The 126,052-nt window shown below is 39.0% G+C and overlaps 3 protein-coding genes across 9 annotated transcripts; all 3 read left to right on the top strand.

Moving 5' to 3' along the window:
* Positions 1-363: 363 nt before the first annotated feature.
* On the top strand, positions 364-81,924 carry LOC119778063 (ryanodine receptor 1-like). Of its 7 annotated transcripts, none has more exons than XM_038277145.1 (107): positions 364-587; positions 4,450-4,569; positions 4,652-4,750; positions 4,880-4,900; positions 5,515-5,589; positions 7,660-7,738; positions 7,827-7,939; positions 8,019-8,118; positions 8,223-8,319; positions 8,406-8,480; positions 8,575-8,731; positions 8,827-8,991; positions 11,024-11,145; positions 12,926-13,112; positions 13,201-13,336; positions 13,452-13,547; positions 13,834-13,952; positions 14,040-14,173; positions 14,966-15,207; positions 16,826-17,018; positions 17,130-17,346; positions 17,426-17,530; positions 17,611-17,714; positions 19,769-19,852; positions 19,963-20,122; positions 20,249-20,396; positions 20,995-21,200; positions 21,282-21,456; positions 21,536-21,744; positions 21,828-22,186; positions 22,668-22,797; positions 22,934-23,094; positions 23,189-23,351; positions 23,418-23,504; positions 24,594-24,820; positions 24,907-25,342; positions 25,421-25,981; positions 26,079-26,279; positions 27,023-27,134; positions 27,247-27,390; positions 27,533-27,806; positions 27,900-28,014; positions 28,193-28,325; positions 28,402-28,496; positions 28,571-28,706; positions 28,801-28,987; positions 29,145-29,256; positions 29,329-29,449; positions 35,910-36,079; positions 36,160-36,380; positions 36,474-36,564; positions 36,649-36,789; positions 39,599-39,762; positions 39,853-39,931; positions 40,096-40,185; positions 40,263-40,403; positions 40,484-40,561; positions 40,637-40,712; positions 40,782-40,905; positions 42,858-42,973; positions 43,120-43,187; positions 43,267-43,388; positions 43,514-43,563; positions 43,714-43,774; positions 43,868-43,994; positions 44,099-44,210; positions 44,300-44,381; positions 46,924-47,054; positions 47,143-47,463; positions 47,547-47,787; positions 47,908-47,995; positions 48,078-48,170; positions 50,019-50,033; positions 57,710-57,880; positions 57,971-58,030; positions 58,153-58,287; positions 58,436-58,548; positions 58,641-58,737; positions 58,813-58,925; positions 59,019-59,070; positions 59,174-59,266; positions 62,304-62,403; positions 62,485-62,564; positions 62,650-62,726; positions 62,835-62,908; positions 64,499-64,516; positions 70,943-71,023; positions 71,127-71,215; positions 71,440-71,568; positions 71,655-71,759; positions 72,708-72,789; positions 72,876-74,197; positions 74,392-74,474; positions 74,694-74,850; positions 74,949-75,035; positions 75,197-75,469; positions 75,805-75,935; positions 76,046-76,088; positions 76,157-76,290; positions 76,385-76,445; positions 76,526-76,672; positions 76,767-76,901; positions 76,980-77,136; positions 78,941-79,005; positions 79,092-79,192; positions 79,274-79,325; positions 79,409-81,924. In XM_038277145.1, exons 1-107 carry the CDS (start codon positions 540-542, stop codon positions 79,502-79,504), a joined length of 15,255 nt encoding a protein of 5,084 aa, XP_038133073.1. In that variant the 5' UTR covers positions 364-539; the 3' UTR covers positions 79,505-81,924. The 7 variants fall into 7 exon arrangements, with proteins under 7 accessions (XP_038133073.1, XP_038133089.1, XP_038133099.1 ...); XM_038277161.1 differs by having other exon boundaries at positions 59,174-59,248; XM_038277171.1 differs by lacking the exon at positions 64,499-64,516.
* Positions 81,925-82,701: 777 nt separating this feature from the next.
* Positions 82,702-90,793, top strand: LOC119778103. The gene is made up of 6 exons (XM_038277196.1): positions 82,702-82,845; positions 84,272-84,530; positions 84,953-84,986; positions 88,280-88,454; positions 88,538-88,996; positions 90,190-90,793. The coding sequence occupies exons 1-5, from the start codon at positions 82,803-82,805 to the stop codon at positions 88,876-88,878; spliced, it is 852 nt and encodes a 283-aa protein (XP_038133124.1). The 5' UTR covers positions 82,702-82,802; the 3' UTR covers positions 88,879-88,996; positions 90,190-90,793.
* A 14,655-nt stretch (positions 90,794-105,448) lies between these two features.
* LOC119777960 (G2/M phase-specific E3 ubiquitin-protein ligase) lies at positions 105,449-106,642 on the top strand. Its single transcript, XM_038276968.1, has 3 exons — positions 105,449-105,529; positions 106,048-106,262; positions 106,351-106,642. The coding sequence occupies exons 2-3, from the start codon at positions 106,103-106,105 to the stop codon at positions 106,584-106,586; spliced, it is 396 nt and encodes a 131-aa protein (XP_038132896.1). The 5' UTR covers positions 105,449-105,529; positions 106,048-106,102; the 3' UTR covers positions 106,587-106,642.
* Positions 106,643-126,052: the final 19,410 nt, after the last annotated feature.

Below are 126,052 nucleotides of genomic sequence, written 5' to 3' on the forward strand. Positions count from 1 at the left end.
CGTGTGCAACATTTATTTCACAAATTAGGTTATTTCCATCAGAATTTAAATTTTAAAACAGATAGAACAATAAGAAAAGTGGTTATCATGTAGTAAAAATATTTACTATCTTCAAGTATAACAACACTGCATACTGAACTGAAATATTTATCAATTAATTAATCATGGAATATTATGACATTTTCCTTTTAATAAGATGCCACTGTTTACATTACAGAACATTTTAGAGTACCATTACAACAGTTTAAAAACATTGATATATATATAGTTTATGTCCTCTTGCACATTTAAATAAATCATGTGCATTTGTCAGCTTGCTCCACCTCTTATGATGCTGTTTCTGAACAGCTGTGAATAATGACCAGTCAATCCATGAGCCCTCATGAGTCAGCCTGGGCGAAGCATTGGCGGGTGATCACGTTTATTTTTGTCCTTCAGGAACCTGCCTTATGTTTGGAGAACACAACAGCACTTGAAAGTGGCGAAACCTTGTAGGTAATCTATTTGTCTCGAGGTTCGTCTCTTAACACCTTGGGAGGATGGCAGAAGGCGCTGATGGAGAAGAGGAGATCCAATTCCTGCGAACCGTAAGTGATGTTTGATTCCACAAAAAAGATCTGAATCAACACATAAAAGTTCTTGCAAACATTGAAAAGTCAAACATTTAGAGCGCTTTTGTGATTTGTTCCTTGCTTGAACTGAGATGGAAAAAGACAGGTGGCTGGTATTGTCTGCATTGTTCTCTATTTATATCCCACAAGGGCTTTGTCTATTAGTCTGGTCACGTGAAAGATGGGCATTTTATGGACCTCATAAAACAATATAAAGCGTCATGTAAGAATGTTTTACAACAAGTTTAGCTTTAAGTTGACATTTTTAATGTATTTGCAAAGTAATGCTGTAAAGCAAATGGTCTCAATGACTGTATAAGGGTTTGTTTTCCTGCTATTTTACTTGTATTAAAATCAATATTATTGTATTAAAATTCTAGGCCCAAAAAGTTTGTAAGAATGAGCTTTAAATTTGGACAAATATGGTGAGAAAGACAAAACCATGAACTCATCAGAACTATTAACCGAGTTAAGTTGTGCTGTTCTTGATGCAATCTTCACTTGAGGAGATCTTTCTCTATTAAAAAAGCTGAAACTCTTTGAAAGATATCATAAGAAAGATACAAAAACAACAATAAAAGGACATTATAGAATGATATTTTTAGACAGTTTTTATTGGTCTTTGTTATACTATGTTGCTTAAAAGGTATGATCACTCCTTACCAGTAAGTTATTGAATAAAACTCTAATATTTTATATATTAAAGACTGATTTTTGGATCCAAAATAGAAAAATATTAGCTGTTTAATAGATATCCTCAGCTTTATGAAAGGTTTTTGATCTCATTTGTTCTTCCTGTGCACCTTTAGTGTACAACATGTGTGTCTTTAAGACATTTGGTTTATTTTTGCTGCTGCAAGCATTGCCGGTGTATCATATTTCCCGTTTTGATCTCAGTGCCACCGCCTGCTGAAGGACATTGTGGGCAGGCAAGAGGACTGCCGTAATGATACAGTCTTTATTTGGAAAGTCTGTGTTTACACTCCAACATTGTGTTGAACACATTTGTTTCTTACAGCCTGAACCAGAATCTGTGGTCTACATGGGGTTTTGAAATGGCCACATGCTGCTTAAAGCATACAAAGTGTTATATCAAGTGAATCCACAATGCATGACTGCATTATTATGATGGAGTTCAGATGTGTCCTTAGATATTGTCCCTTGGTGTGAAACACGGCCCTATAGGAAATATGTGAGCAATGTGTCATTAAGTTTCTGTCACTCGGTTGCTGTTTAGACTTGAACTCAGCTGGCTTCTATATTTACGGTGTGAGGATTAGCAAGTCCGAAGCTTCGCCCAATTCAGCACCTGCTTGCTTCAGTCTATGTGGTGACAGTGCTGCTTGATTTATTGCCCTTTATGCTAAGATTTTCATAACAAATGACTTTTTTAAACTTTTAAAAAGCAGTGAATCAACTGGCTGCTTACAGAATGATAAACCAAGCCAATATTTTTTTACCCACTGTCACCAGGCCTCATGTCACTGAGTCTGACTGTTGTCATGAAGGTCAGGCTTTTTAGAAATATTTGGAATTCTATAGATCATTTCATTCACCAATAAATGAAAGTAAATTGTTCAAAAAGAATGTAACGTTTTCGGAAAAAAAAATCTTAATTTATTTGTTACTATCAGGTTAAGATATTTTAAATGAATTAATAGATTGAAAACTGTAGATAATTTTCCATCTTAGTGGAAAACGGCATTAAGCCTGCTGATGTTTAATTTCAGCATGCCATTCACATGTTAGGTAGCTTAGAATGCTTTATGGTAAGGGGAATAGTAAAACACTAAATTTAAAGTTTCATACCTTGGCAGTAGTAGGTCTTGAGGACCTTTGCTTAGGGCATTATCGTGTCAAGGGGCTGCACAAGCAGCAACACAATTTACTTCCTCAAATTTTAACTCAGGAGAAAGTGGACGCTGGTTTAGCTCTAGGGCTGTAACAAATTATTTTTTTGCTGATCGAATAATCTGTCAATTATTTTTTCGATTAATAATCAGAATGCCAAAGGTTCCATAAAGAAGATCTTTTACAAAATCAAACCAGGTCAAACAAAAGTTTTCCACTTGATGAGATCTGGATAAAGCATATTGATTTTTTCTTCATCTTAAATGCAAAATATTGATATAGTTTTATTTACAATTTTGATATAATATCCGCTCTAATTGGGTTGCTCTGTCAGCTAAAGGCATATTTTAGAGTCTCTATACGCCAGGATTAATTGATTACTAAATTAGTTGATGATTATTTCAATAATCGATCATCACGATTAATCTGATTAATTGTTTCAGCTATAGTTAGCTCTAAAAGAAACTATGACTATAATGCCAAATGAACCTTTAATTAAGAGTTTTTCTCTTTGCCAATTCTGGCAAATATTTACCTTTCCTGTCCAGAAAGAAAGCACCAACATCCGGATGGCTTCTTAGCCCATTTCTTTCCTAAAATCGGCACCAGTGTTTACCCTGATTTTGCTTTTTTTTTGTTCAGCTTGAATCTGAGAAATGTAATCCTGAGAAGAAGCCATTTTTTAAAGCTATCAACAATGCATGTGATTTAATCCTATTATTTCTATTGGTGCGAAATCCTTTCATGTCGATGCTGGCAACGTAACAGGAAGTAAATATTCTAATATAAATATTAGAATATCTAAATATTTTTGAAATTAAACAATTTTTTGTTCTCTTTCAGTAAAAGTAATACTTTTATGTTGCATCGCTCTACATGTTCTGTGGCTGTATTATTCTTTTAGAAATGAATAACTTTAATGAAAAAATTGAAAGTGAGAAAAATACTTTCAACAGATCAAACTGAAAACTGGAATCTTCTACAGTAAAGAGTTATTTTAAACCTAGTGTGTAATTTACAATACCTTCTGTATATTTATCTATAATATTCATAATATAGATGACTTTAGCCAATTACAGCTACAATGTACAATTATACACTTGTATAATTATTTATTATCATCAGTCAATCATCCATCAATTGATTTATCATCAATCGATTGATTAATCAGTTTCTAAACTCAAATTGAATCCTTTACCTTCTCTGTACAACACACCAATTAGAAATAGTTATAATAGTTAATTGTTGTCACTTTCATGAGGCCTTGTTTAAAAAAAGATTCACTAAATCCAATAACGATCTGATTTAAGGGAAAAACAGTGAAGTGTTTGAAGTTCTCTCATCAGATTAACACTGGATTTCCCCACCTCATGTCCCACTGAAAGCATCAGTCTCTCTGGTTCACAGCCAGCAGAAAAGATAACATCCAGAACTGTATCTCTGTGCTGAAAGAGCCTCGGCACACAGCCCTCATGACCAGCCGAGTCACTAAGGAGAATGAAAGGAGGCAACAGATGTCCGTCTTACTGCACAATAACTGCCTCAAAGGAAATGTTGATTGAGACTGTGTGAAATAATATTCTTAAAGCTACACCTTTTTCTAGAAATATTTTATCCCTTAATTTCTCAGCTAAAAAAATCTGCCTTTTTGTTTAAAAAAAAACAAAACAAAAAAAACATAGTGACTGTGACCTTGAGCTTGGAATAACCTGTACTAAGCTTTTAGTCTGTAAATGATTGCATTATCACTCTCCTACTCAGTACAACTGGAAACAACAGTCAGCAGGACATCCACATATCACATTAATCCTCAGAGTTTTATATTCTACAACAATAATGACAAAGCAAAGTCAGGGGATAAAGTTGAACAAATGATTACACATGGTTCATTGGAACATAGTTTAGACAGGTTTAATTGCTATATGCATACCTTCTGTGTTTCGAGCAAAAAATGCCCCCTGCCATCTTTTCATGTTTGTCTGTCCAGGATGATCAAGTGGTGCTTCAGTGTACTGCGTCCATTCTCAAGGAACAGATCAAAGTGTGTCTGTCATGTGAAGGATTTGGGAACAGGCTTTGTTTTCTGGAGACCACATCAAATGCTCAGGTAGAGAGAGGACACCTGATGTATTGCTTTTGGATTCAGTAGTTCCTCTGACCATCTCTCTTTACTGATTATGTTGTTTCAGAATGTGCCACCAGACCTCGCAATTTGTTGCTTCATTTTGGAGCAGTCGCTGTCTGTGCGAGCATTGCAGGAGATGCTCTCTAACTCCTCTGTGGATGAGGTAGGACACAATTAAAGGATTAAATGTTGCTTACTTTTACCAGCAGTGCTTGTACTTATACAATATATGTTCAATTAACAAGTAAAATGTTCCTTTTTACCCGACAAATCTTGAACCTGACAACTGAAGGAGGTCGATTTGGACAAATGGGTAAGTGCTGATTTCAGGCATCACAAGGCCATATCCACAAGGGAGTTTAAACAGCTTGTTACCTCCGCCAATGGGGTTATGTTTTAGCAGAGATTATCTGTCTGTCTGTGTATGAGATTACTTGAAAAGTTATGGATTTTAATGACATTTTTATCAGGTGTCCCTCAGTTACATTTGGTGATAATCCAGGTCATAATCTGGATAAAGGATTTTTCTAAAAAAGATTCTCACATTTTGAGATAGGGATATTTGGCAGAATATGCAGTTCCCCACTTGACCAGAGGGTAGCAGCAGTGAGTATTGACAGCTTCAGCTGTCTGGAGGTATTTTACAGATGACAAAAACACAAGAAAGGGAACGTCGTTGGTTTGTCGCAAAACTCTCCAATCTTTATTTATTGAAATTACTGAATATAAAAAGGCCTTCAGCATGCAAAATGTTGTTGCATGCTGTGTTGCCTACTGTGCTGCCCATTTTCTTTAGTTTCATGTTTAATGTATCTCCTGTTATTTTTTTTATCTACCAAGTCAATTTATTTAGAATCTCTAAAATTTGTGGTACTAACTGATAAACGGTTTAAATTAAATTACCAAGTCTTTCCCTATTTCCTTCAGTCATCTCAAGGTGGAGGTAATCGAACCCTGCTGTATGGACATGCCATCCTCCTGAAACACACTCACTCCAACATGGTGAGCACACAATCATTCAATTCAAATGATTGTCTGCAGCTAAATATCATAAAGATGCACAACCATTAAATTCAACGCAACAAATTCATACCTTTAATGCGATTTGGCGAGAAGTTCTGTATCAACGCAAGGGAAACAGATGCAATTCACAGTTTAAAGCCATAGAGCTATATTAAGATCAAATTGCATATTGTAGCATTAATCAACTCTAAATTTATTCCACTCTAAGTTTTATTCCACTGAGTTCAATGCCTTGAGAATAAAAAATCTATTTAAATCCACCTCTTTGCAGTGTTCAAAATAAAGTGTTTCCTCTGCCTGAACTAGCACATAGTGACACTGGAAAGGATCCTCTTCCATTTAGCAGTAAAAACCAACCCTCTGTTGCAGGGGTAACTCCAGTACTCAAGGGCAGGTATCCTGCAACTATTAGATTATTCCAGGGTTGAACACATCTAAATCAAATGACTGAATTACCTCCTCATTATGAAGTCAACGGCTGTGTCTGAGCATCCACCCTAACCCCTAGATCCCTCAATCCCTATATAGAGCGGGGACTACTTAGTAGACTTTATAGCGAACTCAGATAACTGAACACTCAGACAGATAATCACTACTTCTCACTCCCCGTTGGTCACGTAACTCCGCCTCCCTGCACGGTGTCTGCAACATCTTGTTATTTGTCACAGCCACAACAAATGATGCTTTGTGAGGAGAGCTCTCGCAAAGCAATCTGGGATACAGCTGCCCACCCAGTGACCATGGATGATCACTTCTTTTTAAGGTGAATTGTGGTAAATTCAACCACTAGATGTTCAGACATCTAGTCTAAAATGGCGTAAGCACTATACAGTTTCTTACATAGGGATAGGGCAGACATTTGAAAACAGCTATTTTCTCAAGAGTCCTCCTAATCTTAAAATAACTTGATTCAGATATAGTGGACCAAGGACACATCCAAATGTTGCAGGATATCGGCCCTCAGGAATTGGAATTGCCCACCCCTGGGTGAATGATTTAGAGGTCAGAGACAAACACAGTAAAAAAAAAAAAAGAAACGCTCATCCAAGACTACCCTTGGTATTAAAATCAAAACGTATTCACAGACTTAATAGCATCACTTGCTGTGTCATTGATTTACAAAATGTGTAAAAACAATAGGGTTTGTCAGTGGCACAATTAAAGAAAGACACAAAACTAAGTACAGAAGCATTTAGTGAAGTTTATTTACTAAAGAGGGAAACAAACTACACAGACTTAATAACAGAAATGGCTGAATCAGTGACACGAACAGGCGCAGCTAAATAGTAAAACGTTAATGTAGGGTTAATTTTTGTAGATTAACAAAACAGTGACAGATTACAAGCTTATTGGAAGTAACAGGTACATCCATGACTAAACAAGAAGCGCTGAGTGAAGAGTGCTAAAATAAGACATGCTAGGGGAGTGTTGGCCTAGTGGTTAGAGCAGTGCACTTGTACTCTGAAAAGGTTGGAAGTTCCTGGTTAGATCCCCACTGCCTCCACTCTGGGTTCCTGGGCAAGACCCATAACCCCACGATGCTCTGTGGGTGCTGCACAATGGCAGCCCACTGCTCCCCAAAGGTTGGGTTATATGCAGAGATAAATTTCTCCGATGTGAGATCAATAAAGTTAAATTACTATAGAACAGAAAATGAAACAACATTATCTTCACCAGTAGACCGTAGAATGGGCCGGGCCTACTTTCTCTCAAGCTGAAAATGGAGAGAAGACAAAGTTGATGATGACAGTTGGTTATTTATAAATGGAGTATTGCATTTGAATGTAGCTAGTTAGAAGAAGTGGTTATACTGACTATTTAAGACAACTCTCTGCTTGATTTGAACTATTTAATTAAAGTTGTGGCTGGACCACACATCCACTGCCTCCCCAATAATTTGAAATTTACCACTTCTGTGTGACAGCATTATGTAGAGTTAGTTTAGGAAAACCTAAACCTCTCTAACAGCCAGCCTTTATGACAATCAGGTGTTTTCTTAAAGTTCATGCTATTCCAGATGTAAAGATGTTGTCTTTGTTTTTATCACAGTACTTGAGCTGTCTGACTACATCTCGATCACTGACTGACAAGTTGGCCTTTGATGTGGGCTTGCAGGAAGACTCGACAGGTGGCTTTAGATGTTACTGCTATGAAGGAACTGCATGCATTTGTGAATTTAAGAAATATGTTGACTTTATTCCATTTCTCTGTTGTAGGAGAGGCCTGCTGGTGGACCATACACCCGGCCTCAAAGCAAAGATCTGAGGGTGAAAAGGTCAGGGTGGGAGATGATCTCATCCTTGTTAGTGTTTCTTCAGAGAGATATCTGGTTAGCATCATTGTTTTACTATAAAAATCTGTTTTTGGTTAATCAGTCTTATTAATTTTATAAACTTTGCTCTGTTCAGCACCTCTCCTATGCAAGCGGTGACCTAATGGTTGATGCATCCTTCATGCAAACACTCTGGACCATGACCCCTGTCATGTCTGGCTGTGAGCTTGCTGAAGGTCTGTAGTTCCTCATTAATTGTGTTTGTCTATAGACATTGGCTTGTCTTTATTAAAAACAAAAAAACAATTAACAAAGAAATAAAAAAAACGTTGCCTTCCAGGTTTTCTTATCGGAGGGTATGTGCTCAGGCTCTTCCATGGTCACATGGACGAGTGCTTGGCCATTCCAGGTGCAGACCAGGGGGACGACCAACGCAGGTATTTTTTGGGGGGAATTTCATCAGTTTGTAAGTTAGCTATCTGAAAAATTTCCAAAACATTTGAATATTTTCTCAACATCACAGAGTTGCCCATTACGAAGGTGGTGCTGTATGCAGCCACGCTCGCTCCTTATGGAGACTCGAGCCTCTGCGGATCGCGTGAGATTTTTGTTTTCTCCAAAATTTCTTAATGACTGTTACACTTATAAAAAAAAAGCTTCCTTTCATATAATTTGTTTCTGCCCTTTGACAGGTGGAGTGGAGGTCACATCAAATGGGGACAGTCTTTCCGGATACGCCACATAACAACAGGACGATACTTGTTACTTGATGAGGACAAGGGACTTCTGTTGGTAGACCCAGAGAAAGCCAATTCCAAGATGTCAGCTTTCTGCTTCAGAATTTCTAAGGTTTTATAAGAACTTAGCTGTAGCTGGCTTCTTTAAAGCGTCTTTAAAGTGAAATCAAATATATAAAGTAAATAAATGTTTTTCTCCTAACAAAGGAAAAAATTGAAGTGGCCCAGAAGCGGGATGTGGAAGGCATGGGAACACCGGAGATTAAGTATGGGGAATCCATGTGCTTTGTGCAGCATGTTTCATCTGGACTTTGGCTTACATATGCTGCTGTGGATGCCAAATCTGCTCGTCTTGGACCTCTGAAAAGAAAGGTAGAACCGTACAGTACATCAAGATTACAGCTAAAGTAGCTGCTTTTGAAAAGTAGTTTTGAAACAGAATGTAGGAAGCATCTGTTCTACATACAATGAGTTGCAAAAGTATTCATACTATCCAGTTTTATAAAAAAAAAATATATAAATGTAATCAGTCATCAGGAAACATTGAAAGATATTGCCCTTAAATAATATATTTGATTAGGAAATGCAGTCTACCCAGGCAAATTTAATCTTAGTATAAATCCTGCTTTTTATATGAAGATCTCATAAGTTTGCTAGAAAGTATTATTGAGTGACCACCATTATTAGGACCAAGAAGCATAGCAGACAGCAGCGTTAGATCACTTCCGCTCTGCTCCGAGGTAAGTGTTGCAGTAAATATCCACCAATTATAATCAATCCTAGTTAGTCTGACTTTATAGTGAGGAGGAGTGCAACAAAGAGTTTATAGCCATGTTCAAAAATGTTGCTCCACTCAAATTGGGCCAGATTCTGGAGCAGGTCAGAGGTCAACTTACAAAAACCAAACTAGACAAATAGGAAACGCATGAGCATAACATGAGTATTTTTAAATCATTTATAAATTATATTTCTAATTCTGTGAGGTCTACATTAGATATTTATATTATGGACAATTTAAACATTGAGTGCAGCAAATTTAGCTAAAAAAGTGGATTTATTTCTGTGTACTCACTGCAGAACAAAACAGTTTTCTGCTGACTTCTGCATTGAATACTCGTGTCTTTAGATGATCTGTGCCTGCTTCTCTGAGCATCACTGTAGAAAGTTTGCATAAAAGGGAGGGACATTCTTCAAAGCAACTGGGTACCTGCCTACCATGTTCAGTTTTTTAGCCAATACCAACGGTACCAGCTTCTTTTTGTTTTGCAAGCAGTGGGATTAACTGAAAAAATGATCCAAACCATAGAGTTAAGTAGAGCTGAGTGGTGCTTATAGAAAAGGTACAAAGGAGAGAATAATCAAAGTGTCATGATGGGTTCACTAAAAGCGACCCAAGAATGCAGAACACCACTAACAGACACAGGGATGAAAGTTTAACAAGTTTATTATGCACAAGCACACAGAATGTACTGTTTCCGGTTCGGGGCCTGGATACTGGTTCACCGGAGTCTGCGTGAGAGACAGTTCAGTTAGCGTTGCCAACAGAGGTTTGATTTCCAGAGGATCACTGATTGTACCTTGAGGGTTCTTGAGGTTAGCTTTGGGAGAGTCACTGTTGAGTCTGGAGAGGAGTTCATCAGCAGAGTCCGTTGCTGCTTCAGCGTCTCACGTCTATAATGAACAGACCTTGGTTTGGGTTTTCCAGCTCTAGTCCAGAGCTGCTTGGAGGTTCTCTGAGATTCTTCAGGTTTGGCTCTGAGGGTCGGCTCGGCAGGTTAGCTCTTCCAGAGCTTTCACAGAGGAGACACAGGTTTCCTGGAAGACAGAGACAATAATTAGAATCCAGGCTGGAATCAAAGTCAAAGAGTTTCACTGAGGATCTAGGCTTAAGTGCTGACCAACTGGAACAACACTGCGGCGTTGAGGCAAGGTCTGAAGACAGCTTAAGTAGTGGATCCTCTGATGGTCTTGATGAGCTGCAGCTGTGCAGGAGGCTCCCTCAGAGGATCCACGGCGGACTCTGCTGGAGAAAGGTGGAATTTCTCCAGCTCCCAACACAAAGAAAGAACCAAGACACATGGTAACTGGGGAGATGCAGACACCCACCAATATAGTACTTATGGAAAAGTAATGCTGCTAGACGAAAAACATCACACATCATCTTTAAGACAATGTTACCGCTTAGGGGCACGGTGGTGGCATAATCAGGATTTAAGAAGAGCCAGAAAAGCTAAGTTGAGTTGATGGAAACACCAGAGATTCCTAGAAGAATCCAGTTAGTTGATGCAAAATCCTTCAGAGTTTTTAGTTTTTTCAGGAAAACACTGACCAAAGAGTTGAATCCTTTTGCAAGGTATGGTGCATGTACATCTTGATTTTAAGTGTCTGTGATTCTGGTTCTCAGGCCATACTCCACAAAGAAGGTCACATGGATGATGCACTCACAGTTGCTCGATCGCAGACTGAAGAGTCTCAAGCTGCCAGAATGATTTACAGCACAGCAGGCCTCTTCAACCAGTTCATCAAGTAACTATTCTTCATTTCCTTATTATCTGTCTCCATTTGGTTGAGGTTTTTGTGAGGACACAAATGCAGAGGCTGAGAGGCAGGGGTGAGTTCTTTGGAGATTTAATGGGATATCACAGGTAGAAAAAACAGGTATCCAAAAATCCAACATAAAAATTAAACACAAACCAGAACCATGGAGACATCAGGGGAAAACAATCACAAGGAGCCAGGGTGAGACAAAGTAAGACGAGGAACCAGCACTGAGGGACTGCAGAGGGAGTGTAGTTATGACTGACTGAACAAAGGCAGGACTAACAATAGGGGTGTAAATAATAATTGTTTTGTATCGATGCATCGATCCAAAAGCCGACGATCCGATGCATCGACACGTCCGCAAGATAATCAATTAATGTTTTTTTTTTCCCCCTCCGGTCTATTTTTATCCATTTGCTCCTGGGCGTAAGTCTCCCTCCCGTGCTGCGGTGCCGCTAAACCTATTTTGCCCTCCTACCGCGCTTCCTGGTTATACTCTTACAGCAGTTTGTTGCAGCAAGCTTCACACAGACATTTTTAAATTATGCTCAGTATTGAAGTGTGGTCTGGGCTACACGCTGTGGGTCTAGATACGGCCGAGGCGATGAGGAAGTGGGGGCGAGTTTAGTCCGACGACGGAGGGAAAAAAGAGCGGAGATTCAGCTGGAAAAAGGCTCCCAGCGTTCTCGCGCACCTCGCTCTTCTAGCGGGTCAAACTTCACGAGTTGTTTTCCGCAATTTCGGTCATAAAAACAAAACAAGCCGGCCTCCTGTCTGGTGCACTGTTTGCGGTCAGCTACAATCTGGGAGAGGAGCAGCGGAGCGTCTCTCAAGGGGCGGTGACGTCAACACTCTGGAGCCTTCTTCTTCTTCTTTTTTTTAATGGCGGTTGGCAAACAACTTATAGGTGCATTACCGCCACCTTCCAGAATGGAGTATGGACCAGACAAACTCTTATATTCTCCCTAAAATACCCGTTCTTCTTAGAAAATTAAAAATACTACCAAAAACTACATCCCCAGATGACCTTTGAAACAATTCCCTTATATCTAGTTTATTTTTATTCCTGTCTAACTCTCTACACAACATCTCTCTTTCCTGAATATATTTATTACATTCTAAAAAAATATGTTGGACAGTTTCTCTGGAGCCGAGGTATTGCATTGAACTCATTACACTGATATTGTGCAGTATTTTTGCAGTATTTTTTGATGCAACTTTTCTACTTCTGTTATTTGCTGTTGTTTCTAAAGAAAATGCATAATGATATTACAGCTTTCATTGATTTATTTCAAACTTGAAACTTTGTTTAGCCTGTAAGGTGTAAAAAAAAAATAATAATAATAATTTTAAAAAAATTAATCGAATCGAATCGACTCGAATCGAATCGTGGTGTATTCTTAAGTATCGAAAATAATCGAATCGTTGGGTCAGGAAATCGATACTGAATCGAATCGCCATGATGGATGTGATTTACACCCCTAACTAACAAGCTGATAATGAGCAGGTGTGAGTAGAGCTAACGAAGAAGCCAAGAGAAAAGAAAACAAAAGGGGGAAACAGAGGACAAGCAAAGAAAAACCTAAGGAACTTAAATAAATCCATAACACACCAATAAACCTAGAAATGAAGGAAAAACCTGGATAAACTTGAAACTGAAAACTTAGAGAAAACCAACAGAACAAAGATCGTTACAATTATCAATCTCTAAATTGTTCATTTCCCCTCTAATGCTCATCTTATTTTTCTCATGTTATGCCTCTAGGGGTTTGGATGCTTTGAGTGGAAAAACCAAATCTGCTAATCCGCCTTCACTGCCAATGGACGCAGTGGTTCTCTCTCTTCAGGATCTCATCTTTTACTTCAGACCACCTGAAGAGGAACTAGAGCATGAGGACAAACAGTTCAAGCTTCGCTCCCTGAAGAACCGACAGAACCTGTTCCAGGAGGAGGTTGGTCCGCCTAGTGAGGGAATCAGCTATATGTTGAGTAACAGTAACTTTTCATAAGTCAACCCACAATATTTCTTCTTTTTGACAGGGAATGATTAACCTCGTTCTGGACTGCATTGATCGGCTCAATGTCTACAACACTGCAGCCCACTTTTCAGAGTATGCTGGCGAGGAAGCTGCAGAATCATGGAAGGAGATAGTAAATTTACTTTATGAACTACTGGGTAGGTCCAGCAACCTGTTTTTGCTGTGCATTACATTCATGAACTATATGATAATGCTTCTATTTGTTCAGCGATGCTACATTACTGTTATTTCCCATTTCTTCTCACCCTGAAGCTTCTTTGATCCGAGGAAACCGAACCAACTGTGCTCTTTTCTGTGACAACCTGGACTGGCTGGTCAGTAAGCTGGATCGTTTGGAAGCATCCTCAGGTATCAGTGGGAAACTATATTTCCATTTAAAGTTTATATTTGTGCTTACACTGGTGAGAAAGGCCTCTAGTTTCCGGACTTCCTTTGAATCATTTAAATATTATATTACTTGCCTACCAATGTTTAATTGATTTGAAATTGTGAAATATGTCACATTTTATTCAGTATTTTTCATTATATATTTTTTTTCAATTTCTTTGGCAATGTTGAAGCATCTCTAAATAACTTGAAGGCCTTTACAGCTCAACACTGCCTAAACTACCTTCTGTTCTCATTTGCATGGTAGGAATTCTGGAGGTGTTGTACTGTGTTTTGATTGAGAGTCCAGAGGTGTTGAATATCATTAAGGAGAATCACATCAAATCTATTATCTCTCTACTGGATAAGCACGGACGCAACCACAAGGTTTGTACATTTTGAAATCCTTTTCCTTTGGCTGCTTCTGAGAGCAGTTCTCTAACTGGTCGTGTTACTGAAACCTTTTCCCTATAGGTTTTGGATGTGCTTTGCTCTCTGTGTGTCTGCAACGGTGTAGCTGTGAGATCAAACCAGAACCTTATCACAGAGAACCTACTTCCAGGTCGCGACCTTCTTCTTCAAACCAACATTATTAACTATGTCACCAGGTGGGTAGGTTTGCACAGATGCGTAGCCAGAACATTTTTATAAGGGAATAAGCCAATAACCAGAGTATACTGAGGGGGGGCCAAAAGTGGATAGGCACCAGAACCTCAGGGTCAATCTACACTGTTTAACAGGAACAAGCACAACGTCTACATATCTAAATAAAGACAAACTATAGTTTCCCAAAGCCTTTGCTAACAGATAGATGCATATATTTAAACATCCTTCAAGATAAAAGGTGTATTGGATAAAATTCTTTGAGGTTTGAGTTCTGGAGCGAACATCTTTTCCCTCGTAATTACTTACCTGCTTTTATCAATATCATTCTACTTTAAAATTATATTTACAAGTACTAATATCTACATAAATTGATAATTTAATAGGTTTTTATTAAGATAGTTATTTACGGTATCTATGATTTCATTGAAGACTCTTAGATGACATGCAGTGACACAACATTTTCTCTTTAACACAAAACCTAGTTCTGAAAAAGCATGAAATATGTACTAGTCATCTCTAATGTTGGTGTATTGATGTGCATAATTAACCAGTGTTTTTTGTTGTCAAGTAATTGTTAATATCTATAAAATTAAAATGTTTTGAATATTCTACTTGAGAGAAAAAAATGGTAGGGAGGGCCAGTGATTGGCTAAGGGTGGCCATGGTAACCCCTGACCCCCCATCTAGCTCCTCCCCTGGTTTGCATGAGTTTATACTCTGTTTTTTTTCTCTCTCTCTCTCTTCAGAGGGCTTTTATTTTTATCTATAACAGTTTCTGTCTTCTATTACTCTAGCATGAGACCCAACATATTCCTTGGAACTTGCGAAGGATCTACTCAGTATAAGAAGTGGTACTTTGAGGTGATGGTGGATCATGTAGAGCCGTTCATCACCGCCCAGCCGTATCACCTGCGAGTGGGTTGGGCTCTGACCGAGGGCTACAGCCCTTACCCTGGTGGTGGAGAAGGCTGGGGGGGTAATGGAGTTGGTGATGACCTGTATTCCTATGGCTTTGATGGCCTTCACCTTTGGTCAGGTAAAGCAAATATTTTGTTTTTTTAGCAGAAATTCTAAATAACAATTTTAAGACTAAAAGGTCAAACCGAGCAATTATTCTCTGTTGTACAATTCAGATATATTCAGTAGGAGCACTTTATTTCTACTCAAGTAAAAGTAACAAGCATCAACAAAAGCAACCAAGAAAATACAACAAGAAAATGAAATAATGAAATTCATGAAATCTGTTTATTTATTCATTTAAATTTTTTATAGTGCTCAAAAAGCATTTCAATGTTACATCTACTTTATAGCCAGTTTAAAAATGCTAATGTGCATAAATACCTAAAGCAGGGGTTTTCAACAGGCCAAGGAGCCCCAAACTGATGGCGAAATGGAGTGGGGACCCGCAATTATATATATTGTATGAAATTGTGTTATATGAAATTGGTCCTATAGTCACTCTATTACAGATGGAGTCATGTAACGACTGATTCCTCGTTGATGGGACAGGTGTTGGACAGGTGTTGGACAGGTGTTGGGAATGAAACTGTGACCACCAATGTGTCCATTGATGACTGAAAGACATCTTCTGCCTCTATTTATCCGTTTACTACAGTGTGTTGAATTCATGTTAATGTGTATTTAAAGACCTTTCAATTAGTGGAAAAAATTGCAGGAGGGAATAAAAAAAAAGAAGTCTAATCAACCAAAATGTTTGCGACCCCCATGCAGTACCTCCGTGGACCCCTAGGGGTCGTGAACCCCCTGTTGAAGACCTCTGATCTAAAGGATCTAGCTTGTTTTATTGTTCTTATCTTATGAATATTGAAAAAATAATGGTCATATCTATTTATTCTAATAGTTACAATTAATCAATATGTTGACTCTTGTGTCCCACCAAACACACTGAATTGGCTAATATTGTTTATTTACAAAAATGTGCTGTTTTAAAGCACTTTAAACAATAGAGATTACTTTTAAGACTCTATCAAACATCCATCAAACTATTCCTGAAAAATTCATTTGGACACAGATATTTTGTTGCTATGCCTTTTATGGCTAATGTCCTTAAAAATGTTTTAGCTTAATCATTTCCATTAAGCAGCTACAATGGAAATAATTTTTTTCATTTAATCCAATTCTCTTTAATGAGGCTATAAGTAAATCAGCCACAGTTTTGGCATCGAGCCAATAATAACTGCTAACTGAAACTATTGTTAATCAAATACGCTTCAGCTTATATGCTGTAGTCCTATTCATAGTAAAGGTGTTTATAAATAGAATCAGAGGTGTCACCTATGTTGTCAAAGGGACTTTGAGGATGTTAAAAAAAAAAAAAAAAAAAAATTGCCATCTCCATTGGAGAACTGTTTGCAACAGCAAAATGTTGCATGTAGGCCTGATAATTCAGAAGCTGTTCTTTATTTATTTCAGTTCTATATTTTCAGGCAGAAACTGCTTCTGAAACCAGATAGGCTTCGAAGATTAATCTTTTATTCATCATTAAATCTCTTATAATCTTGGATTTAAAGTTTAAATAATAGGGATTTAATTTATATACATTGACATTTTAGATGACAAATTTTAACTACATTTATTTGCCTAGTAACTAGTTCTTTAGATAGTGCAGTAGCTAACCTACTGGCTGTCTGCAGGGCGTGTACCACGGCATGTTGCTTCTTCCAACCAACACAGTCTGGCAGCAGAGGACGTGGTCAGCTGCTGTCTTGATCTAAGTGTGCCAAGCATCTCCTTTCGTATCAACGGGCATCCTGTTCAGGGAATGTTTGAAAATTTCAACCTGGACGGTCTGTTCTTTCCAGTCGTCAGCTTCTCTGCAGGCATAAAGTATGGCACTTTAAAAGTCTTTATTCCCCAATGTTTTTCTTTTTTTCTAACCAATGGATTTATATTTTTTTAAACAACTATCAAATGTCTGTTTGTTGTTCCAAATGCAAGGCTGCGGTTTCTTCTCGGAGGGCGTCATGGGGATTTCAAGTTTCTGCCCCCTCCAGGCTACGCTCCATGCTATGAGGCAGTGCTGCCCAGGGACCGTTTGCGGATTGAGCCCATCAAGGAATATAAACATGATTTTGATGATGTTCGCAACCTGCTTGGTCCGACCCAGTCCCTGTCTCACACAGCGTTCACTCCCTATCCTGTGGACACAATTCAGGTAAAATCCTGCCCTTCCACTGCATTGTCAAAGTGGTTAGAACCTCAGTGAAATTTAAATTTTTCATTTGATCTTTCAGATTGTACTTCCTCCTCATTTGGAGCGGGTCCGGGAGAAACTTGCAGAAAACAGTCATGAACTATGGGCTGTTACTCGCATAGAACAAGGATGGACATATGGACTAGTGGGTGCTTTCAGGGTGTGACTTTTTTTGCTTTCTTTCTGTAGAGAAATTTGAGCAAAAAATTGTGCTTTTCCTTAAAGTTTCGTGACGACAACAAGAAGATGCACCCCTGCCTGGTAGATTTCCAGAGCTTGCCTGAGCCGGAGAAGAACTACAACTTAGCAATGTCAGGAGAGACGCTAAAGTACGTAAAGTCCAACTCAACACTCCTGGGTTTTTCAGACTTTGCTCCTCTATTGACGGTTTTTTTAGTCTGCTGAGGCGTAATCCTTGATGATTATTTTATTAAGATCTGAAAAAAATATGTTTACAAAAGGGTTGGAGTTTAGAACTGTCATTGTATTACTAGATTTTATTCTCCATTTCAGAGGTGTATAACAAGGATTGTGAGACCCCCTAATGAGTTTTGGAAGCATTGCAGGGAGGTTGTTATATAAAAATGTACTTTGTTTTATCAAAAATAAATCAGGCAGAGTAACATTGTAGTACTGATTAAACTACAGTATTATCTGTCACCTTTACACAGACAATATATTTTGACTGCGATTATAACCCTCTGTACTTAGAAGGGGGTTATGATTTCCCATGGAGGACATGTTGAGGGGTTCCTTGGATTGAAGACAATCCTGGATCCTGGCCTGAGAAACGTTGAGGATCTGTGAATTCTATTTTCCAAAATAGGGTTTTCTCAAAGCATAGCTAATTGTATCCGATCCACGTGTATTTATAAAGCACTTTAAAATTTCCCAGGGATCTAAGTGCTGTACAGGGAACAACAGCAAAACTGATCCACAGACTCAGAGGATTTAATTAAAAGCAATAAAACCATAAAATACATATAATAACATTAAAATAATAATACTTAATATCACAGGCTAACATCAACATCTAATGTAGTGTTATAATCCAAGGGAAAAAGGTGAGTTTTAAGTAGTGATTTAAAATCAGAAAAAGAAGTAGACTCTTTGATACACTAGAACATCTTTTAACATTTTTGAAGCTGCCACAGAAAAAGCGCAGAGGCTCCTAAGTTTCCTTTTAGTTTTAGGCACCTCAAGGAGCATAGTGAGCTGACCTGAGTGAACAGGAGGGTGCATGAAGGTGCAGAAGCTTTAGAAAGATAAGATGGAGCAAGGAAATTGAGAGACTTAAAAACAACTAAAAGAACTTTAAAATTGACCCTAAAATGTATGGTGAGCGATCGTAATGAGGCTAAAATAGGGGTAAGGTATTGATGCTGACGTGTGCCAGATAAAAGACGTGCCACAGCATTTTCCACTCTTTTGAGTCTAGCAATGTTTAAACCACTAACCCCACATAAAGTGCATTGTAGTAATCCAGCCAAGTAGTAATGAAGGCATGGATTACTACTTCTAAATGAGCTTTATTTTAGCCAACTGCCTGTTAGTAACCATTTACATCTATTCTTTCAACCATAATGTAAGATCAGTTCTTAACTGGTCTGCAATCATGGCTTCTGATTGGATGGATAATCTTTTATTATTTTCTTGGGCAACATTCTCATTGTTAGATTATAAAACTGCCCAAAGAGGTTAGTTAATAAATATATAATAAATATCTTCCTGTTTCATTAAGTGATTTTGTTTGCTATTTTATATTCATTTTCTAGTCATTAGGACAAAAACTATCTGGTGACCCTCTCATTAAACAGCTAAATAGAGTTTTTCTTTTCTAAAATGCATCTAATTCACATTCTTGCTGCCGACAATAAGTATTAAAACATTTCCTTGAGAAAAATAATATAGAATCAATCCAAAAAATTTTGGAGGCCTTGTTTTATTTTATTTTATTAAGGTTTATATGTGAAATTGTTTTCTCTATTTCAAAATGAACAGTCATTTTCAGATCTCTCTACTGCAAAATCAGGCTGCTTTGTTTCTTTAAAGTGTCTCGATGAGCAGACAAAATAAGATAATGATATAACTTTTTTTTCTCTGCTAAATGAAACAAATTTGAAGCAAAACATTTGCAAAGCGCTGGTGCAAACTTCCTTCCATCAGCACATCCTTTGATCCACACGTTTTCAAAACTGTCCGTTCATTCCTCAGTCAATATATGTTTTCTTTGCAGATTGTTTAGTATTATTAAGCAAAGTTTGTTTATTATAAATTAAGAAATTAGAAATGAGGGATAACTTCAGAACTTCAGAAACCACAGACATTTTAAAACAAGAAATGAGCAGATTTTTTTTAATCTCTAGTGTGTTTATTCTAATAGGACTCTGCTTGCTCTGGGCTGTCATGTGGGAATGGGAGATGAAAAAGCAGAAGAAAATCTGAAAAGGATCAAGCTCCCAAAAACGTGAGCTGCAACACATAAACATGCCATTTGAGTTTGTAATGCTGTAATCAATTTATAATAAATGATATAGTAGTATAGTAACCCTTTTATGATTTTTTTTTACCTGTTAGCTACATGCAGAGTAACGGATACAAACCTGCTCCCTTGGATCTGAATCACGTCAAACTCACTCCAAATCAAAACACGCTGGTAGAGAGATTGGCAGAAAATGGACACAACGTGTGGGCGAGAGACCGGGTTCGACAGGGCTGGACGTACAGTATTGTGCAGGTATCTACTTTGGATTAAGCTCAAATGCTCTATGAGTTACAAGAATGTTATGATACAGAGGCTACATGAATGTTTTAACTGATTTGGTTTAACTTCATGTTTGATTTTTTTTTTTTTTTCCAATAGGACATATTGAACAAACGTAATCCTCGACTGGTTCCCTACAACCTGCTGGATGAAAAGACAAAAAAGACCAACAGAGATACAGTTTGTGCAGCAGTTCGTACATTGATCGGTTATGGCTACAACATAGAACCACCTGATCAGGAGAGCAGTAAGTTTGCAGTTTTTTTAATCTTTTATTTCATATGCACATTTTATGGTGAAAAAAAAAACACTTCAAATATTTGATTTAATGATTTTTTAAGTTTAGTACTGAAGTACTGTATAGGGGTGCACCGATTACTGGTTTCTGGCGATCACTGATTCTCGATGTTTTAGAAGCCCGATATTCCAATCTGATTTCAACCGATACAAATTTTTTTTTTATAACTAACACTTTCATTTGTTATAAGATCCAAAGACACGAAAATGTTCTTTTTTGTACCCTTGGTGCTTGTTTGCTTACATTATTCATAGATAGTCAGGAAAAGGTTTGGAATGTCATTTTAGTTTTTACCATGCCGAAATAGGTTTGGAAAAGGGCAGTAGAAAAATATTTGCATTTCCAGACTACTATCCAATTATCTTTATTTGTCCTTTAAACTAATGTTTTTTCGTTCGTTGTCTATATTCGCAGAAAAAACTTTTAAAAAAATCCAATAAAATTTTTGTCTAACTACTTCTAAAGTCAGAGTACCTCCAGTAGTCTTTGTGTCACAGATTGAGAACTGGGGGTGTCGTGTGTTCATTACTGTTATTTCCTTCTCTAGGTGGGAATGGACCCGGCAGTTCCCGTGGAGATAAAATCAGAGTGTTCAGAGCAGAGAAATCTTACGCCGTCACGCAGGGCAAATGGTACTTTGAGTTTGAGGCTGTGACTGTGGGAGAAATGAGAGTGGGCTGGGCTAGGCCCAGTGTTCGCGCTGATACTGAACTTGGAGCTGACGAGTTGGCATATGTCTTCAACGGCTTTAAGGTGGGATGCTGATTAAGACTAATTACTTATGAAGGTTTGCTAAACTCCCTTTTGATGTGAAATTCTACCACAATGTTTCAGGCCCAACGCTGGCATGTGGGAAATGAGCCATTTGGTCGCCAGTGGCAGTCTGGCGATGTGGTTGGTTGTATGATTGACCTCACAGAAATGAACATCATGTTTACGCTCAATGGAGAAATGCTGATCAGCGACTCAGGCTCAGAAATGGCTTTTAAAGATATAGAGATTGGGGAGGGTAAGCACAGGCCTAAAACAAAACAGAAATACTGCGTCTAATGCACACTGCTGATCATGCATATGTCAAACATTTCTAGGTTTCATACCTGTGTGCAGTCTGGGTCTCTCACAGGTGGGTAGAATCAATCTGGGTCAGAATGTCAGTAGCCTTCGTTACTTTACCATCTGCGGCCTGCAGGAGGGCTTTGAACCATTTGCTATAAACATGAAACGAGATATCACCATGTGGTTCAGTAAAAGCCTTCCACAGTTTATCACTGTGCCCACAGATCATCCACATATTGAGGTATTGTTGCAACACCTTTCTCGAAATATTTCCAAATATCTGTTTAACTCGTGAAAATCCTCATCCTGATGCTCTTTCTCCAGATCTCCCGTGTTGACGGGACAGTGGACACTCCTCCTTGTCTCAAGCTGACCCACAAGACATTTGGGTCCCAGAATGCCAACACAGACCTGCTGTTCTTCAGAGTCAGCATACCAATTGAATTTCACGAGACTTTCAAAGTCCCTGCAGGGACGACGCTCCTAACTAAAGCTCTGACGATTCCCGAAGACCAGGTTTTAGAAGTCGACCCAAACTCTGACTTTGAAATACTTAAGAAATCAGCCACTCGCAAAGAACAGGAAGATGACAAGAAGGAACCCTCTGTGGCAAAAGAAACTTCAGCCAATAAAAATGGAGAGAACGAGAAGGATGCGTCCACAGAGAAAAGCAAGAAGAAAGGGTATGCAGTGCTTCTGATTTTTGAGACAAGGAAGAAGGTTTTTTATTTTTTGAAAGGGTTTTAAAACCAGCAGAAGTCTGCTTTTTCCCCCAAAAAATGTGGCTATAGTGTCATTACATTTATATTGCTTTTATTAAGAATTACTGAACATCAACAATGTTCCTTCCTTGGACTGGAAATGTCTTTAAACACATCTCCATTTTAAAGCAACCAATCTGCTGTTTTAAACAGTTGATTGCTTTATATCAGCCCACTGACACCTTCCCCTGAATTAAACAGCAATTAAACACCGAGATCATGAATATCATGCTACCGTGTTATTTTGTGGCAAGGCTATATCACATTCACAAGAAACTCATATGCATTAAGTTCATTTTTATAACAGTTTGATAACTTTGCAGTTGACTGCATTTCATGGTGTCTCTCTTTTCACAACAACCTGGACTCTATGTTTATTGTAATCTATGTTCTGTTGTTTCAGGTTCCTTTTTAAGGCAAAGAAGGCTGCATTAATAACTCCACCTCCTGTCGTTCCCACTCAGCCACGCTTAGTAGAAGATGTCGTACCAGATGACAGGGATGACATGGATATAATTCTGAACACCACTACTGTATGACCATTACTCATAGTTATTTTATTATCATATCCATGATCAAGTGAAAGTAATTCAAGCATTGAAATATGCAGTTTGTTCTTTCTTGTATGAATACCCGTATGCCTAAACCAATCGTCATTTCCTTTTTCAGTATTACTATTCGGTGCGGATATTTGCAGGACAGGAACCAGGAGGCGTGTGGGTTGGCTGGGTCACGCCAGACTATCACCAGTATGATCTTCACTTTGACCTCAACAAAGTGAGAAACGTGACAGTCACTGTTGGGGATGATAGAGGCAACATTCATGACAGGTGGGATTTGTTGTGAGAAAATTTCTCATTTGTTTTGCTCTCAAAACTTAACTGTATACTTCAAAATCTTGAGTTTTCTTGGTATCTTTTACAGTATTAAACGCAGCAACTGCTACATGGTGTGGGGAGGAGAATTCGGCAATTCCCAGCAAACCCGCGTCAGTCAGGAGGACTTCGTGATTGGCTGTCTCGTTGATTTGGACACAGGGCTCATGACTTTTACCGCTAATGGAAAAGAGATAAACACCTTTTACCAGGTTTGTAGGTTTCAGCCTAGGTATTGCTGTTAAATCCTGTTTATTTAAAGCATCGTCTGCTTTCAGGTTGAGCCCAACACAAAGCTTTTCCCAGCCGTCTTCGTTCAGCCTTCCAACCAGAATGTGATTCAGTTTGAACTCGGGAAGCTCAAGGTAAGCCGCCAGCACTGTTCTGTTTCCAACCCTTCATGCACACTGCTGCTGTACAGGTTTTACTAAGAGGTTATCAGCAGGCATTATCTTTACTGAAGCATTCCCTCTCTTTGAATTTTTGGTCATCGCAAATATCATGTATATATTCTGAGAGGGCCTAAAAGTGAAGCTTGACATTATGGTTTTAAATGAATTTTATCTAAATATTTACAACACATGCCACTGCACTTAGAGTTAATCCAAATCAAATCAATTTGTTCAAATGGTTTGTAAGGAAAATCAGCAGATTGCATCAAGAGTTCACTTCTCCTGGATGAGCATGTGACGATAGTGTGCTAAACTAGAGTGCTAGTCTGCTTGCATTGTGCCTGTTGACTGTGGAACAACAGTAGAGAAGAAAACTTCTCTTTAAAGGAAAGAAACCTTCAGCAGAGACAGGCTCAGGTAGAAAGCACAGAAGCAATGATCCAGATGTACTTTATATTCAAAAGCAAAGCAAAAGTTAAGGTGCAGGGGTAGTTCCTGATATTGCTTAATATAGGAGAGAAACACAGCTAAATAGATGAGCGGTAAAAGTTCAACATTGAAAGACTACATCTAGTAGATCATCTATTGTCAGCCGCAGCAGTTGTCAAGCTGATGATGTTGCTGAAAAGTAGATTATTATGTAATAAATATGTAATGCAATGTAGAAATCTAATAAATTAAATGTGTCACGGTTAGCTTTAAAAATATCGGTCATGTTCTTCTCCCCATAGCAATGATTTCCACACCTTATAGGGCTGTAGTCAGTGCAACCTGGCTGGGCTAACATATGGTGGTTCTTATAGATCAGATAAAACATTGAAATTAATTTTTTAGGTGTAAAACATATATGGTTCCAGTAAACTGGTAGTCTTCTTAAGTCTCTGCAGTTAAAGGGTTTTTGACAATTTCTAGAGATTTGAGGTAGAGTCGAGGATTTCTGGTTTCTACCACATTCATGGTACTGTAGCCGTTATCTTCAGCCTCCAAAACTAGATTATTTCTATTTATACTAAGTTCAGATGTAAAGAGAGTTAACCAAAAAGGTCCCTCATGTCTTGCCAGAACATCATGCCCTTGTCAGCAGCCATGTTTCGCAGTGAACGTAAAAACCCAGTTCCACAGTGTCCTCCGAGATTGGATGTCCAGATGCTAACCCCGGTGATCTGGAGTCGTATGCCTAATAACTTCTTGGCTCCAGAGACAGGCCGTGTCAGCGAAAGACTCGGTTGGATGGTGCAATGTATGGAGCCACTCACAATGATGGCACTTCACATCCCAGAGGAGAACAGGTCAGAAGCATTCATTTTACGAATACGAACTAAAATTGTTTATTTCTTTTATTTCTCAGAGTAACCTGGCACTATGTTCTATTTAGGTGTATAGACATACTGGAACTATCTGAACGAATGGACCTACTGAAGTTCCACTACCACACCTTAAAACTGTATGGTTCGGTGTGTGCCTTGGGTAACAACAGGGTGGCACATGCACTATGCAGCCATGTAGACGAATCTCAGCTCTTCTACGCCATAGAGAGTACCTACCTGCCAGGACCGATGAGGAGCGGCTTCTATGACCTGCTTATTAGCATGCATCTAGAGTCTGCTAAACGCAACCGCCTTGGAACAAACAAGGAATTCATAGTTCCAATGACAGACAACACACGCAGCATCACTCTTTACTCAGTGAAGTCTCAGTTACCAGGCGTCGGCCTCACAACATGTCTACGTCCGAAACTCCATTTCTCCGCCGTTGGATTTGTGGGGACAGACCCAGATATCTACACATTAAGTCCAACCATCCCCTTACAAGTGAGATCTACTCTTAACAGCACTTTCAGGATTCTCTCTCTCAATATAAAGAAAATAATAATTTGCTTTTATTTCTAGGTGTTAAAGACCAAAGCTCTGAACATGCTTATCGAAGCTGTCCAGGATGGAATTCAAGCCATGAGAGATCCAGTGGGAGGCAGTGTTGAGTTTCATTTTGTTCCAATCTTGAAACTCATCAGCACACTTCTAATAATGGGTGTATTTGACGATGAAGATGTCACACACATCCTCAAAATGATTGAGCCAACAGTCTTTTATACTGAAAAACCAGAGGAGCTTGCGGAGGAGCCGCCAAATGCAAACGCTGAAGAGGAATTGCCAAAGGTAGCCGTGGTCAAAGAGGAGGAGCAGGACGCTGTGGCAGAAGACGAAGAGGAGTTTGAAGATTATGGTTATGATGATGAAGAAGAAATAGGTGAGGAGGAGGAATTAGAGGAGACCGATTTAGATGTCCCACAAGGAGAAGCCGTGGAGGAAATAGATTTAGTGAATGGTGAGAAAGGAGCCGAGGAAACAGAGAAAGAAACTAAACCTGTAGAGAGTTGTGGGGAGGCTAAAGAAGAGCATTTAGAACAAGGACTTTTTCAGATGAAGCTACCAGAGTCCGTTAAACTTCAGGTACTTTATTCATTTTGGAGTCTACAGAATTTTATTCAACAACAAAAAAACATGGTTTTTACACAATGATAAAACTCTTTTTGCTTTTGTTGTTTAGATGTGCACCCTGTTGCAGTATTTTTGTGACTGCGAGCTACGTCATAGAGTGGAGGCCATTGCTGCCTTCTCAGACAAGTTTGTCAACCAGATACAGACCAATCAGAGGCAGCGCTATAATGAGCTCATGATGGCCTTCACCATGACGGCTGCAGAGACTGCACGAAAGACTCGTGAATTTCGCTCCCCGCCGCAAGAACAGGTAAGGAGACTACAATCGTATTAGTTATTATCATGTACCAACAGGAAAACAAATAACCAATTTTTATTTTTTTGTTTGTTTGTTTTTTGGAGGAGACACTTAACAAAAAATAAATTAAAATAAAAAGAATCTGCCTTTTGAAAATATTAAAATGTGTGAACACAGGACATTTGTTCTACATTGTGCCTGCTGCTAAGAGGTGCTTGTGATAAAGGAATATTAGCCCCTTCTTCAATGATCTCCAAAATTTAAAAAAACGACTGTATTTTCTAATACAGTAAAAAATACAAATTAAACCTTTTAAAAAAGGAGATTAAATTAATCAAATAAGTTACCTTTTAGAGTGGTAGAATAGGGACAAGATGAATAAGTATGTTTGTACAGCATAAATATCTTCTGTTTTACAATGTTAGACCTCTTTTTTTCATGAATGACATTGGCCACTGGGTTATTTAATTGTTTAAAAGTATAGCAATCTTAGAAAATGTAAACTTCAAAATTATAAGAAAGTACTGAGAAAAGATATTTCCTTATTTTGGGATTTAGAAAAAAACAAAGTTAATCCTAACTTTATAGCAGGAATAGTTTAATGTTGTGTAAAATTTCACTGTGTTTTTTTTTTTTTTTTTTTGACTGGGGTCAGTCAATAAAAATCATATTTCATAGCATTGAATGTTTTGTGAGATATGTTACATCTGATCTGTTTGCAATGAGTTTCCACTAGCTCGCTCACTGTTGTGTAGGTCAACATGCTCATGAACTTTAAAAACTGCCCTGACGACGAAGAGTGTCCTGTTCCTGATGAGGTCCGTGAATCCTTGCTGGCTTTTCATAATTCTCTGCTGGCACACTGTGGTCAGTTTTAATCCACTATGCTTGATGTCACATCAATTCCTTTCATCTTTGCTTTTCAAATAGACAGACGAATCAAATCATCCATGCACTATTTTTAAACTCCAACTCTTAGGTGTTCATATTGAAGAGGAAGAACAGGAGGAGGAGGTGGATAATTCTCTACGTGGACGACTGCTTCGTTTGGTGGAGAGGGTGAAAAAGTTTCGAGAAAAAAAAGTAGAAGTTGAGGTTGAGCCTCAGGAAGACAAAAAACCAAGTTAGTTCCATATTTCACTTGACGTTACGAAACAATTGTGTAATTTTGCTCACAAAAATTATTTGAAAGAGTATCTGGTGTCAAACCTTTAAAACTAAAAATGTGTCTATTCTTGTTTGATTCTCTTTTGTAATCCAATCAGGCACGTTACAGGAACTCATTTCCCACACCATGATCCACTGGGCCCAAGAATCATTCATTCAAAACCCTGAGTTAGTGCGCATGATGTTCAGCCTCCTGCACAGACAGTATGACAAACTTGGTGAACTTATGCGAGCGCTTCCAAAGGCTTATACCATCAATCAGGTATCGATACAGGACACCATGGATCTGCTGGAGTGCCTGGGTCAGATCCGCTCACTGCTTATTGTACAGATGGGTCCAGAAGAGGAGAGGCTTATAATTCAAAGCATTGGGTATGAGGGGACAAAAAATGTTTTTTTTTTTTTTACAGTTTTTGCCTTGGCTAAAACTGTGGGTGAAAGAACTGTCTACATTCTCCTCTTTAGGAACATCATGAGTAACAGAGTTTTCTATCAGCACCCCAACTTGATGCGAGCTCTAGGCATGCATGAGACTGTCATGGAGGTTATGGTTAATGTGCTGGGTGGTGGTGACTCAAAGGTATATATATTCAACATCTTTGTTTGGCTTAAATGTAGGCAAAAAACAAGCTAAAATATTAAAATATCAAACATATTTTCTAGGCTAATTAAAGGCAACTTGAAATAATCTCAAACAGATGAACAAATCTGTTTGACCTCTTATCTAACCAAACTGCACCATTCTTTTTCCCGAACAGGAAATTCGATTTCCCCGAGTGGTCACAAACTGTTGCCGATTCCTCTGCTATTTCTGCCGTATCAGTCGCCAAAACCAGCGATCCATGTTTGATCATCTCAGCTACCTCCTGCAGAATAGTGGCATTGGCCTTGGTGACTGTCACTGTTAGTTCCACCAATTTTAATTGCCAAAATATGAAGCCTTGGTTAACATGAACTTTTTGTTTAGGAATGCGTGGCTCTACCCCCTTGGATGTGGCTGCAGCATCATGCATCGACAATAACGAGCTAGCACTGGCTCTCCAGGAGCAGGATTTAGAAATGGTAAAATATTGTATTTAGTCACAGTTTCACAGATCGACTTTACTCACTATCTGTTAACACTCATATCATTGCAGGTGGTGAAATACTTAGCTGGGTGTGGGCTTCAGAGTTGCCCCATGCTTCTGGCTAAAGGATACCCAGACATAGGTTGGAATCCCTGCGGTGGAGAGAAATACCTTGACTTTCTTCGTTTTGCTGTTTTTGTCAACGGTAAGGAAAGATATTTACATTTAAAAGCCTACATACCTTCTGTTTTTTATTTCATAATTACGAGGAACACAACTTTTTTTCTTCCTCCATGTAGGAGAAAGTGTGGAAGAGAATGCCAATGTTGTAGTGCGTCTTCTCATTCGAAGACCCGAGTGCTTCGGTCCAGCTTTGAGAGGAGAGGGTGGTAATGGGTTACTGGCTGCTGTAGAGGAAGCCATTAAAATATCAGAGGACCCTGCAAGAGATGGTCCCAGCGTTAAGAAAGACAGACGTTTTCCTATGTAAGAGGTCTCAGTGTTGTTTCAGAAAGAACTTTGCTTTAGTAGTCACTTTGTTCTCACCAGCAAAACTGTTAACCCATACCCCATGGATGACATCATCACGCTGTTCAAGCATCAGTCATATACTACACAGCATTTTTATTTTTTTTTCTGAAAGGTTTGGAGGAGAAGAGCAGCAGGAGGAGAACAGGGTGCACCTGGGAAACGCCATTATGTCCTTCTACTCTGCTCTCATTGACCTACTTGGACGTTGTGCTCCGGAGATGCATGTAAGATATACAAAACCACAGCATCCTGGCTAGATTTCTATTACAAGAGTAACTAATTTTTGTTCTGTCCAGTTGATCCAAGCTGGAAAGGGTGAAGCTCTAAGGATCAGGGCGATTCTTAGGTCTCTGGTTCCTATCGAGGATCTTGTGGGAGTCATTAGCCTTCCTGTTCAGATTCCTGCTTTGGGAAAAGGTAAAACATTTTTTGGGATCTTAACTGTTTATCATGGATGTTTGCTACTTTGATACTTGAGTGTTATGACCTTAGTGTCATGATGGGTATCAGGGAGGCCCAATATGCAGAACACTGACTACACGGATGGAAAGTTTAACAGAGTTTATTGGCAAATTCACACATATAATAAAGACTGATGCAATGGTTCTGGGCTGGGACCGGTTCACTGGCGTCTTGATGAACGTAGAGGAGGCTTTGGGAGCGGAACTGTTGGGTCCGGAGAAAGCTTGGGTTGGCAGAGTCTTTAAGCTGTTTCAGCGTCTTACTTCTAAAGGCTGTTTTGACCTTGGCTTGTGTTTCCAGCTCGGTATCCAGAGCTGCTAGGAAATCCAGAGAGTGAGTCTTCAGGTTTGGCTCGGAGGGCAGGTTAAGCTCTTCCAGAGCTTCACAGGAGAAAGAACAGGAAACCTGGAAGCAGAGACAAAAGGGTTAGAATCCAGGTTGGACTCAAAGGAGACTTGGTTCACCAGGGATCTATGGCTTAAGTGCTAACCAACTGATTAAGACACTGCGGCATCGAAGCGAAGGTCTGAAGGCAGCTTAAGTAGTCCAGGTCCTCCAGATGAGATCATCAGCTGCAGGTGTGCCGAGCAGCTCAGCAGGGAGGATCCAGGGCGGACTCTGCTGGAGAAAAGGTGTATTTCTCCAGCTCCCAACAGTACCCCCCCCTCAACGACCGCCCCTTGGCGGTGCGGAAGAGGTAGACGGGAGGGAACGCTCATACTCCTCGATGAGAGAAGGGTCGAGGATGTATGAACCAGGAACCCATTGTCGGTCCTCCGGACCGTAGCCCTCCCAGTCGACGAGGTACTGCCAACCGCGACCTCGCCGACGGGAGTCCACGATCCGGCGAACGGTGAAGGCCGGATGTCCATCGACTTCCAGGGCGGGTGGAGGGGAGTCGGATGGAGGGCAAATGGGACTAGAGATGATTGGTTTAACCTGGGAGACGTGGAACGTAGGGTGAATCCTGAGTGTCGGGGGAAGTTGAAGACGGACGGCGGAGGGGTTGATGACTCGAGTGATCTTGTATGGGCCGATGAATCTCGGGGATAATTTGCGGTGGACAGCCAGACCTCCTGGCCGACCTTGTACTCGGGGGCTGGACGTCTCTTGGGGTCAGTGAACCTCTTAGAGGACTCAGAGGAACGGTTGAGTGCTTGGATGGTCTCTCTCCAAACACGCTGGCAACAACGGATGTGGTGATTGACAGTCTTCACCGATATCTCTCTCTCGTCAGCAGGGAAGAGAGGTGGTTGGTAGCCGAGGCTAACTTGGAAGGGAGACTGACCGGTAGATGCAGACTTGAGTGAGTTATGGGCGTATTCTATCCAGGTGAGATATTGACTCCAATCGGTGGGATTATTGGAGGTGAGACAGCGGAGGGTGGATTCGAGGTGTTGGTTCATCCTCTCAGTTTGACCATTTGACTGGGGATGATAGCCAGAAGTTAGTGACACTTTACAATTTAGAGCAGAACAGAAAGCCTTCCAAACCTGTGAGACAAATTGGGGACCACGATCTGAGAGGATGTCCTGGGGAATACCATGGAGGCGAAAGACGTGCTTGATCAGCAACTGGGCGGTTTGATAGGCCGTAGGAAGCTTTCTGAGAGGGATCAGATGACAAGATTTGGAGAAACGATCTACGATGGTTAAAATAGTTGACATACCTCGAGACTCTGGGAGACCAGTGACGAAATCGATGGCAATATGGGACCAAGGACGTGAGGGCACAGGGTGCGGTTGCAGCAAACCGGAGGGTGGCTGATGAGAGGCTTTGTTCCGTGCACAGGTGGAGCAGGCAGACACATATTCCTTTACATCTCGATGCAAAGTGGGCCACCAAAACCGTCTTGAGATCAGTGAAACTGTTCGGCTCACTCCCGGATGAGCAGAGAATTTTGCCGAGTGCATCCAATGAATGAGACGAGACCTAACAGACGAGGGGACATAGGTACGGTTAGGTGGTCCATTACCTGGGTCAGGTTCTGTGGCCAGGGCAGCGTTTATTAAATCTGTTATCTCCCAAGTGACCATTCCAACGGTACATGAGGCAGGGAGGACAGGTTGGGGTGACTCAGGTTGATCCACAGCGTAGAGACGAGAGAGAGAATCGGGCTTGGTGTTCTTAGATCCAGGTCTGTAGGAGATAATGAGATTAAAACGTGAAAAGAAGAGAGACCACCTTGACTGTCGAGGAGTAGCTTGTTTAGCGGACTGGATGTAGGCGAGATTCTTGTGGTCAGTCCACACCAGGACTGGATGCTCTGCTCCTTCGAGCCAGTGTCTCCACTCTTCCAAAGCCAACTTAATGGCCAAAAGTTCTCGGTCCCCAACGTCGTAGTTGTGTTCTGCGGGAGAGAGTTTACGGGAAAAGAAGGCACAGGGATGGATTCGTTGATCAGAGTCGAGTTTCTGAGACAAAACTGCCCCAACACCGGAGTCAGAAGCATCAACCTCTAGGATGAATTGCTTAGATGGATCTGGTTGGATTAGGACTGGAGCTCTGGAAAACAAGGTTTTGAGTTTGTCAAAAGCTGCTTGTGCCTCGGGGGACCATCGAAAAACTCTCTTGGAAGAAGTTAATGCAGTTAATGGGAGGGCGGTTTGGCTATAATTTCGGATGAACCTCCGGTAGAAATTAGCGAAGCCCAAAAATCTTTGTAGTTGCTTACGGCTTTCTGGAACGGGCCATTCTAAAACAGCTTTTATCTTCTCTTCAGAAGGCTTAACCTGCCCGCCCTCGAGCTCAAACCCCAAAAAGGTAACTGAAGATTGGTGAAACTCACATTTTTCAGCCTTTACAAAAAGTTTATTCTCTAGAAGTCTCTGAAGAACCAGGCGGACATGTCTCTTATGTTCAGATAGATTCTTGGAGTAGATCAGGATATCATCAATGTATACGAATACAAACACATTGAGAAAGTCTCTGAGGACGTCGTTCACTAGGGCCTGAAAACATGCGGGGGCATTTGTTAAGCCGAAAGGCATGACCAAATACTCGAACTGGCCCAAAGGAGTCTTAAATGCCGTTTTCCATTCATCTCCTTCACGTATCCTAAGGAGATGATAGGCATTTCTTAAATCGAGCTTTGTGAAAACGGTAGCTCCTTGTACAGGCTCAAAGGCTGAGGCGAGAAGAGGAAGAGGATATTTGTTTTTGATAGTGATTTGGTTCAGGCCTCTATAATCTATACAGGGTCTCAAAGAACCATCCTTTTTTCCAACAAAGAAAAATCCTGCGCCCAACGGGGATGAAGAAGGGCGAATAATTCCTGCAGCTAGCGACTCGTTAATGTATTTTTCCATTGTTTCACGTTCTGGTTTGGAAATGTTATAAAGTCTACTGCTGGGTAACGGAGCACCGGGTAATAACTCGATTGCACAGTCGTATGGTCTGTGTGGTGGAAGGGACGTAGCACTGACCTTACTGAAAACAGGAGCCAAATCATGGTAATCAGAGGGTACCGGAGTAAGGTCAGGGACGTCCATCTCCCCCCCACCTCTAGGGGACCCCACAGCGGGAGCTGCAGAACGGAGGCAGGTCTCGTGACACAATGTGGACTAGGACTCCACATGACGATCGGCCCAATTAATATGGGGATTATGCTTCTCCAGCCATTCATAACCCAGTACCAGTGGGGAACATGCGGATGAAAAAAACAAAGAAGGTTATGGACTCTCAATGGTTACCTGAGTTTAGAAGTTCAAGGGGTTGAGTTTGGTGGGTGACTTGATGAAGTTTTTTCCCATCAATCGCAGAGACTCTGAGAGGCTGGGTTAAAGGAACCGTAGCAATTTGGAGCTGTTGGACGAGATCAGAGTCTATTAAATTACGTTCACATCCAGAATCAATGAAGGCTGAAAGAGAGAGGCTCTGGTCGAGGAAAAACAACGTGGCAGGAAGCAAAAGACGAGGAGGTTTTTCATTTTCTTCATGGCCCGTCAGACTCCTCAAAACCTCTGACGGGCCCCGGCTTTTGATCTTTCTGGACAGGAAGCAATGAAGTGTCCACTCTCACCACAACCTTGGTTGTGTGTCCAACCTGCATCGGCTCCATCTCAGTTTCTCCAGGATGAGTAGCCTGAACAGGCAAAGGGAGAGGCTGGCTCTTTGGCTTTGGTCTGGATAACTGTTCTGTGGGGGCAGAAACAACAGTCACGTTATTAGAGGCGGGGGCAGAGGAAAATAACGCCAAACTCTTATGTTTGCGGCTGTTTCTGGCCCGAATCAATTTTCATCTGAGGCAAATCTGGCTTGAGCCCAAGCCAGAGCTCTTCCTGTTAACTGGGAAAGGATAAACGTTATTTTCTTGTGGTCCGTGGGAAAACTGGCAGGAGAGTTCTGAAAAATGAGACGACATTGAAATAAAAATCCCTTACAATCAGTTACGTTACCAGAAAACTTCTCTGGGAGACTTGGGCGGAACTCGGATGACGTCACAGCCGGTGACCTCGGCGGAGGAACTGGACCCGGAAATGGTTGGGTTACTGGAGCGGGATTAGCATTACCCACGTAATTAGCGTAGTTTTGAAGCATATGATTATGCATATCAACCAGACGGTAAAACTCACGGAGGGTCTGAGTTTGTCCTTGTATTTGGACTTCTTGTTCTTGCAATCGGCGGAGGAGATCATCTGCTGGGCCTTGTGTTTGGCCGCAGTGTTCTGTCATGATGGGTATCAGGGAGGCCCAATATGCAGAACACTGACGACACGGATGGAAAGTTTAACAGAGTTTATTGGCAAATTCACACATATAATAAAGACTGATGCAATGGTTCTGGGCTGGGACCGGTTCACTGGCGTCTGTGAGAAAGACAGTTTGGTTAGCGAAGGCTTGGTTGAGACTTGACTGATTGTGTTCAGGTTTGTACCTTGATGAACGTAGAGGAGGCTTTGGGAGCGGAACTGTTGGGTCCGGAGAAAGCTTGGGTTGGCAGAGTCCTTAAGCTGTTTCAGCGTCTTACTTCTAAAGGCTGTTTTGACCTTGGCTTGTGTTTCCAGCTCGGTATCCAGAGCTGCTAGGAAATCCAGAGAGTGAGTCTTCAGGTTTGGCTCGGAGGGCTGGCTCGGCAGGTTAAGCTTCACAGGAGAAAGAACAGGAAACCTGGAAGCAGAGACAAAAGGGTTAGAATCCAGGTTGGACTCAAAGGAGACTTGGTTCACTAGGGATCTATGGCTTAAGTGCTAACCAACTGATTAAGACACTGCGGCGTCGAGGCAAGGTCTGAAGGCAGCTTAAGTAGTCCAGGTCCTCCAGATGAGATCATCAGCTGCAGGTGTGCAGAGCAGCTCAGCAGGGAGGATCCAGGGCGGACTCTGCTGGAGAAAAGGTGTATTTCTCCAGCTCCCAACACTTAGTTCTGCCTTTTCCACTGTGGAATACCACAAGGTTCTGATCTTCAGTGGTTAACGACATATTTAATATTAGGAAGTTACTCTGTTCAAGTAAATGAGTGTTCCTTACCTGTAGCAACACAACCACGGAGTTCCTTAGGGGTCTCTCCTGGGGCACTCATGTTCTCACTACAGGTGTCCTATAGGACACTTCCTTGGCTTAAGATAGCATACAAGTACAACTGCGCTTAAAAGTTAGATTTAAATATTCCTTAAATCATTCAGACAACATCAAAGCATCATTGAGTCTCACAAAAATGAAACTTAGACCCTTTTTTGGATGAACTGATTTAAATAACATTCATTCCTTTCTTGGTTAGGTCTAAGAAAATGTCAGATTACCTGACAAAGTGATCACAGTCAGCTTTAAATTGTGAATTTTAGCCAAAACAAGGCATAAGGTAAAGTCCTGTTTACCTTCAAACATCTGTAAAATAAATCTATCACTCGAGTCACCCTTGACCTACAATAGTTCATTGTACATATGTTTTTAATCAGCTGTCCCCAAGTCATTTAAGGGTGTTACAAAAAGCTGCACTTTGGCTTGTCTCATGCAGTACTTCCTGCAGCTTTGCTTGTCGCTTAAGAGGTCGAGACATGATTCTGTATCTATATCATACACTGATGAGTTCATGAGAAAAGATCTAGGTGAATTAATGCTGACCAGCTATTAATTCAACCAAGCCTCAAACACGCACACTTACATAAGGCTTCTAAAACTTGAATTACAAAAAATGGCATTTACTTCCTGATTACTATAGATTTTTAAACTGAATTGATTGCGTACAGAAGGTAGGTGTCTTCACAATGGCTGGCCCAGTTCTTGCCTGTCTATTTTATCCTTTAATCTAAACTTTAATATTCTTTTTAAATAACTTTTTTATTGTTTTGGAGTTTTTATGATTTTATATTTATTTAATTTTTCTGTTTTTGATTATTTTGGTTTTGTTCACTGTTTACTACATCCTTTTGGTCCAGCTTGTATACATTTTAAATGTCCCTTATGTTGTGCTTAGACAACACCATCATAGAGCCAAAGATGTCCGCTAGTTTTGTGCCAGACCACAAGGCCCCCATGGTTCTGTTCCTGGATAGAGTTTATGGTATTGACAACCAGGATTTCCTGCTCCATGTGCTGGAGGTGGGCTTCTTGCCTGACATGAGGGCTGCTGCCTCTCTGGACACAGTGAGTCAAGAGCTTCTTCTACATTACTGTGTCTCTAGTAATTAAAGATTTAGCTGACGGCTGGAATCTGTTTCCAACAGGCTGCTTTCAGCACGACAGAGATGGCTCTCGCTTTAAACCGCTATCTGTGTACTGCTGTGCTGCCGCTCATCACCAAATGTGCCCCGCTGTTTGCCGGCAGCGACCATCGTGCCATAATGATAGACTCCATGCTGCACACGATCTACAGACTGTCTCGAGGTCGAGCCTTCACAAAGGCACAGAGAGATATTATAGAAGAATGCCTCATGGCTTTGTGCAAGTAAGCTAAAACCTCAACCAAAGATAGCCAGATTTTTAAACTAATATCTTCAGGTTTGTGCCTGAAGGCAGCTTTGTTTTCTCATACCTTCAGAAATCTGCGTCCAGCCATGCTTCAGCACCTGCTGAGACGACTGGTGTTTGACGTACCCATTCTAAATGAGTATGCCAAAAGGCCGCTGAAGGTATGGAAAGGATTGATCATTTTCAAGCAATCAAAACATGAGTTTTACCCTTTTTTTTCACTTTTATTGTCCTGCACCCTGCAGCTGCTGACCAGTCACTATGAGCGCTGTTGGAAATATTACTGCCTCCCAAATGGTTGGGCCAACTTTGGAGTTGCTTCAGAGGAAGAGCTGCATTTGACTCGCAAACTTTTCTGGGGGATCTTTGAATCCCTGGCACACAAGGTGGGGTCACAGCAGCATTATGTAGCTACCAATATATTGATGCCAATTAAACTTCTTCACATTTTACAATGATAAACCAAAAGCTTCAGCATGTCTGATTGGTTTTCTGTGACAAATCAGCACTAAGTCATAATTGGTTTAAGCGATCTGACCCACATGCAGAGAACCACTCCGAGACCAAGGGAAAAAGTTTAACAGGTTTATTGAATGTTGATGAAACACAGAAGTAGGAGCTGGAACTCAGTGGACTGGTGAACCGGAATGTCTGAAGGAGAGGTCACAGTGATCAGTTCAGGGACCGTAGGAAAGTTGACTGAGGCTTGAATAAAGCTAGAGAGAAACTCACGTTTGAGGGGGCTCTTGTTAATCCTTGAATCCAGTCTGTGGGGTTAATCCAGAGAAGAGGGGACTTGTTGGAGAGCGGACAGGTAGACATATGTTGGACCCAGAGGAGTAAAGGAGCAGACTGTCACTTGGTTTTCCGATGAGGACTTGAACGGATCATGTGGAGGTTATCCCCTGCTCAGTGTGTACTCAGTAATCCTTCCAGGGGGAGAAGGTCCAGGTTATCCAGTTACACAGGAAAAGGCTTCCTGCTGAAGAGCAAAGACAAAAACAAGATTAGACTCAGAGAAACAAAGCTTCAGTTAGACTCTGCTAATCGCAGCTTGGCTAGAGTACCCAAAACTGGCAAACACTCTGGCGTCGAGGTAGGGACAGCCCGCTGCTCAAATACTCCTCCGGTAATGATCAAACGAGCCACAGGTGTGCAGGGAGGCCCAACGAGGAACAGGGCACCACCTGGTGGTGGAGAGAGAAAAACACAAAAACAACCCACACAAACTGGATTCCTAACAGAACTTGTAGGAGTGTTCTATGCAGATGAAAATCTAAGAAGTTAAAGGGCAAACTTTGTATACCATGAAAAATGTAGGGATGTCTTGTGGTTTGAACATTGATGACTAACTTGGTTTGGCCTCATTTTATTTTAAATGAGGAACTCAGCCAAACAGAATGGATAGTGTTGGCAAACATTCCCACTTGGATTTAGGTCTGGTCATTTGCTTGATCATAGAAAGTATAAAAAAGCTTTGAGCTCAAATATTTTATTGTAGCTTGTTGGGGTTTTTTTAAGGTTGTTGACTGCCAGGCTCAAACAATTTTTCAGGTTTTTCCAGTATCTTTTAAAATTTTTTTAAAATTTCCCAGGTTTTATTTACATGGGGGGAAAAAAACAGAATACAGTAAAGACCCAAAGCTTCACAACAAAAGCATTTTTAAAGATGCACCACAGAAGAGGTTTAAAATCAGGCAACCAGACTTTCACTTAGTTTTCCTGAAAATGTTTCAACATCTATTCAGGAGTCTTTGTCTATTCTGTCAGCTCACACTAAAGCAATCTAAGGTTTGAGTGCTGATGTTTTTAATCACCTGCTGACCCACCCTGGTTTGCACATTCCAATCAGATGCCAATCAAAGACTCGCCCGTTGTTCTCATTGGTTGTTGGAGTGTACTGTTTTGTATTGGATTTCTGTTTGGCCGTTTGATCTTGAAGAGTGTGCTTGTGTCTCTGTCCAAAATCTGAATATTTTGGTCATCAAAGGTTTGTCTTTCATTCCTGAGGTGCAGTTGTACAGCTGATTTTGCTTTTAATTGCTGGCTCTCCTGTGCAGTTCCATGCAATGGTGTAGTTTATTGTTTGGTTTCTCCAATGTAGGAGAATAAGCAGTTTTCACTGCACTGTGCCTCATAAACAGTGCTGCTTGGCTTGGATTTGGCTATTCTGGCTTTCGGATGAACCCGTTTTCAACTGAGTGTGTTACTGGGTTTGAGATTCACCGATATGCTTGTTTGGAGAAAATCCTGCGTTTCTCTGAAGCTCCTAGCACATCCTCTGGATTTCACAAATGCCACGTATTGGTAACCACATGTTTTGACCAATATGTTCAGATTTAAGACAGAGGGGACAGATTGTTTGGAAGAGGGTTGAAGAAAGCCATCTTTGTTAATGAATAAAAGCCATCACTGAACAGAGAGGGACGATTGCGTTTTGTTTCAACTTTCAAGGGCCTACAACTCGGTCATGGAACACATCTTAAAGAGGTTACACAATAGCACACGGTAAATGGCAAAACATAGATCCTGTAGAAAACCACAGACTTCATTAAACAAGAATGACGGGTGGGTCGTTTATTTGCATCTAACTTGAAATGTGCTGAGAATGGACCTTCAGGTGCTTAAAAACATCAGTGGTCCAACTACATGTTGTAGTTGTTATTACATGTTAGTGCAAGCAGGCAGAATTTACAAAGACTCTTGGATAGGTGTTAAAAAGTTTTTAGAAAACCTTAACGAAAGTCCAGATGTCTCCAGTTTAAGCCTGTTTTATGGCTGACATGACCTGGATGACTGACAGGCACTTAAAAGTGAAAGTATAAATAGTTTTTTTTTTTTTTTTTACATTTATATTTATTATATATCTTTACTGACTAGAAACAATTTTAACATGCTAGAGTGGACCAGTTAGAGTTTTAATTTAGATTAACTAAAGATTACAGTAATAGTAAGGAAATATTCCATGCTCAATCCATTTGTTTTCAAACAATTTTTTTTTTCTTTTTAATCTTCTTTACATATTAATTTTGCCCCTTTGTGTTGGTCTGTCATAAAATATTAACCAAATACATTCAATTTTTTGATTCTGACATCAGAACAAGTAAAATGTTGTTTTGGTATAAATATCTTCTTTAAACAGACAATACTGTATTTTTTTGTTACTACTTTAACATTTTGTCATTTATGATACAGAAATTTGATGCTGAAATTTTCAAGATATCAATGCCCTGCCTCTGCGCCATCGCTGGAGCTATTCCTCCAGATTATGTGGATGCCAGCTATTCCTCCAAAACTGAGAAAAAGGCATCAGTGGATGCAGAAGGAAACTTTGATCCTAAACCAGTTGAGACCACAAAGTAATTTCTTTATTTCTGCGTAATGATTGCATTTTTCAGCTACTTTTTCGTCATAGCTAAGTTTTATCTGATATTTGCCTTTAACAATAGCACCATTATCCCCGAGAGACTGGATACATTTATCAACAAATATGCTGAGTACACCCACGATAAATGGGCTTTTGAAAAGGTAAGACACCTTACTATAACTGTAAATTATATCTTGGATATCCATTGCTGTAATTTAAGACAAAAAAAACAACAAAAAACAGTTTCTTTGATTGCAAATGCTACAGTTATCACAAAAATAAACTTTATTTGTGATAATGAATGTCAGATGTATCTTTTTTGCAGATTCAAAATAACTGGTCATACGGTGAGGTTCTGGATGAGAATGCAAAGACCCATCCCATGCTCAGACCATACAAAACCTTCTCAGAAAAGGTAAACTGTCTCTTTAGCCTTGTTTCACACATTTCCAGAAACTGCCTGGGCGTCACATAGGCTGACTTTCTGTTAAGGACAAAGAGATCTACCGCTGGCCGATTAAAGAATCTATTAAAGCCATGATAGCATGGGAATGGAACATCGAGAAAGCAAGAGAGGAAGAGGAGTCAGAAAAGAAGAAGGCAGCTTCAAGAAAGATTTCCCAGACTGCTCAGGTTTGGAGCTGTTTCGTGTAGTTGTTGTATATCGGTAAGGAGCCATTTCTATGCTATCCAAGAGGATCTTTCTGTTGCAGGCAACGTATGACCCGAGCCATGGCTATAGTCCTCAACCTATTGACATTTCACACATGGCACTTTCTAGAGATCTGCAGGTATGGCGTTGAGGATTTAACAAAGTCCTTCTTTTTTCAAGCTTATAATTAATGATAACTTCCATTTGTTCACAGTCAATGGCAGAGCAGCTGGCCGAGAATTATCATAATACTTGGGGACGCAAGAAAAAGTTGGAGCTTCAAGCAAAAGGTAAAGCATTTTTTGGTATTTTAAATCCTATAGAGCTGCTATTAAATATTTTTGTGATGGTCTGTGTAGGAGGAGGGACACATCCTCTGCTGGTGCCCTACGACACCCTAACAGCAAAAGAGAAGGCCAGAGACCGAGAGAAGGCTTACGAGTTGCTCAAGTTCCTACAGCTCAATGGATATGCTGTCACAAGGTAAAACATCCAGGAACGTTAGCCGAATACTTTTACTCTGATGTTATGTCATGCTCTTCGATGTAATTGTGAAAAAGAAGTATTTGCATGCAAATTGTTTAGGTAAAATTTAAAGCTGCAATATCAAGTAACATTCACTTGCCAGTATCAGGTGAATTGTACTTTCCATAAGATATAACTGTTTTGAAGATATTAACTAACATTTACTTCATTACGTCAAAGTTTTAAGTTAGATTTATTTATACAAATTTAGTAAAGTGTAATTGTTTTTCATAAGCACGAATAGCATTTTACTCAAAATTTTAAGTAACTCTTATATCCCTGTAGTATTTGCTGTTATGAAGTACTGTAATTAAGTAGATATTTTTATTTTCTTGTCCTTGACATATTGATTTACTTCGTTGCATTATGTTACATTACTCACTAATATTAGGTAAACTTTTTTGATAAATGTCACCAAATTAATTGAACCAATAAAGTATATACATTTAATATACATTAAACAGTTTATTTTTCATTTTAAACAGTTTAACAAAGAATTAAATATCCTTTGAATTAAATTGCCCAATCTTTCTTGGGCCAGCCAGAAATTTGATATTCTAACTGGAATCCATCCTTCCATCCATTTTCTGTCGCGCTTAATCCCAGTTGGGGTTGAAAGGGGTGCTGGTGCCTATCTCCAGCTGTCAATGGGCGAGAGGTGGGGTACACCCTGGACAGGTAAACCCTAATAGAGTGTATTGCACAGAAAAGTCACTTTTTTTAAAGTGTAAAAGCAGGAGCACTTCGACTAGAGGCTGGTTTAGACCTGCGTGGCAGAACTAACAGTGACTCCTGGAGAGGTGTTGAAATGTTTACATAAAAACTGAGAGGAAAGGTGTATTTCCATCAGCTTTTTCTAATGCATATTTTAAGAATTGCATCAGAAAAGCTTGATGGAAACGGCAAAGTAGAAAAAAAAAAAGGCTTCATATTTGCTAAAGTTTTTCTGCTCACTTTAGGTGTTTTTTTGGCTTTTGCGAAAAAAGGGTTATTGCACAAAACAGTAGATGGAAACATTTTTTCCGAATCAACGCTGCTTCTTCCTGGATGTTCTTATGATGTGCATAAACATGGCTTGAAGCATCAGCGCCATTACTAGCTGACATGTTGAAGTAAAAACAACTTGCCTAATAGCAACACATTTATCTGTTTTCTGCATTACTGATCTGTGTCCAGAGCTACAGTAGATTGCAGCCTTTATATTCAAGATTGATTTTGTGGATACTCTGGCCTCCGGCTCGACTCAGATACCAATGGCAACTCTGTATAAAGTGAAAAAAGTAAAAACAAAAAAACCTTGTTAAATACAAGCGCAGGCTATGAGAATGCTCAGAAGAGTGCTACAGTTCTGTGTTTTGGCCACAAGTGGCAGCATCATTAGAAAACTCTGTAATGCCTTTAACTACTAAGTAAAAGTCACTTACTCACTATTTATAAGCAAAAAGAATAATTCATCTGCTCCTAAAATATGATAAGACAAAATCTTGAAAAAAATGTAACTTGTTTTTGCACAACCAACAGTTTATATGATAAATGGCCTTTAGTCTACAGTGGTTTATCTTGCTTCTCTTTTTAAGATATTAAATCACCCATTTATAAACATATTCAAACGCTGACATATGCACAATTGTTTTCAGATCTTTTTCTTACATTGTTTAAAAATGGTATTTTAAATACACAAATCTTATCCCCTTTGTGCCTAAAATGCACTTAGATTATTGGAAGAATGACATTTAGAAACTCCAATAGTTAAATAACGTATTGATTCTCATAATTTGTCTACTTCCCTGAGATAGTTTCACCCTCCTCTGCCCCCCCTTAGCTCCACCACTGCCTTTCATACTGAACTAAAACAGGTTTGTTCACTAGAATAAAGAATGTGTCAAGATGTCCTCTCTATGTGTCTTTAGGGGCCTGAAAGACATGGAGTCTGAGATATCGTCCATTGAAAAGAGGTTTGCTTATGGCTTCCTGCAGAAGCTGTTGAAATGGATGGAAATAGCCCAGGAGTTCATAGCTCACCTCGGTACAGTGGAGCAAAATTGGAAATAACAATTACATGAGTGTTTTGCATATCTAAAAAAAAAAATGCATTGATGTTGGAGAAAAAAATAAAACTTTTTTAAGCCAGTGCTAATGTAATATTGCCATGATTTGCTTTGTGTTTTATAGAGGCTGTGGTGAGCAGTGGACGAGTGGAAAAGTCTCCTCATGAGCAAGAAATCAAATTCTTTGCTAAGGTAAGGCTACTGTGTAACCATTATGACATTTTCAAGGCTTACCCTCATTGTGGTACTAATGAAAAATACATTTTTGTAGATCTTGATGCCTTTAATCAATCAGTACTTCAAAAATCACTGCCTCTACTTCCTATCAACACCTGCAAAAGTCCTCGGTAGCGGCGGTCATTCTTCCAATAAGGAGAAGGAGATGATTGCAAGGTGCGTTCTCTCATCTTTAGAGATGTATAGCTTGGTTGAGCTTCTCTACTTTTCTTAACTCCCCTCACTTTATTATTCTCGTCTTTTCTTGGATGTCTCTTTGCTTTTTTCCTTGCTTGTCATAGTATCTTCTGTAAAATGGCTGCTTTGGTGAGGCACAGAGTTTCTCTCTTTGGTAAGATGCAGATCTATTTCTAATTCTTTTGTTGCCCGTATACTTTCCTGAGTCATCAGCCCTCTTTTGACTCGGCCCTGAAAAACTCTAAATAAATGAATATATGCTGAGTTTATTTCAAAATAAATCAACCTATGCTTGTTTATGTAGGAACGGATGCTTCTGCAATAGTAAACTGTCTTCACATCCTGGCTCGTTCTTTGGACGCAAGGTTTGCTGCTTCTGAAAACCTCTCTGGATTAATGCATCTTTATTTCTCTCTTTGAGTTTGATGTTTCTGCATTTATGTTTTGTGCTCTTGAAGGACTGTGATGAAATCAGGGCCTGAGATTGTGAAAGCAGGCTTGCGGTCATTCTTTGAGAGTGCTGCCGATGATGTGGAGAAGATGGTGGAGAACCTCAAACTGGGCAAAGTATCCAAAGGCAACCAAGTACATTAAGTTTTAAATTATTTCCAACATTTAACTGCTTAGGACACAAAATGAAACTGGAATTTAATCTAAATCCTGAATGCTGTCTGCCTTCTCCATGAAAGCAAGTGAAAGGTGTTTCGCAGAATATCAACTACACGACTATTGCCCTGCTGCCGGTGCTTACCTCTCTTTTTGATCACATCGCCCAGCATCAGTTTGGAGATGATGTCATTTGTGAGTTTTCTTACCATTGTTTTTAAATTAATTGTTTATAATAATTTAACCTGACTCTACTGTATATGCCTCTGGTTATTTGTATGTAGTGGATGATCTGCAGATTTCCTGTTATCGCATCATGTGTAGCATCTACTCAGTTGGGACCGTCAAGAACCCACATGTTGAGAGGTAACTTGAATGATGTACACAATGGTGCTACAGTAGTAAGGAGAATGACACCTTTTTAGTAATTGTCCCACAGCCTGACCTCTAAATTATGGAAATATGTAAGTATGGAAAAAAAGGCATAGGATTGAAGTAGGGTTAAAGGAATAGTACACCCAAAACATGATTAGCCTTCATTTTCTACTCACCCCCATGCTGAACAACACTCTAGAGTACTTTTTTGATATCTCAAATGCATCTGGAGATCTGGGAGGCTTCTTGCTGTCTGCTGACATTCAAATAATGGAGGTCTATGGCGCCCCAGACAGAAAGGTCCATAAAAGTCCACAAAAAACGTGTCAATATTCCTCCATACTGCTCGTCCAATGTATTCCAAGTGTCCTAGGTGGGTAGCATCCAGAATTTACTCGAAACAAAGTCATTTAGAATGTTTTTAGAGCATAAACAGTAGTGTATAGGATTTCCTGAAAGCGCGCACCTGCGCGTTCATGACGCTACGGAAGCCGGCAGACTAAACCAGACGAAAGTGCGCATTCAGCATCTGCTCTGCCAATAATGCAAGCGTAGAAGAAGAAATGTGCTGTTTACCTGTGCAAAGAAAGAAACAACGAAAGAAAAATGTCTGAGGACTTCAGTGTTGAGGAAGAGCATGAGTTCTTTGCCGAGCTGAATGCGCACTTTCATCTGGTTTGGTCTGCCGCGGTTTCCGTAGCGTCGTGAACGCGCTTTCAGGAAATCCTATACACTATTGTTTATGCTCTAAAAACATTCTAAATGACTTTGTTTCGAGTAAATTCTGGATGCTACCCACTCAGGACACTTGGAATACATTGGACGAGCAGTATGGAGGAATATTGAAACGTTTTTTGTGGACTTTTATGGACCTTTCTGTCTCGGTCACCATAGACCTCCATTATTTGAATGTCAGCAGACAGCAAGAAGCCTCCCAGATCTCCAGATGCATTTGAGATATCAAAGTAGTAGAAAATGAGTAGAAAATGAAGGCTAATCATGTTTTGGGTGTACTATTCCTTTAATATGGTGATAATGCAGTATCTAAAAATGAATAAATTCTCCAACTGTCTCTCTAAGTGGGGTTGTGATGTGATCCTGTAAATATACTGTATGAAGGTATTCAACTAATCAACACAGTGAAATAAACGGAGATCGTGGGATTTCACTCAGTTGGCACTTTATTTTTATCAAAGAGAGAACAGTTCATCATACGGCCCTTATTTCATGGTAATCAGCCCTGTTCTGCCTGGGCAGCGTTCGTTCCCCCTTACTTACAATAATGAAAACTAATTACAGACACTTTGGTTAAACTGTAACATCTTATGAATAAACCTTGAGAAATAATCTTTATTATGGGAAGAAGTATTTCTTGAATGCAAAACTCTTCTGACTCAGACATTTTGTGGCCTTGCAGGTGAAACACACTAAGTAAAAACTTGTATAGTGAGTTAATAGCATTAATCAATATATCAAATAAGTAAGTACATTTTCTGACCACAAGAGCCACAATATATAGGTAAATGCAGCCATTGTTTATGTAGTTATTTATTTATGTATTTATTTGCTTAATACATGATTTGAATATATAATGTATCATTAAATTGTAAAATGCACCATTGAATTAGAAAAATTCTCAATAAATCATTAAAAGTACATTTAAAAGGATTAACCAAAAGATACAATGCGTTTTTGCAAAACAAAATGTATTTAAAACGTAATAAATCCATCTAATAAAGATAATTGTTTAACTAATATTCAAGTAGAAATATAAGGTGTAGTTATTTTATGTATTTTTGAGGGTGCAAGCCCGTCTGTTACATTGCAGAACCCCTAGTTTAAATCATTGGTGTCCAAACTTTTTGATATTAGGGCCAAAAGTGTCCCGTAAAACGTGCGTAAGGGCACCAAAAATTTTTTAATTTTTACTGAATTAATACTTAATTTTTTTTTTTCATTTTAGCCTTCATGAAAACAAATGACCACACATTACTTAATACACAATAAAGGAGCTCTTGTAATATTTAATTAAACAAATAAAGTGGACAGATTTCGGTGGAAAAGTGCTCTGTTAATCATTGTACCCTGAATTGGCTTGAAGGTTGCTTTGCTTACAAAAATAAATATATAAACAAGAACCAAAATTTTGGCGGTGATGTGACATGGTATGGATTAATCTTCTTTTATGATTTGCAACCATGTCCGCTTTTGATAAACCACTGAATGTTTGTAGTCCTATTTTCTGCTTAAATTCAAAGCCAGGCTAAAACCCTTGACTGACAACTTAAGTCTACTTAAAAAAAAAAAAAAGAGATAATTAATTTAAATGATGACATCCTGGATTAATAAATAATAATAAACAAATAATTAATAATAAAAAACAAGGCCACACATTTAGTATCACCCTAACATTTAGTACATGCACTGTTTAAAACCCCCAAGCCCCTTGGTCACACTTTGGAACATGAGTGTAGAAAAATATTACATTTTTATCCGAATAATGTCTAACTCAGATGTTTTTTTTTGTTACCAGGCAGAGACCAGCACTTGGGGAGTGTCTAGCTCATCTTGCAGCAGCAATGCCTGTGGCCTACTTAGAGCCTCATCTAAATGAATTTAACGCATTCTCTGTGTACACCACAAAGACGCCAAGGGAGAGAGCCAGTGAGATTAAATTCTTTTACTACTCATCTAATTCCTTACTCAGAATGAAAGTCTTTCTAATTTTTCTTTTACTGCTTCTCTTGCCAAGTCCTCGGTCTTCCTAATGCGGTCCAAGAGTTATGTCCTGACATTCCACCGCTGGACCTTCTGCTAAAGGAGATTGGAGACTTGGCAGAATCAGGGGCCCGCTATACTGAAATGCCTCATGTCATTGAAATCACTTTACCCATGCTGTGCAACTACCTGCCTCGGTGGTGGGAAAGGGGACCCGAAAACTTCCCTGAGATGCAGGATCAACTCTGCACCGAGGTTACATCAGAACATCTGAATCAGCTTCTGGGCAGCATCATGAAAATTGTAGTCAACAATCTGGGTATTGATGAAGCCTCATGGATGAAGAGGTTGGCTGGTGAGCGCTTCATAAACCTACTTTAAAGGACTAAATTAGAATTTCTGTTCAGGTGACATGGCTAAATTTGCTTTTTCTGATAGTGTTTTCCCAGCCCATTGTAAGCAGGGCAAAGCCAGAAATGCTTAAATCCCACTTCATTCCCACAATGGAGAAGCTGAAGAAACGCACGTCAAAGGTGGTGGCTGAGGAGGACCATTTACGGATGGAGGGGAAATCAGAGGGGGATGAGGAAGATGGGACCATACGGGACGAGTTCGCTGTGCTCTGCAGAGACTTGTATGCTCTCTATCCTCTACTTATTCGCTATGTGGACAACAACAGGTACGGGAAAATTACCAGCATCATGTTAAGCTTCTTAACCAGGATTCCTACTTTTTTTCTGCCTTGCCTTTTCCTCTAAAAGCTGTTAGCCTAAGCAGTAAAGTCATTCCTTCATAACAGAGCGAGGTGGTTGACCTGCCCAGACCCAGATGCTGAAGAACTCTTTCGAATGGCTGGAGAAGTCTTTATTTTCTGGTCCAAATCACACGTGAGTTTGTTCATCTGGCCTTTAAATATCAAGCAGCAGTTGGAAAGTTAACCTCAATCATTTAACATTTTTTTGCTTTCAGAACTTCAAACGAGAAGAACAGAACTTTGTGGTGATGAATGAGATCAATAACATGTCATTCCTAACTGCTGACAGCAAGAGCAAAATGAGCAAGGTGAGATATTGCTGAATTTCATTTTAGGCACTGTTTTTACCTTTGATGTCATAAGTCATTGTTTTAACATTTACAGATACTTTTACATTTTTGTGAAACTTAATTGGTCTCTATCAAATTTACAGGCAGTTGATATTTTAATTAATCAGTTCAAAAGCTGTAATAATATTATGGTTGCTGATGTTTTTATGTGGTTTCTTGTGATAACTCTAAAGAGAAAGCAACTCTTTATATCTTGATTCAAGGATGATCAAAATAATCTTTGCATGTTAATGAGATATTTACTAGAGGGAATTTTTTTTTTAGTTTTTGGTTACTTGAGGTAACTATGGTGGATTTCCATGGAAGAATTTATTTTCCTTGCCCTTAAAGATAAAGCATTTTCTTATGCAGGGTGCATTCCCTAAACCAGCGGTCTGCAACCTTTACAATCCAAAAGGCCATGTTTGTCACTAGTTAGCTAAAAAAAACTTTATAGTAGGGAAAATTTTAAGACCTTTTTTTATGACCATGTCACTTTTTAAAATTTTCTGTTTCAAGGAAACAAATAAACAACTTGCAAAAATCAATAAATGAGTTGATTCTTTTGAAAAATTATATATAAAAAAAATTCCAACTTATAAAAGATCTGAAAAATAAATATTTCTGTGATACTTAGAGTCAATTTTGGGGGAAATTCTATGTCATTAGTTGGTGGAGAACATGTATTTGTTAGTATATCTATTTATTCATTCTTCTTAAAAAAAATGTCCTTAAAAGTGGATAGCATCTATCTTTACTGAGAAGACTTTAATTCAATTTAACCAACTGAACATATCTGGTAAGAAATGGCCTCCACCGATGCTTCCAATCCAACTTGAAAAACTCACCTTGAAAAGTTCCTCAGAGAAAAGGAGAAATTAACATTCTTATGTGTCTCATATGCACTAACTGATTTACAAATCTCATTACTCTTTATTTATTTATATAATTAATCTATATATAGATATGTATGACTATCAGAAGGTTAAGAAATATGCAGGATATTAGAAAATAGCAAGATTTTTATTAGTAACATATTTGACATTTGAAATGACATTATGACAGCAATAAAGACGAACTATATTCGGATATTGTTATTAGACAATGCTAGTTTTCTAATTAAACAGTAATTCTGACCTCCTGGTTACCCATAATGCAACAGAAATTTTGATTATCTTGTTATCAAATCAACAGGTAGTTTTTCAATGACAATAAAACCCCCAACATAACATTGTATTTTGAGCCTATGAAATAAAACACTAATAAGAGATTTTAAATGTTCCAGATGATGGTTAAACATTCAATCGTCCTATTTTGGTTAGACGTGTCATCATTTACAGCTCTATGAAAGCACAAAAAATGATTAAAAAGTGAATTGTATAGCAATACTTGTTAACCAAACTGGGTTGAAAATAATGACACTGAAGTAATCCATCTAGTGACTTCAAGATCAAAGCATTTTCCCAATAGCAAAATGTCTCATTATCATGAGTTCATTATATTTCTTATTTCAAGAAAACCACATAGAGGCCATTTAAAGTCTATATAACTACCCTTGGGTTCTGTGATATGTTTTAAAGAAAAAGAAAATGTAATTTTTGGCCATATTTAAAAACAAACTAAACTGTAATTCTATGGTATGTCTGGTTTTGCAAATGGTGGACTCTTTTTACAGGGCTCGGTGGAATGTGTTATAGTTTGCTGTATTTTCTCAAGGCTTGTATATTAGCTCCCTTTATTTATTCCAAAGAGTAGCAGTTGTGTTAACGATATTCTCTCTCTGGCTGTCCTCTGTGCTCTTCTTTTGGGTTGCGGCTGTGTTTCCAGGGCGGTGACACAGAGGTTAGACTTTTTTCTGCACGATCGCTGTGCTGACCGCATGGCACCTCACTTCTGGGGGAAATTTTCATCAACCCCTCCGGCACACTGGCACATCTGATCCACATTCACCTTTGATCTACAAAGAACACCAATGATCGTGCATACACTTACTTTCATTCTGACAGAGCCGGCCCAAGAATTTTTGAGGCCCCTCAGCAGAACTTGATTCAGGGTCCCAATTTAATTTGAAATTCTTGTTTAACTCTAAGGCATCAGGTTTATAGCATTAAGTTCTGTAAAAGCACAGTTTATTTTCTTAAAGACCAACTTTGATTGTCTGATGGTTCTGCTGGTATTTCAGAGAAACGCAAAAACATGATTTTTTTTTTTTTACAATCAAAAGTTTAATTGCTGGAATATAAAAAAAAAGTTTTGGATATTTGGAAATTTGTTCTTTTCTTTTTTTTTTTATCTCAGGTATGATTCAATTTAAAATCACCTTCTTCCTTTAGTCATTAAGGACGAAAACAAAACCTCTGGCTGTTATAGAACAGATCAATGTTTTTTTTCTTTTGATCAACTTAAGTCTCAATCAAACACTAAATCCTTCTCAGGATTTTATTAAAATTGAATTGCTAGCTCGAATGTAATATCCTAACATAAAAAAAATAAATAAAAATAGAATGGGATTTTATTCTCATATAATTGCACGCATATAAAGTGTTTTAGGGGACTCCTTATTTATTTAACCACCTTGGATACTGTATTATCCAGACTATAAGCTGCTACTTTTTCCCTACGCTTTGAACTATGCAGCTTATAAGAAGGTGATCTTTTTCTGTGGATTTTTCCGAACCTCCAGAGGGGAAAGTCAAAGTTGGAAATGAAAGAATAAGGGGCTAATTTTTATCTAGCACAATAACATACTAGCGGCAGGCACGACGGAGAAGAAATGTCCCGAATTCACACATTTTGCCATTTATTTGCGGCATTAAACTTGCCGAACCAATGAAGAGATCGGGCTCAAGTCCTGCAGAGCTGAAATAAATAAAGCCCCGTCTTTCATTAGAAGCTCTTACTGCTGCTCTTTGTCCCTACTCCAGGGGCGATATGCAGAGCTCCCCTACAGGTTTGGTGGGAGACAGTTCGGTAGATATCAGCGACTTATAGACCGGTACGGTTATATCTATGTATCTTTCCAGTTTTTAAAAATAATTAAGTGGGCTTATAGTGAGCTGCCCTCTATAATCCGAAAAAAATAAAGACTATGTTAAGTTTAAGTTTACATTTTTTTCTTTAATTGAATCGCATATCATAGCATAGCACGGAATAGCATTCGAGGACGAAATTACCCATTTAGTCCTGTTGTTATAGTTTCATTTTTTATTTGCTATTTTTCCTTTTTTTTTTAAACAACAGATTTATGCAACGGCTCTACTGTAGAACACAGCAAATCCTGCAAGCTTTTAAGAGAAAATCATTTATTTGTTTAGCAGTAAGTGCCCCTACATCATTATTTAATTTAAAAGCCACCCCGTCCACAGAAATTGACAGACATCATTAAACTAACTACATTTAGTTAAGACTTTTAGATGAATGCTAGGAAATTTGGTATAAAAAAAAAAAAAAAAAAAAAAAGAATAAAGTTTTGACTTAAAATTTATCCGAATTGTATTTTAAACATTAAAGCAAATATGAACTTTGGATATATAAAATTCAGTGTGTGAGCTTTAGAAGTTTAGAGCCCCCTGCTGGCTGGGGGGTCTTTCTAAAAAGCTTAGAGTAAATAGTCTTGGGCCAGCTCTGTATTTGTTCCTAGTTACAGACACATACAAAGCCAAACACTTACATAGAGACATTTCTAACTCCACTTTAACTTGTGAAATCAAAAAATGAATAATAGCAAGTTAAAGATGCTCACTTTCTAAGAGGATCCCAAACACATACAGTCTGCCTGTGGGCTGTTGCCAGTCCTGCCAGTGTGTAAGGAGGGGAGTCTGGAGGCGCTTGATGAAAGTAAACATCTGTAGAGTTGGGCTCATGGCACTGGTCTTTACATGGATCCAACTGAAAGCTCAGTGCCATCATCCTCTCACTGAGTTTACCCATTTTATCTGTTATAGCTGAGTTGGGGACTTCTTGTTTGCTTTTTTTTTTACTGTCATTGGAGGTAGTAGAGCTGTATGTTTCTGTAATGTAGTTTTTTGCCTCTAGGGGACGATGTTAGTCTTCTCTGTGCTCTTTCTTTTCTCCTCCCTTAAAATGCCATTGGACATCATGGCTTAGTTTCCTCTAGACTTACAGCTTTGCAGACTAATACATGGTTTGATGCTTAATATCACAGAAGTAGGTTTTCTCACACCTGTTGGGTTCCCTCTTGAAATTAAAAGGACCATGAACCTGACTAAAACATTAATTCACACTTATTTTTATGACTTCTCTAAAATGTTTGCACCCTCTGAACTACCTCTGTGTGACATGAAATATATTTTGCTTGATAGCGGTTGCTGTTAGAAGTGGATATCCCTTATGGTAGCAGGGGTTGATAAAAATGTCCATGTTTGATAAGTTAAAAAAAAAAAGTTTAATGATGAATCATCTAAAATTTGCACTCAACTTTGGTTTCAGTTTTATTTCCATTAAAATCCCACAGAAAATACTTTTTTTTTAAAGTAAAAAATAAATCTGTATAGACTTTAATCATACTGTTGATATTTACTCTGTGCTGCATTAGATACATCACCATTTGGCACACCTAATATAGCGATGAGTTTAAAGGAATAGTACACCCAAAACATGATTAGCCTTCATTTTCTACTCACCCCCATGCTGAACAACACCCTGGAGTACTTTTTTGATATCTCAAATGCATCTGGAGATCTGGGAGGCTTCTTGCTGTCTGCTGACATTCAAATAATGGAGGTCTATGGCGCCCGAGACAGAAAGGTCCATAAAAGTCCACAAAAAACGTTTCAATATTCCTCCATACTGCTCGTCCAATGTATTCCAAGTGTCCTGAGTGGGTAGCATCCAGAATTTACTCGAAACAAAGTCATTTAGAATGTTTTTAGAGCATAAACAGTAGTGTATAGGATTTCCTGAAAGCGTGCACCTGCGTGTTCACAACGCTACGGAAGCCGGCAGACCAAACCCGATGAAAGTGCGCATTCAGCGTCTGCTCTGCCAATAATGCAAGCGTAGAAGAAGAAATGTGCTGTTTACCTGTGCAAAGAAAAATGTCTGAGGACTTCAGTGTTGAGGAAGAGCATGAGTTCTTTGCCGAGCTGAATGCGCACTTTCGTCTGGTTTGGTCTGCTGCGGTTTCCGTAGCGTCGTGAACGCGCTTTCAGGAAATCCTATACACTACTGTTTATGCTCTAAAAACATTCTAAATGACTTTGTTTCGAGTAAATTATGGATGCTACCCATTCAGGACACTTGGAATACATTGGACGAGCAGTATGGAGGAATATTGAAACGTTTTTTTTGTGGACTTTTATGGACCTTTCTGCCTCGGGCGCTGGGCACCTCCATTATTTGAATGTCAGCAGACAGCAAGAAGCCTCCCAGATCTCCAGATGCATTTGAGATATCAAAAAAGTACTCTAGAGTGTTGTTCAGCATGGGGGTGAGTAGAAAATGAAGGCTAATCATGTTTTGGGTGTACTATTCCTTTAAAGCTTTCACCCTCAACTGTGGTGTTATGTCTGCTAGATGTATTTGGTGCTTCCAAATTTGCAGCCTCATACTGTCACAGTAAGGTTATTGTCCTTTTATATGACAGGTTGGACCCTTCCAGGGTTAAAAAAAACAGCAGCTAAATTTATTCAAGCTTTTAATTTATTTCAAAGTCATTTTTTGGTGATTTTCGTGTGACTGGTTAACAGCTTACAATAAAATCCAAATTTATTCCAGCAGAAAAATCTCACATGGGAAAGTAAAAAAACAAAAAACAAACAAATACAAAACAGAAAAAAACCCACAACTTTTCATTTTCATACAATCACATCCAATCTTAATACATAATTGTCCTAAAAATGGACAAGGATACAACTATTGTATAGAAATACTTTTAGTGTGTTTTAGGGGAGCGGCGGCCTAGTAGTTAGGGCATTGTGCTTGGAATCCAGAGGTTCTGAATTCAAGCACCACTTCCACAGACTGCCACTCTATTTCCCTGAGCAAAATACCCTTAACCCCACAATGCTCTCCGGGCACCACACAATGGCAGCCCACTTCTCCCAAGGGGATGGGTTAAATGCAGAGAGTTCATTTCTCCATTGTGAGATCAATAAAGTTCTATATATGGCAGAGTGGTGGCCTAGTGGTTAGGGCATAGAACTTGGAATCCAGAGGTTCTGAGTTTGAGCCCCACCCCCACAGACTGCCACTCTGGGTCCCTGAGCAAAGACCCTTAACCCCACACTGCTTCCGGGGCGCTGCACAATGGCAGCCCACTGTTGGTGATGGGTTGGTGGATGGGTTAAATGCAGAGAGTTAATTTTGTTGTGCTGTACTTGTGACAGTGTCATTAAAATGACACTGTCACACTTCCAGTTTCTCCTGCTCATTTAAAGTATGTGACAATATTTTCTTAGAGCCTAGATTTTTAATTTGATCTTTATAATTGACAAACATTTTACTTAACGAAAAACAACAGACGGGTATAATGTACTCTCACTATGATCTCTGAAGTGTTATCAGGATTTTAACTGGAACATTAACATTGATTGGATTAAACTCAACTTGAACATTTAAGCTGCAAGCACTCGAGAACGGTTTAGTGTAAAGTGATTGATAGAAAAAAAATATAGTCAAGATTGTCAGGGTTGTTTTTTTACAACCCTGAAAGAAAAGCTAAAAAAACTTTATAAATTAAAGGCTATTTTTTTTTTGTTTTTTTTAATACATCATTTCGACTCTAACCACAGTTAAAACACAAAACTTTGATAGTCATTGAAGGTCCGGGCTTCACTAAAAATCACCTAATGTCTTCTGTAAATTACACTAAGGGATCCATCGTGCTGTTTATGTGATTCTCTTCCAAAAACCGTGGAAACCCTGAAAGAGTCCTTCGCATTCTGAACAGTGTTAAATACCACAACATTTTTAATACAAATATGGTCGCCAGAAAATAGATAATCACAGGGTCATCCAAAAGAATAATGATGATAATGATTCAAGATACAGAAAAATTAACATAAAAAGATAAAAGGTTCAGAAATCAGCTATGTTCTATTATTGTCTCATTCCCCAAACTTAAATAATTTACATGCAGAAAGCCCACAAGGTGAGCTAAACAGACAGAGCATAAGAGAGCCCGGTGAATGGTCTCTAAAGAGAAGGTGAGAAAAGCGAATGGTCAAAGACTTCTTTCTGTTTATTCTAAGTGTAAAAATAAATTATTGCTTTTAAAAAGTGGCAGATACAAAGTATTAACAGTATTGGCATCAACACTTGTTGCATATTAAAAATGAGTATTTCTTAACATCCCCCACTAAATGAAATCTTTCTCACACAGTCATTAGATCCATGAACAGATGAAACCATGTCAGGTTGTTTTTCATAGTACAAACTGTAATAGTGTTTTGCTGAACATTTATTTATCTTTTACTGCTTTAAGGATGGAAAACATCAACGGTTTTATAGAGCATGTATAATGATGGAGGAAATATATTCATATCCTAAGGTACCTTCGTGTACCACACATTAGACCTCTCATATTAATCTGTCAACTTTGGAGGAATCCAGAAAGAGCAGCTAACAGAAGAATTGAACTCTTACAAAACAAAAACGCATAGTTTGAGAAGTGCACAGTGATATAAACCAAAAAAACAGATGTTTGGTTGTTTAACTGCATGCATCATACAGGTTTAACATGAACACATATTCTCTAACAACATACAATATTATAACTTTTAACAAAGTTAACAAGTAAGAGTGCTTAGAGAATACTAAATGGGTACCTGAGTGAATAATTTTTTTTGCATGCTCATGCTCATGTAAAAGTGATATATTTGTTTTAATAAGATCCATTCTTTTCAGACTTCCTCTCCCTTATGACACCACTTTGCTCTCAAGTTTTCTTTGCACCCACAGTTTATCCCTCTGAGCTCAGAGAAATAGTAAACACATATTTTGATTGTTTTTCTAAAATTTATGCTCAAATGTAATATTTTACCTATGCATAACAGTCAGATCTTTACCAAGAATCCTAAATTATGTTAGTTAGGCATTTCTGTTGTTATCCAAGTAACCTGCTTTAAAGTCTGCAGTGCCTTGCAGAAGTAATCCTACTCTTTAAACACGTTTTCATACATTACAAACACAAACTTGTCCAAAGACTAAAACAAGAACCATATGATAGCTAAGTTCAACGGCTGTAATGTTTTGAATATGTTTTACGATTAGAACTTGCAAAGCGGGATGTGCCTCTGTACTCTGATAAAACGTGCATCAATTTGCCTTTCAGTTAGTAGCTGTACTTGTGTGTAATTTATTCTCAGAATAATTCCAGCCACAGAGGTTTTTAAGAGAGCTATAGTGAAGAAAACTGCACTAGGAAGACTAAGAAACACACCAAACAGCTCAGGGATAAGGCTATAGCTAGGACCAATGGTAGGTCTGCATGACCTGCAGAAATCAACTGCACAGGAGCAAGAATCTGTCAACAGGCAGAACTCATCTTGCACAATTTTCTACCTTCACTTTGCCTCATCAGATGGAACTTTTTGGGCCAAAATGTCTGAGGAAAATGTCCCATCACCATAGAAAAACACAGCGCTGGAACAATCATGCTGAGGGAAGGTTTTTCTCTGGTAAGGGAGCTTGTAAAAGCTGATAGGGAGCTGGATTGAGTCACATAATCCATAAAACATAATCCTCAAATTACCCATTAGAAACTCCAAAAGAATTGAGACTTGAACCTTTTCATAATTAACGCCCTATTGCAGCATTATTTTTATAGTGGTTTCCTCTACTCCTATACTGTTTACATTCTGATGCACTCTATAATTCCATCATTGTAAGCTGTAAGCAATGTTATTTCATTCTGTATAAACTCTCGGTACACAATAACAATAAAGTTGGTCTAAATCTAAGACCAGGGTTGAGGTTCGGCCGCACAGCACCGTAGTAATTACTGAAGGGTTTATAGCAATACTTGATCATGTTATGATTTTCCAGACCTAAATCAGATTAAGAACTGGTGGCGAGACCTTAAAAACGTCTGCTCACAATTTTCAACCAATATAACTTTGTTAAAGACATTTTGAATGGAAGAGAGGCCAAAAATATATTTTTTTCTAGCAGAAGGAGGTTCTTCAAAGAATACAAATATTAAGATTGAATATGACTCAATGACGCACTTGCACAATGCATGCAACTCTTTTAAAAGACACCGGAATGGGACTTGTATGAAGTGGTGGGACATTTTGCAAGGCACTGCAGTTTTAAAACATCAAAAAGTTTAGGTTATTGTTAAAAAAAAATGCTTTTTTTAAGTCTCAGTTAAGACTAAAAATTCCAACTTTCACATGTAAATAGATGTATCATACATAGTAATCTATCTTTTGAGAATTGCTATTTTCTGCTTTATGTTCTATATATAATGAGGTATGCATGTCCAAGGTGTTACAGTTCAAAGATTATAGGGAATATTATGAATTCTTTTGGTCTGATGTGGTTCCTTTTCCCAGGGTGGAGGCTCAGACACCGAGCGCACCAAGAAGAAGAAACGGGGAGATCGTTACTCTGTTCAAACATCCCTTATTGTTGCTGCCTTAAAGAAGATGCTCCCCATAGGCCTGAACATGTGCTCTCCTGCTGATCAGGAGCTCATCAACTTAGCCAAAATCCGCTACTCTTTAGTAATGTCTCTTTATTATTTATTTTGTCTAGTAACTATTTAGTTATGGAGATAGCTGTTGCTCACAAAGCTGTTTGTTTTTACTTTACAGAGAGACACAGATGAAGAAGTAAGAGAGTTTCTGCAGAACAACCTCCATCTTCAGGGAAAGGTGTAATATCTGCCACTGTGACCAAAGGGTTATTTTTTAAGATTAAAGGTTTGGCATGTTGGTCAATAGATAATTAGGAATTTAGCATCTGAGGAATGTCTGTGTCCCTTTTTTGTGGAAAGGTGGACAACCCCTCCATGCGCTGGCAGATGGCCCTGTACAAAGAGATGGCAGGAAAGGCTGAAGATGCTGACGCTCCAGTGAAAGTTGTGAAGAGAGTACAGGAGGTGTCCGCTGTCCTTTATCACCTGGAAGTGGTGAGTGGTCCAGAGCAAATGTTCAATGTTATATCATCTGTTTCATTGCTGTTTTACCTTCAGTGTCTCTCTTCCTGTAGTATTTTATTGCAAAATATCTTATTATACTGGACTTGCCTTTAGTGAATTTGATTTCTGTCTGTAAAAGACGGAGCATCCTTTTAAGTCCAAGAAGATGGTGTGGCACAAACTGTTGTCTAAGCAGAGACGCAGAGCCGTGGTGGCCTGCTTCAGAATGACACCGCTCTACAACATTGCAAGGTAAGAAACCTAAACTTATGTTAGACATTTACTGAATGGGTCGAACACTTATGATGGCTAACAGACATATTGTCCGACTCCTTTTCTTTCAGGCACAGAGCTTCAAACATGTTTCTTGAGGGATACAAACGCAACTGGATTTACACGGAGGGTTTCTCATTTGAGGACAGGATGATAGATGATTTATCTGTGAGTGACTCATGTTTTATCTGGATGAGGATTTTCATAGTTATCTCTTACATTTGCTTGTCCTCTAATGTCTAGAAAGCAATGGAGCAGGAGGAGGTAGAGGAGGAAGAAGAGAAGAAAGAAACAAAACCGGATCCCCTCCACCAACTTATTCTCCACTTTAGTCGAACAGCCCTGACAGAAAAGAGGTCAGTCAGACCCCCAGTGGTTCACAAGGGTTGATTCACTCAGAATGCTGTCTTGTCATGACTCAACATTGTCCTCTTTTCATTTAATTCTAGTAAACTTGATACAGATCATCTCTACATGGCGTATGCGGACATTATGGCAAAAGTTCGTCCAAACATTAAACCCCAGCCATGAGCTTTGATATTTGGTATCGTGTTTTCTCAAAAACTAAAATAATTTTTGCTATATGTCATTGTCTTTATTTTAGAGTTGCCATATTGGTGAGGAAGAAGAAGGTGGAGACGAAATGATGGAACAATCTGAAGATGAGATGCCCTTTGAGGTGCGACAGTCAGAACTGGTAATGGGCGGCCAGGGGCTAGGGACCAGACACACGGTGGAGCGGTAGACTTCAATGCATCGAGTGACCTCATCATCGGAGCATTTACACCACAACCACATCTCTCTCTTTCTTTCTGTCCTGTTGCGTCATCTTTATGTGTTTTTTGACAGCTCTGCTTTATTCATCACTAGTTTCCTAATTTACTAACCACAAAGTATTAACTGTGGCAAGTCTCTCCCTAACCTTTATTTTGAGTTGTTTATTTAGTCATTCAAATATAGATTTATTAGTGCGCTTTCACTTTTGTCTCTGTTCTGCTAGAAAGCAAAGTTAATGTCTCCGAAAGGGACAAAAAGTCATATAGAAGCTACAGAAACAAAATATCCCAAAACCAGAACATTTCCACCATTATTGAGTGTCAGTATGATAAGTTTTTTTTTTTTTTCTTAAGTGCGGTAAGTTTTATCTCAGATAAAACGAAACGCAGCTTCTTAAATTTCAGTGGTTTCCGCAAGACATTGGGGATTGTCAATGTGTGGTTGGGTAACAGTGAGAAATAACATACAGTATTCACATTAGTCTTTAAATAACAGAAAAATGAAAGTAGTAATGAATGTCATAATTTCCATTATTTGTCATTTATCCACTATTAGTTTAATCAATTTCAATTTATTTTACTGGCAGCGGATTTTTTTCTGTCTGTATATACATATATATCTCCCCAGGTTATCTTTATCCAATATTAAAATGTATCGATGATCTGAAACATTCAAGTGGGAAAGGAGAAGGTACTTTCTTTAGCTTTAACTAATGTAACTGCAATAATATCCAATAATTCTCTTTCTCATGGCTTTTTAAACCTATAAACTAAACCTATGAACTAAGATTAAAATGTAAATGTTTTTGGGTAAAGGATACAGTATGCAAGAAAAGGTTGGAGCTATGTTTATCTGATTTTGCTTCACTAATAATAATGTGTGGGCGGGGCATAGCTGGCAACCCTGGCTGTGTTGGAGCAGGCCATCACTGCTTTCCACGCGAGTATCAGGCCGTGCACTCATTTGTTCCCCCTGTGCTGACTCCATAAGCTCAAATATCAGTCCAGTCAGCTTTATCCCTTTCCAATAGGCATTTCTGTGCTTTGTCATGACATATCTTTTTGCACAACTAAAAGGTTTATGAGTCCAAAAACGGCTTTAAAATGTTTCCAAACACTTACAGCAAACTGGGGAGTCAGACATGCTAAAATTGAAAATTTTTAAACCAATCTGAACCCATAAAATATCTGAAGATGCTTTGATGCGCAGTCATTCCTCCCAGTTTAAATTGAAATCTATTGTTTCTCTCTCTCTCGCTCCATCTAATGTCCCTCACCTTCATAACAGCCGTCTTATTAACCGGATGCTACTGACCAATTCTTCCCTCCCCCACTCACATAGCCAACTGACAGACTACAGTGAAAGCCAGGATAGCACAGCACCATTTCAGGTCTGTCCATGTAAACAGTCACCATCTTTAAAGGTTGGTAAACAAACAGCTTAGTACACTTCCATGGCACAAGGACGACACTATATACAAGCGCAAGAGTTGCACTCCAGCTGCACGACACATAGTGGGTTGAGCATAGATGTGGGTGGGAGGGTGGTTGTGGGAGGGATGGGAGGGAAGGGTAAGTTTAAAGGTTTTGCACTTTGATTTGAAAGCCATTGTCCTCTTGCAATGTGATTTGATTTAGTATTAAAGATGGCTCAAAATGTTTTTTTTAATGAATAATTCCTATTATTCCTTACACTGCAAAAAAGGTTTGTCTGAAAAAAAAAGATATAGACATAAAGTCTGAGGGAAAATGTACTCAAAACAAGTGAAATTAACTCGTTATGCATTAAAATGATTTCACTTGATAAGATTTCTTGAGTTAAGATTATAGCGAACAGTTGGAAACCTCAAAAAGGAAATTAACCCCTAAAGCAAGATAAATATTCTTTGAAGTTTTGTTGTTGTTCTTTTTTTTAAAAACCTTATAACTTGCAGTGTAAATAAAATGTGACCATAAAATGTAACGTAAAGAGCGAAGAGGTCGGTGGTCGTTAGCCTTTCTGCAGGGCAAATTGTTAACAAAATTCCCAAATCTGAGACACCACAGGATCTATACAGGGTTTATATGCTAAGATGGGGGGGCTGTTTTCTGTAGTCCAACACTTGCTCAAGTGAGCAAGCGTGAAGAATTAGTGCAACAGTTCCTTTACTAATGATCTGAGCTGAGAGTGTGTGTAAAAGACAGACATTTTAATAGTAGATATAGCAATAATAGAGATAGATCCTAATGCTAATGCATGTAAAAGAAAAATGTTAGTAGAAATACCTTAATCATTTGAAAACATGTTGCACTTATTTTAAAAAGTAAAAAAAAACAACCTTAAAGCCAAAGAAACATACTATATTTCTTATTTCATTTCAATCGAGTAAGAACATTTTATAGATGTAATTTTCATGATGTTGAACTTATTGGAAAAATGTTGAGTAGACAGAGTAAAGACCAGCTGCTTATGGTGCATATTAACTTTTTCTTAAGATTGTGCTCTGTAGAGTATTACAAGTACAACAGGCCAAATTAATCAATTGATTAGTCATTGGTTAATTAATAAGTAAGGCTCTTGGTCAGCTACAAGTTGGCTGCTTATCAGAAATGTTACCTATAGCTTACACAGGGTTATCAACCAGAATGCTAGGTGGCATTTTTTTAAGTCCTTCACATCATGGCTGACCATGTTTTTGACAACAGCCAAGCAGCAAAATTTGTCTCTCTGGTCAGCAGGGGAAAAACTTTCCTCCAGCTGAACAGCAATACACAGCAGCAGGTGGTGGACGGAGGTGCTGTGTTTATCTATGCTCCTTACAGTCAGAACATTTGTCCATCTGGAGCCAATTACTACCAGTCAATTATATGTGTACATCAAGTTATGACAATAAAAATCCCTACTTTTTTATTTTGGTTATTTGTGTGAAATATTTCACAATCAAATATTCATAAAGATTATTTTTTTACCCAACAAAGGAAAAAGAAATGGAGAAGCAAAGACTTCTCTACCAACAGTCCAGACTTCATAACCGTGGAGCTGCAGAAATGGTCCTTCAAATGATAAGCGCCTGCAAAGGTATTCCTGAACACCGTCTTTAATTAGGAGTCTGTTTTACCTCAAAACCTCCTGTTGCTTGATGCTTTCTCTGTTTTCTAGGTGAAACTGGCCCAATGGTTTCAACAACCCTCAAACTGGGGATTTCTATACTGAATGGGGGAAACACCGAAGTTCAGCGGGTATGCTTTTTTTTCTTAACAAACCATTTATTATTAAAATTATGATACTGTTTTAAAACTGGATTTCCTTTCAATGTGTTAACAGAAAATGTTGGAGTATCTAAAAGACAAAAAGGACGTGGGCTTCTTTCTGAGTGTCCAAGCTCTAATGCAGACGTGCTGGTTGGTTTGCTGAGCTTAAGCATTTTCCTCAGGAAAACAATAAATTAGTTGTTTAAATCTAACTAGTTAGAACTACACAACAACATCTAAGGTCTATGTTTTATGCAGCGTTCTGGATTTAAATGCCTTTGAGAGGCAAAACAAGGCAGAGGGGCTTGGCATGGTATCAGAGGAAGGAACAAGTAAGTTTTTCTTTCTTTCTCTAGAATCACCTTTTTACACTTAAGATGTTTAATATAAAGCCATTAAACAGGAAACGTCATAGCTGTTTAATATATTTATTGCCAAGTCATTAAATTACCATATTATGGTCATCTTTGCTATCTTTTCTCGACAACAGGTAAGATGCAACATTAATATTCATGTGAATCCAAAATAAATGCAGTATATTCTACTTTCTTCTATTTTTGTGATATGCTTACCATCTTCCAACATTAAAACCTAAATTTGATTTGATAGAATGACCAGTTTGCTAACAATAAGTACTATTAACACAGTGGAAGTGATACTGAATTTAGTCGAAATCATTTCATTTGTATGTCCATTAGTGTGCCGCAGCATTTGGACTTTACCATAGTGTAGTAATCTAATTCTGGAATACAATTATTGTGAAGAACACAGGACACAGTATTTAAGGCAGACAGACAGTTATATTTCTCAAAATGTGTTTATTTAAAAATGAAGGTTTGGCAGTGGACTGCTAGGAGGTCTAAGGCAGAAATCTCTGCAGGAGGGAAACACAGGTTAGTGACCATGTTATTTTGGCGGTGTGTGATTACACACATGTGCGTCACTAACCTGATCTTGAAATTCAGTTCGTGCCCAGAGGAAGAGGTAGATTCTAGCCGCACAACTGCAAACACGATGCGATTGCTGCCCAGAGAGTTCAATATGCTGAAGCTTTGAAGACTGCAGAACTGTTAGGAGATCAGATCCAAACAGACGAAGAAAGGCAGGACAATCCAAAAGACAAGCCAGAGCCAACCAGGCCAGAAGATCAGCGTTCCACAAAGGTACCAAAAGAAAAATCCTGGTCGGTGTCAGGAAGCAGTTCCAGGGTCTCCAACAGGCAAAATCCAGCAGGAGTCCAAAGACAGGTCTGGCAAACAGATCAGACCGGGAACAGGCAGACTCAGAGGTCCAAAGGCAGAACGGATCAGCATCAGGCTGTCAGAAACAAAATAATCTGGTACTGATGACTGGTTAGAGGGCTGGTTAAATAGGAGCAGATGAATTAGATGAATGGTAATGAGAAAATGGGAGGAATTTGGCAGGTGAATGAAATGAGTAATCCAGCCAGTCATCGGCGCCAAGATCATGACAGAAGCCGGTGTCTAGCACGTGCTCAGGATTCAGAACCAGCAGATCAGAAGCCAGAACCACCTCTTCCCCTGGGCAAGGACTGAACTTTAAGACCAGGTTAGTGACTCATGCGTTCATAATCGACCTCTACCTGATTGACATGGTCACTAGCCTGTTTCCCTCCTGCAGAGGTTTCTGCCTTAGACTCCCTTGCTGCTCACTGCCAATCCTTAATGTTTAAATGATAACATTTGAATTATTTGATTGTCTGTCTGCCTTGAATACTGGGTCCCCTGTTCTGCAACTTGACAATTAGTAATTTCAACCAAAAAGGAATTTGTTGTGGAATGTTGTTAATATCCTCCCCAACCTCATCTCTTAGTCCTCTACTGTTGTCAACACACTGTTCCTCTCTCCCTTCCCCATGATCACTGCCACCCTTCCCATGTCCCTCCTTTCATGGTCCTCAGACATGAACCTAGATCGGGGTAAATCATCATTCTCTCCATTGGCCTCTCTGTTCTCTCATTCCCCTCTCTCTTTCCTGTCTCACTTGCTCAATTCTTTTTCTATTGATAATGACTCTAATGAAAGGGTATTGTCCATCATTTATGTTTGAAGCGCTGGTGCCCTTCCTCCGTTATCGAGGCCCAAGGTGCCGCAATCCAATAAAGATAAAACTATTAAATAATTATATCAATTTTAGTTGAAACCAGATGTTATTTCAGTTGCACCATGAGGAATTACGTTTTTTATCCCACTTTGAAAAAGAATACCACGTGAACTATAGATATTATTTTGTATCACACTTAATTATTTCCTCCGCTTTGATGGTTTTGAACCTCATCTTTCTTTTAAGGCAGCTCTCCAACTGCCCAGAGAAGGTCAGTCTGCTCATTATAATGGGCAGAACCAAATCGATTTGAACATATATTTGTAAAGCAATCTAAAAAAGAATTATATTTTCAATTTAGCCCCTTTTATTTGAAACCCTTAAAGGTCAGGCCCTTCCTGCATGAGACACTTCACCCACATTGCCTTCTGATGGTGATCAGAGGGCCTGGTGGTGGCATCTGTCTACAGCAGCTTTGCCCCATGGTAGTTATGGCAACAGTGCCACAATCCAAAAAGTAGAAATATTCAAATAAATATTTCGATGTAGTTGAAAACAGAGGTTTATATGCCCTCTTTAACAAGATACACTATATTGCCAAAAGTATTTGCTCACCCATCCAAATTATTGGAATCAGGTTTTCCAATCACTTCCATGGCCACAGGTGTATAAATTCAAGCACCTAGGCATGCAGACTGTTTTTACAAACATTTGTGAAAGAATGGGTCGCTCTCAGGAGCTCAGTGAATTCCAGCGTGGAACTGTGATAGGATGCCACCTGTGCAACAAATCCAGTCGTGAAATTTCCTCGCTCCTAAATATTCCACAGTCAACTGTCAGCTGTATTATAAGAAAATGGAAGTGTTTGGGAACGACAGCAACTCAGCCACGAAGTGGTAGGCCACGTAAACTGACGGAGCGGGGTCAGCGGATGCTGACGCGCATAGTGCGAAGAGGTCGCCAACTTTCTGCAGAGTCAATCACTACAGACCTCCAAACTTCATGTGGCCTTCAGATTAGCTCAAGAACAGTGCGCAGAGAGCTTCATGGAATGGGTTTCCATGGTCGAGCAGCTGCATCCAAGCCATACATCACCAAGTGCAATGCAAAGCGTCGGATGCGGTGGTGTAAAGCACGCCGCCACTGGACTCTAGAGCAGTGGAGACGCGTTCTCTGGAGTGACGAATCGCGCTTCTCCATCTGGCAATCTGATGGACGGGTCTGGGTTTGGCGGTTGCCAGGAGAACGGTACTTGTCTGACTGCATTGTGCCAAGTGTAAAGTTTGGTGGAGGGGGGATTATGGTGTGGGGTTGTTTTTCAGGAGCTGGGCTTGGCCCCTTAGTTCCAGTGAAAGGAACTCTGAATGCTTCAGCATACCAAGACATTTTGGACAATTCCATGCTCCCAACTTTGTGGGAACAGTTTGGAGCTGGCCCCTTCCTCTTCCAACATGACTGTGCACCAGTGCACAAAGCAAGGTCCATAAAGACATGGATGACAGAGTCTGGTGTGGATGAACTTGACTGGCCTGCACAGAGTCCTGACCTCAACCCGATAGAACACCTTTGGGATGAATTAGAGCGGAGACTGAGAGCCAGGCCTTCTCGTCCAACATCAGTGTGCGACCTCACAAATGCGCTTCTGGAAGAATGGTCAAAAATTCCCATAAACACACTCCTAAACCTTGTGGACAGCCTTCCCAGAAGAGTTGAAGCTGTTCTAGCTGCAAAGGGTGGACCGACGTCATATTGAACCCTATGGATTAGGAACGGGATGTCACTTAAGCTCATATGTGAGTCAAGGCAGGTGAGCAAATACTTTTGGCAATATAGTGTATATACATTTAGCTTGCTGCCATTAGTGTGTGAATGTGACCATGAATGGGTGAATGACTGAATGTAGTGAAAAGGGCTTTGTAGTACGCTGATATAAAAAGGCATTGCATAAGTACAGGTCATTGAATTTGGTTGACTAACTGAAATATAAAATAAAGTTATAAAAGTTACATTTAAACATTTGTTTATACAAATATATGTATCCTGAAATAATTCCGTAAGCTTATCACTCAAAATGGATTAAAATTTGAATGAACCCCTTATTGAATTATATAGTAATTTAAGATATCAATAAATTTATATTTATTTTTTCCATTAGCATTTAGAATTTGATCTGAAATATAAAACATATTAACATTTATTCATCCAGCTATGTTGTTAAAGTAAAGGCACCTTTGGCACTCGATACTCTTTTTTCCATTTCAAAATGAAATGAATGGAATCCATTATTTTACCTTCAGCCACATTTTCTACCTAAACAACTAATTCACCATCAAACTCTGATTGCACACCCTCGTATGATAAGCTTAGATGGAGATATGTGGGTTACTTAGAGGTCATTTGCTTGCCCCACTGTTTTGCCCCGATATAATACTGGATTCCCTTCAACATTTGGATTGGAGATGCACCAATGAGGCATTAACCAATAAATTCTTGTTTCCTTTTATGTCTGATTATGATGTCTGATTTTTTTCTTTTTTTTTTATCTTCTAAAGTACCGTACTACATACTAAATATGTTTTTCAACAATACTGACTACAAAACAAAAACATCACCTGCTGGTTCTATTTTTTAGTTTTCAAATCCAGTTGGAAACCAAGGGATTATAGTGTTTGATGCATCAGATATTGTTAGCATTGATCTGATTTGTACCTACAGAAAATAAAGGGTATCACTCAAAGCATGCTGATGCATTGACAGACTGGGAAAGAACAGGGCATTTCCTTTAAAATGATTTCATCCAGGGCCAAAATAAACAGGCATTATTTTTTTAGTAGTTGCTCTGCGGGTCATAGCCAGTCAATAGAAATTAGATCAGTTTCTATTTCTGGTTAACTGATTGGTGCATCGCTAATTTTGATGGACAGTGTCCTCTCTGATATCTAACTAACATGTCCCATGTTATTCTGTGTTTGTGTATGTGTTCATTTTAGAGAGAGAGTACACTGCTTTGGGAAAGGATCTTTTATGTAAATCCAGATTATAACAGTGCCACTAATTAGTCAAAGGAATGAGTTGATCCAGTTAAAGTGTGAACTTGTCAGGCACAAGATGTTTGATCCAAATTCTTTAGCTTTAATTTTCTATATACAGATTTATCAAAACTGTTGACCTGAATAGCCACCAGTTGCTAAATCATGAGTTAACTTCAAGTAAAACATTTGTGTTCTTATTTAGGGGGTTGGTTAATTGGTTCATTTTCAATCCCACTCTGTCCACTTTACTGTCTGAAAAAAATAATCATTAAGCAGGATCATGCTCAGATCTAAAGAATTTCAAGCAATAGGAGACATTAGACACCTTACAGTTCATCTGTCAGTCTGGATCACAAAGGTCCAGCTAAACCTAAGGAGAGGAACCCAAGAATAGCTCCAAGACAACCAACTCATCTAGGTTTGCACAAAATAACTTAGAACAACATGTACAGCTCCATGGGGTTCCCTTAACCTGAGGTAAGGTTGGTGCTCATGATTCAACAATAAGCCAACAATTTGGCAAGAATGGCATCCATGAGAGAATCACAGGAAAACAATTTCTGACAAAAGACAAACAAAACAATAAAAAATCCAGAGGTTTTGTTTCATCTGCCTTCACACCTTTTGTAAAAACTACGACAGCCTTTCTTAAGAAAGCAAAGGTCAGTCAGATGGCATCTTGTGTTACACTCTCAAAGATATTTCAGCCAAATCTTCAGATTGATAAAATTTTATGAAATAACGAAATTCACTGAATTCTTTAAAGTACATGTGAATTCAATTCACATGTACTTATTTTAGACTATTTTAAATAAGCATCATGTACTGCAGATTCATTAATCAAATAAAGCTTATTTTTTAAAACACCTAACTGTCGAGATTATTAATTCACAATTATTAAAGTATACTTACTCAAAAAGAATACTAATGAGTGTATTTAGTTCGAATACATAAAGTATATTTGTATTAATTAAATAATAATCAGGCTACCTTTATGTGATTCAACAATAAACTTTATGTTTTTGAAATAAATACACTTATTAGAATTATTTTTGAGTAAGTATACTTTATTAATACTAAATTTATAAACCTGATGATTATAAATTATAAATAAGGTTCATTGTATAAATGAATATCTAAGGTTTATTTAATAGTTTTTTGTTAAAACTGTCTAAAAAAGTTATGGGATTTTTTAATGTAATATGCACTACTAGTCCGCTCACTGAATAAAGGCAAAATACATATTTTGCTCTTTTGGTTAAGCAGTATGACAATGATCCAAAAACAACCCAGAAAGTCCAATTCTAAATGGTGCAAAGAAGAAAGTGAAAATCTTAGAGTGCCCTGATCAAATCTTTACTTTTAATCTGGCTGTGATGCTGTGGCTTGACTTTTGAGGTTGTTGAGGCTTTAAAGCCCGTCAGTGTGTCTGAATTAAAACAATTTGCTTAAATTCGTCCTCAATGAGGGAAATAAATTAGGTTTTCTGATGATTTATAGATGATCTGAGTGTGAATAAGAAAACAAAATCGGAGGAAAGGCTTAAGGGGAAAAAATTTTTTTACAACTAAATTTGCTACTTTTAAATGTTGCAAATGTAAATGTTTTCAATGTAGAAATGCTCAACATAACAAGATAAACAAAAGTATTTTATGTGCTTCTGTTTTACTGTTTGATAAATTTAAAGCACTTTAAATTGTCTTTGCACTAAATTGTGCTAAATAAACCTTAGATAACAGGTCTTAGAAACCGAAAAAAAAAAAAAAGAAATCTGAGAAAGCAATTTGTTTTTCCTTTTTTGGACTAATGAAAAATTAAAACCTTTTTGCTTAGTGACATTTTATCTTCAAACTTTGTGACTATTTTTAGATAATAATAAAATAGTTTCAGCATTGGCAGTAAGCTATAAAAGAGATGTTTTATAGCAAGATATTTTTTATGGGATCCAGCACCCTGTGCCGTACAGGGGACCGTTTCACGAAGCAGGTTTGACAAACTCAGATTGAAATAGTCATTTAGATAAAAAAAAGAAAAATCATTTTCAAATATCAGGAATACATATTTAGCAATATTTACACCTATCAAAATGGCTTGGCTTCAGATTGAGCCTGTAGACTCAGTAGGCTGTAATTTCTTTCCCCCCTCATGGAATTAATGAATCTATTTATGTGTAATCTGAAAATAATTTCAGTAGTTCTTCATGTATTTCAAATATAAATCAATAAAAATAAAATGATACGCATGTCACTCATATAGAACAAGCCACATAATTTCTATCCTGTCAACTGAGTTGTAGAATCCTTTCCCTATATATATTTAATTTTTAATTCTCAGTAAAAAAGTGCTGATCATTCTTTAATTAGTTCCTTGTCAACCGGACATGCAATGTTTATTTTAAAGGTAATGTGTATAAAAGACCTAGTGAATGTTTTTTTTTTTTTTTTTTTTTTTTTTTGTTATGCACAAAACTTTGACATCAGTTGAACTAAATCAGGAAATAAAATTGGCTGTTAGGAGAGCAGAGATAGATGACACTCTTAGTTTACTGAAGAAAACCTGCTACCAACCAGGTTAGCTCTAGGGAAATGTTGCTATGGTGACTGAAACATGTTGTGGAAACTCTCTTTGTAAACCGGAAAAGTCAGTTTCCCTGTTTTCAGATTTAGAAAATTTAGAGTTTTCGTTTTCAGTAAACCTGCTTTGTGAAACGGACCCCAGGCTTCATCAGCAACTGGCTTCAGCTTTTTGATAAAAGGTTCACATTTGGAGCAATGTTTGAGATCCTTTTTGCTCAGTTATTCTCATTACTTTAAGCATTCTATATTTTTCCTTCTTCTATGATACATTTTATTGTTGAAGTTTTTTGAAAACTGTAAAATGCTTAAATTTGCTAAGCAGTGGATTCTTATTTTAGTTTCCTTTATATATGTTGTCAATGTGGCTGCTTTCTATAGCAGCTTGTTTTCACGTGACTTGTTTGTATGTGGCGTTGGCACTTCATGTATGTTGATTGACACATGACTGCATCCCTGTGTCCTTAATACTGTCATTTATTTATAACTCTCTATAAGAGGTGGCGGTTGCAGTATGTGACACTAAAACCCATTAATCTATGATGGTAAGTTAAAAAAAAGGAATTTTATTTTCAAGAGATTTGTTTATTAGTTACCTGTAATTCTTTTTTGTTTGTTTGTTTGATTTACTTTATAATCTAGGCGAACTTCTGTTCTTTGACTCACTTGTTTATGTGCATAACTCTTTCTTTGCAGATGAGAAAGTGATGGCCGATGATGAGTTCACCTGTGACCTTTTCCGCTTCCTGCAGCTGCTCTGTGAGGGACACAATAACGGTAGGAACAACTCGCATTTCAGATTCAAGCTGGGATTAAATCAAATCATTAATACATTCCATCAAAGGTAGACTTTCAAAGCTGAATAATCTTGTTTATGCAGATTTTCAAAACTACCTGCGGACGCAGACAGGAAGCACAACTAGCATCAACATCATCATCTGCACTGTGGATTACCTTCTTAGACTCCAGGTACTCTTTCCCATTAATCTGCTCTACTCTGCACAAGGTGAAACTTAAAGAAATGAAATTAGTAGTTTGATGTTGGTGAATAAAATATCCCTAAAAAAGCAGTACAGATTTATTTATGATCAGACAAGCAGACTTTAAAAGCCTTTGTAGAATTCATTTTCAAATGTGACAATGCATTTTACATTTATTACAAGATTTTCTGTTGTTGTTGTTTGTGATTCAAGGAATCTATCAGTGATTTCTACTGGTATTACTCTGGGAAGGATATCATCGATGATCCAGGCAAAAAGAATTTCTCCAAAGCTATGACAGTGGCAAAACAGATATTTAATAGTTTAACAGAATATATTCAGGTACCTTTTCAACAAATTAGCATTTCTGCTATATTGTTTTTTTTTTGTAGAAAATGTATAACAAACAGAATTTTTCTTTTCTGCAGGGTCCATGTACAGGTAACCAGCAGTCTCTAGCTCACAGCAGACTGTGGGATGCTATCGTTGGATTCCTTCATGTGTTTGCCCACATGATGATGAAACTCGCACAGGTACACAAGTTCACATACACATCAACTGCAGATGCATTTATCGTGTATTTATTAGTTTTTTTCTTCCAAAGAAAGCTCCTTTAGGCTTTGTAAAGAACAGTCATTATATTGCTTAAGGTTAAATGTGACCATGCTACATGATTAGAATAAAACATTAAAAAATAAAGAAGCATGCTATTTTACATTCTAGAGTCCATTTTCTGGAGTTAGCACTCATAGGAGTTGGTGTTTCTGTGTTAGGAGCATCTGCATATATTTGTCTTTGTTCTGAGATTTCGAAAAAGGTTGCCAGCATTTCCACCACCAACCATCACCATAGAGGATAAGAGGGAGTAATTTGTTGAGTTTCTTTAAGCCTTCCTGTTACCTGGTAAAAATCATGCTCCCTCACTCTTTAAGTACTGCCAGAATAAGCAACATACATGTCTTTTCATAGATAAGAATGCAAATAGATTCTTATACCTCTGTCATTTTACTTTTAACAGTTATAGTAATTGGTATAAAAAATGAATCTTCTCCCTGCAGTAATATCCACATTTACTGACAAGTTGTTGTAAACCCACAGAAGGTCTGACCAATTGCAAATTTAAAGATCTAATGTTTGGATTACAACTGGTCTGCCAACAGCCACTGAGTTCTCTCTGAATCTTCAAGATAAACTTAGAGTTACTTTTGTCTGATGAAAGTTTTTTTCATTTAAATTACGAGTAAAATAATCTAGTAGAAGGTGGAGTTTTTCAGCTCTTCTATGATCCATTGCTTATATGTTTATATCAAAATGCTAAAATACAACTCTTTGTTGCACTCAGTTGAAAGCTTTGAAGTTGCACTTTTCCTTCTTAATCATCTTCCACACTGCAGGGTGATAACTTACATGTGCATTGTGTGACACCTTTTGATAATTCTTACCTTTGTGTTTGATATATCTGCATTTCTCTATGTCTACAGGATTCTAGCCAGATTGCTCTACTAAAGGAGCTTCTCGACCTCCAGAAAGACATGGTTGTTATGCTGCTCTCACTACTGGAGGGTAAAGAAACCTTCATAAATTGCTATATAAGTTTGATCTAAATACCTTTAAAGCACCCACTTTATTTTTTTCTCATATTGTTTCAGGTAACATAGTTAACGGCATGATTGCCCGTCAGATGGTGGACATGCTGGTGGAGTCCTCTAGCAACGTCGAGATGATTCTCAAGTTTTTTGACATGTTTCTCAAACTGAAAGACATTGTTGCCTCGGACGCTTTTCGTGATTACCTAACTGACCCCAGAGGACTGATCTCTAAGAAGGACTTCCAGAAGGCTATGGACAGTCAGAAACAGTATTCCCCCTCTGAGATCCAGTTTCTTTTGTCTTGCTCCGAAGCAGATGAGAACGACATGATCAATTATGAGGAGTTTGCCAATCGCTTCCAGGAACCAGCTAAGGACATTGGGTTCAACATAGCAGTGCTGCTTACCAACCTTTCCGAGCATGTACCCCACGACTCCCGACTTCAGAACTTCCTAGAGCAAGCAGAGAGTGTACTCAACTACTTCCGCCCATTCCTTGGACGTATTGAGATAATGGGCGCCAGCAGAAAGATTGAGCGCATCTATTTTGAAATCAGTGAAGTCAACCGCAAACAGTGGGAAATGCCACAAGTGAGAGAGTCCAAACGACAGTTTATATTTGATGTTGTCAACGAGGGCGGTGAATCCGAGAAGATGGAGATGTTCGTCAATTTCTGTGAAGATACTATCTTTGAGATGAACATCGCTTCGCAGATATCAGAGCAGGAAGAAGAGGAGAAAGGGGAAGAGGATGATGAAGGAGATGAGGGAGGGGGCGAGGGAGTAGTGGGCGGAGCTACAGGTGGAACAGGGGAGGAAGATAGTAACGGTGATGAAGGGCAGCCTGAATCAACCTCAGCCTTTACAGACTTCCTCCACAGCTTATCAAACTTACTCAGCATCTTCACCTTCCGTAATCTCCGCAGACAGTATCGCAGAGTCAGAAAGATGACCTTGAAGGAGATCGTGGTGGCTTTGTCCAAGTTCTTTTGGGCAATTCTAATGAGCATATTGCACTTTATTTACAATGTGTGCAAAGGCTTCTTCATGATCATCTGGCAAGCGCTGTTTGGAGGGGGCTTGGTGGAGGGAGCTAAAAACATCACAGTCACAGAGATCCTAGCAAGTATGCCAGATCCCACACAAGATGATGTGCATGGAGATGGACCAGGAGAGATGGGGACAGGTGAGGAACAAGATACTGGAGGGATAACAGATACTGGTGAGTCTGGGAGTGGGGAAGAAGAAGAAGAAGATACTCAGGAAAATGAAGGAGGGAGGATTCCAGGTATGGATGCTCCAGGTGGACTTGGTGATATGGGAGTTGAGGAACCAGTTGAGCCTCCGACTCCTGAAGGCTCTCCTATTACAAAGAGAAAAACGGTAAGAATAAGCAATACAAATTATATGCATGATAACGCATAACAATCTGCTAAGTTTATATTAGGGATTGTTTTCCTACTGGCCATGCCATGACATCTACATTTAAAACTATTTAGTGCCAGTTTAATGGAAAGACAGGTCCAAATATGAAAAGTAAAATTTGTTTTATGGATGATCTTTCTGTTTTCCTTCAGCAACCAGAAGAGTCTGATGCAAGCCAAAAACCTCCTGAGCCTGCTCCTGTGGAAGAAGCCCCTCCAGAGCCGGAGAAGTCAGAGTAAGTTTTTGGTCACTTTTTAATGATTAAAAACAATTTTGACAAGAATGTCCTTAAATGAAGATAAGACTTGAACATCTCAGTAAAGCAAATTTAATGAAGCTCACTTTTAAAATCTTGTTGCTGTTGGTGGGTACAGTAGGAGAGATATGGGTGGCGGCAATCCTAATGTTGAGTGAATTAAATTTGTGGTCAAATTTGCTTTGCTTTAATTTCTAGTGTCGAAACCGGGGGAAAAACTGAGAAAGAAGGCAAGAGCAAAGAAGAAGAAAAGCCACAAGAACCAAAGAAATCTGCAGCTAAAAAAGAGAAGAAGTTGAAGAAGCAAGGCTTTCAAATCTGGACGGAGCTGGAAACTCAGAGAAATAAATTCATGGTGGGAGAGTTTGTGCTTTTTGGTGGTAAAGTAATGTGCTATGGTAACTTAAATGGATTATGACATGGATCTGATAAAAAAAATAATTTCTTTACCAGAACTACCTCTCCAGGAACTTTTATAATCTCCGGTTTTTGGCCTTATTCCTCGCATTTGCCCTGAACTTCATTCTTCTCTTCTACAAGGTCAAATAAATATTACTTCTGTTGTTTTTTGTAAGATGTTCTAAAACTTCTACAACTAACTAAAACAAGGCATGGTTAAGTCTACTTATCAGACTGACTGGCAAATCATCGGCTCTAGAGGGTATTCATGATTTGTTTTGTCGTTCTTTTGTCTTCTAAAGGTCTCTGATACTCCACCGGAGGGGGAGGAGATAGAGGGATCTGGACTGGCAGAGGGAAGCGGGATGTTCGAGGGTTCAGGCTTGTTTGAGGGCTCTGGGGATGAAGCTGAAGGATCCGGAGCAGATGGAGGAGGGGAAGAAGATGAAGAAGACGTCCTACTTTATTTCTATTTAGAGGAGAGCACAGGATACATGCAGCCGACATTAGCATTCCTGGCCATCCTGCATACAGTCATCTCATTTATTTGTATCATTGGGTACAACTGTCTGAAGGTATGTCATGCCCAGTAAAACCAAGCATATTTGTGCTTAAATCAAACAGTGTCTTCCCAAGTATCCATGCCTCTTTGATTTAGTTTTTTCAAAACACAACTGTCTTTTTAAAATAATTAACAAAATCAATTTGGGTACTATAGATTATATTTGAGGTACCAGAGTAAAAAGTCAAAAATGCAGCTCATACTCAGACTTTTATTGTAAAAGTATTAAATGCAAATTTTTCCTTTATTCGGCAATAATGCAAGATGTAAAAGGGTAAAATACCTCTCAAACCTTTGCAAAACAAAATGTATTTAAAGTAAAAAAAAATGTATGTTTTTTTTTTTCAGATCCCCCTGGTGATCTTTAAAAGGGAAAAGGAACTAGCAAGAAAGCTGGAATTTGACGGCCTCTACATCACTGAGCAGCCAGAAGATGATGACATAAAGGGCCAGTGGGATCGTCTCGTCCTAAATACACCGTAGGCAGATTGAAGAAAAATTTTTTTACTTTTAGATATTGTTAAATGAGTTTAGGATCACTGAGGGTTTTGTTCATGCTTTTAATTTTGTACGTTGTTTGTCCTTTCAGCTCTTTCCCAAACAACTACTGGGATAAATTTGTGAAAAGAAAAGTGAGTAAAAGCTTCATTATGGTCAGGAATGCAATTTGCTTTATAAAATATAATCTTTCTGTGTCCAGGTCCTGGATAAGTATGGAGACATTTATGGAAGAGAAAGAATAGCTGAACTGCTGGGTGTTGATTTGGCTTCCCTGGATGTCAGTCAGCAACATGAGAAGAAACAAGAGGAACCAGACACATCTGTTTTTGCATGGTAGGGTAGAGTTTAACCAAAAAGAATTACTTGTAAATGGGAAATGTACTTTTGACTAAAATAAGTAATTATAAAATCATATTTGGTCTTTTAGGGCAACCTCCATTGACATCAAGTACCAGATCTGGAAATTTGGAGTTGTGTTCACAGACGGTGTAAGAAAAAGTGGAATAGTAAACTGCATGTTTGGCTTTATACCGCCTTAATTCTATTTATTTCTTCTATCTTCCCACAGACCTTCCTTTATCTCTGTTGGTACCTGGTGATGTCCTTGCTTGGTCACTACAACAACTTCTTCTTTGCTTGCCATTTGCTGGACATTGCAATGGGTGTGAAGACACTGCGCACCATCCTGTCTTCAGTCACACACAATGGCAAACAGGCAAGAGCAAAATTACATTTACTAAAAGACTCTGAAGTAGATCTTTAGCTATTGTGTGATGGTATTTAATCCTTAATGGTCCTGTGTGTCGCAGCTCATGATGACAGTGGGCCTGCTGGCTGTGGTGGTGTACCTTTACACAGTGGTTGCTTTCAATTTCTTCCGCAAGTTCTACAACAAGAGCGAGGATGAAGACGAGCCTGACATGAAATGCGATGACATGATGACTGTACATCCCTGACATTTACAAATGATGGCTAACTTTAACTGCATAAACCATTTATGAGTTTTTTTTTTCCCTGTACAGTGTTACCTGTTCCACATGTATGTTGGCGTGCGTGCTGGTGGAGGCATCGGAGATGAGATAGAGGATCCTGCAGGAGATGAATACGAGCTTTATCGAGTAGTCTTTGATATAACCTTCTTCTTCTTCGTCATTGTTATTCTGCTTGCTATTATTCAGGGTAAGGACCGTGCTTTTTCTGGATGATGGTTTTTAACACCTAAAGATAAGAACAAATGCTTCTTGATGATGTTTCTGAAAAGGAAAACTGGCTGATAACCAGAATCAAAAGATTTTCACCTCGCAGGCCAAAAATCAGTTGCTGCTTTTTTTCTCCAATCAAATAATGAGCTTTTGCTTAAGCACAATTAGCTTTTGCATGTTGTCTAAGGCAAGTCCATAAATACCTCTAGTTCATTCGGACTTGAAGAAAGTGTAACTACCAGCAGAATATTGTTCTCCTTTACCCTTTTGGATTTTCAAAGTCATGTTTTGGAACCTTTTCCATTGAAAGTTTCAGAAGTTTAAAGCCTCCAAGGCTTCTTTAACCCTGATAAAAGAAACTTGTATGCCTCCTGTTTCCGTTGCTCTGAAAAGCATTTAGGTAAATCAGACTGATGACATATGGAGAAACTATGAAAATAACTGCTCAACAGGGATTAATAAACATATTTTTATTTAATCATCATCATGTATAGTCATTTTAAATATCTTCTGTACAAATGGAGACAAAAGGTTAAAATTGTATTTATCAAAATAACAGAAAAAAGCTATTCAGTTGGTGAGCACAGGGAAGAGATATGTTGACATTCTAATTAAAACTGAATATTTATATAACTTAGAAGGAGATTAAATAGTGGAGTCGACGATAATCAGACATGAGGGTGAAGAGGACGTGTGAGAAACTCCAAACCATGAAATGTGGTTTCTTTTCCGGCAGAGCTACAGCATCTGCATAAATCTATGAAAAATAAATAATCAAAAGTTCCCACTCCACTAAATTAAGTTTTGAAAGGAGAAGTAAATCTTTAGGACATTTTTTGCTGAGGACACAAAATAAACATCTAACATTAAGAAAAACTGTAGGAACAGTTGGTATGATATCCCTACATGAACAAAAAATGTATAAAATAAAAACAATTGATAAAATTAGTAATGCACAACACATACTATACACTATATCTTGCTTTTATCTGTTACAAACAGATAACAGGTTGCAGGAAATAATAGTGGCCACCAACAGGAAATGGTTAAGAACAATTCTCATACAGCCAGATAAGAATGAATAGGAGAAGGCTTCATAAAATAACTCTACAGATAAAGATTTGTCGTCTAATATCTCTTAAAAATCTCATGACTACTTTTTGGGACAAATGAATGATATAAAAAAGATTTATTATAGTTGATCGCTACCTGGTAGATATTTCGCTGCACACAACCCCACCCTTCCAACAATCTAGGGTAGTCTAAAAAGACACTAGACCAGACCATAAGCCATGTGCAAATGAAATAACCCAGGTAGTTTTTATTGAAATTCACCCTGGGCTTTGAAGAGCTCTGGGCTTTTAAAAAGCACAGGGTCTTTTTAAAAATAATGAAAAAAAAGGGGCTTTTTCAGCATTTTTCTAGCGAAGTTTAGGATTTACATTATTTACAAGTATGTTAGTTATTTGGTATCATTATTGCAAGAATTCAAAGTGTAGACTCTAATCTTATTATCTTTTAAATTAGAAGAATACTGTCTGATAGGTTTTACTCTCACAGTCATGCCTCTTGTGGTAGAAAGGGGGATAAAATGTCCTGCATCTGTTGTTCAAAGGTTCTTATGTTATAGATTATAAAAAGAAATCCAAACTGGCCAAATCTGGGAATAGAAAATGGAAAAATATGCATATACGACATTATTTTTATGTATATTAATGTATATTTTGCATTCAATGTTTTCTATGTAACTCTTAACTGTTATAATATGGTGATCACTGCAGGTCTCATTATTGATGCCTTTGGAGAACTCCGAGACCAACAGGAGCAGGTTAAGGAGGACATGGAGGTACATTGCAATGTTGTTATTGTTAATTAAGACTTTAAAGTATGTTTTAAAAAGTGTTTAACTCCACATTACTGATTCTTGTACAGACAAAATGCTTCATATGTGGCATTGGAAGTGACTACTTTGATACGACACCACACGGCTTTGAGACACACACCTTTGACGAACATAACTTAGCCAACTATATGTAAGTGTCCCCTCTGCTTTGCAGTATCTCTACAGGTTCAGAGGAAAGAAGATTGATTTTTATTATGTATTTTATCCTCAGGTTCTTCTTGATGTATCTCATCAACAAAGATGAGACGGAGCACACTGGGCAGGTCAGTTGGAGATCTTAGTTTTTGGTTTTTTAAGCTGTTCTGTCAGAGTTTCAATGTTGAATTCTTGCCTCCTCAACCTGCAGGAGTCATACGTGTGGAAGATGTACCAGGAGCGATGTTGGGATTTCTTTCCTGCTGGAGACTGTTTCAGAAAGCAATATGAGGATCAGCTTTCCTAAATGACAAATGAACAAAAAGTGTGTGCTGAGGGAGTGCCACACCTTGGCTGGACCTCTGATTAACCAGAAAACCTTGCTGCATACTCACCAAGGCAGCAGGCTTTCTCTAACGCTGTTGAAACAAACTTCTCTCCATGTAATCCCATGATCTTGTCCTCTCATCAGTATGAATCTTGTCCTCTGAATCATCATCTTCATTCCTCTTTTAGAACCAATCATTTCCATCCAGTGTGATTATTTTCACAAACGCAGTGATTTTGGTCAGTAAGCAAAGAATGCACGAGTTTGCAATAACATTAGTCTCCATACATAGCCACGGTTTGACCTTTATGAACAATGTTTAGAGCATCAATCTTGTGTGATTCATTAATTTATGTATTTTCAGTTTGTTCATTTTAAAGTGTTTGAATTTTAATTGTTGTTTTCATCAGTAAAACTTATGTGTGGATGAATCTTTGAACTTTCACACAGTTTTTTAGAATTATAATCCATTAAATCATACCTTCCCTCCTGTAAGCCATCTGCAACACAGTTAAATCATGGATCACTGATGTGATCTTTTTTTTTCTCGACATTTTAACAAACACTGTAAACGATGATTAAGAGTAATCACATAATACGGAATTTTAAAGGGCGGTACTTCTGTTTTCCCATGAGGAATTGTTTGTACGCTCACCAAACCTCTAACTATGCATAAATATAAAAGATAACCAATCCAAGATAAAATGCCAGATTATGTGGTAGAAAAAATCAGATGATGATAAATCATTTTAAATCAGATGAAATTGTCTTTCCAATATTCCACCTTAAAACCATGAAAGCAACAGCGTACCACTGAACTGGACGCTCCTTCCTTTAAGTCACCTTACAACCTTTACTTTTTCCTTTTTTTCCTTCATATCTTTGTGCTGTCGAAGTACAATAGTGAAAGAGCCATCAAGGCTCCTTAAAGAAAAATTCCGCTCAAATTCAGAATACTTCTGAAAATATATTAATTATGAAATTATTACATACTTTTCAATAAATGATAAGTGTTTTTAATTAAGAGTAACTTCATTTGAATGTGCTTTCCTAAATAGCACTACTGCCACCTACCGGTTTGTGACGTCCTGGTGCGGTATTGGCTGTTATGCAAGTCCCAGTGCTGTATCTGATGTTTGTCACAATGCGCTATTATCCATGATGGTGACGACCAGTGCACTATGCGAAGCAGAGAGTAACGGATTGATTACATTTTTGTCTCTGGCCAGAAAGTTTGACGGCAAATCCTTCCTCTTGAAATAAAAAAATGAAAAACATTGTTTATTTTTTTACAGGAAATTTAAACACGAAATACATTAAATCACAGCGAACGTATTAGTTTTAGGTATAAATACTGACCCACCGGTTATTCCATGCTGGCCGGACTTTTCCTTTAATAATGTTTCAGAATCAGAAAACCGTTATTTATAATGAACTGAAACTGTTTGAATCCTTCTTCTGACTTATACCTTTAAAAAAATCAGTTGGATCCTTTGCAGCTTGCAACTTGGTCTTAGCTAAAGGAAAAAGAGGGTAGAACTATCTCACAGTTACTGCTGAGCATTTTTCCAGGTTAATCTGAAATGATAAAAGATGAGCAGCTAAAAACCAGGAATAATAAACTAAATCAAAAGTTACTAAATACAAAAACCCTTGAGTATTGAGGCTTAAACCGGATATCACTCATTTTTTGTGTTTTTAAAATTGTTTTTCCCTGCTGGGAGATTTTTTTTGTTTTACTGTTAAATTGTACATAATGTTTGTCAAACTGAAGGTGAGTGGGTTGAAATGATCCTTAAGTGAAAATTCAACCTGGAAGACAATTAATCGGTCTAACCTGGAACACCTGCTAACGTTCCTCACTCGACTTTTGGCCAATTGATGGCGAGCTGCACCCTCTCAAATCCAATCATTTCTTAAGACACTCTTCATTAGGATGAAGCGCTTCAGCCGAACTTTGACCCACCTCTACCCCATCTTCTCCCTCTCATCCTCCATCTTATTCCACCACCAGTGTCCGGGCCCCGAGTGGAAGACTATTCTAATCCTCTTTCTAGGTTACTCATCCAAGCAAATGCAGATTTGCAGCATCAAAGTCCTCTGCCGGGACCTGAGTGCCAAAGATCCTGTCCCATTATGTCAGTATCTGCTTCTGTCTCCTTGAACCCCAGTGGGCTTCAGCAGATGGCCGCTCACACTGGGCCTGGTTCTGCTGGAGGTTTCTTCCTGTTAAATGGGAGTTTTTCTCTCCACTGTCACTACAAGCATGCTTGGTGTGAGGGATTGCTGAAGAGTCAATGAGTCGATGCAATCAGCTGGTTTTCCTAGATGGGAAATCTTAACCAATCTGACTGTGTTATTGCAAATAAATCGAATTCAATAAAACTTTTCTAATTGCACCTTTTCTCCATGAGAGTCTCTGGTTGAATTGTCTTATGCTCATATCTATCACTACATAAAAAGCCTCTTATTTTAATAAGGGCATGCATAATTTTACATCTAAAGTTTAAATAATTCTTGATAAAGGTCCAAAAAATATGTCCTTATATTACACCATACTTTCATTGAGGCTCACATAAAATATTGAATGTTTTCCATGAGATAAATTCATCTTGGCACCTTTTGAAAACATCTGACCCTAATCTTCTGCAATTTTTAAACAAATCTGTGATTTTAAGTAACATATTTATTCAAATGAGTAACTCTTTAGAAGTAGAGTACCATTGAAAAGTTGGCTAAACTGATAAATAAAGATTATTTGTGTTTCCATGTTTGGTGTGGAATCAGAGAACAGAAAGATGGAAAACGATTTCTCTTATATATATATATTTTTAATCATTTCTGTATTTAATTCAGCTCAGTGCATCTATCTTAAACTTGCACACTATAAACAAAGAACGGAATAACAAACTCACTATCACAAAATAACACAATAATGTACAAGATAACATTACACTTATTTAATCATATTTATATAAAACCTGGATAAAACTGATTTTAAATTTAGTGTATGTAAAGATAAGCTGATATTATAGTAAAATATGTTAAAAACAGTTTTTACATTGAGTCTTTGTATTCAGTGCAACACTTTGCGTGCAACAGGATCATCACAACCCATTTTTATACCAATCTGCTAAACTATGGCTCTGGAGCATCCCAGCTGACAGGGGATTAAGGGTGGGCATTAAAAACTCACATTGAATCTCATGTGCTCTCCGAACATCCACCAATATTTCTCTTTCTGTCCACGTTGGAATCCATCACACGATCTGGGAGCATGAACGTCTCTGGGATTCACCATGGGGTGCTCAGGATGTATGGTGAGTAGCATCAATGCTACTAGGATTTTTCCATTTTGGAGAAAAATATGATCAACTACCAAATTTAACTGTTGGATATTTCTGCATCGTCTAGCAGCTGTTGTGTTACTTTGACACATATGATATCAAATGTTGATAATACAGATTTTTTTTTACATTTCTGACTAGAATTGTGGATCATGAAATTACTGTGAATCATATTAATAATGATCTTTTATCAGCAAAGTTTCTGGGTTTGAAAATGGTCTTAAACCAACATTTTTGTTTAAATTTAAGATGCACTAAAAAACAGTTGCCATTCCATCTTTTAAGACAAAGTAAAGCAGCACTGTCGATCTTTTTAATTTATTGTGAAATGCTGTTCAGTGCATAAAAATAGTAGAATGGGCCAATGAATGGTGTGTATGGAGGATGTGTTCATCGTGGCGAGTGCTGATTGATCGTGTGCAGAATCCACAACCTCCTGATCCTCTCTCCATCTGACTGCCTCTAATCTAATCTGGCAGGATGATGGAATGACACAGTGTTCATTCTTTAATCCACATGTACATTGCTCACGCTGCTACTGCGATCACTAGGCCCATGTCCAATACTCAGGGTTCACATACAGCCTAGAAAAGTATGGAGTTTGATCTATGTTTTCCTACCTGGATAAGCATGGTGAAAAGAAAATAATATAATGAAAAAATAATTGGATTAAAGGTTAATTTCTTTAAAGTTGTGTTTTTCTTTCCTTTCCTCTCACTTCTTTTGTGTCCTATTTTTAAAATTCCTTCTCACCTGTGTCTCTTTCTTGTGTATTTGCTTCCTTCCTTGTGCCCTTTCTTACACACTTTATTCTTTGTGTCTTTCTTTCCTTCATTTTGTCCCCTTGTCCTACTTCATTTTGTCCTTTCCTTCTTGTCTCTCTTCTTCTGTGGGTCCTTTATATTCTTTTTTGAGAATTTCCTTTTTTTCTTGTGTCTTTCCTTATATTCTTACATGCATTTCTTTCCTCTCCGCCGTTCCTTCATGGACTTATGCCGTTCCTTTTTCACTGCGCATCTTGTATCTAATCCTTCTTTGTTTCTTGCTTATTTCATCCCATCCATCCATCTGGACTTGCGTAGCTGCAGTGTTTTGTCTTTCTTGCCATCCATCCTTGAGTTGATCCTTTTGACATATCAGCCTTTAGTTTCTGGAGGTTCTAAAAGTAAAGCCTCATCACTGGAGAAACATCTACATTAGAAGAAACATAAAATATTCAGATCTTAAGAATTCATGTTTCAAAATGGTCCAAAGTAATGGGTATATTGGAAAGGACATGAAAACATTTAGAACTTTTATGTGAAAACATGTAGAAACCATAAACACTCTCCATGGGTTTCGGCCAGCTTCATTTTTATAATTACTCGAAACTTCCTGTATCTTTTCGTTTGTTTTTCAGGTGGATTCATTTTCAAGCAGTGGAAGAAACGGTTTCTGCGTCTCACCCCTGAGGGCAGTCTCCTTGTTTGCCACGATGCACTGTCTCCACCTCATCAGATCGTACTGCTGCAAAGCAACTGTGAGGCAATTGTTGAAGGCAAGGAGATCCTGGACCTGCCAAAATTACCCACCGGTGGATCCAGGGACAGCTGCTTCGCCCTGATTCTCACCCAAAATAAATACCTGCTGCTGCTGGCTGACACCTCCGCAGACTGCAGGTGAAGCAATTCATGTTTTTTTGCTTGCTTTATGTTTCAAATTATCATACAAGAAGAGTCACTTAAATCTATCTTTTTTTATCATGAAAGAGTTATTTGAAGTGAGGCAAGGGCAGATTGTTTTGCTTGTTAAAACATGAACAGCCTACATCTGCCCATATCAACAGTCAGACCAACATTTAAGATACTAACATAACCTGAACTGTGACAACAAGATAGAACATGAGACCCAAGATTGTATTCCTACTCATTCTGAGAGTTATAAATGTATAATAACTTTACACAGTGGGGTAATGTTTTAAAATAAATGTATTCCTTATAACCAATAATTACTAATAACTTTATTTATTTATTTTTAATGATCTAAATGTTTGTTTTGCTTTTTTTTGAACTAACAAAATCTTTTTTTCATTACTCTTTAGTCAGTGGCTGAATGTGCTGAAAAAAGTCAAAATGGTGAGTCAGTGATTCATGTTTTTTGTTGTTCAGCTAACGTCTTAGGGTAAGGTGACCAGATTTCGGAAATCAAATCTGGGGACATTTCTTGCTCGTGGATAAAAATCAATACATCTTATCGAGATGAAATTAGGAAACGGGGACAGTAATGGTTTCATATATTTTTACATATTTATTAATATTTAAACAACAAAAATCAAGTGTAAAAGCCAGGAATGTGCCTTTCAAAACGTTTAGTGTATCCTAAGATTAATAACATGAATAGTGTTATTAGTAGAAAACTAGAACTGTGTCTCTGGGTTGGGGCAAAGTGGTGGGGGTGGGAGCGGAGGGGTCAAGGGTCATTAGCAGGGCTTTCCAATTTTGTCGGGCCCAAAGAGCTCTGCCGCCTCCTAAGGGGAGAGTGACATGAGGAAAAGAAATTTAGAAAAGTAAATACAAACATTTATTCTATGCCTGTGGCTGTCTGTTGAGACGGAGTTCCCCCACCTCTTCAAAAAAGTGCAACAAATACTTATTCTGTTTAATTCTACTGTACATACCTATAAGAAATATTTTTTTTCTTCATTAACATAAAAAAAACAAGTGGTAGTCAAGCCTGCAGGTAAAGGTTCATATATGTTTCTTACTGTAACCTAGCCACATCAGGGGCCTGTGTGTCTCAAAGTAGCAGGTTCATTTTTCCTACTAACCTGAGTATACAGCCACTCTGTGTTCCACAGCATACTTTGCACACTACATCACTCAATATGTTAGTTTATCACTCAAATCATGTCAACGCTTTATCACTTGAACTTTATTAATACATATTATACATTTTAAATGTTTGAAACAGAAATATTAACTGAACAGGGTCTGAGGCAGTGGCCCTGGTAATTTGGGTAAAATAATATAAGAGAAGACATAGCAAGTAAAAAGCAAAATAACCTTTTTAAATGTCTTAAACAAGTTTAACCATGGAACAGCAGAATAGGCTTAACATCAACACAATGTATATAATCCAAGAATAGTCCATATTTATAAACAGCAATAACATATACATATATAATTTCCCAATGGAAATTCTGATTGTAATTTCTCCGTAAAATGACACTTCCTCTTCTTTGAAAGAGCCATCTGGTCATTCAGTCTTGTCTGTTTTCTTCCCTCTCCACCTTCGCTTTTGTTTCTAGCCCTCTTTTGACTTCTGCCTGCTCTCTGCTTTACTCCTCAAAGTAAATTTTTCTCCCTTCTTGTCAACCGTTTTTTTTTCTATCAGAGTTCCTAGTTTCCTCCTCTCTCATTCAATCTCCTTTCTGTCTTTCTATCTTCTTCCTCACTCCTCCAGCATCAATCTTACATTATTCTAAAACAGAGACATTATATAATCAAAATCACCTCCAAAAAAAATTAGGATGTGCAACATGAAAACTTATTATTATTAATATCTCATCTAAATACTAAAAATGCTAATTACCACAATATTAGGAGCTACAAGCAAAAACCACATAATAAATGGACATTAAACAGGTGGTTATCTCTTCCTCTATCATTCTCAAATCATGTAGATCTTGTCTTATTCAGTTCTCCTGTTACTGACTCCTATTTTTTCTCAAGGAACTTTCATATATATCCAAACTGAGCAGTAAAAAAGCACACCAAAAACTGGAAGTCTATGCTCATAAATCACAACCATAAATCATCAAAACAAATTGAAATAACTCTACTTATAATAACTATCTGAAATATAAACTAAAGGTCACCTATCATTTCTAAATCATCCTTATACAAACCCTTGTTGATCCCTGGAGAACCAGCGTACCAGATTAGCGCCTTACAAGGAGTTTTCAATCATTTTGCTACATTTTAACCCAGCGTCTTTTACTCATGCTCAACTCGTGGTCTTGTCTTACTTTTTATTATTGTTTTAACCTGGACACAAACCAAACATTCATCACAAGGTCAGCCCGATCAGAATAAAATAAATTGATTAACACACTTACCATCACTCAGCGTAGCTCCCCATCAGTTGCCACAGGTTGTAAAAAACGAACTTCCACTTCTTCTTCTTCTTCTGTTTTAAAAGTGATGCGCTCTTCTTCTTTTTTGTGTTTTAATGCCAGCTGACATCCAAAAGGATCGTTACCGCCCTTCTAGTGGTGCGCTCTGTTCCTTATCTTTATGTTATCAGCAGCGCAACCAGCTACCGTAATACCTATTTTTGCGCGCAATAGCTCTACCGTAATAACAGTCTACACGCAACATTTTTCGCCTCGGTAAAATCGGGGACATTTCCGGGGACAGCTTTAGCCGGGGACAGGTGGTCCAAAACGGGGACAGTCCCCGGAAATCGGGGACGTCTGGTCACCCTATCTTAGGGTGTGCGTATTCGTTCGAGAACATAGCCTGAATGCATGAGGTGACATGGATGTGTGTATTTATGAAGCAGTCAGGAAAATGTTGATAAAAAATAGCAATACATTTCCAAATCAAAGTCAGAAAATGTTCAGTGATGTTTTATTGGCTTAATGGATTTCGTATTTGCAGAATATTAAATACTAAACTGTTTATTTGATGATTAGTTTTAATTTTGTAGTTTATTTTTTGGAAAAATTTACTTTAAAGTTGGCTTAATTCAGATTCTTCCAATTCTTGGTTCCATGGAAGCATTAGTGTTTGTGTATGATTTGGGAACTATCATGGAATGTCGTTATCGTGTTTTGCTTTGAAGTACAATTGCACAATTTTATGTAACTGTAAATGTATTAACCACTGACGTATCTAACAGGGGATGAGGCATTTAATAATAATTAAACTTTATTGATCTCACATTGGAGAAATTTATCACTGCATTTATCCGATCCCCTTGGGGAGCAGTTGGCTGCCATTGTGCAGCGCCCGGGGAGCAGTGTGGGGTTAAGGGTCTTTGCTCAGGGACCCAGAGGGGCAGTCTGTGGGAGTGGGGCTCAAACTCGGAACCTCAGGATTACAAGCTCTATGCCCTAACCAGTAGGCTGCCACTCCCCATTTTTTTTTTACCCTGTCATTTGTACGCATTTTAATATGATTTGTCCCCAATTTAATCAACAGTTTCATCAAATACAGAAAACACCCCCCCAAAAATTTTCAATTTCACACAAACTAGTGATTTGCTTTACATTAAAAGCTGTTCCTTTTCTCAACAAAATTCCAATAACAAAAAAACAACAAACACAGCAGGATTTAGTATCACCCTGTTGTTCTTCAAAGTTTTTTTGTGATAGTTATTTTTAAAGATTAATGTTACATTTTTCCTACATGACTGTTACCTACAGAGTCTCTCATCACCCCTCAGCACTTGTAAGCGCCATCAGGTTGTACCACCACACTTTACTCTCCAAGATCTGGTGCCTGAGCCAATTCTGGAAAAAGATCCACCAACTCCACCTGTAAGTGACACAGAGTCCTCCTCTCCAGGACCTACAAGCAAAGACTCCCCACGGGAAAATGGTGAGTTTGTTTTCACGCATGTCGTTACAACAAACGCATCAGAATAATATTAGATGACATTCATAAACTACTTAATCCAACAGGCAGAAATTCCCCACGGACAAAGTATAACAGACGGAGTGCACAGGGGGTAGGATGTCTGCGTCATGGCACTCTGAATAATGCCCAAGCGATGAAGGCGGTTTACATGCTGATGGGAGGGGCCGCCGCCTCCTCTGCACTGGGCTACCTTGGAGCATGCTCATCTTCTAACCTCGATGTAAAAACCGACCTTACGGCCAACCCGGATTTCTCTGGAACAGGACCTGCAGGAGCGTATGACCTCGGGACCTCCTCGCTCAACTCCCCCCACTACAACAGCTTTGACTTTGAGGTGGCAGACTCTGATTTTGATGCTTTTGATTGTGGTGGGTTTACTTTTTAATGATTCTAAATATAAATGGAGAAGGATTACTTTTTTTTTTTATCAAAATAAAAACAACTAATGGAAATCAAGAGGTTAATGCAGTGGCCTGGAAGTGCAAAACACTATTATATTAGCCTATAGTAGGCAACTTTACATCAGAGATGACAAAAATCACATGTGGGGTTCCCCAAGGGTCCATTCTGGGTCCCCTCCTATTCAATATCTACATGCTCCCTCTTGCTCAGTTAATAAAAAACAACAACATCAGCTACCATAACTATGCAGACGACACACAGCTTTACATCACCATGTCACCAGGTGACTATGAACCAATTCAAGCACTGAGGAAATGCTTAGAAGAAATCAATGCCTGGATGTGCCATAATTTTCTTCAACTGAATAAAAACAAAACTGAAGTAATAATCTTTGGACCAATAGAGGAGAGATCTAAAGTTAGCACACAGCTTCAGTCGCTTCAGCTAGTAACCACTGATCAGGCCCGAAGTCTAGGTGTAGTGTTGGATTCAGACTTGAACCTCCAAAAGCATTTAAAGATAATTACAAGGTCGGCTTTCTATCACCTGAAGAACATTTCCAGGATTAAAGGACTAATGTCTCAGCATGATCTGGAAAAACTAATCCATGCGTTTATTTTTAGTCGAATTGATTACTGCAACGGTGTTTTCACAGGTCTGCCTAAAAAGTGGATCAGACAGCTGCAGCTGATCCAGAACGCTGCTGCCCGTGTCCTCACTAAGACTAAGAAAGTAGAGCACATCACCCCAGTTCTAAAGTCCTTCCACTGGCTCCCTGTATCTCAGAGAATAGACTTTAAAATACTTCTGTTAGTCTATAAATCTCTGAATGGCTTAGCACCTAAATACATCACAGACTTGCTATCAGTTTATCAACCCTCCAGACCACTCAGGTCTTCTGGCTCCAGCCTGCTCTGCATACCTAGAACCAGAACTAAACATGGAGAAGCAGCATTTAGTTCCTATGCTCCACTTATCTGGAACAAACTTCCAGAAAACTGTAAAAGTGCGGAAAGCCTGAGTTCCTTTAAATCAAGACTAAAAACACATTTGTTTAGGATTGCCTTCGACTGTTCCAGTTAAACAATTCAACAAAAACATGTTTTCTTTAATCCAACTGTTTTTAATATTCTTTTTTTGTTTCTGCATTTTTTATTTTATTTTATTTGTTTTTTATTTTTTCCTACTTGCTTTGATTCAATGTTTTATCTTCCTGTATTTTAATCATGTAAAGCACTTTGCATTGTCTTTGTACTGAATTGTGCTATACAAATAAATTTGCCTTGCCTTGCCTTGAAACACTTTCACAGGTTTGAGAAAACAGTGGACCTGTTCAGATTGACAGCATCTGCATAAAAAATACAAGATTTAAAAGAATAAACATATCTGAGAGATTATTCTGAAGCCAATAACTACTAAGAACTGCATCTCTGCCAAGTCAGTTTTGTGTTATTTGACTCATATAATTTCTAAAATACAGATACCAGGCAAAAAACTGTATCAGTGTACATTTTCATTTGTGTATTTTTGATTAATGGTTGTATTTATATGGTTTGTATTATAATTCTGTTTGTATTTAACAGTGATTGTGCGTTCTGATACATGTGATAATCCATGAGGTAATATTAAAATGATAGCTGTATTTTTATCACTGGCGCCACATAGTGCATCCATAGGACATGATGTATGTATTACATAATGCTTAAGAGGCATTACTGTATAACCATTAATGGATTAAAACTTATCTGCAGGAGATTTTTGATGTTGTAACCCCAGGCTGCAGGGAAGCTACGAAGCTCATTTAAAAAAAATGTATTCTCCACTGTTAAGCTGTTCCCTACGGTCACACAATTGTTGTTGCGTCACGTGGTCTAATATGTTACTTAAAAAAAAAAAAATGATATGAAACTTTATTTATTCTAGGTAAAGAATAAAGTTGGTTTCTCTTACTTTGTTGCACGTTTTTTTCATTCTTCATTTAGTGAATTAATTCTGTGGGAAATCTTTTATCACCAGTGTCTGCTACAGTTGTGCTAGACAGTTTTCATACCCATCCATTAAAAAAGGAAAAAAAAAAAAAAATTATATATACCGGTATATAAATTTACCACTATAATTTACAAATGAATTCTTTAAAAATCTGACAATGGGATTTCCTGAAGTTATTTTTGCTCTCATAGGTAACCTGTAACACTGAGGAAAATTACAGATCTTTCCAAGGAGAATGTGCGCAATCAGCGGCTTACTACCGGTAAATACTTTTTTGCCCCACTGAGTAGACGCTGCCTGTTTGTTCAGTGTGTGAGCAGAGAAAAATAGCAGTACCAAGTGACTGCAACAGCAGGAAAAAGGAACATGACAAAGTAGAGAAATACCAGGGGATCAGAAAAGAGCTGGAGAAAACCTGGAAGGTCAAGGCATCAGTGGTGCCCGTGGTCAAACTTTAACCCCAAACTTGAGGAGTGGTTACAGCAGATCCCTGGAAATACATCAGACATCAAAGACTGAAGTATTATAAGTTACATATATATCATGTAAATACTGAATATATATATATATATATATATATATATATATATATATATATATATATATATATATATATATATATATATATATATATTGAGCTGTGATTGACACTCCATCAGACGCTCCTCTGGCTGTGATTGGTTGTTTTGACTCGTCCCGAATTATTCTTTCCAGATTGAAATACAGGCAGTATGCGGGACCAATAGGGGGTTTTCAGGTGACGTCACGCTCACGTGACTACTCAGCGCGTCCGCCATATTGGGTGGCTGCCTTAGGCAGTATTGACAGTGAAAAATGGTGAAATCGTGTGTAATTGTTGGTTGCACGGCCCGTGGAGGTGGAGATCAACGCTCTTTCTATCGCATACCAGCCGTAATCGTGAATCAATGTGAAAAAACAAAACAACTATCTGAACAACGCCGTCACCTATGGCTGACACGGATATCCCGGTCCAATTTGGACGGTGTTAAGCTGGAATACGCCAGAGTCTGCAGTGCTCACTTTGTCACAGGTAATTAACTGTCAAGCATTTAAAACATGTAAGAATATATTAATAATAGGGCTTGGGCGTCATGAAGTATTAGTTTCCGTGGCCGCAATGTTGACCGTCTCCGCCGCCGCTACTCAGACTACTGCCTATGACTACCGCGTACTGGACTCCCTCTCTCAGCCGTGTTTTAATTTGATTAATTTCACCTTAACTTGATTTCAACCAGCGGGAAAAGGCTCAAATATGTTAGAAACCCGGAGGGTTTAGGAAGGTTTGGCAGTTAACGTTACTAACCAAACCTTTGAAACACATAGCAGCTAGTTAAAAGTACATTACATGCCTGAGTGGTTGTTAGCACTAACGGTTAGCACTGTTTGCTGGCTTTATGAGTTGCAGCTCCTGAATCCATCCATTCATAAACTGCACATGAGACTCCAAGGACTTGTAGCTTTGGAACTGTTCTGAAGTACCGCCGGCCGTTAGCCACCTAGCATAGCGAGCCCTGCGTCGGATTGTTTACATTTTTACCATCTTATTAAAACTCACCCGTCCACGTATGATGGCGATTTCCCTCATGTACATCACTTCGACATCTCGTACCCAACCAGATGTGAAGTGATTGTGAGCCTCTAGACCCTTATACGCTCTCATTTCCTCAAGAGTGTGCAGAGGGTTTTCACTAAACACCAGGTAATGAACTATGTCGCTGTGCTCTACATTTGGCCAATCATCTGGATTAGTGCTAAACAAGGCACCGTGGAGGGCATAGGGGTCCATATGGTAGAATATGTTCCATGATCTGGTGGCTCTAGCGTGCTGGCGTAATTATCCATTCGCGACATGATATATATGATATACGATAATATGCCACCCAAGATGGCGGACCGGAAGCTGGCCAGTGACGTCACTGAAAACCCCCTATTGAAGCAGTTTTTTTCACAGGTTACATATCACATGTACTGCTGTCTGGGCATAGGGACAGTTTTAGCCAATATGACAAAAAAGTGATTTTTAAAAACTTACAGACTTCAGCTTTAAGTAACAAATGTGTGTACTTTTGACACCACTGTCAAAAGTACACACATTTGTTATATATATATATATATATATATATATATATATATATATATATATATATATATATATATATATATATATATATTCTAGATTGTCTAGCTTTTGATTTATTGCACCAAGTAAAGTTAAGTCAAATTTTTGCATAATTATTTTTTAAATTTTTTTATTTGCATTGGAACTAGCATGAGTTCCAGCTGGCCATCTATCCATTGAATCATCCAAAATGATATTAAAATCCCCTCCACAGACTAGGCAATCATTAGGAAATTTGGCCAGCCACAATAGCATTTTATTTTCTACCTCGTTTAACAAGTCTTTATTTTCATGTACTGTGTTGTAGCCATAAAAATTAATAGTTATAAAATTAAACCGGTATGAATATTTCTATACTAATTGACACCAGATTCTCTTCTTGACATAACCCTCTCCATTTATCTGGGTTTGGGACCAGCACCAGGAGCACATTAAGACGGCAAAAGAACGATCGCCCCACTGTGTCATGAACCGAGGACAGATGGATCCAGTATTCAAGGAGAGACAGTCAGTAGGAAAGTTCAAACGTTTATTAAATAAAATAAAACAAAACAAAAGCGGAGCTGTGGGGGTGGGGCACCGCCCAATCTAGACACTCTAGAAACACAGCTAAGTGACCACGATCATCTGACTGAAGATGATGATCTCAGTGAGTCACTTACCTGGTTTAGCAGTTCAGTCCATACCCCTTGAGGGGTGCAATCCAGCCGATGGGCTGACAGCTGACGCAGCTCGCGTCCCCAGAGTGTCCCCAGTGCTGCAGCTCCGGAGGAGTTGGGGGAAGCCGATCCTGATCAGGGATGCGTATCAGGCAGGAACAGACAGAACAGGTTGCGGAACAGGTCAGGAATAGAACAGGTGGCAGGATCCAGGCTACCAGGCTTTCACAGAGCTCCGGGACAGGAGGGTTCAGAGCAGTGTGCGAAATACCTGTCAGTATTTGGGGGGGTCCCCATCTCCCGATTGTTGCGCAATACCGATCTAAATTTTCTCAATATGCAGTAGGCCTATAACATTTCAAAGTCAAAGTCAGCTTTAATATCATTTCTTTACATTCACCAGACATACAAGGACTTGAGAGGATGTTTCTCATTCATCAACAGTGAAACAGATAAAGTGCACAGGCACAACAGATAAGATCAGTAACTACCGTAATACAAGGGTGTAACTTTGTGTTGAAAGTTGGTGGGGACGGCTCATAAGGAAAGGGAGCTACCTGCGCGACGCCTTTTTTTTTTGTTGGAAAGGATAAAGCCAAAAAAATGTGAATAACATTTATCAATTTAATGCTTACAGTTGAAAACATAACTGTTACAATATTCACTTATATATTTTGTGCAAAAAATATCACATAAATCTAAACAGACAGTACAAATCAAAGAAATCAAATAAATATATAAATTTTGTAGAACATTTATTGGCGGTCAATTTTAGGTCACTTTTTAAAATTAATTTACTTTTAAACCAGGACTCGGACAAGATCTTATGGGCCTTAAGCAGAATATGATTAAGCAATTCCGTCTTTCTGTCAAGAACATCCACCAGCAGGGTATCCAGGGGGGGAATTACCATTAGGCAATACTAGGCAGTTGCCTAGTATTGCCTAATGGTAAAGGAATACAACTATTCCTTATTTGTGCACATTAATTATGTTTTTGATAAAAATCCTTTGGCTAAAATGCCATCAGAACGCTGATAAATAGAGAGGAAAAAGGGACAAGAAGAGAGGGACAAAACCTAGAACAAATAATGGATGTCTATTCTATTAACATTTCTCTATCTGTAGAATGGGTCTGTTTTATGGGTTTTCTTCTCAGGGGGCCCCCTGCCTGTCTTTGCCTAGGGCCCCAAATTTCCTAAATCCGCCCCTGAGGGTATCAATACTGATTTGATAGAATCTGGGAGAGCGGACTATGTTCAACCATCCATTTTCTTTAACCTTATCCCTCAGTGGGATCAGGAGGTGCTGGTGCATATCTCTAGCCACGTTCTGGGTGAGAGGTGGGATCACCCTGGACAGGTCACCAGTCTGTCGCAGTATGTTCAACCAGCTTAAAAGTAATCGGTAATCAGATTTATTATTTGCACTTTTACTAAGTGAACTTTCTAACTCCCTTAAATCTGAAATTCCAATGCCAAAATTGTTTAAATCTTTTATCTTTGGACCCCCTGCAGAGTGACGTCATACCTGCAAGATCCTATCCTTACCTCCCTGCTAGATTGCAAAAAGCAGCTTGCTCATGAGTTGTCAACATAACACGACAAATCTTAAATGTACGTGTACATATAAAAGGAAAAGGGGCGCAGTGCTTGCTACTGAATGGCAACACTATGACAACTATATAACAAGGTCAGGAAAAAGTTTTAAGTGAAGCCGGGATTAAAACAGTAGCTACAAGAAGCTTCAAATAAAAGGTGTTCTTTATGTCAACCTAAACACCAACTCCGATAGACCATCAGTAGAGCAGGTGTTTAAATTAATCAATCACTGCTGCGAAAGCTTATAGCAGTGAAAGCTAATATACCACAGCCATCACTTAATAAACGCAAAATAAACAACCCTCTAAAAACGGAAAACTGTAATGGACTGAAAGTCCTGTTTTTTTATGTTGGAAATTATTTGCGTGTGTCTTAGTATAATTCTGATATATTGGCGCTGTTGTCTGTTTCTATGGCAATGATACTGAATGTAGTGTAGCTTAGAGACCTGCATGGGTCGAGTTTTACCAACCCGCACCCGCCAGAACCCGTTAGGGTGACTACCGAACCCGACCCGTCACCCGCGGATATCTTCAATTCAAATCCGAACCCGACCAGTTGATATTTAACCCGCAACCCGACCCGTTAACACATCATAGGCTATTGGACGCTGCGCTGCACCCAGTGCCTGATTAATATAACATTTCTGATGTCCATAACAACACACACGCATAAAAAAAAAATCACCACCTACCCGCCCGCACAAAAAAATATCCGCCCGACCCGTTTATTTTTATTTATGTATTTTTCGCGGGTACCCGACCCGTTGCAGGACTCTAGTGTAGCTGACATAACAGGGCCGGAAAAAAGTGGTTTGAGTTTTTTTCCAACGGTTCAGTTATATTTTAAAAACGGTATTAACTTATTTTTACACTATTCTCTATTTTTTTACTACTTTAAGTCTCTCCTGACTAAAATTAGGTCTTAATATTTCCACAAGTCCCTCTCACCTGCAAGTCTGAGTCCACTGCTGTCCCTGAATGGGTTAGCATTTTTGGAGGGAAGCGACAGGTGTAGAGGGCGGAGGGGGGTGATGGGGAGAAAACGAGAGGCAACAGATTCTTTTTTCTGAGTTTTTTTGTCGGGGTTTGTGGACGGTGAGCAGCGGGGAGAACTGTTTTTATTTTCTTTCTGAGGAGCGGCATGAATGGGGTTTTAATCAGATATACACAGCACCGAAAGCAAAATACGTGTACAAAATATTGGTGGGGACTGTCCCCCTACCGGTCAAGATTGGTGGGGACATGTCCACACCAGTCCTTAAGAAAGTTACGCCTATGCGGTAATACTAAAATTTAAACATTCAATTTCAAAATAAAATATAAAATGTACAATAATATAAAATATGCAATACTTATGCTAGTGAAAAAGGCAAAAAGGCAGATGGTAATGGCAGCAGAAAAATTATTATTAACAATTATGTAAGATATAGCATTTGTTACAGTAACAGTGCAAAATAACAGTAAATAAATATAGTATTAATAGTAGTGCAGAAGACAGTTTGTCCGGAGTGATTTTTTTTTGAGGGGGGCTTATGGGAGAATTATCCTGCCATAATGCAAGAGCACATAATTTCAATTTGATCTTCTTGCACTAAAAACTTATAATGCTCACACTCAAAACATGCGCTCTCTCTCAAATATTTTCTCTTCTCTCTCAAATCTTTGTTTCTTCTCTCAGATTTAATGCTTCTTGCACAGATATTTTCTCCTCTGGCTTGCCTCCTTCTCTTCGCGCACAAACCGCGCTCTGCTCGAGTCTCAGTTACGCTCGCAAACCCGTAGGCTCTGCCTGCTGATTTTTTTTTTTTTTTATTAAAAAACAATTAAAAAAGCCACAACGGAAATAGCCGTAACGGAAATCTGAAACTACAACGGAAGTGACACAACAGAAATAGCCGCAACGGAAATCTGAAACTACAACGTTGGTGTGACGTTGGTCGTTATACATGGCAGTAGAAGAAGAAGAAGCTGACCCGGCAAAAAAACAAAGAAGAAGAAGCTTTGCTTGCAGACTCACAAGCAAATATTGGCCGTTTCATAAGTAAGTAAAACATTTTTCGTTAGTTATATATGGAAGGAGAATAGTCGTAGTTAACCAATAGATAAGTAACTACGTAAGTTAATTTACGTAAAAAACTTACCCCTTCCTTCCTGCAGATCCTTAAAAAGTCATGTGACAAATTCGTTCATCAACTCATTCATACTCGCGATTTCTTCACCGAGTCTTTAGAAACATTTTAATCACAGTAACATGTTGTTTGTAGCTGCCATCGAAGTCAGAATAAATAAATAAGAGACTAATAAATATTTAAGTTAAAAATATAGAGCTCATAAATACATACATTTTTAGTTTTAAAGGTTGAATATTAAGGTATAATTTCATGTGTTTCTTGAATATTGTTTGTTTTGATGTTGGGGAACGCATCCTAATTAAGGGGTTAAGGGGACGCAGCTGTGGGTCGACGGAGTGTTACCTTTAAGGGTCGGTACCTGTGGATCTGTAACGTGGTTCTGGAACAAACAATCAGGCAGACACCGTGCTGATTCCTCTGCCTTATGCTGCGTTCACACCGGGGGCAGCTGGCGCGACAGAAGCAGCGAGTTTACATGCAAAGTCAATGGTTGACGCGCGTCAAGGCGCAGCAAAAAGTCCTGCGGCGCGTTTCGAGCAGCAAGCGCAGCGCGTCTGAGCAGCCGAAGCAGCGCGTCGGGCGCGTTTTGGCATCTGACGCGCGCGACGCGCCGCAAACGCGCTGCTGCTCGAGATGGAAAAATTGAATTTTTGCTGCTCGACGCGCCGCGTCAACCAATCAGAGAAGCTGATCTGGGAGCTGGCTGGGAGAGAGACACAGCGCTGATGACACAGACTGCTCTGATTACTCCTCTTAAACAGTTTATTAACGCATAATTAACTTAAAATATATACATCTGCCGGCAGAATATGTTCGCTTTTATTATCCTGATGCCTGCAGATCGGATTATTTAGATGAAAAACACCTACCAGTCGCCGCGGTAAACCGTGAAGAGGCGACCCAGCCAGAGGCTGCTGATGAATGGATTCCTTCTGTCGGAGCACCGCCGGTATGTGGGGGTCTGAGCGGCTCCGACAGAAATAATATTGGGAGGCAGGATCGTAATCTGGATGAACTGACTCCACTGATGAAGTTTTCAGGTGTATTTTCTCACTTAAAAACATATTAAAACTACCCACTGATCACAGCAAATATAGCTGCAAGGCAGAGAAAGGATAGTGAAGCTCCGCCCAACGCGCGTCAGAGCCACTTTTGGACCGCGCAGCGAGAGCAGCAAAGCTGCTTCAGACGCGCGTCAGAATTCACTGGTACAAGCAGCAAAAATGAAGCAGCAGACGCGATTTTGCTGCTTTTGCTGCCCCCGGTGTGAACGTAGCATAAGTCACCAGTGATAAGGACATTGAATAAAGGACTGAAGATTCTAATTTTCTCTCAAGGGAAAGCGGCCAATGAGGTACATTTTAGTTTAATTTACTGTTTACTTTGTTTGACCGTTAAGATGTAACGCGAAGAATTTCTGTTGAGTCATATATTGTATAGTCGCTTTTTTCCTTTGATGTCCTTTCGGGGAAATAATTAGTTTGTTTGCTTTTCTTTCTGTATGTTTTAACAGTTCTCACGGCACACTACCATACTTCTTGTGTGATTAAAGCCAGTATCTAAAGAACGACTTGGTTTCCTGATTTTTTGACTTGAGAGGGAATTACATTGTTCGTTACACAACCTCCGCAATTCGTGGATTATAATTAAATATGGCAGTTATCATTTTAGCAAATTTTGCAAATAAACACTTTTGAGCTAACATTGCATTACTGAACTTATCACTTTTAATTGTAATAAGTAAAGATGCTTCATTTGAAGCACACAGCTACATATTTTTTTGTGTGATTTCTGATGCAGTCATAAAATGACTTACTTAAATTTCTGTGAAAAGCAAAAAATGTTCCTCCACTGCTCTAGAAAGGATAACGTTGATCGTGATTTTTATGGATATGTGGCATAAGATGAATAGCACATTGCTAAACACACCACTAATGCTATCATTGTTTCCTTTCATCCTTTTCAACCAGTAGAAGCCTAGTAAGTTTATATTTGGCATTAGCCTAATGCTTTTTTATTATTACAGATTTAAATGTATTGTCCTTTTTGTGGATATCATCTGCATTGTGAAACTGCATTCTGCAGTTCATGTGGCAAGAACATAACATTCTTGAATGATGCCAACAAGCCTGGTACAAGTGAAGGTAATATTTCAAAGACTCATAAAGCTTGTATATGGCTGAGGCTGTCCAAATTCAGTTGTGTTTATTGTAGGATTATACAGTATAGACTAAAAGTTTGGACACACCTTCATTCAAAGAGTTTTCTTTGTTTTCATGACTATGAAAATTGTAGATGTACACTGAAGGCATCAAAACTATCAATTAACACGTGGAATTATATAATTAACAAAAAAGTTTGAAACAATTGAAAGTATGTCTCGTATTCTCGGTTCTTCAAAGTAGCCACCTTTTGCTCTGATTACTGCTTCGCACACTCTTGGCATTCTCTGAAATGGTCTTCCAACAGTCTTGAAGGAGTTCCCAGCGATGTTTAGCACTTGTTGGCCCTTTAACCTTCACTCTGCGGTCCAGCTCACCCCAAACCATCTCGATTGTGTGATCGGGTCCAGTGATTGTGGAGGCCAGGTCATCTGGCACAGCACCCTATCACTTTCCTTCTTGGTCAAATAGCCCTTACGCAGCCTGGAGGTGTGTTTGTGGTCATTTTCCTGTTGAAAAATAAATGATGGTCCAACTAAACGCAAACCGGATGGAATAGCATGCTGCTGCAAGATCCTGTGGTAGCCATGCTGGTTCAGTATGCCTTACATTTTGAATACATCACCAACAGTATCACCAGCAAAGCACCCCTACACCATCACATCTCCTCCTCCATGCTTCACGGTGGGAACCAGGCATGTAGAGTCCATCCGTTCACCTTTTCTGCGTCGCACAAAGACACAATGGTTGGAACCAAAGATCTCAAATTTGAAAGAAAACTCTTTGAATGCGAAGGTGTGTCCAAACGTTTAGTCTGTACTGTAGATCAGAATACTGGATGCAGGGGTGATCCTGGCCTGTCCGGCACCCTAGGTGAGCAGTGTACCCAGAACAGCCCCCCGCCCCACCTGGTACCTATGATTTGTAATTTATGTTTCTCTGATGGACCCCAGGGTAGCCACCCATGTCATCTATATCAGAAACCACCACTAGATGGGTGAATGAAAGGATTAACAGCAATCCATTCACAGAGCCAGGAAGCTCAGGAAGTAGTACATTGGCCTCATTCCAGAACTTCAGAAGAAGTTCTGGAATGAAGTTTGTTTTGTTAAACAAATCTTAAGTGCATTTATGAGACATATTTCTTTTCTTTATCCAGCCATTTGGACCCAACTTGCATAGCACCAGTGATCATGGCAAGGAATCTTCAGACTTGGATTCAGCAGCTCCAGTAATATATGACTTCTTCAGGGGCCCAATCATGTACTATGATTATAAAAAACAAAGCAAAAAAGCAAAAAACACATGTTCATGATAAAATAAGCTGATCTATGCCAAGTGTCCGTCCCGATAGTGTTTACATCATCCCCTTTGAGTCTGAACAAAGTATTTGCACAATAGGCAGACATTAACATTGTCATTTCTATTTTTTGGTGCTTTATCACGCTTGATCTTGGACTTTTCCACTTTCTTTTTACACACCCCTTGGGGAAACACTGGCTTGCTTGACTCCATTACTTCCTTGTTTAGTCACTGCAAGAATGCACAATATAATAACTGGTCACACTATCTTGTTAGGGTAAATACAGGAAAAACTAAAGCAAGAAATGAAGCAAACAAAAACTTTAGAATGCAAAAATAGAATACAATAAGCCAACAGTGTACTACACTTTATTGGAAGGCCTTCGTATGCAACCAGAGTAAAATTTGTAAAGTCACTATATGCGACTAGTCCATTTTAACTGTAATATGTCTTGTTCATATGAAGCCTTGTCTTTAAAAAAATCTACAATTAATTTGTCTTATGGTACATAAAGTAACAGGAAAGAAAGGCTTCATTGTCAACCATATTTGCTTACATTGGAGCAATGTGGTTCTGAATAGGTCTGATACCATTAGCCATACACCTTTAAGTGCTTTTATTTGCCAAGTCTAATCCTTCTTATGGTTTTTATACAGATCTTACTTTCCGGTGGAGAAGAGGACCCAGAAAATACAATGGATGCAATAGAAACTATGTGCTATAGGCAGGGGCGGATCTAGAAAAATATTTATGGGGTGGCAAGAGGGGGGCAGGAATTTTTTAGGGGTGGCAACATATGGCATTTGTTTACACTGAATTTAATCACAGTTATCACAGTTTGGTGAGAATAGTATGTACAGTACTAGTGTTTCATGTGAAACAGTTCATATTAATAATACATCGTACAATGTGATCTCACTTAATAGGAGATAGAAGAATGATAACACTACTTCTAGAGGGGCATTATCACAGGAAAGGTATTAAGGTAAGACACAGGTGCTGAGTCGCAGATGTGTGAGATTGACTGTCAGAGAGGAAGCTTTGCAGCATTTGCACAAGAAGAAATGATAGAAAGAAAAAGTTACTGATCAGAGATCTATGGACTGAGCTGTACTAAAGTGAGCAGAACTACACAGTAGAAATAAATGGGTCAAGGCACCCGAACAAGGTACTGGACATCTATGTAATGTTTACTCTGAACACAGATTTACCCCATTTGTTCCTCAGTAACTTGACATACAGCAGTTAAGGCAACATGAAAGGGACATTTCATGCATGTAAATATGCTGTAGATAGAGCTGTATATGGAGGACCAACTCTGCCGTATTTTAAAAATAAATACAGAAATAAAAATAAATGCTCAATAAATAAATAAGCATACAATTAATTGCCACCAAAAATACAATCAACAAATAAATGTAATTAGAAATTATATTATAATGGCAGGCAGAAATGTTAAAAGGGCAGGCAGAAAGAAATAGCGGCGAAGAAATAACTAGGGTAAAAAAAATACAAAGGAAGAATAAAACAGACAAAAATATTATAACATTTACATAAATAAATACTTAAAAATATAAGTAATTAAAAAATGAAGTTGAAGATAATAAATGACAAAAAAATAAATAAGGTAAATATTAAAAAGGCAAAGAAATAAAGAAGCCAATTAAAAGAGTTATATACCTTTATGACTAGCTGTATAATTTAATTTCTACTTACATTTATTTGTTGTTTGTATTTTTGGTGGCAATTAATTGTATGCTTATTTATTTTAAATATGGCAGAGTTGGTCCTCCATACTGCTGTATCAACAAATCAACAAAAACGCGGGTTCTGTATGTTACATCAAAATCTCCACAAATCTGAAAAGAAGCAACATAAAAAATACATTTTGCTTGTGAGTAGGTTCATACAGGTCATTTCTGGATAGTTTCATACTATATATACAAAAAAAGAAACAACAACACTGCTTCATATTAAGCAGGATTTACACCAGTATCACATTTTTAACTTTTAACACTTTTGGTTTTATTAAAGGAAATATCAAAATGTAGCAGCTCTGTAAAGGCTCACCAGAGAGCATAACATAAAGTTAACATGACTATAACAGCTGAATGCAGTGATTTCCATGCTGCTCAGCAAAACGCTTCACTAATTTATTTAGATCCAATGCCTTTGTGCGTTTTGATTTGAGTACAATCAAACTTGATCGTCTCTTTTCTGTCATAGTTGACCGCAAATATGTCTTTATGAGCCTGAGACGTCAGGCCTAACTAACATCATGGATAGAGGAATATCGTTCTGCAACCTGATTTTTATCATCTCAAAATCAGCATTGCAGCTATGCTAGCAACATTGTGCTTTCATTATAATTTAATTTCTCGATAGATAGTTAATCAGTTTTTACCTGTTTCTTTCCGTGTCTCCTCTCCCCATGACCCCTGGCTCCCTCGCTTTGCCCCATTTGGTTTTCAAAACAATCAGTCTCAGTCGCTCTCGCGTCATCTCATGCTGCATTCACTGCAGTCCGACATTGGAAATTAGCGGTCGTAATTCTCAAATGAGCCATAATTTATAAGCCTTGCCACCCCTACCGCCAACTGGGGTGGCAGCAGGGGTGGCAAGGCTTTCATTTAGGGTGGCATTTGCCACCCCAGTAGATCCGCCTATGGCTATAGGTATTCTTTTCTCTCCTGATTTGAATTGTTATGATTGATTACAGGATCATCATTTAGGCCGTGGGCCAGAATCTGTAGGGTGACTTTTCGTATGAACTGTCAAGGGGCCACTTTCTTGCACTTTGCAAGTTGCTACATGTAGCAGTGATCTAAAAAAAAACAATGTTCCCACATTTTCACTTGCACATTAATAACTTATAGCCGATAAAAAAATCTAAACTGATACGCGCTGTGCCTGTGCTATCCTAACACAGCAGGTCTTGGTGATACCACAGTAAATTGGGCAAAAGTCTGGACTATTTCTGCCCTGCGATTGACTGGCAACCTTTCCAGGGTGTACCCCACCTCTCGCCCACTGACAGCTGGAGATCGGCACCGGCAAGCGTGTTAGAAAATGGATGGATGGATGGGTGGACAGGGTTATTTCCTTTTCCTCACCATCAAGATCTCTGCCAACTGGAACCAGAAAATTTTATTATTGTGCTTTCTTCGTCTGGAAACAGATGCATACAAACACCTTACAGGCAGAGCCATGATGAACTGGTTGAACTCGCACAGCTGACAATACAGCGATCTGATTGGCTGATCAGCAAAACTCAAATCACGTGAATTCTTGGACTGGAGCGCAACATTATTTTTTATCGGCTATAACTCATTAATGTGCAAGTGAAAACGTGGGAACATTGTTTTTTTTAGATCACTGCTACATGTAGCAACTTATCCAAGTGCAAGAAAGTTGCCCCCTGACAGTTCATATGAAAGTTCTTAAGGAGACGTCCTACAGATTCTGGCCCACGGACTAATTATCATCATGACAATGATGATCCTCTGTTCTGTGTATTTTAGCAGATACACAGAACTGTATGCTCCCATTATAATCAACGATGAAGAGGACTCAGGGAGTGATGCAGACAGTCTTGATCTTCCAGAGGATTCAGAGTAAGAAATTAATAGTTCTTATAAATTTAGTTTTTCAGGTTAAACACATCAGCTGTCATGCTTAAAGTTATACAGTAGTATGACCATAGTCACTATTTGTCTATCGGTAGGGTGGAAAAGCTCTCAGCACCACAAATAATTGCAAACCTGGCAATCCAAATTGATCACCATGCTGTAAACAGACTTAACATCGGCCGGTCTGACATATGAGATGGAGCCGTCAGAGGATTCAAAAGGGCAACATTCTCTGAAAAGAAGGATCTCCAAGTGAAGTTTTCAGATGATGCTGGCAGGTTTGAGGATGGTATTGATACAGGTGGACCAAAAAGGGAATTCCTCTCACTCCTGATGAAAACTCTGAAGGAACGATCCATATTTGATGGACCTGCAGAAAGTCGCTTTCTTGTCTACAATTCCAATGGTACTATTTTGTGTGGAATGTTTTAATATAACTAAATTATTCAACAATGTCATGTTTGTGTAATTTAAAATGATTGACCACTAAAGTATTCTGCATTTTCATGAGCAGCAATCAGAGAGGATGTGTATAGTTTGGCAGGGAAGATGATTGTCATGTCCATAGTACATGGTGGACCTGGCCCAAATTTCCTTTCAAGGGACTTGGTCAACTACATCTCAGGGCAGTCCAGTTTCCACTCATCTGTAACAGACGTTACAGATGAAGAAATAGGGAAAGTGTTACGAGGGGTATGATGGTCAATACTTGAGGTTGTGTGCTATAAATGTAAGTGTTTTTATCTGTTTTGAAATGTTATTTCAATGGATTATTTTGATATTTCTATTTATATATAATTAATTTCTTTTATCTGAAAGTAGTAAAGTTCATCTTCTATTTTTTTCAGATCCAGAATGCTTCCTCATTGCAGACCCTTGGAGACTTAATGGTACTGCACAGTACCATGTTGCAGACTGCAGGGTGCTTAAACCGTGTTAATTCATTGGAGGAAAAGCACTCCATAGTGAATGAGTTCCTCAGGTGGTACATTGAAAGGAATCACAGTGCAATCGAAAGGTAGTTGTTTTTTGTTATTGCCGATGTTGCTTTTTCTTTTAGCAGAAGACTCCTCTTTCCTAGATGCACCACAGAGCGCCAGATTGATGCCTGTGGTCAGCAATCTCTACAACGCCTCCCTCAGTGATTCAGACACAACCCCTCTGTATTGACATTTATTCATTTATTAATTTCTTTTTTGCACATTGTCATCGTCACTTTTTTTTGCACATCGTCACTATCACTTTAAATCAGATCTATCTATAGATCTAACTTAAAGTGATAGTGACGATGTGCAAATATATATATATATATATATATATATATATATATATATATATATATATATATATATAATTTTTTTGTATGTCTGGAGCGTGTCACAAAAATAATTTCGCGTTGGGATTTTTAAAGTGATTCTGATTATAAAAAGTAAATGCAATAACTGAGTGGTATAAAACAGGTGTTTCATTTGAATGCTTAGTAGCTGATACAAATTGTACTTTTAATTTCCTAAGCAACCTGTTATTGCATTTCAGATTCAAGAATGGACTTGCTACTTTGCAGTTTTTAACAGCCCTGCAGCAATTTCCTATGGCGCTGACTCCTGTCTTGTGCCATTCTGAGAAAAAGTTTTCTGCTGTGAAAATCGAACATCTCTTCCGACCAGAGCTTAGTCCAGATGGCAGCAACCGGAGAGCCCAGGAGAACAAGACAACAAGTTACTGGGCCGACTACCTCCTTGACTGTGAAGGTTGGTTTATTTGTTCCACATCACACTAATTCCAATGAAAATTAACTACTTATGATGTCTTGGTGTTGGTATTTATTTCTACTTTCAGAACATAACAGTGAGGTGACCCTGGAGGATGTCCTTATGTTTGCCACAGGTGTGCCATCTATTCCTCCTGCTGGTATGGACCCTCAGCCATGTCTTGAATATATTTACACCTCAAACTTCCCTATGGCAAATACATGTGCCAACACTTTAAAGCTGCCCCTCTTGGACAGCTACATTACATTCAAGCACAGTATGAACTTTGGGATTAAGAATTCCCCTGGCTTTGGATGCCTTTAGTCAGCATGCAGCTGTTGATATTTTGGGCCAGATCTGTAAAAGTTTTGAATTCTAGTTGTGTGGGTTATATGTGTGTGTATATACATATATTAGTTGTACTGCATTTGTTTCTTCCTAAATGCCTCTGTTTTGTTGTGTAGTTTGGTCTGGAAGACAACACAATGTTTCAATGATATTGTTGAAACCAACTGTTTATAACAGTCTTTATTTTGTCATTTTAAGCAACAGTTGCTGTATTGCTTGTAAAAAAAAAAATAAAACAAAACCTGAATGACTTTTCTGTTTACATTGTTGTTTATTTTACAGTCTTAACATTTTATAGATCAGCCATGTTCTTCAGAGTGATGTAGAGTTGTACGGCAGCTTCCCATTGAAGAGGAGGTGACAAACCACTTTGTCGCTGCAGTTCTTCAAAGCAATTTTCTTGTTCGTCATCATCATCATTTTGAGTTCCTGCCGCGGGCATGAGGGTGTTTAACTGGCTCAAGGCTTGTGCAGATGCAGGGAATCCACAGTTTCTGCCGTTGAATCTGAGAAAGTACGAAAAAAAGTCCAAATTTACTGACAGTTGCAAAAATTAAGCTTAGTTGTGAGATTTGGAACTCACTACCATCTCATTTAGGGGAGTGTTGGCCTAGTGATTAGAGCAGCGCGCTTGCACTCAGAGAAGGATGCAAGTACGCTGTTCGATTACCAGCGCCTGCTCTCTGGGTCCTTGAGCAAGACCCTTAACCCCCAGATTGCTCCCCGGGCGCTGCACATGGCAGCCCACTGCTCCCCAAAGGGTGTTGGGTTAAAAGCACAACAAACTCAACTCACATTAAAATATTGACTTCAAAGCTTGGGAATTGGTTGATGGTGAACCAGAAACTTTTCTAATTTTTAAATATTTTTAAATTATTTTGATTCAATAGTTTTAAAAACATTATTTTACATCTGTTGGGTCATTTTATTGTATTTACTGTTGGTCTTAAGGCTGCAGTATGCAAGTTTTACAAAAGTATGCTTTTTGCTGCAGTTAATGCTAGGAGAAGGCAGAGGAGCCTGAATTTCTTCCATAGATTACCTGTCTTATGCTGTGATGACACAATGATAATTTCAACAAATATCTAAAAGCCATATTTTCCATGAACGTTGCATGCCTCAGCTTTAACTTTTTATATAAACCAACTGTTAAAAATCCTTCTAGGGATGGTGTTGCGAATTAGTTATGGCTACAAATGATGTGACGCTTGCATCAAATTCTCCTGATCTATGTTTCTTGTATCTGTCCCTATGAAATTAAAATAGATGTATGCTTTATAATAAAAAACATTATCCAATTATCCTTCTGTTTTAACATGAAATTGCATTACTCACCTGTGAGGCAGGTGATACATAGCTTCAGGTTTACCAGATGGGCACTTGGACTGGCGAACAGGGAGAATAGTGTGAGTGTTCCATAGATGTTTGTGTTGGTCCAGTTCATTCTGAAGAACTCCCAGGAAACAGTATCGCACCAGACGCATGTGTTGTCTGCTGCCATTGAAGAGGTGCCTTTCCCTCAAGTCGCTGAGCAGATCCATCCAGAACTGACTCCTAGTTAAAGTACAAGCGTTTTATTAACATGGACTATGGCCCCAAAAAAGCACTAAATAATTATGGAAGTTGCTTTTAGAAATCTACTGCAATTTTTAATAGTTAAAGAAGTAGTTATAAGAAAGCAATTTTAAAATTAACACAGATAGTCTCAGGCTGACACTAGTGCACATGATAAACCCAGAACTAAAGGTGTGTATATAGATCAGAATAATCACATGCAACAGACACAGAAATGTCAAGTAGATGCATCATTAATTCATAATAACTTCAACAAATTGAAATATGTGACAATAACCTTTGTTTCCGAAAGTAGGACCACTAGCTTTCAATACGTTGGTTGGACGTTGAAGTCCCATGCATGTGGCTTTTGGCTCCTGCAAATTCATCTGTGTGCACTGATCTCAAGGAACTGTGAAGTGCTGCCATCAGTCCATTTTCTGTTCCGAAGTCTGTACGGAGGCGCATTGGTAAAACTCCAAACTCAGAAATGCACTCCATATAATTTTGAGCAATAATCCCAGGATCATTGTTGGACTTTCCACATTTGAGCCAAAGTATTTTTCTGGAGAACCCATGAATGCAGCCACTTATTGCAATTCCATAGGGTTTAAATTTGTCATACCCATCAACATGCCAAGTTTCATTGGGTCCCACTGAATGATATGCTCTGCGGACAAATCTTCGTCTAGACCTGTTTTCTACTCCAGACGGATCCAATTCTCTCATTAGTTGCATCACATCCCTTCTTCTAATGATAAGAGAATACTTCTGTTTAAGGGTCTGCCACATTGCTCGGTAACCCAGCAGTTGGCCTGATCCCTTAAGTTCCTCAGAAATAGCTGCATGCACAGTAGCAATTGGTGTGTACTTTGTCCTTCTGGTCAGGCCTGCACTTTGTAATCTTCTTTTTAAAGTACTCAGACTAACTGAAATATTGTGTTTGGCAGCAAGGAAGTCTCTTATTACTTCATACAGTAACTGTGGCCCTCCGTGAAATACTTCACGATAAGATCTTCTGCAGTTGTGGCTTGACGATCTGAGGGGAAGAAATAAGACAATAGATCTAAGAATATATATTTACTGAGTGATGAATAAACAGTACAAAGTCAGTAATTTATATGATATCAACAACTTTCAGAGAAAAACATACCGTCAACTTGATGAGTCTTTAAAAACTCAATATTTCTGCCACATGAGCCACAATAGGATAGAACAACATGAAGGTTCCCACCATAAAATGGACAAAACATAACCTGATAAAAGGCAAGAAGAATCAGTTAGTCTTAATACACATACTCAGACTATTTGCACCTAACAATATATATTGATCGATAGAAGTGTGGTTCAATAGATGGAGAAAAAAAATGACATCCTCCCAACCAATCACAAATGCAGACCCGGGAAAGCTCTGCCAGCCTTCAAAAAGTTCAGAGCACATGTTCTTTTTTTTTTTTCTTTTTTCAGACTTAGAGTTTTGTTAAAATGTTGGTTGAATGCAGGATTGTGTTTAAATCCATTTTATTTCAGCACTAAGCAGCAGCATAAAATGGTCATGGCTATACTTAAAATGTATGTTTTGAATTTTTTTGATAACTACCGGTATCGAACAATATGATTTCTATTTTATCGATATGCCTTTTTTCTATATCATCCAGCCTTATTTGCACCATCATTACACATATGGTAGATTATAACAATGTTTTCCACCTTGGCTTAAAAAATGGTTTCTTACATGGCAGTTGTTGATGTATAATGTGCTAAACACACAGCAGTGCTACCCACTGCCACACTGTGCAGCCCCACAGATGAAAAAGTAGCTTTCAAAAAAGACGCTTACTGTAAAGAGCAACTCAGTGAGGCTATGGAGACGGTTTAAACAATTAAACCAAAGTATAATACAGTTGGAGTTATAACTTCCAATTCGGGAGTTCCTGAGTGATACATTATCCGTTTTATACACCGTACTGTCGCTAAGCAAAGCAAGTTATCCGAAATTGTCTGACTCGTTTCCATGGTAACCAGTGACTCGCAAACCTAAAATGGAATGTTTCTCTCTTCACAGGGTTAACAAACTTGAAGTTGTCAGTAAACCCACATAAAGTGTGAAGGGTTAAGGTTTGAGATTCAGTAAATATTTTTGTCAGTTTCAAGTTTGTTTGGAGGACAGTTTTCTTGAGGTTTAAAAGAAATTATTTTCCTCCCTGATGGCTTTTAAAGAGGTTGGCAATTCTTTTCCTTAAAGATTTCTTTTCTGGTTTTCTTTCTATCTCCTGTTGCAGGTTTTGGAGTTCCATCAAAAGGCCGACTATTACCTCGTCCCTGAGCTGTGTTTGCTTCTTCATATTTTGTTCCTTCTTCAGCAAAGCAGCCTTTAAGTCACTGGTTTCCTGCTCTTTCTCAGCTAAGCACCTCTCATCCTCCTTTGTTTTGGCTTTCTCAGCAAGCAGACTCTTTTCCAGTTTTGCAGCGTCCTGATGTAATTGTTTGTTTTCCAGCTTTTTCAGATGCAGAGAACGTTCTAACTGTTCTAACTCAGCTTTCTGGAACTCCAACTGGTCTTTCAGCTGTTTCACCTCATGTCTTGATTGTTGGTTGGCCATAAGATGGGATTTTTCTTCCTCCAACCAGCGCAGCTTTTCCTTCAAATCTTTCTCCATTTTGACCAAAGTATCCTTTAATTCTCTGGTTTTCTCGACATGTTTGAATAAGCAGCTCTCAGCCTCCTTTGTTTTGGCTTTCTCAGCAAGCAAACTCTTTTCCAGTTGTATGACTTTTCTTGCAGCGTCCTGATGTAATTGTTTGTTTTCTAAATTTTTCAGACACAGAGAGTGTTCTAACTGTTCTAACTCAGACTTCTGGAACTCCAACTGGTTTTTCAGCTCTTCCACCTCATCTCTTTGTTGTTGGTTGGACATAAGATGGGATTTTTCTTCCTCCCACTGGCGCTGCTGTTCCTCCAAATCTTTCTCCATTTTGACCAAAGTAGCCTTTATTTCTCTGGTTTCCTGGACTTGTTTGGCTAAGCAGATCTCAGTCTCCTTTGCTTTTGCTTCCTGTACTGCTTTCCTCTGCAGGCTTTCGGATAATTTGATGTTTTCTTGTTGAAGTGCTGCGATCTGCTTGTCTTTTAAGCTTAAGCAGATCACAGCCTCCTGCTCCCTTTGCTCCATACGAATAACCACAGTCTCCAGGTGCCGAGCTTTCTCATTGGCAGATTTAAGCTCTGCCTCCATTTTTTCAAGCTCAGAGGCACATCTCTGCAGATTTTCTGATAATCTGAAATTTTCTTGTTTAAGCGCTGCCATTTTCTCATCCTGCTCCACCTTTTTCCTTTCAGCGGTTAGCTCAGACTCCAACTGCGTAGCTTTCTCGTTGGTATTCTGATACGCGGCCTCCATTTTCTGAGGCACAGCAAACAGACTCTTGATGGTTTCTGATAACTTGATGTTTTCTTGCTGTAATGCTGCAATCGTCTCGTCTTTCGAGAGTAAGTAGATCTCTGCTTCCTGCACCTTTTTCCTTTCAGCAGTTAGCTCAGACTCCAGCTGCCTAGCTCTCTCATTGGTGTGTCCAGACCCTGCATCCATTGTCTGATGTTTTCTGACAGCTTCTTGATTTCTTTTTGGTTTGTTTGAAATACAAAGCTTTCTTTTCAACAAAAAAACCTGGACTGATTTGCTCTGTTGGAAAACAAAAACAGTTTCTCTAATCAAAAGGACGTAAGTCAAGAGATGTGAACCATACAAGAGGTTTCAAGGAATGGAATGACTTGATGTCTGCACTGTATTTAAAAACTCAGAGTGACAGTTGATGATGTCATCAATGGATAGAAGCAATGATGTCATCGAATAGATGGACAGAATCATTTATTTAAATAAAAACAATATAAAACAAACTACTGCAACAGTTAAATTAGTAAAACAAAAGTAAAATAATAAGAGTTAACATCTCAAACTGAGTTTATAGCCAAGGAAAAAAACTTTATAGAGAGGACCTAAAAACAGCAAGTAAGTCTGCCTCTTATTTATAATGGTTGCATCCATTGTCTGATGTTTTCTGACAGCTTCTTGATTTCTTGTTGGTTGGTTTGAAACACAAAGATTTCTTTTCAACAAAAAAAACCTGGACTGATTTGCTCTGTTGGAAAACAAAAACAGTTTCTCTAATCAAAAGGACGTAAGTCAAGAGATGTGAACCATACAAGAGGTTTCAAGAAATGGAATTACTTGATGTCTGCACTGTATTTATAGACTCAGAGTGACAGTTGATGATGTCATCAATGGATAGAAGCAATGATGTCATCGAACAGATGGACAGAATCATTTATTTAAACAAAAACAATATAAAACAAACTACTGCAACAGTTAAATTAGTAAAACAAAAGTAAAATAATAAGAGTTAACATCTCAAACTGAGTTTATAGCCAAGGAAAAAAACTTTATAGAGAGGACCTAAAAACAGCAAGTAAGTCTGCCTCTTATTTATAATGGCATCTCAATCCACATTTTGGGGGTTGTAACTAAAAACACTTGCTCTCCTCTCAACCTCCTTTCTGGCTTTGGGAAAAAACAGCATTAACAGATGGATCGAGCTGAGAGAACGGGAGAGAACAGACTTTTAAAAGAAGTTTAACAAATTATAAGGGTTTGTGTATTGATTTGTTTAAAAAAACAAATCAATACACAAAAATACGCAAAAAATTCTAAACCAATGAACAGAGGCTGAAACAGGAGTGATATGTTCATGTTTTCTTTACCAGCAGCAGTGTTGGGCACGTTACTAAGTAATTAGTTATAGTTACTAGTTACTTCTCCCAAGTTAGTAACTGAGTTACTCCACAATAAAAGTAACTAGTTACTACTAAAAGTAACTATTGCGTTACTTTTGCGTTTCTCGCCCGTGTAACCCTCACCACCCGGCCCCCACCTTTTCGCCGTGTGTTTCAAAAGCCAGCTGAATAGACTGGACGACAAAGACAAGGACCTGGAGAGAGTTTTGCATTTATTGCAACTCAACGTAAATGACATCAGGGGGGAACGCCATCTAACAGGCCTATAAACTCCGTTAGATAGCGTCCCCCCTGCTTAACATGGGGGAACGGAATCTGATGGGCTTCTAAATCCGGTCAGATAGCGTTCTCCCTGCTTAACATGGGGGAACAGAATCTGATGGGCTTCTAAACCCGGTCAGATAGCGTTCTCCCTGCTTAACATGGGGAAACGGAATCTGATGGGCTTCTAAACCCAGTCAGATAATGTTCCCCATGTCTAACATGGGGGAAGGGAATTTGATGGGCTTCTAAACCCGGTCAGATAATGTTCTCCCTGTCTAACATGGGGGAACGGAATCTGATGGGCTTCTAAACCCGGTCAGATAGCGTTCTCCCTGCTTAACATGGGGGAACGGAATCTGATGGGCTTCTAAACCTGGTCAGATAACGAACGGAATCTGATGGGCTTCTAAACCCGGTCAGATAACGTTCCCCCTGTCTAACATGGAGGAACGGTATCATATGGGCTTCTAAACCCGGTCAGATAGCGTTCCCCCTGTTTAACATGGGGGGACGGAATCTAATAGGCTTCTAAACCCCGTCAGATAGCGTTATCCCTGTCTAACATGGGGGAACGGAATCTGATGGGCTTCTAAACCCGGTCAGATAACGTTCTCCCTGCTTAACATGGGGGAACGGAATCTGATGGGCTTCTAAACCCGGTCAGATAACGTTCCCCCTGTCTAACATGGGGGAACGGTATCATATGGGCTTCTAAACCCGGTCAGATAGCGTTCCCCCTGTTTAACATGGGGGAACGGAATCTGATAGGCTTCTAAACCCCGTCAGATAGCGTTACCCCTGTCTAACACGGGGGAACGGAATCTGATGGGCTTCTAAACCCGGTCAGATAACGTTCTCCCTGCTTAACATGGGGGAACGGAATCTGATGGGCTTCTAACCCCATCAGATAGCGTTCCCCCTGTTTAACATGGGGGGATGCTATCTGATGGGCCTATAAACCCCGGCAGATAGCGCTTCCCTTGCTTAACATGGGGGGAACGGTATCTGATGGCTTCTAAAAACCCGTCAGATAGTGTTCCCCTCTTCCTAACATGGGGGAACGGTATCTGATGCGGTGTAAATATCCTCCGGCTGCATTACCTCTACTCATGGGTGTGAAGTTTTTTAACAGGACGTTCAGATCTGGTGAGTGTATGAAATTAATAACCGGGGATGTCTAATTCTGAAATCCTGTGTTTGGGTTGTTATATGTACTGCAACATCTATCTATCTATCTATCTGTCCGTCCGTCCGTTTGTCCGTCCGTCCATCCATTCATCCATCCATCCATCCATCCATCCATCTAGATTTCTCCCTTTCTCTATATAGGCTAACATCTGATTGTTCACGCTATCCGTAGTTCCCCTGTTGCGCGCGCACAGGGCGGCTGTTACGCGCCTTTAGTGAGCATGGTCGTGTCGCTTACGCTTTGAATCGTGCCGCCTGCGCTGTGAATCGTGCCACCTGCGCTGTGCGGAGATGCAGGAGAAACCGTATCTGATGGGGAAACGCAGCTCGACGTAACACCGGTATTTCCACGTGGAAAACGCTGTTTTGCTGCTGTAGCCCTCCTCACTCTCCATCTCCCTGTGTGTGCTGTACGTTAACACCCGGCAGCGGAAACACCCACCTATCCAACTGACAGACGTAATCTCACTATACATCAGCCATTCTCATCCTCCCCTCTCTCATGAAAAGGCACGCACGAGTTCTATCATAAAAAAAAGGTTAATTGTCCGACCTGAGTAACGTGCATTAACGGGGTGTCGGCAATGGTAACAGCGTTACAGCCTTCCAACCAAGTCGTAAAAGAAGCATCATTTAAAATCTTTAAATTATGCTGTGAAATAAATGGTTAGGCTTTGGCCAGTTGCCTTAGATGATTAAAAACAACTTGATTACAAACTTTCAGTGCATAATGTTTAAAATCACTGTCCATTCATCTCACACCCCGGTTAGTAACTCCCTGAGTCAGATACTCTGTTGGAGGACCCAGATAATATAGCATGGGCTTTAAAAACATCACAGGACTTATCCAATCCAATTTTATTTGCCAACCACTTAAACACAACCACAGCTGACCAAAGTGCTGTACAGAAAAAATAGATAAAACAAAACGTAAAACAGTACAGATTAAAACAAAACAGCTAAAACATGGGAACTGTTGTGAATTGGCGCTATATAAATAAACTGAATTGAATTGAATTAAGATATGTTTCCATCCGGAGGGGCAGTGTGGTTTTCGTCCTGGCTGTGGAACACTGGATCAGCTCTACACCCTCAGCAGGATTCTGGACGGTGCATGGGTGTTTGCCCCACCAGGGCGTGATCTACAGCTCTCACTGGAGCGGTTCGCAGCTGAGTGTGAAGCGGCCTGGATGAGGATCAGTGCCTCCAAATCCGAGACCATGGTCTTGAGCCAGAAAAGGGTAGAGTGTCTTCTCCAGGTTGGGGAGGATGTACTGCCCCTAGTGGAGGAGTTTAAGTTTCTTGGGGGTCATGTTCCCGAGGGGAAGATGGAGCGGGAGATAGATAGTGGATTGTGCAGCGTCTGCTGTGAAGCGAGCCCTGTACCGGTCTGTTGTGGTGAAGAGAGAGCTGAGCCAAAAAGCAAAGCTCTGGATTTACCGGTCGATCTACGTTCCTACCCTCATCCATGGTCATGAGCGAAAGAATGAGATGCCGGATACAAGCGGCTGAAATGAGTTTTCTCCGTAGTGTGTCTGGGCTCTCCCTTAGAGATGGGTGAGGAGTCATCCTGGGGGGGGGGGATTCAGAGTAGAGCCGCTGCTGCTCCACATCGAGAGGAGTCAGTTGAGGTGTCTCAGAATCTGACGTCTTCACGTCTCCCTGGTGAGGTGTTCCAGGCATGTCCCACCGACGTAGGCCCAGGGGGACCCAGGACACGCTGGAGGGACTATGTTTCTTCTACTTCAAAAAACACTTTAGATTTTAAAATGGAACATTTTTCAATTTTTTTATTTAAAATTTCAATGTATAACATGGAAGCATAAAAACATCATTTTATTCCAGTGGTAAATTCTGTTTAAAGTAACAGATCATTAAAAATGTCTCTGGACCTTTACTGGTTGATTTTCTTTATTCGGAGCCTGCTGATTTTAATTGGTTATCCGTGATTTAATGTTCATAAATATTTATTTCACGTCATGTGCACTATCCAATGCAGATCATTGGCGACCTCCACATCTAGTGAAAACTAGTGTAAGTGGATGAGTCATATAACGCAAACTCTAATTTGTTAGCTATTTGTCAAATTTGTGCTGATGCCACAGGAAATCATCATAAGCAAACAGGTGTTCTTCAAACTGCAAACGTGAATTGTCTATGCCATGCTACAATGTGGGATTCAGAGAAAGATGTTGAAACGTCTGAAAGGTCGGACACAGGCGAGAGCGTATCGGGAGATGGAGACCAACAAGACCTTCCTCATCCTTGGCCCTATCTCAAAAATTTTTTTAAATAGTCGAAAAATGTAGTTTTTAATTCTTAATATTGGCATCTGGCTGTTTTTTTAAAGGTTACTTTATACTTTTGTACTTTAAGTAGTTTTTTGGAGTGTTTTTAAAATGTAGTATCTATACTTCTTTTAAAACAACAGATCTTTGTTATTCCAAAGAAAGCAAATATTAGAAGAAAAATTATGTTTGAAAATCAATGACCGGCCAAAAGGGCTTGTTTATGAAAATTAGAGACAACGACAGGAATGCGATCAATGTTATAAATAGACAGCAAAACCAACGTGAGACCACCTATCTTAGAGAACAAGTAGTGAGGAACAAAATACCAGATTGAGGTAGGGTTTTCAAGGCAAGTTTTAATCCAGATCACTTTGAATGTCTTGTTGATTGTCATAAAGTTGAGAAAGTTAAGACCTCCTGCATCATAACTATTCATTAAAACAGATTTTTTAATGTAATGAGTTTTGTTTTTCCAAATAAAAGTTGCATAGTATCTGATCAATTTCTTTGCACATCTTTTGGTCAACAGCCAGAGACACAGCCGCATAGGTTGGTCTGGATATTCCTTCAGCTTTAGAGAGTAATATTATGCTGCAAAGGGTTACGTCTCTTTGGAGCCATAAGTTAAATCTTTTCTTGGCTCTTTTTAAGATTAGGATAAAGTTGAGGTCACATCTAGTTTTCTGTTTTTTGGTCAACGTTGTTCCTAAGTAATAAGTAGTAATGACAGTTCACATTTCTTAACAGCCATTAATTCACATTTGTACACATTTAAGTAAAAACCAGAAGCCTCAGAAAATAATTTTATCAATGCAAGTGATAGAGAAACTTCAGAAGAGTCTTTTAAGAAAATTGTTGTATCATCTACCAATTGGCTGATGATAATTATTTTGTCCAGAACTTTCATTCCACCCAGTTAACTATTTATTATGTGACTAGCCAAAATTTGAGCTGATAACATAAATAAATAAGGGGAAATTTTGACAACCTTGCAGTATACCACGTTTTAAGTCGAATCTTGGGGATTTTCCGTCTTTCACTTTGAACCATTTCCATTATTATATAATGTTTTACTAGTACTGCAGAAAAAAAAGACCAAAACCAAATACGTTTTATGTTTTTAATCAAATATGTCAAGCAGAAGCCTTATGTTATTTGAGATGTGTCAATTTCTTTAAAAGCCTGATTGTGTTTCTTCAATAATATCATCCAAAACTAACTTTAATCGCTTATTTAATTGTTGCCAGGATTTTGCAACGTTATTTAGTAGACTAATTTGACGGCAGTTGTCAACAAGTAAAAGATCCTTGTTTTGTTTGGGAATAAGAGTAATCACTCCTGGAGTTAAGATGGGAAAGAGAGTTCCCTTAATGATACTTTTATTATAAACCGCCAATAAGAATGGAGCAAAAATCTTCAGCGAATGATTTATAAAACTCAGACAGCAAAACAATTAATTGAGTCAAGTATTTCTTTTAATGTAATATGATGATCGCAAAATTCTCGGTCAGCCTTAGCTTGATATAATTTGTACAACTTGTTTTGGTTTTCTGATAAATCCACTTTTTTTGCAGAAGACAATTTATCAGGTGAAACAGATGACTTAACTTCATTTTTGCTTCGTTCGTTCGCTTTTACTTTGAAAGATCGCTGCAATATTTCCTAAAAAATTTGCCTAATTTGAAGTTCAAAAGTTCCCATTTTTTCCCATACATTTTGTCAGCCTTAGCCTCATTCCAGAATTTTAATATCAACCTCTTGACAATAAATTGAACTGCTTCATGAGATAAAATAGTTCTAATCAGTTTCCAATATGAAGTATTTGGACAGCAAGAGGAAGGGATCAGAGAAACGTTAATTTGAAGTGCTTTATGACCGGTCAAAGGGGTGGAGAGAATTTCAACATCTGCTGTCTTTAAGATTACTTAAAATTAACCGTAAGTCTATTCTAGATTGTCTAGTTCTTGACAGTAAAGGTTCGAACAGAGGGATTTTTTTCTCTCCATATACACTGCCTGGCCAAACAAAAGTCACCAACAAAAAAAAAAGGTCACTCACTCTAATACTTTGTTGGAGCGCCTTTAGCTTTGATTACGTCATGCATTCGCTGTGGCATTGTTTCGATAAGCTTCTGCAATGTCAAAAGATTTATTTCCATCCAGTGTTCCATTAATTTTTCACCAAGATCTTGCATTGATGATGGTAGGTAGAGTCTGAACGCTGCGCAAAGCCCTCTCTATTACATCCCAAAGATTCTCAATGGGGTTGAGGTCTGGACTCTGTGGTGGCCAATCTATGTGTGAAAATGATGTGTCATGCTCCCTGAACCAGTCTTTCACAATCTGATCCCGATGAACCCTGGCATTGTCATCTTGAAATATGCCTGTGCCATCAGCGAAGAAAAAGTCCATTGATGGAATAAACTGGTCATTCAGTATATTCAGGTAGTCAGTTGACCTCATTCTTTGAGCACATACTGTTGCTGAACCTAGACCTGACCAACTGCAGCAACCCCACATCATAACACCACCCCCACAGGCTTGTACAGTAGGCACTAGGCATGGTGGGTGCATCACATCACCTGCCTCTCTTCTTAGCCTGGTTTGCCCATCACTCTGGAACAGGGTAAATCTTGTTGGGATCTGGAGGTTTGTCCACTTTCTCCACCAGAGGGTGCACGAGATCTCCTGGAGCATGAGCCGACCGCACCACCTGTCTCTCATCTGCTTATCAGGAGATCCGTACTTAAGGAGGCGGAGGGCTTCACTCCAGTGCCAGAGTGTTTGCCAGTAATGGTTAGCAAGCCTGAGCCAACCTGCCTGTCTGTGATCTCTGACTTTTGTGAACCAAACCTGATCCCGTTTTCTCCTCTCTGCTTCCCAGGTTGATACTGCCTGAATACCTGAAACTCGGGAGAGTTTCTCTGCCGGTGATCTGTCTGCTCGTTCTCAGTAGAACTCTAGAGAGCTGTCTCTGTCAAGTATCAGCCTGCCCGCTCTCAGAAGATTACTGGAAGGAAACGCAATCTGTGATCTGCCTGCACTCTGTAAGCTCTGCCTCAGCCTCTGCCCTCAACCTGCCAACAACCTCTGGACCCTCAAGGTTCCCCCCCTCTGCAGCTCTGTTCCACTCCTGAACAGGTACTGCCCTGAACACTCAACCTGCAAAACACCTGGACCTCCACTAATCTCTCTGTCCTCCTCAGCAGTGAACCTACTCGTGACCAGTCAAGCCCCCTCTTGGATCTGATCAAACTGTGTACATTTATTGAACCCCCTCGTGACCAGTCAAGTCCCCTCCTGGATCTGATCAAACTTTGTACATTTATTGTAAATAAATCTTTGAACTTTTCTTCTGCCTCCGAGTGTTCTGCATGTGGGTTAGACACCTTAATCCGAACATGACAAATCTGGACTCATCAGACCACATCAACCTTCTTCTTCCATTGCTCCACAGTCCAATCTTTATGCTCCCTAGCAAATTGAAGCCTTTTTTTCCAGTTAGCCTCACTGATTAGTGGTTTTCTTACGGCTACACAGCTGTTCAGTCCCAATTAGAGACTGACACGGGAGTGGATTTTCACTCCTGTCCCTTCCCACTCCCACAGAAAAAAATTGTGTCCCGTCACCGATCCCGGGCCAGAGTAGAAATCTAAATCCTGTCCCGTCCCACTCCTGGTGAAATTACTCCCACTCCCATCCCGCTCCCATTCAGAATGACTCCCGCTCCTGCACCACTCCCATTCTTGTTTTTGAGCGCGGGTGAAAAACTCAGAGCGGAAGCACTGTTGGTTTTTGGGTCGTGTAGTTTTTTTTGACTAGCATTATCAGTGATGGGACTAACGGCGTTGAAAGTACCTTGTGTTAGTAACGAGTAATCTAACTAATTATTTTGACTGTAACTAAAACGCAGTTACCATTGCAGACACCCCGTTACTGCGCGTTACTCAGGTCGCACAATGAACCTTTTTTCATGATAGGACTCGTGCGCAGCTGCGTGAAGCTGACACCCCACCCACGTCAAAAAAAACTCTGCAAATAGACTGAATGGTTAGTGCAACATTAGTGCAGATTTGTGCAGAAAAAAATATTGTTTGTGCTACTTTTGTTTAAGAGAAATTAAAGATTATTTTTTAGGTTATCCAGAGGTGCGCACCTTGTCATGAGAGAGGGGAGGATGAGAATGGCTGTTGTATAGAGAGATTCCGTCTGTCAGTTGGGTAGGGGGGTGTTTCTGCTGGCGGGTGTTAACGTACAGCACACACAGAGAGATGGAGAGTGAGGATGAATCCAGCAGTAAAACAGCGTTTTCCTGATGGAAATACAGGTGTTACGTCGAGCTGCGTTTCCCCATCAGATACGGTTTCCTCTGCATCTCCGCACAGAGCAGGCGGCACGAGTCACCGCGCAAGCGACAGGAAACGCGCATGCTCGCTGTAGGCGCGCAACAGTCGCCCTGTGCTCTCGCCACAGGAGAACTATGGAGAGCGTGAACGATCAAATGATTAACCTGATAACAGCCAGAAATGATAGCCTATATGGAGAAAGGGAGAAATCTGGATGCTTGGATGGATGGATGGATGGATGGATGGATGGATGGATGGATGGATGGATACTCTGCCTTTTCAACCTACTGTATTTTTTACTTTAAACATTATTTGATGGCCTTTGTGGCAGGGATGGAGATCCATATTTTATGTCACACGCAGAGTATACATCTTGATAGATAGAAGGATAGATAGATGTTGCAGTATCTATAACAACCCGAACACACAGGATTTCAGAATGAGACATCCCCAGTTATTAATTTCACCAGATGTCATTTACGTTGAGTTGCAATAAATGCTAAACTCTCTGCAGGTTCTTGTCTTTGTCGTCTTCTCTATTCAGCTGGCTTTGGAAACACACGGCGAGAAGGTGGGGGCTGGGTGGTGAGGGTTACGGGGGCGAGAAACGCAAAAGTAACGCAATAGTTACTTTTACTAGTAACTAGTTACTTTTATTGTGGAGTAACTCAGTTAGTAACTCAGTTACTTTTTGGGAGAAGTAACTAGTAACTATAACTAATTACTTTTTCAAAGTAACGTGCCCAACACTGAGCATTATAGTGTAGGCTTCAAGGAAAAAAACTACAAAATGGCGGCACCAGTACTGGATTTTTTTTCTTTCTTCCTAATTTATGTTATTTTTTGACTTCGATTCTAGTTAGTTTTTTTTAATTACTATTGGTTTGCTCCCGCTCCCGTCTGGTCCCGTTAATGTTTAATCCTGTACCGTCCCAATCACGTGATCGTTACTCATACTGACTTCCATCCCACGGGAATCCCGTGACCCGTGGGATTCCCGAAAAAATGTCAGTCTCTAGTCCCAATCCCTTGAGTTCCCTTCGCATTGTGCTTGTGGAAATGTTCTTACTTTCAGTACTAAACATAGCCCTGAGTTCTACTGTTGTTTTTCTTCGATTTGATCTCACCACACGTTTAAGTGATCGCCGATCATGATCATTCAGGATTTTTTTCCAGCCACATTTCTTCTTCGAAGATGATGGGTCCCCACTATCCTTCCAGTTTTTAATAATACTTTGGGCAGTTCTTAACCCAATTTTAGTCGTTTCTGCAATCTTGCTGCTTTTCTGCCGAAACTCTGGGATCGCCGTGGTTTTTATTTTCAATCATCTTGTTGTCCATACTACTATGCTAACGCCACCGCCACCAAGCTGCAATGATTTGCCGCGAATGAATACCGCCGAATCTGTCGATTCATCTTGTAGTGGTGCGTCAAATGCAACGTAGATTCCCATCCAATTAGATTGAATTTGGTATTGATGACGTGAAAAATAATTACGGTAACTCCATGGAAATGATTCAAAACTAAAGTAACAAGCCAATTTTTTAAAATGTAACACTGCATGAAAAGTGAGATTTTCGTCCCCGTAAACTCCTGTAAACTCCCGCAGATCTCCCTGATTTTCGTCAGTTTCCGACAATTTGCAACCCGCGCTTGTCCGCGTTTGTCGTGCCACAAATTGTCGGAAACGGACTCTGACGTATGTGGAGAGCGATCAGCTGTACTAATGGCCCTAATTAGCATATGAATGCAGCAAACCCGCGCGGCTGGCCAGGTCTGGCTTGAATAACCTACTCAGTATTGGCTGAAACCACTATTCTCAATCAAGTGAAATCGCTCGTGATTGGCAGCAAAACCACGCCAGGCTTTAATTTTCTTACTGAGTATTGGACGGAACCACTTCTTTTTAAACAAGTAAAGTCGCTCGTGATTGGTTGGCATATATATATATTTACATATATATATATATATATATATATATATATATTTATTCATTCATATATTTATTCATTCATATGCTGTGTATTTATGTTATCCTACACTACTACACAATTATTAGGCTACAATCAAGGACATGAATGAATTTATACAGGAAATGAACATTTGCCAGGAAGCTGTTTATGCAAAGAAAGAGCTTTATTAAAACACACACAACTATAAACAACGCGTATCCAAACACATGCGTATCTAAAAATTACAAGTCCGTGAACAGTCCGTTTGCTTCCTCGGGGTTGGAGGTAACTGGCAGCATTCCCTCCGAGGCAGGTCCGATGTGCAGACGCCTACTGTGCGTGGCCCTGTACTTCGGCATCGCTTCTAACCGGGACTGCAGCTTAACACAGAGTTCAGTGAGATCCGGCCTACGAAATGGCGGCGACCGCACAATCCATCCAGAGACACCGCCAACGACGCCATCTTCTTCGTCGGACATGAGGCCGACGGTGGCGGACTTTCAGAGTTCCACTTCCTCATCTGCTAGCAAACTCTGCCTCGCTTTCAGCAGCTGAAAAAAAACAATGAATCAGCGCACTGCGTATGGACACAACACATATATCAATGCACCTGAAAAATAGTCACCAAATAAAGTCTTACCCTCTTTCTTCTGGCCCGAATCCGAGCAGATAGCCACCGCGCGCAGCGTGTTGGCTGGCTGCGTATATCTGAAGCTCCTGCGTACCGTCTCAAAATACGTCTTACAGGCAGCTGGAAAACAATTAAATGAGAGTGGTATGAATAAAAAATCAAACGCAAGTCACAGTAACAAGGAAGGAGAAAACATTAAAACAAGTCACTTACACACAATGTGGTCTTTATCAACATCGTGCAAATCTGGATTTGCTGATATGGCTCCGAGCAAATAGGAGGTCTGTGAAAACAAAATGTACAGCTATGATCGGTATTCATCCGTATCCATTGCCTTTTACCGCAGAATTAAAGCATATTCTTTAAATCTTACCCTTGCTCCGGTTCATAGCGCCTGCAACTAGTCTCCGAGTTGTGAAGACGGCGTACTGCTTCCTGTGAATCACAAAAAATACACTTTAATAAAGCTTGTTCTTGCAAGGCTACTATTAGCCGTAGCTTTAGGCTAGGCTGTTATTAGCCGTAGCTTTAGGCTAGGCTGCTATTAGCCGTAGCTTTAGGCTAGGCTGCTATTAGCCATAGCTTAGGCTAGGCTGCTTTTAGCTTAGCAGGCAGTAATCGAACATATATTTACCGCTAGCATCTCTTCTTTGAGTTCGTCTTGTTCAATGCAGAGTGGCCATCGCGTCCAAGAGGAGTTTTACCCCGAAATCCCACATACTCCGCTCCAGACCGCCTGCACAAAGCAAAGCATCCATCCTCCGCTGTGGCTGCAGACCGCGCCGCTCTGAGTTTCTTCTTCTTCTTCTTCTTCTTCTTCTTCTTCTTCTTCTTCTTCTTCTTCTTCTTCTTCTTCTTCTTCTTCTTCTTCTTCTTCTTCTTCTTCTTCTTCTTCTTCTTCTTCTTCTTCTTCTTCTTTTCTATTATGGCGGATCACAAGCAACTTTAAGGTGCATACCGCCACCTACTGTACATGAGTGTGTAGTAGCGTTACTTCACATCTATTAGATTCTATTTTTTAATTTTGTATTCTTAAGATACATAAACAATGCTTTCCTTAGTTTATGAATATCTGTTATGTTTCCTTCATTTCCTAATATTCCTTTAAGATTCCATTCATGCCCTATACTTCTAACTATTCTCTTTAATTCTTCCCTTTCGTGTTCATACAACTTACAGTTCATCAGTATGTGTTCTACATTTTCTTTTTCACCACATTTCTCACATTTATCACTATTTTTCCTCCCTATTAAATAAAGTATGTCATTTAAGTAGGTAGGACCTATTCTTAATCTACTAACTATTATTTCTTCTCTACTGTTTCTTTCATTAATGCTTCGAATTCGAACTGACTTTTGCACTTCATATAATCTTCTTCCTTTCCTATCTTCGTTCCATATTTTTTGCCATTCCACCATTTCTTTACTTTTAATAAGTGATTTCCCTTCCCCTTTTCCAAAAGGAATTGAAATTGTTATTTCCCCCTCTAAAGCCCTTTTAGCTAATTTATCTGCCTTTTCATTCCCTTTTACTCCTTCATGTGCTGGTACCCAACAAAACCAAACATCAATGCCACCCCTATATAATCTAAATAAAATATGAAGATTTCTAATACCAAATCTTTTCTATTATTTCCTTCTCCCTTAATACTTTCCACTACTGCTTTAGATTCTGTGCACACCACCACCCTGATTGGTCGAATCTCCTCCACCCATTGCAAGCTTAATATATCTGCCACCATTTCTGGTGTAAAAACCGACAATTGATCTGATATTCTTTTATGAATACATTTTTTAAACTCTGGGATATATATTCCTATACCCACATAACCTTTTAAATTCTTAGAACCATCTGTATGAATTTTAAGGTAATTATTATATGTAGTTCTTAAATAAATATCAGTTTTTATCCCTATTTCATTTAAATTCCAATCATTTTTCATTGTATTAATTTGCAAATCTACATTAACCTCAGGTATTAGCCATGGAGGAATAACGCTAATTGGGTTAAATTGAGCTATTTCCTTGTCTTCTAATCCATACTTTTTAATCCATTTACTAACCATCCATCCAAATCCATTACTTTGGAACTTCACATATTCCCAGCAATTATGCAGAATAGTTGAATTCACATGATCATCTATATTACTTTCAATTTTCATCCAATATGCTAAAGCTAATTTAATTCTCCTCATTTCAAGTGGAGTTTCCCCACTTTCAATTAAGAGAGTATTAATAGGTGTTGTTTTTATTTCTCCTGTACATATTCGTAAAGCCCTACACTGTAATCTTTCTATTTTTTGTAATGATGTTTTAGCTGCTGCTCCATATATAATGCTGCCATAATCTATTATTGCTCTCATGAGAGCCCTGTATATGCTTAACAACCCCCCCCGCTCTGAGTTTCTTGGAGATCGTAGAGAGC

This window comes from Cyprinodon tularosa, unplaced genomic scaffold (genome assembly GCF_016077235.1).
Source record: "Cyprinodon tularosa strain WSP-4 unplaced genomic scaffold, ASM1607723v1 ctg101, whole genome shotgun sequence".
NCBI lineage: Eukaryota > Metazoa > Chordata > Actinopteri > Cyprinodontiformes > Cyprinodontidae > Cyprinodon > Cyprinodon tularosa.

Bases quoted from the DNA above. Each gene is read 5' to 3' on its own strand.
- LOC119778063 (XM_038277145.1), top strand. From the start codon at position 540: ATGGCAGAAGGCGCTGATGGAGAAGAGGAGATCCAATTCCTGCGAACC. The intron at 27,391-27,532 runs GTTAGTTCCATA...TAATCCAATCAG, and splicing joins TCAGGAAGACAAAAAACCAA to GCACGTTACAGGAACTCATT. The intron at 79,326-79,408 runs GTCAGTTGGAGA...CTCAACCTGCAG, and splicing joins AGACGGAGCACACTGGGCAG to GAGTCATACGTGTGGAAGAT.
- LOC119778103 (XM_038277196.1), top strand. From the start codon at position 82,803: ATGAACGTCTCTGGGATTCACCATGGGGTGCTCAGGATGTATG. The intron at 84,531-84,952 runs GTGAAGCAATTC...ATTACTCTTTAG, and splicing joins GACACCTCCGCAGACTGCAG to TCAGTGGCTGAATGTGCTGA. The intron at 88,455-88,537 runs GTGAGTTTGTTT...TTAATCCAACAG, and splicing joins AGACTCCCCACGGGAAAATG to GCAGAAATTCCCCACGGACA.
- LOC119777960 (XM_038276968.1), top strand. From the start codon at position 106,103: ATGGCGCTGACTCCTGTCTTGTGCCATTCTGAGAAAAAGTTTTCTGCT. The intron at 106,263-106,350 runs GTTGGTTTATTT...TTCTACTTTCAG, and splicing joins CTACCTCCTTGACTGTGAAG to AACATAACAGTGAGGTGACC.